Raw genomic sequence first — 144,179 nt, 5'->3', positions numbered from 1 at the left:
GGCAGAGGTTCTAAAACTGTCTAATTCCAAAACTAGGTGCCAGAGAATCTATGAAGGACTTGCACAAGAGGTGGCAACAGCTGGTTTGGTCCCCTCAGGCCACCATATGTACGGGACACGCGAGATTAGTTAATAGTTGCATTGATAGGGAAAATTCCTTTAGAGAAGAATTCAATGAAGTACTGTCATGTTTCCCTATTTTCCTTTTCCTTAGTTGAGTGGTTTAAGAAAACCACCAGGACATCTGTGCCCTCTGAAATTTGGAGGCTGAGGGGATTGAAATAGAATTGGGCTCACAGGCTTTCCTTAGGAAAAAGCAAGAAGAGAGGCTACTATGGAAAAGAACTGCACTCTCATGAGTGGGCTGGGGAGGCTGGTGGTGAAGTACAGGGGGTGCAAAAATATAAGATTTCTTGAGAATCTCATGTCATCTTCTATATTAGACTCAACGCCTTCTTTTTATAATAAATATTTTATAATACTCCTCTTTAGTATTCTGAAATGAAATTTATAAATAATATAACCTACCTGCACACATAATTCAAAATATAAAGAAATGTAATGCTGTAACTGTAACATGAAGGAGAAATAAAAGAAAAGAAAGCACATTTTTATATAATAAATCAATGCATGTTTCAATTTGAAAGTACTTTGGTGTGACTAAACTGTATGAAGACATAATGAATCAAATGCTTGCAACTACTTATAATGAACAGGCTTGGAATGATGTGAAATAACACTAGTCAATCAAATATAGTCAATGTTTTTTCTTTATATTTATCCATTTGAAATAATATATATATGTATACACACACACACACACACACACACAAATTGTGTGTCTGTTAGGAAAATGATTTTCCAAAATAGTGGACAATACTTTGTAAGGTTATAATGAAGACAATGTCCAATAGTCTTTTTTGTTTCAGGCCACACTACACGGCATGTGGGATCTTTGTCCCCCAACCAAGGATCAAAACTGTGTCCCCCTGCACTGGAAACTCAGAGACTTAACCATTGGACCGTCAGAGAAGCACCCAAATGGTGCTTTAACTTATCCAGTGTTTGCAATTTAGGAAAATTGAGTATAGTAAACCAACGCAAAAAACACTTTGTATTTACATGTCTTTCCATGCACACAAATATTCAGCAAGACATTCAAAAACCATGCAGTATCATGAATAAGTGTTCATTTACTGGCTGAAACCCTATTCTATCTGGCAAATGCCATTAAGTCTCACCCCTGCCCCCATCAATGCAACCAAAAGTGACCCATTGAATTTCTAATGCCCACCCCCTCAGTGAGTGGTGCCTCATTTGTTGAGAACCACAGCTTCAGAATTACAGGACCTTTTTATATCTGAAAGCCATCAAATGAGCCATGGGATCTGTCCAGGATTTCATTCAGGGCTGAGGAAGAAACAGTTTGACAAAAGAGCAGTAGTAAAAAAGAGCAAAGTTGCTTTCTGCTTCCACTGTATGGAATTTAGCCAATTCAGTGAAAATCTGTTGTATTAACAATAATGCTAGTAATATTAGAATGATGTTTATCTCTAATAAGGAGCAAATACAAGAACTCAGAGGTAGAAATAAGGTTCTGTGTTTAAGGAATCATCAAATGGCTAGAGTGTAAGGGTAGAAAGCAAAGGGAAGAGTAAAAGAATTTAAGGTAAAAGACTGATTACAACAGGTAAGGCCTTGTAGACCTTGGGAAGGGGTTTCAATTTTATTTGAGATGCAACAGAGGCAGAAATAGAGCATGAACTGATTTGTGCTTCTATATCTGAGAAATACAGGTTGTAAGGGAATAAGAATAGCTGCAGGGTAAACATTTAAAAGATGATGTCACTCTTCCAGGCAAGGACTGGGGCTAGATTAGAAGCAGACAAAATGAAAATACTGAAAGAGATCTAAGAGGCTGAAGTGATTGTACTTGCTGATGAATGGATATGGATGGAAGAGGGAGAGAGGCCATAATGGCCTTGACCCACTGTGGGGATGATGATGCCCTGGACTGGCATGAGGGAGACATTTGAGAATAGAATTTGATAGACCATTAAAAAGACAAATTTTCCATTTCATCAAAATACGTCTTTTTAGGAGAAAGACAAATGTGTTAAGTAGATAGTTAAGAGTTTCCAATTAGAAAAGAGCCATCTCAGAATCATCATCCTCACTGTCACTGATTAATATCTTTAAGCATAAATTGGCCTGAATCCAGCTTCCAGCAATTTCCGTCTGAGTTCAGATCTATACTTTGCTTCTCCCTTGTTCTTAAACCAGGATTTCAACAGTATTTCTTTATCCATAAAACTCTCATAAGGATAACTAATTCCACAAGATATTATGAGAATTAATTATTGAATGATTATACAACCCCCCGCAAATACTAAAACTGATATTGCAGAAGTTGCTTTTATAATGGAAAAGTGTTTCTTGATAGATCTAAAATTAAGAATGAAAAAAAATCAATAATCATGTACTCCTCTCTTTAAGTCTGGGGAACAATTGCAGAATGCCATGTGCTAGACACAGGTGTTGGAAGGGGGATTGTGTGTGGGTGGGCATGAAGATGAGTCAGATGGGCATGGTTTCACTCCCAAAAAAGCCCCCAAATTATTGTCCATACATAGAAACCAAAACAAAAAGCAGCATGAATTAGCACTGAATTTAGACCCTAGTCAAGGTGAGTAAGAGTTTCCCCTGTGGCTCATTGGTAAAGAATCTGCCTGCAATGCAGGAGCCGTAGGAGTCATGGGTTCGATTCCTGGGTCAGGAAGATTCTCTGGAGGAGGGCCTGGCAACCCACTGCAGTATTCTTGCCTGGAGAATCCCATGAACTTAGCCTGGCAGGCTACAGTCCATGGGGTCGCAAAGAGTCGGACACAACTGAAGTGCAAAGTCCAGCACAGGGTGAGTAAAAGGATCAAAATATTGTGTCTGTTCAATTTGTTGTAGCTCCTTCAAGATGCCATTTTTTTTTCTGGCAATATACAGTTATCATTGCTTGAAAGTAACTCTTCTGGGGCTCCAAGTTTCCTGAACATGTCAATGTGAAGAGCCAGGGCTCCTTTGGTGTGTTGCTAGAGCAAGCACACACATTAGCTCAGGTTCTGCGGGGCGAAGTTGAACAAGGAAAAGAAAGGTCCAAATCATTGGATGGGATCACACCTTGGTATCTACCAAAGGGAGAGGCACAGCATGATGGCAACTGTAGTTCAACATTGGAAAAGGGGCTAAAGATGGGTAGGAGAAGCAAGTAGAAAATGGGGTGAGGGCACTGGAGATTGTGTCTCCTTTTACACTACTTTTCTTGGGACTGGATGATGTGACAGATGATAGTGGAGAGGTTAACTCTGGGGAAGTGGGGTTTTGTCATGAGATTCTCTAAGGTACAGTGAGAAGGATTTCCTCCTCTCAACCTCCTTAGCATTCCATCATTGTGCTTACATGCTAAGTCACGTCAGTCCTGTTTGACTCTTAGCAACCCTGTGGACTGTAGCCCACCAGGCTCATTGGTCCATGGGATTCTCCAGGCAAGAATACTGGAGTGGGTTGCCATGCCCTCCTCCAGGGGATTTTCCCAACCCAGGGATTGGACCTGAGTCTCCTGTGTCTCCTGCATTAGGCAGACAGGTTCTTTACCACTAGTGCCACCTGGGAAGCCCTATCCCATCATTAGCCATCCCTTATATCCTGCTTCTATCAGTGGTAAAACTGGAGTAACCAAAAATAAGCAGTGGGTAAGCCCCCCATTGGTGGTACACACTGATTGAAATTTTCTCTAGTGAGCCATTTGGCTTTCATATCTTAGCTAGTCACTCAGAGAATTTGAGCCCCAGGAGCTCCTTTGATAAACTGATTGCCTTTTGTCTAATTGATAGCAACAAGGGGGAGAAAACAGAGACCTGAGAGGGAATCACAATATATTCTTTTGTTCTAATTTTTAAAATTTTAATTTATTTTAATTGAAGGATAATTACTTTACAATGTTGTGATGGTTTTTGCCATACATCAACACGAATTGGACATAGGTGTACATGTGCCCCCAGATCCTGAACCCCCCCTCCCACCTCAGAAGGAGAAGGTGGGATGATTTGAGAAAATTGTACTGAAACATACACATTAACATATGTAAAAAAATGACCAGTGCGAGTTCAATGCATGAAGCAGGGCACCCAAAGCAATATATTCTTAACATCTTTTGCAAGACAGCTTGCTTGGGCTGAGAAAATAAGCACTGTCTGTTCTGAGCTGTTATTCTTATGAGATATTGAGTTTAGTTGAAGAGTGGCCATGTGAAAAGGGGGAGTAGATGACTTAAACAAGTAAGTTTTCTTAAATATTTCTGAATTATTTCTTCAATTGCATGAGAAATTAATAGCATGTTGGATTTGTACAAATTGTTGGGACCATAGTATGACTGAAACAGATCATTAAAAATAAAGTGCTTGGGACTTGCCTGGTGGTTCAGTGGTGAAGAATCTTCACCTCCACTGAAGGGGGTGTAGGTTTGATACCTGGTCAGGGAAGTAAGATTCTACATGCCTTGAGGCACAGTCAAAAAAAACAAATAAATAAAGTGCTTGCCTCTGGTCACAGTTTATACTGGGCTTGTACATTTCTGTAGAATATTAGGCTCATAGGCCCCTTTAGTTCTGAAAACGAAATGAATCTTTTTCTATATGGGAGCATGCATGAATTTGTTTAATCAGGCCAGTGACTATCAATGTTATCTGGGCATCGGGTTCAATCAGCTGCACATGACTGGACACAGAGCATGTGTCCTGGAAAAATATGACTGTGGACTCCTATGTTCTCCCTCTGCCTTATTTCACTGTCCCTATCCTCCCCCTACTCTACAACCCCTTCCTACACAGTCTCTGGCCTTAAGCTCTTCTACATCTTCCCTCATTCTTACAGCTGTTGACAAGCCCATGCCTGGACCTCCCCAGGCTCCCTTAGAACATCTCGTAGAATCCTGGTTGTTCTTGCCACCTCTCATTTCTCCTCAAATTGCCCTATTAGAGTTCATCGCATACTTGCTGCATCCGGGCATTGAGCCAAATGCTTTGTGTGCATTACTTCATTAACTTCAAAACAACCCTATGAATATCTCCAATTTGCAGATGGGAAAATTGAGATCCAGAGAACTTAGGTAACATGTCTTAGGAGACAGAGCTAGTAGAGGTGAATATTTTTTAGTATATGGAACACTAAAATGTATTTGCTTTATTTATACATTTAAGTCAGGACTGCCTGATTCCCAAATGTGAGCTCATAACCGTCACAATACAAGTTCCCTAGTTCACCTCACACACTGACTACAGAATTATCTTTGTAAAGCACAGTATCAAGTTATTCACCTCCTTAAAACCTTCAGTCAGCCACTCTAGTACTATGCCTTCAAACCAAATTAAAGCATTTGTCTCAGATACTCAGATTCTGTTTACATGAAATGGATGGTATTTCACAGCTTTGCTTGGCTTTAGCTTCCCATTCCATTTTAGTTCTGCCTAAGTCCCAATCTGTGGGGTGTTTCTCTTCTGCTTTTGGTCTTTGTCCTGTCTGCTTATGATTAAGCTCAATTTTCTCAGATTTGACCCTTAAACTCCTTTAAGTTGGGGTTTCCCAGGTGGCACAGTGGTAAAGAATCTGCCTGTCAATGCAGGAGATGCAGCAGATGTGGGTTCAATCCCTGAGTCAGGAAGATCACCTGGAGTAGAAAAGGGCAACTCACTCCAGTATTCTTGCCTGGAGAATTCCATGGACAGAGGAGCCTGATGGGCTACAGTCCATGGGCTCCCAAAGTCAGACATGACTGAATGACTGAGCATGCACGCACACTCCTTTAAGCAGTCGTGATTTGCCCTTTATTGTTCTTGGTTTCTTTAAGCAAATGGCCCCTCATCAACTAATTTCTAACAATTTTGATAATACAAGGTCCAACACACACACACACAACCAGGTACAAAAGAAAATAAGATACCTGATTAAAAATCAAGAGAAACTATAGACAGTGTTATCAATATTGTTAGAAGTTAGTTAATGTTTGATTCCATTAACTGGATTGTTGTCATAAGCAATCAGGGATTATGTCAATGCAAGTCTATGGATTGAGAAAATGGTTTAAAGCTGATCTAGAGTCAGAACAATGGACACTTTTTTCATGTTCACTCTTCTATTAGAGTACATACTTTCAGAGTCCCACCTGGAAGTGAGAATCACTAGTCCCTGCCCTCCCCTATCCCAACATTGACAGTTCCAGGGCTCCAATCCCTGTCTACCCAGCCTTGTGAAGCTATTAAAAATGTTACTCAACATCTCAACTATTTAGTATCCTACTCTGAAATGGGAAAACACACCTAGAGAAAACAGGGCCCAAGTGATGGTTTTTAATTTCTGGGACTCATGCCCTAACCACATCCTGGTTCTATAATTTTTCACTCTCTTTTTAGTTTTCTGATGTTTTTATAAAGATGGCTTACATAATTTGCCCAGCTTTTATACAGTTTTCATCAATTGGAGAGTCGGTTTGACTTCCCCAGTCTATGATTATGTGAACTGGCAATGACATTATATCATTTCATGACCTGCTATCTTTCATTCCTAAAGACTTTGACATGTGTGTCTCTCCCTCTAAAACTTTATGATACAAAATAGTTACCACTGACAACTCTATCATTTGAAAATTAAGCCCATATTAAAACAATATATACAAACAAATTTGCTTTATACTGTTAACAGTGCACAAACTGTGGAAAAGTCTGAAACAGATGGGAATAGCAGACCACCTGACTTGCCTCTTGAGAAACCTGTATGCAGGTCAGGAAGCAACAGTTAGAACTGGACATGGAACAACAGACTGGTTCCAAATAGGAAAAGGAATACGTCAAAGCTGTATATTGTCAACCGCTTATTTAACTTATATGCAGAGTACATCATGAGAAACGCTGGGCTGGAGGAAGCACAAGCTGGAATCAAGATTGCCGGGAGAAATATCAATAACCTCAGATATGCAGATAACACCACCCTTATGGCAGAAAGTGAAGAGGAACTAAAAAGCCTCTTGATGAAAGTGAAAGAGGAGAGTGAAAAAGTTGGGTTAAAGCTCAACATTCAGAAAACTAAGATCATGACATCTGGTCCCATCACCTCATGGGAAATAGATGAGGAAACAGTGGAAACAGTGTCAGACTATTTTTTTGGGCTCCAAAATCACTGCAGATGGTGACTGCAGCCATGAAATTAAAAGACGCTTTTATTTGGTCATATTTATTATGACCAACCTAGACAGCATATTAAAAGTCAGAGACATTACTTTGCCAACAAAAGTCTGTCTAGTCAAGGCTATGGTTTATCCAGTTGTCATGTATGGATGTGAGAGTTGGACTGTGAAGAAAGCTGAGCACCCAAAAATTGATGCTTTTGAACTGTGGTGTTGGAGAAGTCTCTTGAGAGTCCCTTGGACTGCAAGGAGATCCAACCAGTCCACCCTAAAGGAGATCAGTCCTGGGTGTTCATTGGAAGGATTGATGCTGAAGCTGAAACTCCAATACTTTGGCCACCTGATGTGAAGAGCTGGCTCATTTGAAAAGACCCTGATGTTGGGAGGGATTGGGGACAGGAGGAGAAGGGGACGACAGAGGATGAGATGGCTGGATGGCATCACCAACTCGAAGAACATGAGTTTGGGTAAACTCCGGGAGTTGGTGATGGACTGGGAGGCCTGGTGTGCTGTGATTCATGGGGTGGCAAAGAGTCGGACATGACTGAGCGACTGAACTGAACTGAACTGAATCTCCACTTGCTCTTAGTACTGGTCTCTTTTTCTCTAGTTATATTAAGCCTTATCTTATTGCTTTGATTAATGAAGTACTATTTTGCAACCAAAGTGTTGGTTACTGGTAACCACTTGCCCACAAAATTTAAACTCCATGGCACAGTTTGCAAAATATAAACACAATATGGCAAATTGAGAAGATTTTGCCACCACAGGTCTCAAAAGGACTATAAGTCATTCTGCTTCAAGAGACTCTTAGGCCATTAAGATATTGGTTGAGTGTAGAAATTGTACAATAACCAATCTCCATTAAAAGTATGATCAGATCTGAGTTATAGTTGAAAGTCTGGGATGCAAAATAGTCATCAGTGGAAATAGCTGAAAGGTTACTAAATTTGGAGATGAATGTATTAAATAACTTTGCTTGAAGATAGACATTAATTTTTTTGAATATAAATAATGTGTAAATACTTAAAAACACATTTGGTTTAAAATCTTAAAATATTTATGAAAATATGTTTAGATTATTTTATTTGACTATCATTCAATTTCCTTGTAAGTAGTTATGATTACTATTACATGACATTACATGAGAGAATTTTTTAAGGAAAAATTACCCTACCTTTCAAATTAGTCTTTCTTTCTTTCTTCTTAGAATCTAACTCAAAACATAAGACTGCTATACTGAAGTATTTTCCTACTTTCTTAAAAAAAAAAAAAAAAACCAAACAATAGCTTTTTCATGATGGGAGCTTTTTCAATATGCTCCATCACATTAAATTTTTCTTACTGATGCCTCTTTTAGTCTTTTGCACCAGCCTATCAAAAATCAATTATGGATCTCCCCAACAGCTCCTACATTTAAGCTACTGAGAGCTACTGGAGAAAATCTTATAACACACAAATATTTGCCACTGGAAATGCAAGACCTCCAGTCTTAACTGGATCATTAACTAGTTGGTCCCTAGTTCACTCAGCTTTTCATTCCCAGACCTGCTATTTTAAACTTTTGCCATTCCTTTAAATCCCTCAATCCACAATCTTCACTTCCACCAGAAACCTTTTTCTTGTACTTCACAGAGAAACTTCAGCCATCTTCTGAGTATTATAGCAATCTTCTACAAAAAAAATTCTTTGTTGATGTTTATCAGCTATTGTGGAAAATTTAAAACACATCCACAACAAGACAGAATATAAAATGAACCTTCATGTACATATCATTCAATTTCAGTAATTTTCAACTCATGGTCAATATTGTTTCCTTGACTATACCTTTTACAAACTGCATTTCTAATCATTCTTTTTAAAAAAAATTCATCCCAACCATTTATTTGTTCTATCAGTAAGTATCATAGTCTTAGAATGTTCTGGCCATTATGTTACACAAAAAGTCTTTGCAGAATCAAAGGTTAGCTTTTGTCTCAGTAGTTAATATACACATAAGAGGAACACTCATAGATATAAGTGGTTCAACATTGTAAGGAAAATCTTTGTATGTGCTTTCTGTTAAAATACGAGTCTTTGACCTTCTCAAAGGAAGCTGTTATCTCATTACTAGTGTTGTCAATGGCTTGGGGATTTATTTTTTAATTAATTTTTATTGGAATATAGTTGGTTTACAATGTTGAAACTAATACAACATGGTAAAGCATCTAATCATTCTTTACTTTCCTCATGTCAACCTGAAAGAAGTTTCTTTTTTTATCTGAGGTTATTCTCTGCATCAAGATCTGGATTTCATCCCTTCCAGCCTCTTTAAACCCTCCCTTGCTCTGTTATCCCTCAAGCACTCCCTTTTATACTGACTGATTTCTGTCAGTGTTTAAACAATTAATTTATTTTTATATTAAGAAACACACACACATCCTCTTGATACTATATATCCCTTTAGCTACCAGCCTACCTTTCACCTTCTGTTTTCTGCCAAAAATCTGGAAAGAGTATTTTGTACTCACTGTTTTTATTGCCTTATTCCCTCCCACACCTCAATCCAAGCAAAAGGATTTCTAGTCACAACACAGCTGAAACTGCTCTCATTGAATTTACTGATTCTTTTTTTGATAAGTCTCAACTCTTCTTCCATGTGCCTTGTGAAGAATTTGATGTTGTTGATCCTTTCCTGTGATAAGAAAAGCTTCTGCAAACTCTTGCTTTCCTTTGATCCCATGAAAATACTTTCTTCCATATTTATTTCTTCATTTCTGGCCTCTCCTTCCTCAGTCTCCTTCTTTGACTCTTCTTTTGTCTCTTTTCATGTGGGTGTTCGCTGGGATCTGTCTTTGGCTCTCTGCTCTTCTCATTTACACTATCTTGGAGCAATCTAGCCCACTGCTTATGTCATCACCATCTGTACAATTTTTCTCAAACATTTGGAGTCTAATGGGATAGTGACACATACAAGGATGAACAATTTTTTTTAATTAAAGGATTCGTTTCTATTTGTAAAAGTGAAAAATAAATTCATATTACTAAAGAAATAATGGTCATAGGTACACAGCAGAGAAAATGATGATGTTATTTGTAATATTTCTTCACTGTTTCTCTATCTGCCTTGATGTGGAATCACTGGACTTTTAGGTCAAGTTTCATATATATCTGCTTCTTTTTTCCTCCTTGTTATTTATACTAATTTAGAAGGCCCTAATTCACAATTTTGAGTTGTAGGAATGGTATCAAATATGTTGTACATTTACCAGATAAATTTTGGATATTGGATTAAGCATAGAACCAGAAACTATGAAGATAATTTTAACTAAAAATTAATGCTTTTCAGATGCTAAGCTGAATAACATCAGCTCAATTCAGTCTCTCAGTCATTTACGGCTCTTTGCAACCCCATGGACTGCAGCACGCCAGGCTTCCCTGTCCACCACCAACTCCTGGAACTTGCTCAAACTCATGTCCATTGAGCCGGTGATGCCATCCGACCATTTCATCCTCTGTCATCCCCTTCTCCTCCTTCAATCTTTCCCAACATCAGGGTCTTTTCCAATGAGTCAGTTCTTCACATCAGGTGGCCAAAATATTAGAGCTTTAGCTTCAGCATCAGTCCTTCCAAGGAATATTCAGGACTGCTTTCCTTTAGGATTGACTGGTTTGATATCCTTGCAGTCCAAAGGACTCTCAAGAGTCTTCTCCAACATCACAGTTCAAAAGCATCCATTCTTCAGTGCTCAGCTTTCTTTATGGTCCAACTCTCACATCCATACATGACTACTGTAAAAACCATAGCTTTGACTATTTGGAACTTTGTCAATAAAGTAATATCTCTGTTTTTTTAATTAAACTGAATAGTATATCACAGACAAAAACTAGAGGGATGAGTGCTATAACTTGGAAAATGGCATCAAATTGATTATTTATCTATTCTTCAGTTGTATTCTAATTTGAAAATATTTTTTTCATATTCCTATGTACTAGGAGGTGATTTTGAAATATATTCTATATCAACAACCTGTCATAGTAGAAAAGTGCCAACTCTTGATGACTGAGAATTGTGTATCACCATTTAGTCTTCTTTAGACATTCTAATGTCTTATTCTCAATAGAAAAACGTGAACTTGGTCCTGAAATGATTGAGTATATTTCTAAGTAATTCAACTTGAGTGATCTACTTATAATCAGAGAAATAGTCTTCACTTACATTATTCACAATGATGAGATATTGCTATCCCAACTCTCATTTCAAATTCTAAAGTGGCCAACTATTCCATTGGCTTACTTCAGTTTGGAAAAGCAGGTTTGAAAAGATACATGTTCAATGACTTCAGTCAGGTTGTCTTCACAATCTTCACTGGAAGGGAAATATTGTTATCTCTGATTTATAGATAATAAAACTGAGGCTTAAAAAGGTTTAGTGACCTTGCCTAAGAAGACATTTGGACAGGCTGACTGAAAGTCAGTAGTAGTTTTTAAGAAAAATTCTGCTTGAACTGCCTTCAATTAAATTTTCTAAAAAACTGGCCTCAGCAAAACAGACAAATTTTCTTTTTCATGTTCTCAGTCCTCCCTTTTTCTGTTCCTGTTGCAATTTTAAAGCATTACCCAGTATTCTCTGACAGTCCTACAATTGAAAAGTTAAATCTGTATCCCTTCCCCATGATTCTGAGCTTTGTGACTTTTTGACCAATTGAATATTAGAGAAGTGATGTTGTGCTAATTTATGAGCCCAGGCCTTAAGAAACTGACAGCTTCAACTTCTTGTCCCTTGGGATGATCCCTCTTGTAACCCAAGCCCCACGCTGTGAGGAAGTCTAAGCCACTGCATGGAAGAGTCCAACATAGAGAGGAGCCAATAGCCAGTACCAAATTGCCACCTATATGAATGACCCATCTTGGAAGCAGATGCTCAACCCAGCTGAGCTCAGCCCTAGTAAAGACACCATAGCTGGCACTACATGGAGCAAAGACAAATGGCCCCCAGTGAGCTCTGCCCAAATTTTAGATTCATAATAAATATAAATGATTGTTGTTCTTGTAAGTCATTATGTCTCAAAGTGGTTTGGTGTGAAGCAATCAGTTCAGTTCAGTCATTCAGTCATGTTCGACTCTTTGTTACCCCATGGACTGCACCAACTCCTGGAGTCCACTCAAACTCATGTCCATTGAGTCACTGATGCCATCCAACCATCTCATCCTCTGTTATCCCCTTCTCCTCCCATCTTTAATCATTCCCAGCATTGGGGTCTTTTCAAATGAGTCAGTTCTTTGCATCAGGTAGCCAAAGTATTGGAGTTTCAGCTTTAGCATCAGTCCTTCCAGTGAATATTCAGGACTGATTTCCTGTAGGATGGACTAGTTGGATCTCCTTGTTGTCTAGGGGACTCTCAAGAATCTTCTCCAACACCACAGTTCAAAAACATCAATTCTTTGGTGCTCAGCTTTCTTTATAGTCCAACTCTCACATCCATACATGACTACTGGAAAAACCAAAGCTTTGACTAGACAGACCTTTGTTGGTAAAGTGATGTCTCTGCTTTTTAATATATTGTCTAGGTTGGTTATAACTTTCCTTCCAAGGAGCAAGTGTCTTTTAATTTCATGGCTGCAGTCAACATCTGCAATGATTTTGGAGGCCCCCCAAAATAAAGTCTCTCACTGTTTCCATTGTTTCCCCACATATTTGCCATGAAGTGGTGGGACCAGATGCCATGGACTTAGTTTTCTGAATGTTGAGCTTTAAGCCAACTTTTTCACTCTCCTCTTTCACTTTCATCAAGAGGTTCTTTAGTTCCTCTTCACTTTCTGCCATAAAGGTGATGTCATCTGCATATCTGAGGTTATTGATATTTCTACTGGCAATACTGATTCCAGCTCATGCTTCATCCAGCCCAGCATTTCTCATGATGTACTCTGCATATAAGGTAAATAAGCAGGGTGACAATATACAGCCTTTACATATTCCTTTTCCTATTTGGAACAAGTCTGTTGTCCCATGTCCAGTTCTAACTGTTGCTTCTTGACCTGCATACAGATTTCCCAGGAGGCGAGTCAGGTGGCCTGGTATTTCCATCTTTTTAAAAGAATTTTCCAGTTTGTTTTGATCCACGCAGTCAAAGGCTTTGGCATAGTCAATAAAGCAGAAGAAGATGTTTTTCTGGAACTCTCTCATTTTTTCAATGATCCAACAGATGTTAAATCCAGCTTGAACATCTGGAAGTTCACGGTTCATGTATTGTTGATGCCTGGCTTGGAGCCTTTTGAGCATTACTTTACTAGTGTGTGAGATGAGTGCAATTGTGCAGTAGTTTGAGCATTGTTTGGCATTGCCTTTCATTGGGATTGGAATGACAACTCACCTTTTCCAGTCCTGTGGCCACTGCTGAGTTTTCCAAATTTGCTGGCATATTGAATGCATCACTTTCACAGCATTATCTTTTAGAATTTCAAATAGCTCAACTGGAATTCCGGCAGAAGCCCTGAGCCTAGGACAGCACAGAAGCGCGGCAGAGAGGACCTACCCTATGTCCAAGGTAAGGAGCAGTGGCTGTGCTTTGTTGGAGCAGCCGTGGAGAGATACCCCACGTCCAAGGTAAGAGAAACCCAAGTAAGACAGTAGGCACTGAGAGAGGGCATCAGAGGGCAGACAGACTGAAACCACAATCACAGACAACTAGCCAATCTGATCACACGGACCAAGCCTTGTCTAACTCAATGAAACTAAGCCTTGCCATGTGGGGCCACCCAAGATGGATGGGACATGGTGGAGAGGTCTGACAGAATGTGGTCCACTGGAGAAGAGAATGGCAAACCACTTCAGTATTCTTGCCATGAGAACCCCATGAACAGTATGAAAAGGCAAAAAGATAGGACACTGAAAGATGAACTTCCCAAGTCAGTAGGTGCCTAATATGCTACTGGAGATCAGTGGAGAAATAACTCCAGAGAGAATGAAAGGATGGAGCCAAAGCAAAAACAACACCCAGTTGTGGATGGGACTGGTGATAGAAGCAAGGTTTGATGCTGTAAAGAGCAATATTGCATAGGAACCTGGAATGTTCAGTTCAGTTCATTTCAGCCACTCAGTCATGTCCGACTCATTGTGATCCCATGAAACACAGCACGCCAGGCTTCCTTGTCCATCACCAACTTCCAGAGTCCTCCCAAACCCACGTCCATCGAGTAGGGGATGCCATCCAACCATCTCATCCTCTGTCGTCCCCTTCTCCTCCTGCCCTAGGTCTTTAGCAGCATGAGGGTCTTTTCAAATGAGTCAGCTCTTCGCATCAGGTGGCCAAAGTATTGGAGTTTCAGCTTCAACATCAGTCCTACCAATGAGTACCCAGTACTGATACCATTTAGGATAGACTGGTTGGATCTCCCTGCAGTCCAAGGGACTCTTGAGTCTTCTCCAACACCACAGCTCAGAGCCATCAATTCTTCAGCGCTCAGCTTTCTTTACAGTCCAACTCTCACATCCATACATGACTACTGGAAAAACCACAGCCTTACAGCCTTGACCATACAGACCTTTGTTGACAAAGTAATGCCTCTGCTTTTTTTTAAAAAATTTTTTGTCTCTGCTTTTTAATATGCTGTCTAGGTTGGTCATAACTTTCCTTCCAAGGAGCAAGTGTCTTTTAATTTCATGGCTGCAATCACCATCTACAGTGATTTTGGAGCCCAGAAAAATAAAGTCAGCCACTGTTTCCACTGTTTCCCCATCTATTTGCCATGAAGTGATGGGACCGGATGCCATGATCTTAGTTTTCTGAATGTTGAGCTTTAAGCCAATTTTTTCACTGTCCTCTTTCACTTTCATCAAGAGGCTCTTTAGTTCTTCTTCACTTTCTGCCCTAAGGGTGGTGTCATCTACGTGTCTGAGGTTATTGATATTTCTCCTGGAAATATTGATTCCAGCTTGTCCTTCCTCCAGCCCAGTGTTTCTCATGATGTGCTCTGCATATAAGATAAATAAGCAGGGTGACAATATACAGCCTTGACATACTCCTTTTCCTATTTGGAACCAGTCTGTTGTTCCATGTCCAGTTCTAACTGTTGCTTCCTGACCTGCATATAGGTTTCTTAAGAGGCAGGTCAGATGGTCTGGTATTCTCATCTCTTTCAGAATTTTCCACAGTTTATTGTGATACACACAGTCAAAGGCTTTGGCATAGTCAAGCAGAAATAGATGTTTTTCTGGAACTCTCTTGCTTTTTTGATTATCCAGCAGATTTTGGCAGTTTGATCTCTGGTTCCTCTGACTTTTCTAAAACCAGCTTGGAGATCTGGAAGTTCATGGTTCATGTATTACTGAAGCCTGGCTTGGAGAATTTTAAGCATTACTTTAAGCATTGTGGTAGTCTGAGCATTCTTTAGCATTGCCTTTCTTTGAGATTGGAATGAAAACTGACCTTTTCCAGTCCTGTGGCCACTGCTGAGTTTTCCAAATTTGCTTGCATATTGAGTGCAACACTTTCACAGCATCACCTTTCAGGATTTGAAATAGCTCAATTGGAATTCCATCACCTCCACTAGCTTTGTTCGTAGTGATACCTCCTAAGGCCCACTTGACTTCACATTCCAGAATGTCTGACTCTAGGTCAGTGATTACACCATCGTGATCATCTGGGTCATGACGATCTTTTTTGTATAGTTCTTCTTTACAATAGAAGCAATAGATAACCAGAATAACCCCCTTCTTTTAACACTCCTCTCCCTCTCCTTCCTTCCCTGTTAATTTCACTTGCTTTCTCCCAAATCTGTCATACAATCAACACATATTTTTTCTCCTTGGGGAAGGATCAGTTGAGCAATGCCATTCTTCTTATAAGATGATGAACAACATGGATTCTTATTTGGATCTTTTCTGTGTGCACTAAGTAGAAGCTCAGTAATTTTCTTTAGTCCTTTTGGGCAGCTATAACAGAATAATACCATAGACTGGGTGGCTTATAAATAATAGGTATTTATTTTTCATGGTTCTAGAGGCTTGGAAGTCCAAGATCAGCGTACCAGGAGATTCGGTGTCTGGTGAGAGCTTATTTTCTGGTTCATGACTGTCTTGTTGTGTCTTCACATGGCAGAAAGAACAAAAGAGTTCTGTGTGGTCTCTCTTATAAGGGCACAAATCCCATTCATGACAGCTCCAATCTCATCCTCCCAAAGGCCCTACCTCCAAATACCATCACTTTGGAGGTTAGGATTGAACATATGGACTATGGGAGGACACAGTTTATAGTAATATTTTTTAACTGGATTTATTGATAGCAATCATTTTAACCAGTTTTTCATTATTTTTATTAACAGGTGTTTCAACTACTCCTCAGACCTACTGAATCACATGTTCCAGAATGGGGCTTGGGAAGCTACATTTCTGCTTCCCAGGTAATTTCTACATTTAGCACTTTGAAGACTTTGCCATAGTGAACATTTAAAACCTCTTTGAATAAGAATTATTGCTAGATTAAAAAAAATGTACTTCTTTACTTACATTTGGCTGCACTGGGTCTTCGTTGCTGTGCAGGCTTTCTCTAATTTTGGAGAGAGGGACTACTTTTTAGTTGCAGTGCGAGGGCTTCTCATTGCAGTGGCCTCTCCTGTTGCAGAGCATGGGCTCTAGGGCACATGGGCTTCAGTAGTTGTGGCTCCTAGGCTCCAGAGCACAAGCTCAACAGTTGTGTAGCAGGGACTTAGTTGCTCCAAGGCAGGTGGGATCTTCCATTATCAGGGATCGAACCCATGTCTCCTGCATTGGCAGGCAGATTCTCTACCACTGAGCCACCAGGGAAGCCCTATTGCAAGATTTAAATTAAAAGAGACTATAACTGAAACAAACTCACAGACTTGTGAGAATGAACTTATGGTTGCTGGGGAGATGGATGGTGGAAAGGATAGATAGGGAGTTTGGGATGGACATGTACACACTGCTATATTTAAAACTGATAGCCAACAAGGATCTACTGTATAGCACAGGGATCTCTGCTCAGGGATCTCTCTCCCGGCAGCCTGGGTGGGAGGGGAGTTTGGGGGAGAATGGATACATGTATATGCCTAGCTGAGTCCCTTTGCAAGTCACCTGAATTTATCACAACATTGTTAATCAGCTATATCCCAGTGCAAAATAAAAAGATTTTTAAAAGGAGACTGTAACTGCTATAAAGCATTTAGCATGGAGCCTGGCATATTATGAGAGCTGAACAAGTGTCAGTGACTACCATCATCACCAACATCATCATTGCTCTTTTTAAATGTTATCATTAATTTCAGAAGATATCTTACTTATGTGTCTTTGGGAGCAGACAAGTGTTGTCAGTGTGCTAGTTTGCCTGTTAAAGATAACAAGCAGTTGTCGCCTATTGCTCAGAATGTTCTGTATCCCAGGTATCAGAGGTAGGCTCACAGTTATCTCCAGGAGACCAGAGTCTGTTTAGCAAAACATTCTTCAGAGTGTCTACCCACCTGGCTCGGGTACACCCAGATACATACAAGAGACAGGACATAAAGGTTCATCTGATATGAAGCACATAAAGGTTCTGGCAATGCTTTGCTAACAATGATTTACTGTCATTGAAATTGGGTCTTGAGAAACCTCTAGGTAATTTTCATATCTTTGGAAGAAGATGCCCTCGATAAAATCTTAGTAAATACTTCATCAGATTTTCCTGATTTCCTCTGGGAATATATGGGACCTGATATCCCATTTCAACATAGAAGCAGATACACTAACTTACGGGCTGAAAGTCTGAGAAGAGAATTAGACAGGCTGATTATAAATCAGCAGCTGTTCTTAAGAAAATTCAACACTCTCTACAATTTATTTACCTTTGGATGTGGTTTTTAAGGACATCTGTTTGGTGGAAAACATTCAGATTAGATTATTAAATCTCAGTTAGGCTGAATGCTTAGAGAATGGGATACTTTGACATTCAGGTTTATTAATTAACTTGTGTCAACAACATCACATTTTCTTTCAATCCTTGTTGCTAAAAAATAACAACTCTACAGTGTTCTGCCTTAGTATGAACAGTGTAGTGAATAGTTTGAATCTGTGCAAATTACTTAACCTCTCTGCCTCAGTTTCCTCATCTGTAAAAAAAGGAGTAATAATGGTACCTCAAAAGATTGTTCAAGATTAAATCAGTTAATTTGTGAAAATGCATAGAATACTTTTTTGGCACATAGTAAGCCCTATGAAGGCTTCCCTGGTGGATCGGTAGGTAAAGAATCCGCCTGCAGTGCAGGATATCTGGATTTGATCCCTCGGTCCGGAAGATCCCCTGGAGAAGGAAATGGCAACCCACTCCAGTATTCTTGCTGGAGAATTCCATGGACAGAGGAGCCTGGTGGGTTCATGGAGTCGCAAAAGAGTTGGACACGACTGAATGACTAACACTAGAGACTAAACCACCACCACCAAGCACTATGAAGGTATTCACTGTTATTATCAATATTTTGAAAGAAATCACACTACTAGACAATTTTTCTCTTGGTACAAAACTATAACTTAGGTGAAAGATGAAACTAGAAGAAATGTAGAAATCAGGTTGAGACCAGGATACTTGACTATTCCCTAAGGGTGAAATTGGAATCTTTCCTGTTCACCTGGGAACTTTTAGAGTCTTGCATCATGTCTAGCACAGAATTGGTGCTCAATAAACTTCTGTTGAATAAATGATGGGTCCTAAAAGATGAACACTTATTGATGGTTAAGATTTCTTCCTGTCTTTTGTCCCTCTGCTTTCAGTTTGAGTGTGACAAGAGTTCTCTTTAGTTGATGATTATTGTTAGATTCTGTGTTATTGAGTATGAGTATTTTTTTTCTTGTCTCTTGTTAGAGGAATTTGATGAAAAAAAAAGGAGAAAAAGTAACCTGAGAGGCCCCAGAAACCAATAAAGAAGGTGAAATAGCTCACTTCAAATTTTATGCTCTGAAGAATTTTGACTTATCTTTGAGGTGTATTTGAATGATAAAAAGACAGGATCTCCACTGACCAGGGTGTGATTACAGGGACTAAACCTTAAAAGATAATAATCCTCCCCACAGTCTCTTTTCTGAGAGATAATAGAGGTATGTAATGGCAACAGTCAAATATTGTCCAGCTCAGTGTTTTGCTGTGTTGCAGAGCCAAGGTGCCAAACTAATGTCAAACCTGATCACAAAATTGGATGACTGGATACTGAAGGTCCATGTGACATCAGTACCTAGGCAGGTAAATATGGACATTTTCTTTAAGTACATTTTTGTTAAGAGCTAGTGTGTTTCAAATTCAAGATTCCGTGGAAATGAAAAGCTATGAGTAATGAGTCCCTAGAGCCTTTGATGGGAGTAGGAGTTTTTCAGCCTGTTCATCTGCCATGCTGCAGATCAGGAATATATTCATTCTGCTTCATTTTCCTCTTTGCGTCACTTGGGGAGATGCTTCTGCAGTGTTTATTTAGAAAGCCCCAGGCTGGAATCAAACTAAAAAGAAAAGTCACTGCTGTTTCCCAATTTACAGTGGAGCTGCCTCCTCACCGCCCACCCCTCACCCCAACCACCACTTTATATTACCTTGATCCATGTGTACAGATAGATCATTGTTGAATGCCTTGAGATGTGGGCAGAAGAAGTGGAGATTGTTGGTAAAAATAAAGAGCTCTACCACCAGTTTTTTCAGAGCAGATGGCCTGCAATGAGCTGTACATAGACTCGCATGTCCAAAAATTTGTTTTATAAATTGCTTTTTAAAGCTTAGATATCTAAAAGAAAATAATAAAACAAAAATTAAGACAAGACAGTACACTTCCTAGTCTCTTGATTCAAGAAACCATAAGATATGAACTATGATTTATTCTAATGTAGTGGGTTATCAGCACAATAAAGAAATGTAGGCATTCATTAGTGTTAAATTTATTAGAGTAGGCATTCATTTGGCAGTGTTAAAAAAATCCCCAAATTTAGTGCCTTAAAGCAACCAGTCCTTTCACTCATGATGCTATGGGTTAGTTGACCAGTTATTCTTGTCTGGGCAGGTTCCACTAATTTCTGCTTATGGGTTGACTAAAGGCTGGATGACCTAAGAGAGTCTCATTCACATATCTTGTCTCTCTCATCATTCAGTAGGCTGGGTTCTACACGTGGTAGCCACAGAGTTCTAAGAGTATGAGAACAGAAGCTGCAAGGTTTATTAAGATCTAGGATGATAATTATATAATATCATTTCCATTGCATCCTGTAGTCAAAGCAAGTCACGGGATTCAAAAGGTGAGTAAATGGATTATTCCTTGATTGTAGGAGCTGCAGACTACTGTGGCTGAATTTTCAATCTCCTGGATGAAGTGTACATACAGTGCATGGCATTCTAGTCCCAATTATGCTAAAGAAACCCACTGCTAGAGACTGAGGTGTGATGGTGGTGAAATTGGACTCCAAAGCCTAGGATTCTAGAAAAGATCCTTCCATCTATTATTGTGTGTGTTTCTGACTCTTTGCAATTGCATTGACTGTAGCCCACCAGGCTCCTCTGTCCATGGAATTCTCCAGGCAAAAATACTGGAGTGGGTAGCCATTCCCTTCTTGAGGGGATCTTCCTGACCCACAGATCAAATCTGGGTCTCCTATACTGCAGGCAGATTTTTTACCATCTGAACCACCAGAGAAGCCCTCATCCAAAGTAATACCACTGTAGGTATTAGTCATCCAATGGTAATACTTTGCAAAACTATAATAGAGTATCACAACCAGGATATAGACATTAATATAATGCAATCATCTTATTTATATTTCTCCAGTTTCACTTGTACTCATTTGTGTTTGTCTCTATGTATTACTTCCTAAACAATTATATTACTTGTGTGGTTTCATATATCCAGCATCACAGTCAAGATACTGAACATTTCCAACACTCAAAGATCTCTCATGCTGCACTTTTACAACCACACCGACACTTTCCTCTCCCTCCATGTCTCTAGTTTCCAGCAATCACTAATCTCTCCTTAATTTCTAAAATGTTATTATTTCAGAGAGTTGTATAATTGAAATTATACAGTATGTAAATTTGTGGGTTCTTTTTTTTCATTCAGCATAGTTTCCTGGAGATTCATCAAAGTAGCTGTATGTGTCAATATTTCTTTCCTTTTTATTGCTAAGTAGTATTCCATGGTATGGATCAATCATAGTTTATTTAATTATTCACCTGTTGAAGGGCATACGGGCAGATAAATAAAACTATTATGAACATTTGTGTACAGGTTTTTGTGTCAATATAAGTTGTTATTTCTCTGGGATGAATGCCCAAGACTGAAATTTCCAGGAAATATTGTAATTGCATGTTTAGTCCTCTTAAAAAAAATGCCAAGCTTTCTTCAGAAAGACTTCACAGTTTCACATATTCATCCACAGTGTATTAGTGATCTAGTTTCTCCACATCATCTTTGGTATTTGATGTTGTCATTATTGTTTATTCTAGCCATTTTGATATGTGCAAGGTTGTCTTATTGTGTTTTTTTTTCTTATTGTGTTTTAATTTTCATTTCTCTGATGGCCAATAGTATTGCACATCTTTTCACGTGCTTACTAGCCATCTGTATATCTGCTTTCATGGAATGTTTGATCATGTCTTTGCCCATTTTCTAATTGCATTGCATTGCATTTTAAATTGTTGAGTTTTTAGAGTTCTTTATATATTTATGATACCAGTCCTCTACTGGATATGTAGTATGCACATGTTTTCCTCTAGTAGTCTTTCATCCTTTTAACAACGTCTTTTGCAAGAGAAGATTTTTAATTTTGATGAAGTTCAATTTATCAATTTTTACTTTTGTGGGTCCTTCTTCTGTCATGCCTTAGTGACTCAGTAGTGTCCAACTCTTTGCAACCCCAAGGACTGTAGCCCACCAGGTTCCTCTGTCCATGGAATTCTTCAGGCAAGATTACTGGAGTGGGTTGTCATTCCCTTCTCTAGGGGATCTTCCCGACTCAGGGACTGAACCTGGGTCTCCGGCATTGCAGTCAGATTCTTTACCATCTGAGCCATCAGGGAAGCCCATTAGCAAGTCTAAAAATTCTTTGCCTAGCCCCTGATTCCAAAGATTGTCTCCTGTGTTTTTTCTAAAACTCTTGTAGTTTTACATTTTATGTCTAAATCTGTGATCAATTTTGAGTTAAATTTCCTATAAGGTGTAAGACTTAAGTCAAAGTTTACTTATATATTTACTTTTGCTTATGGATGTCTAATTGCTTCAGCACATTTTACTGCAAATGCTATCATTTCTCCATCTAATTACTTTTGCACCTTTGCAAGTCAGTTAGACATATTTGTGTGGGTCTATTTCAAGATTTTCTCTATCCTATTCTAACTTTCTGTGTGTTCATCACTTTGCCAATAATAGCACACAGTTTTGATTACTGTAGCTATATAGTAAGTCTTGAAACTAGGTAGAATGTTTCTTCCCATTTTATTCATATTTTTCAAAATAATTTTAACCATTCTGGTTTCTTTGCACTTTCACACAGAATAATGGAGTATGTAAAAGCTGTATATTGTCACCCTGCTTATTTAACTTATATGCAGAGTACATCATGAGAAACGCTGGGCTGGAGGAAGCACAAGCTGGAATCAATATTTCCAGGAGAAATATCAATAACCTCAGATATGCAGATGACACCACCCTTATGGCAGAAAGTAAAGAAGAACTAAAGAGCCTCTTGATGAAAGTGAAAGAGGACAGTGAAAAAGCTGGTTTAAAGCTCAACATTCAGAAAACTAAGATCATGGCATCCAGTCCCATCACTTCATGGAAAATAGATGGGGAAACAGTGGATACAGTGGCTGACTTTATTTTTCTGGGCTCCAAAATCACTGCAGATGGTGACTGCAGCCATGAAATTAAAAGATGCTTACTCCTTGGAAGGAAAGTTATGACCAACCTAGACAGCATATTAAAAAGCAGAGACATTACTTTGCCAACAAAGGTCCGTCTAGTCAAGGCTATGGTTTTTTCGGTGGTCATGTATGGATGTGAGAGTTGGGCTATAAAGAAAGCTGAGCACTGAGAAACTGATGCTTTTGAACTGTGGTGTTGGAGAAGCCTTTTGAGAGTCCCTTGGACTGCAAGGAGATCCAACCAGTCCATCCTAAAGGAGATCAGTCCTGGGTGTTCATTGGAGGGACTGATACTGAAGCTGAAACTCCAATACTTTGGCCACCTGATGCAAAGAGCTGACTCATTGGAAAAGACCCTGATGCTGGGAGGAATTGGGGGCAGGAGGAGAAGGGGATGACAGAGGATGAGATGGTTGGATGGCATCACCGACACAATGGACATGGATTTGGGTGAACTCTGGGAGTTGGTGATGGACAGGGAGGTCTGGCGTGCTGTGGTTCATGGGGTCACAAAGAGTGGGACATGACTGAGCAACTGAACTGAATTGAATCTTATCTATATCTAGAAAAAAAATGTAGCTGGGATTTGACAGAAATTATACTGAACTTGTATATCAGTTTGGGGAGAACTGACATCTTTACTATGTTAAATCTTTGAGTTCAGGAATAAGACATGACTCTTCATTTATTTAGGTCTTCTTTGATTTCTCTCATCAGCATTTTGTATTTTTCAGTGTATGAATGCTGTGCATTTTTTTTGGTTATGTTCACACCTACACGATATTGTTAATTTTTCTTTTTTTAACCTGATTTTGTAAATGATATTGTATCTTTTCATTTTAGTGTTCACATATTCACTGGCAGTATATAGAGGTACAATTGATTATATATATATTTACCCTGTATCCTGCAGGCAGTGTAGGCAGTGTTAGTCACTTATTCATGTCTGACTCTTTGTGATCCCCTGGACCGTATCTCACCAGGCTCCTCTGTCCATGGAATTCTCCTGGCAAGAATACTTGAGTGGGTTGCCATGCCCTTCTCCAAGGGATCTTCCCAACCCAGGGGTTGAACGTGGGTTTCCTGCAGATTTTTTACCACTGAGCCACCTGGGAAGACATCTGTATCCTGTAATCTTGCTGAACTCGTTAGTTCTAGGAGTTTTGCTTTTTTCACAGATTCCTTGAGATTTTCTATATAGATTATCATGCAATCTGCAAATAGAAACTGCTTTATTTCTTCCTTTATGGTTTATATGACTTTTATTTCCTTTTCTTGCCTTATTGAACTAGCTAGAATCTCCAGCACTACGTTAATTAACAGTGGTATTAGCAGATACCCTTAACTTATTCCTGAACTTAGGAGGAATGTATTCAGTCTTTCACCATTAAATATAATAACTGTAGGGGTTTTTGTAGATGTTTTTTTTACCAAGTTCCCGCTATTCTTATTTTTCTGATAATTTTTATCATGAATGTGGTGAATTTTTTCAAAAGCTTTTTATTTATCAATTGCTATGAACATACAACTTTTCTTCTATCAGTTCAGTTCAGTTCAGTTCAGTTCAGTTCAGTCGCTTAGTGTCTGACTCTTTGAGACCCCATGAATTGCAGCATGCCAGGCCTCCCTGTCCATCACCAGCTCTGGGAGTTTAACTCATGTTCATCGAGTCGGTGATGCCATCCAGCCATCTCATCCTCTGTTGTCCCCTTCTACTCCTGCCCCCAATCCCTCCCAGCATCAGGGTCTTTTCCAACGAGTCAACTCTTCACATGAGGTGGCCAAAGTACTGGAGTTTCAGCTTCAGCATCAGTCCTTCCAATGAACACCCAGGACCGATCTCCTTTAGGTTGGACTGGTTGGATCTCCTTGCAGGCCAACGGACGCTCAAGAGTCTTCTTCAACACCATAGTTCAAAAGCGTAAATTTTTCGGCGCTCAGCTTTCTTCACAGTCCAACTCTCACATCCATACATGACCACTGGAAAACCATAGCCTTGACTAGACGGACATTTGTTGGCAAAGTAATGTCTCTGCTTTTTAATATGCTATCTAGGTTGGTCATAATTTTCCTTCCAAGGAGTAAGCGTCTTTTAATTTCATGGCTGCAATCACCACTGGATCATCAAAAAAGCAAGAGAGTTCCAGAAAAACATCTATTTCTGCTTTATTGACTATGCCAAAGCCTTTGACTGTGTGGATCACAATAAACTGTGGAAAATTCTTCAAGAGATGGGAATACCAGACCACCTGACCTGCCTCTTAAGAAACCTGTATGCAGGTCAGGAAGCAACAGTTAGAACTGGACATGGAACAACAGACTGGTTCCAAATAGGAAAAGGAGTACGTCAAGGCTGTATATTGCCACCTTGCTTATTTAACTTATATGCAGAGAACATCATGAGAAACGCTGGTCTGTAAGAAGCACAAGCTGGAATCAAGATTGCCGGGAAAAATATCAATAACCTCAGATATGCAGATGACACCACCCTTATGGCAGAAAATGAAGAGGAACTAAACCCTGTTGACTAATTACCTTGTTATTTGAATACTGAACTAACTTTGCATACCTGAAATAAAGAAGCACAAGCTGGAATCAAGATTGCTGGGAGAAATATCAATAACCTCAGATATGCAGATGACACCACCCTTATGGCAGAAAATGAAGAGGAACTAAACCCTGTTGACTAATTACCTTGTTATTTGAATACTGAACTAACTTCGCATACCTGAAATAAACTCCTCTTGATAATGTTATAATTCTTTTTGTATATTGCTGAATCTATTTGTTAATATTGTGTTGAGGATCTTTGTATCTATATTTATGAGAGAGTGGCCTGTAGTTTTCTTATTTTTTTGTCATTCTAAATTTGATACGGTAATACTAGCTCCATAAAATGAATTACAAATATTATTTCTTCTTTTATTTTTTAGAAGAGACTGTGTAGATTTGTTGTTAATTCTTCTTTAAATATTTGGTAGAATTATCCAATGAAAAGATCTGAGATTGGACATTTATTTTATGGAAATTTGAAAATTACAGATCCAATTTCCTAAATAGTTATAGGTTATTCAAATTTTATCTAGTTATTTTATAATTTAGATATTCAAATTTTCTATTCCATATAGGTTAATTGTGATACTTTGTATTTTTCAAGGAATTGGTCATTTCATATAAGTTGTCAAACTTGTGCTTGCAAAATTGTTCATAATACTTTTGTAGCATCCTTTTCATGTTTACAGAATCTATAGGTACATCCCTTACTTCTTTCCTGATACTGGTCATTGGTGTCTTTTCTCTTTTTCCTCTGTGAGTCTTGCTAGATGTTTGTCCATTTTAATGACTATTTTGAAGAACCAGCTCTTTGTGTTGTTGATTTTCTCTATTGTTCTTCTGTTCTCAATTTTGTTGATTTCTGCTCTTATCTTTATTATTTCCTTTCCTCTGCCTGCTTTGGGATTATATTCCTGTTCTTTTTTTAGGTTCTTGAGATGAGAGTTTAGATTGTTTAAGACTTTTCTTCTTTTCTAATGCAAGCATTTAGTGCTATAAATTTCCCTCTCCACTGCTTTAGTTGTGCCTTACAAATTTTGATATGCTGTATTTTAATTTTCATTCAGTTCAATATATCTTCTCATTTCCTCTTTGGCCATGAATTATTCAGAAGTATGTTATTTAATTTCTAAGTCTTTGGAGATATTTCCTTTATCTTTCTAGTGACTCTAGTTTAATTTTACCGTGGTCAGAGAAAACACTCCACTGTGATTTCAATTCTTTTAAATTTGTTGGCATTTGTTTTATGATTCAGGATGTGGTCTATTTTGATATATATTTCATAGACAATTTAAAAGAATGGGTTTTCTGCTGTTGTTGGGTGTAGTGTTCTATAATTGTCCACTAGATTCTGTTGGTTGATAGTGTTGTTGAGTTCTTTGATATACTTGCTGATTTTCTGTGAAATTGTTCTATTTGTTCTAATTGTTCTATTTGTTCTAATTGTTCTGAGATTGAGGGGTTGAAGTCTCCAACTATAACTGTGGATTTGTCTATTTCTCCTTTCAGCGCTATCACTTTTTACTCTACATTTTAAAACTCTCTTGTTGTGTGCATACAAATTTAGACTTGTTATATCTTCTAGGTGGATTGATTCTTGTATCATTGTGTAATGTCACTCCTTGTCTCTAGCAATTTTTATTTGATCCAAAGTCATGTTATCAGGTATTAATATACCTGTTTTTTCACATTATATAACACCTCTGCTTTTTCACATTAATGTTTACATGGTTTATCTTTCTGTGTTCTTTTACTTCCAACCTACCTGTGTTACTGAATTTGAAGTGAGCTTCCTGAAAATAGCATACATTTGAGCTGTGTTTTTCTAAAAATGCCCTCTGCCCATCTTTATTCTTTGAGTGGTATATATATATATATGTGTATATATATATACATATATGATTTATATGTAAAATAACTATTGATACATTAGTGTTTAATCAAGTTTGCCATTTTGTTATTTGTTTTTAATTTATTTTCACAGGGCCTTTTCCTCCTATTTCTTTGTTTGCTTTTTACGGGTTGAGTAGTTTTTAGGATTCAATCTTTACTTAATGATAGTGGTTTGGGATATATCTCTCTTTGAAGTTTTTGTAGTGATTATTCTTAGCACAATATACGCGACTTAGTCTACTTGTATCAACATTTTACCACTTTGAGTCAAGTGTGGAAGCCTCATTTCAATTCAGGTAACTTTACCCTCACTACTTTAAAATACTGTTGTCTTGAGTATTATATAGTGCTATAATTTTGTTTTAATCACCAAACATGATATATAAAACTCATGAGGGAAAGTATATTCTATTACCCATGGTCTTGCTTCCTGGTGCTTTAAGCCTCCCTTATCATTCCTATTTGAAAAATTTCCTTTAGCCAGCTTTTAAAAATGGCCTAGCAACAAACTTTTAATTTTCTTTTATCTGAGATATTTTTAATTTTTCCTTCATTCTTAGCGATCATCTGGCCAGATACAGAATTCATTGTTGACAGTTTCTTTCTTTGAGCAGTTCTTTCTGGCTTCCATGGTTTCAGATAAGAAATCCCCTGTCATTTGAATTGGTGTTTCTGTATAAGTAATGCATCATCTTCTTTGGATGATTTCAAAATTTTTTTCTTTGTCTAGTTTTCAAAAGTTTAATTATAATGTGTCATGGCATATCTCTCTTTGGGATTTGCTCAACTTCTTTGTGTCTTTTGCTAAACTTGGGAAGTTTTTACCCATTATTTCATATTATATCACATCTAAGAAGCTCTGCCTACTGGTTTATCTTTGAATCTAAGAATATAGTACCATGGCTGGCACATTGTTGGTGCTCTCTTTATATTTATTAAATGAATGAATGAATAAATAAGTGAATAAATGAATTTTTGAGTAGGTGCAATGAATGGTTAACTATAGTCTGGAATTTCAGGTCTCTTGGTTAAAATTGTTTTTTCCCATGAGGAACTGAGCCAGTTTTATTTGTCTATTGGCTGTAATCATAGGTGAAATGCAGTTCCCTAGGGAACTAACAATGTCTTTTGTCTTTGGTTATTTGCATCTTCACATTCCTGAAGCATCTAATCTCATGTATTGATTGAGGAAAGAATGCAAGTAATGGAATCTCATGAGAACTCTTGAAACTCCCAAGAGGGATAGGAAGCTGTCAAGGAGACTGAAATTATCAAGGCCCTACTTTGCCATCTACCCTGTTTTGTCCCCATCATTTGTACTCCTTAAGATACATAAATTAAAATCACCATTAAGATAAATAAACATGGAGGAATTCTTAGACATGTCTTTGAATAGAAAATTACATGTTCCCAGATGCCCAGAAGGACGGCATTCTTGTCACTGTCCCAGCAGTCAGTCTTATCCATAGCTTACAAGACTGAGGAGTAGTGCTTTGAAAATCCCTTTCAGCTTAGGCTGGAAGCAGTAACACACTTGCATTTGATTTCCAAAACAACAGTGACGAACCAAAGATTTGATCAATAGATTTTGCCAGAGGCAGAAGCAAGTTTACTGTGGGAGTTTCTTGGAAAGTTCTCTTGTTTGTGCTAAATGCGTAATTGGTTGTATGTGTTTTTTCCTGTTTTCATTTTTTCCTTCCCTCTCTCCCTCCTTCCCTGATTCTCTCTTTCTTCCTTTCTCTCATACACAGAATACACCCAAAAACTAAAACACTTAATGATTATTGAATTAGTATCAATTTAACTATAAATTTAACCAAAATATATTTAGACAAGACTTGTACACTCTCTGGCAAATGATTTTCAATGTACTAAAAAGCAAAGCAAATGATAATAAGTCAAATAATATGTATATGTTCTGGTGAACACAATTTAATGGAATTTTCTTCAATTGGCAGCTGAAGTGACTTATAATCCTAGTTGTGGTAAGGTTTTTCAGAGCATAGCCTGAATCCTGTGGTCCTTTACCACTTGGGACCAGTTAAGGATTCCTGCTCCATGGCCATTTCAGAATGATTTGGGGAAACAGCCAGACTGCAGCAGTGTGAAGGCAAGGGGTTCCCTGGGGAGGCTGTGGCTGTTACTGCCCATTGACCAGCTTGAACCTAGCTCCAGGCTCACACCAGTCACTCTCAAACTTCCAAGACTACTTGAGGTACAAAAAATGGGCCTTAAAGCAGTAGAGTGAGAATATATGGTCAGTTTCAGACTCTGTCCACAAGAATAAATTACAACCTAAAATTTAGCCAATTCTTGGTATGTCTGAAGGGCTTTCATGTTTAACATAATTCTAGGTGAGAGAGCCAGGATAAAGGAAAGCCACAACCACATTGGGAACAGGGTTATTTAGAACTGAAATATTTAATGTTTATAGAAAGAAAGAAGTTATTTTGTGCCCTTGTTAAGTGCTCTTCAAAGTTGTTGGTTTGGTTAATATGCTTTATTTGGATAAAATACTGGGTTTGTCTGCCAGATGATTGTCTAATCATATGTTATTTTGCCTTCCTAAATAGCTCCAAATTTTTGTTTTGTTGCTTCTATATATGCTTTATATACCTGATCTTCAGTAGAGTAGGGGCTGTTTGAGAGACTAAAATGGAAACTTAAAGTGAGGAATTAACTCTTTGTGACATTAATTGCACTTTTTAATTGAAATATACTTGATTACAATGTATTAGTTTCAGGTGTACAGCAAAGTCATTCAGTTTTATATATATATGTGTGTGTGTGTATTCTCTTTCAGATTCTTTTCCTTTATAGGTTATTACAAGGTATTGAATATAGTTCCCTGTGCTATATAGTATGCCCTTGTTGTTTATCTATTTTATATGTAGTATTATGTATCTGTTAAGCCCAAACTCCTAATTTATCTCTCTCTCCCCGACTTTGGTAACCATAAGTTTGTTTTCTGTCTGTGAGTGTATTTCTGTTTTGTAAATAAGTTCATTTGTATAATTATTTAGACTCTACATATAAGCAATATTATATTTGTCTTTGTCTGACTTACTTCACTTAGTATGATAAACTCTAGGTCCATCCATGTTGCTGCATATGGCATTATTTCATTATTTTTATGGCTGAGTAATGTTCCACTGTATATGTGTGTGTGTATACATATATTTGTATATATATGTTGTATATATACATATATATATATATGTATATATACAAGTCAATATTAAGCTGGTTTAAAGCTCAGCATTAAAAAGACTAAGATGACAGCATCCAGTCTCATCACTTCATGGCAAATAGAAGAGGGAAAAGTGGAAGCAGTGGCAGATTTTATTTTCTTGGGTCCAAAATCACTGTGGACACTGACTGCAGCCACGGAATTAAAAGACACTCCCTCCTTGGGAGGAAAGCTATGACAAACCCAGACAGCATATTAGAAAGCAGGGACATCGTTTTGTCCACAAAGGTCCATATAGTCAAAGCTATGGTTTTTCTAGTAGTCATGTACAGATGTGAGAGTTGGACCATAAAGAAGGCTGAGCACCGAAGAACTGATGCTTTTTAATTGTGGTGCTGGAGAAGACTCTTGAGAGTCCCCTGGACTGCAAGGAGATCAAACTTGTCAATCTTAAAGGAAATCAACCCTGAATATTCATTGGAAGGGCTGATGCTGAAGCTGCAATACTTTGGCCACCTGATGGGAAGAGCTGACTCATTGGAAAAGGCTCTGATGCTGGGAAAAATTGAAGGCAAAAGGAGAAGAGAATGGCGGCAGATGAGATGGTTAGAAATCATCACTGACTCAGTGGACATGTATTTGAGCAAACTCTGGAAGATAATGAAGGACAGGATAGCCTGGTGAGCTGCAGTCCATGCAGCTGCAAAGGATCGGAAATGACTCTGGAACTGAACAACAACAACATGGGGTTCTCCAGGCGAGAATACTGGAGTGGGTTGCCATGCCTTTCTCCAGGGGATCTTCCTGACCCAGGAATCGAACCCATGACTCTTATGTCTCTATGGCTTGGCTATTGTAAATAGTGCTGTTATGAACATTGGGGCCTCCCAGGTTCCAGATTCCCAGATCCCAGGTAAGGAAACCTACTGGATTGCAGGAGACCTAGGTTTGATCCCTGGGTTGGGAAGATCCCCTGGAGAAGGAAATGGCGACCCATTCCAGTATTCTTGCCTGGGAAATCCCATGGACAGGAAATCCCCTGACAGGCTCCAGTCCATGGGGTTGCAGAGAACTGAACTTTCACTTTCAAAAACATTGGGGTGGATATATCTTTTTGAATTAAAGTTTTTGTCTTTTTTAGATACATGTCCAGGAGTGGGATTGCTGGATCACATGACAACTCTCTTTTGAGTTTTTAAAGGAACTTCCATACTGTTCTTGATAACAGCCTCACCAATTTTCATTCTTGCCAACAGTGTAGGAAGATTCCCTTTCTTCTACACCCTCTTTAGTATTTATTACTTATAGACTTTCTCATGATGACCCTCTTCAGCATTTATTTGTAGACTTCTTGATGTCCATTCTGACCAGTGTGAGGTGATATCTCATTGCAGTTTTGATTTCTCTATTAGTGATGTTGAGCACCTTTTAGTGATATTGAGTGCCTGTGTCTTTGTAGAAATGTCTGTTTAGGTCTTCTGCCCATTTTTTTTTTATTAGGTTTTTTAAAAAAATATTGAGCTGCATGAGCTATTTGTATTGTAAATTGTACTTTTCTTCTTAGTTTTTTTTATGTCTTTTGATTTGATGATTTTTTAAGCAGAAACTTTTATCTTTAGGTAGTTTATCCATAAATCAAATTTATCAATTTTTAATGTTATAGTTACTGAATTTTGTAATTTAAAAGACCCTCCACACTTTGAGGTAATCAAGTAATTTCTCCATGTTTTCTTCTAGCACTTATAGGGTTTGATTTATATCTTTGATCTACTTGGAATTTATCTCGGTAGATGGTGTGAGATATAGAGTCAAAGTTATTTATTTTTCAGACAATTATTTTCCAGAACAATGTGTCAAATATCTATCTTTTCAGCACTGATCTGAGAGGCTACCTATATCATAAAATATTGTATGTATTTCAGTCTAGTGTATTTTCTCTTCTGCTTAAATTGCCTGCCTTAATATTTATGTACTAATATCACACTGTTGAGGGCCTATAAAATGTTTTACTGATTGACAGAAATGGTCTTACCCTCATTTCTAAAATTTCCTTATTATTGTTATTTACTTTCAGAGCAAGAAGGATGTAGGCACGTGCAGATGGTTGTAAATGCTAGCCACTGATGCCAGAAAGGACCCCACTCATCTTTACATGGAAAGGAAAAGGATTTCAGGAGACAGGCATATCAAGCCTTCGCAGGTCAGAAATACCATCTTTAGAAAGAGAAGCAGTGGAGAGGGAGAGGCAAACACCCATAAACAAAAGAAATTACCTTCCTTTAGGACAAATCTAAGGCTTATGGGGGCTTGTGTGGCACAGGTGAGGCATCAACCTGTAACTCCATGGCTGATTCATGTCAATGTATGACAAAAACCACTACAATATTGTAAAGTAATTAGCCTGCAACTAATAAAAATAAATGAAAAAAAAAACTACTCCAAAAAAATCAATTGTCTTTTAACAAGACATATATATATATATGTATGCATATTTCCAGACTTTCTATTCTCTTGCATTGATCGATGTGTCTATTATTTTGCCAATACTATACTATCTTAACTGAAACAGTTTTAAAATAAATCTTGAAATCACATACGAAAAAAAAAAAAAAAAAGAATCTCAAAAACAGCTTGTGTGGTTCAGTTTCCTCATCTAAACAATGGGAAAAAGAAAACTACATGTACCTCACAGAGGAATGACCTTGATTACAATGAGGTAATCTATGAAGTGCCCAGAAAAGAGCCTGGCACATAGTAAGTGGTATGCATGTTCACTATCATTATTCTGACACTGTGACTTAATGTGCACCTTCTAAGGGCAGCCCTGGCAGACTTCACAGAGGATAAGAGCATCATTCAGCAGTAGGGCAGTGAAAGAACATGATTCCGGGACCACATAATCCACAGTTACTTCATTACTTTTTGCCACACTGAAGAAGCTTCCAGCTTCCCTGTAAGTTTGGAACGCATGTGATGCTGGTGGCAGATGTTAGGAAGGGAAAAGGTAGAGTAGAAAGATGGTGGGATGCAATGAGCTAAACTGAGTTTAAAGACTAGTCTCATGTGAGTTTACATTAACTCAATGCTGTTAAAATAAAGTCTTCACAGTTTTCTTCTTTCACTCAGATGTCCCTTTCATTTCATTTACCCATCATACATAACTTTTAAAAAAACAAAGTGTGAGTTTGATCACTTTCATGTTCTATTTAACAGCTCACCCAGGATATCACCATGCAGGTGCCAGGATGTATTCATGGGGCACTTACTGGCTCCTTCAAAACAATTTAAGAAACAGGCAGGTGGCTTCTATAGACCAAACGAGTCAATACTCCTTTTCCTTTTGGGGTTGCTGAACTCCCAGCAGAAGCTATTAACAATGAATATTTTTGCATCTCATTGAGCTGTAAATTGTAAACGCCTCCCCAAATCCCTACCGTTCTCTCACATTTCCTTCCTCTGAGCATTATGTCTAAAAGATCCAACTAGTTAATGAGCTCCAAGTTCCTTATACTTTCTAATAGAAAAAGGCAAACTCCGTGCACCTTATTAGTAACACTGTGCTTGCTAGAAAAAATAAAGCAGGGTAATTTTAATCCATAATCCACAGCTAAGTATGTCTAAGATGCTTAGCATTATGGCAATTAGTACTTACTCAAGATAATAAAATCTTTCTTTAGCTCCTCCGTCCTTCTTTCCTTCCATCCTTCTAAGAAATGGCTCTGAGGAATGGCCAGGAGCCCTCAGCTCTGAGGGTTTATGAGTAATAGGAAATCTAAGAGTTTCAGCCTCCTGCTTTCAAAGAAAGAGATGCTGGAAAACTAAGATACCTCAAGCACAAAGTCAAATATTTATGACTCAAATGCTGTTGCCAGCACCATCCTAACAATTCTCTTGATTCAGAGAAAATGACAATCCCCAATGGAATTCCCATTTCTCTCTGCTTACCAATGGCAGGTAACAGGAGAAAAGAGTTGTAGAAGCTTTGGATTGCTCTGAAACTTCTCAAGGTTAGTAAGAAATGAAAATAAAAACTCCTATGGGAATCTATAGGCTCAACATACTTTTTAAAAAGTTAGCTTTATTTTTGAACAGTTTTAAATTAGTAAAATTATGGTAAAAATAGTTCAGAGAATTCCCATTCACCTCAAACCCATTTTCCCCTATTCTTAGTATCCTACATTAGAATACTAATGTATTCTTCCCTAGTGTAGACTTCCCTAGTGGCTCAGACAGTAAAGTCTCTACCTACAATGCGGGAGACCTGGGTTCGATCCCTGGGTCGGGAAGATCCCCTGGAGAAGGAAATGGTAACCCACTCCTGTGCCCTTGCCTGGAAAATCCCCTGGACAGAGGAGCCTGATAGGCTACAGTCCACAGGGTTGCAAAGAGTCGGACACGACTGAGGGACTTCACTTCACTTCACTTACATTAGAATGGTGCATTTGTTTTCATTAATGAATCAATATATTATATATTATTTTAATGAAAGCCCATACTTTATTCAGATTATCTTAACTTTCCACTGGTGTCCTTTTATTGTTCAAGGATCTATCCAGAACACAGTATTACATTTAATTATTGTGTCTCCTTAGACACCTCTTGGCTGTGACAATTTCTTAGACTTTTCTGTTTTTGATGCTCTTTGACAGTTTTGAGGAGTACTGGTCAGATATTTTGTAGAATGTCCATCAACTGGGATTTATTTGATGTTTTTCTTATAATTAGACTGGGATTATGGGGTTTGGGTAGGAAGACCACAAGAGGTAAAGTGCCATTCTCATCACATCATATCAAAAGTCTATACCATTAATGTGACTTGTCACTGTTGATGCTAACCTTGATCATCTAACTGAGGTAATGTTTGTTGGGTTTCTCCACTGTACAATTACTCTTTTGTTTCTCCCTCTGCATACTGTACTCTTTGAAAGCAAATCACTACATACTCAAGAGTTGAGGAGTTAAGCTCCACCTCCTTGAAAGACAGTATCTATATAAAATATTTGGAATTGTTCTATATAGGAAGTTTATCTCTTATCCCCCATGTATTTATTCATTTATTTCTATCAGTGTGGACTCATGAATATTTATTTTACTCTTTGGGTTATAATCCAATACTACTTTATTTATTTTATTGTTTAAATTGCCCCAGCTTTAACCTTTAATAATCCTTTGAGTCAGAAAATTCTTAAAAAGTTGGGAATACCAGACTGTCTCACCTGTCTCCTGAGAAACCTGTATGCAGGTCAAGAAGCAGCACCTAGAACCAGACATGGAACAATGGACTGGCTTAAAATTGGAAAAGGAGTACGTCAAGGCTGTATATTGTCACTCTGCTTATTTAATTTATATGCAGTGTACATCATGCAAAATACGGGGCTGGATGAAGCACAAGCTGGAATCAAGATTGCCAGGAGAAATTTCAATAACCTCAGATATGCAGATGACACCACACTTATGGCAGAAAGTGAAGAGGAACTAAAGAGCCTCTTGATGAAGTTGAAAGAGGAGAGTGAAAAAGCTGGCTTAAAACTCATTCAAAAACTTAAGATCAGGGCATCCAGTCCCATCACCTTTTGACAAATAGATGGGGAAACAACAGAAACAGTGACAGACTTTATTTTGGGGGGACTCCAAAATCACTGCACATGGTGACTGCAGCCATGAAATTAAAACACGCTTACTTCTTGGAAGAAAAGTTATGACCAACCTAGACAGCATATTAAAAAGCAGAGACATTAGTTTGTCAACAAATCCATACAGTCAAAGCTATGTTTTTTCCAGTAGTCATGTATGGATGTGAGAGTTGGACCATAAAGAAGGCTGAGCACTGAAGAATTGATGCTTTTGAACTGTGGTGTTGGAGAAGATTCTTGAGAGTCCCTTGCACAGCAAGAAGATCCAACCAGTCCATCCTAAAGGAAATCAAAAGGACTGATGCTGAAGCTGAAACTCCAATACTTTGGCCACCTGATGCAAAGAGCTGACTCATTGGAAAAGACCCTGATGTTGGGAAAGATTGAAGGCAGGAGTAGAAGTGGACGACAGAGGACAAGATGATTGGATGGCATCACCGACTCAATGGACATGAATTTAAGCAAGCTCTGGGAGATGGTGAAGGACGGGGAAGCCTGGTGTGCTGCAGTCCATGGGGTCACAAGGAGTCAGAAAGGACCGAGTGACTGAACAACAACAACAACAGTCAGCTAGTTCTTGTATCCCTTGTCATATGTCAACTACTGTGGTTTGTTTATTTGGTTGTATTTCCTTATTTTTAGGTACTATGAAATGCTCGAGGCTCATCTTGTATATTTCTTGCCCTCCCCCTCCTAAAATCTGCCATCTCTCCAAGGGGCCTTGGTTCCTTTTTTTGAAGAACAGTATGAAAACCAAGATCTGGGTACTAGGTATTGGAGTGTCATTATTTCTAGGCCCTCTCAGCTGATGGAGCAAGAAGATATATGTGTGTATACAAACCATTACATATATGTAAATCTACAAATATTCCTATATGTAATTATCTATATCTATATTAAGCTAGTCATGAATTCATACTGATATCACCAATTCATTCTAGCCTCTTCCTCTTGCTTATCTGTAATCTCTTATTCCAACAGTGAGAAACTTGGCAGCCACTATCCATCATCCATTTACTTAGTTGTTTTTTCCAGTATACATGTTTACATGTTCGTATAGCTGTTTAGCTTTTTGCCTTTTTCACACTGTTCATGGGGTTCATGGAGTTCTCAAGGCAAGAATACTGAAGTGGTTTGCCATTCCCTTCTCCAGTGGTCCACTTTTTGTCAGAACTCTCCGCCATGACCCGTCCTTGGGTGGCCCTTCACAGCATGGCTCATAGCTTCAATGAGTTACACAAAGTTGAGATCCATGTGATCATTAGTCTTCTGTGATTATGTTTTTTTGTTCTGGAGGTCTTGGGATTGTAGTTCTTGGTTCTTCCACCCGCCCTTTGATTGATGAGGATAAGAAGCATGTGCAAGCTTCCTGATGGGAGTGGCATGGCATCTGGTCCCATCACTTCATGGCAAATAGATGGGAAAAAAATGGAAAAAGTGGCAGATTTTATATTCTTGGGCTCCAAAATCACTGTGGATGGTGACTGTAGCCATGAAATTAAAAGACCTTTGCTCCTTGGGAGAAAAGCTATGACAAACGTAGACAGCATATTAAAAAGTAGAGACCACAAAGGTCCATATAGTCAAAGCTATGGTTTTTCCAGTAGTCATGTATGGATGTAAGTGTTGGACCATAATGAAGGCTAAGCACCGAAGAATTGATGCTTTTGAATTGTGGTGCTGGAGAAAACTCTCGCGAGTCCCTTGAACTGCAAGGAGATCAAACTTGTCAATCCTAAAGGAAATCAACCCTGCATATTCATTGGAAGGACTGATGCTGAAGCTGAAGCCCCAATATTTTGGCCATGTGATGTGAAGAACCAACTCTTTGGAAAAGACCCTGATGCTGGAAAAGATTGAGGGCAGAAGGAGAAGGGGACCACAGAGGACAAAATGGTTGGATGGCATCACTGACTCAATGGATATGAGTTTGAGCAAGCTCTGGGAGAAGGTGAAGGACAGGGAAGTCTGACGTGCTGCAGTCCATGGGGTCACAAAAAGTTGGACATGACTTAGCCACTGAACAACAAGAGTAGCTGTTGATTACCCCATATGCCCATGGGGAAATCTTTATCAACTAGAGTAGTCCTTAGGTAGAGTTCCTTTTGCTTTTAGCCTTACAAATCCACTCATTTCCAAAGTTACTTAGGTCAGTGCCTTATTCCCCCACCCCCTTCAGTGAGGTTTTATACATCTGTAATACAGTTAGACTATTTTGTCACATTGTACATTCCACTCTGGAATCCTCCAACTTTCTAAATTATTTTTTAAAACTTTCATACATTAAGGTTCACTCTTTGTATTTGTTCTATGGGACTTGACAAATACTTAATGTCATATTCACCATTACATCATCACACAGAATAGACTTACTGAATAAAACAACCTCCTGTGCTTCACCTATACAACCCTCCTCTCCAACCCCAAACTTTAGCAACCACTGACCTGTTTACTATCTTTGTAGCTTTTCTTTTTTCAAAACATCATATAATTGAAATCCCACAATGGGTAGTCTTTTCAGACAGGCTTCTTTCATGTAGTAATTTTCACTTAAGATTCACCCATGTCTTTTTGTGGCTTGCTAATTCATTTTATCACTGAATAATATTTCATTATATAAATATTTGTTTATTCATCTACCTATTGAAAGACATCTCAGTTGTTTCCAGGGTTGGCAATGATGAATAAAGATCTTATAAGCATTTGTGTGCAAGTTTTTGTGTAACATGTTGTCAATTATTTGGGTAAACATCTAGTTATTAGATTGCTGATCATATGAGAATATTAGATTTAGTTTTGTAAGAAACTTCCAAATTGTCTTCCAAAGAGACTGCATCATGTTGCATTTCTACTAGCAATGAAAGAAAATTCCCATTGCTTTTCCATTCTGGTCATCAATTGGTATTGTCAGTTTTTCAGATTTTAGCCTTTCTAATAGGTGTGTAGTTGTATCCCAATGTTGTTTTAATTCATAGCTCCCTAATGGTAAATGATGTTGAGAACTTTTTCATATGCTTATTTACCATTTGTATATCCTCTTTGATGAAGTGTCTCTTCAGATCTTTTGCCCATTTTTAATTGGGTTGTTAATTTTCTTATTGTTGAGTCTTAAGAGTTCTTAAACATTCTGGATAATAGTCCTTTATCAGCTATGTACTCTGAAAATATTTTCCCCACTCTGCAACTTGTCTTTTCATTCTCTTAACATTGTTATTTGCAGAGCATGAAATTGCTGATTGTCAGTGTTCCCACAGTGAGTGTGGCTCTGGTGCGTTTTGGGAGCTCACACCCACCAGAGTTAGGGCTGACATCTGAGCTGATTATTAGCACTCCCAGAGTGGGGACAGGTCTGGGGGTGGTGCCAGCAGCAGCGGACTTTGTGGGCACTCACACCAAATGGTGGGTGGCATCACAGAATCCCACATCCCTGGTGGACAGCCCCTGGGGAGGAATATGTAGTGGTTCTTTTCCCAGTGAGAATGCTCCAGTTCCACCTACCTCACATTGCAGCTTGGAACCAGATCTGGGGGCTTCTACTCCAACAACTGTGGAGCAGACCCTGCCCCCAACAGGGCTGTGACAGCCGCAGAGCAAAAGGGAGGTCCTGCCCAATATCCTGTGCATGCTGTGGTCACCACAACATGAAACACACCCCCCATCAAGGGGACAATGGCTAGCACAACCTGAAGAAAGACACAGCAGGCAAGCATATAAAAAAATAGCCCTCACACCAAAAATATTGGACTCAGGTAGTCTACACAGGGATAATCTCACATAAAATCAGTCCTTCAAGACTGATCATAGAGTCAGAGAAATTTAAGAAAAGTGAAAAAGCAGAGAAACTACTTCTAATTAAAAGAACAAGAGAAATCTCCTGAAAGAACAATGAAACAGACCTCTCCAGTATACCACACTCAAAAGGAGGTTAAGGAATTAAGACTAAAGGAACTAATGAAACTTAATTCCTCATAAAGGGATTAAGAAAGATTACCAATAGAAATGCAGATCACTGGAACAAGGAACTGGAAACTACAAAGAATAATCAATCAAAATTAGACAACTCAATTGCCTAGATAAAAAACCAGCCAAAGGCAATGAATAGCAGACTAAATAATGAAGAATGAACAAGTGATCTGTAATGGAAATCACCCAATCAGAACAGCAGACAGAAAGACAAATGAAAAAAATGAAATCACCATATGAGATCTATGGAATAATATAAAGCATGCCAACCTACACATAACAGGGATTCTAGAAGGACAAGAAAGATAAAAGTGGATCCAGTCTTCCAATCCACGAACAAGAGTTATTTTTCCATTTATTTAGATCTTCCTTGATTTTTTTAATCAGTGTTTTGTAGTTATCTGCATACAGTCTAGGTCTATATATATTTTATTATATTTACCCTTAAGTACTTGAGAGTCCCTTGGACTGCAAGGAGATCCAACCAGTCCATCCTGAAGGAGATAAGTCCTGGGTGTTCATTGGAAGGACTGATGCTGAAGCTGAAACTCCAATACTTTGGCCACCTCATGTGAAGTGTTGACTCGTTGGAAAAGACCCTGATGCTGGGAGGGATTGGGGGCAGGAGGAGAAGGGGACGACAGAGGATGAAATGTCTGGATGGCATCACCGACTCGATGGGCATGAGTTTGAGTAAACTCTGGGAGTTTGTGATGGATAGGGAGGCCTGGCGTGCTGCGATTCATGAGGTTTCAAAGAGTCGGACACGACTGAGCGACTGAACTGAACTGAACTTGCCTTTTAAATGCTATTATAAATGATAGCTATTTAACATTTGAAATTTCATTTATTCTATTTATTTATTGTTGGTATATAGGAAAGAAAGTGACCTTTGTGTATTGCAACCTTGTCACTTACTAGTTCTGGAAGAACTTTTGTCGATTCTTTGGGATTTTCTGCGAATCATGCTGTCTGTAAGTAGAGTTTTATTTCTTCCTTTCTAGTCTGTATATCTTTTCTTTTCTCATCTAATAGCATTAACTAAAACTATACTGAATAGTGAGAGAGGACACACTTGCCTTGTTCTTGATATTAGGAGAAAGTGCCATTTTTTCCACCATTAACTATGATATTAGTGATAGGGTTTCAGTAGATTTTTAAAAATCTATTTAAGGAGTTCCCCTCTATTCCTAGTTTGCTGAGAGTTTTTTTTTTTTTTAATCGTAAATTAGTATTGAACTATGTCAAATGCTTTTTCTAAATCAATTGATATGATTATGTGCTTTTTTCTCTTTAGATTATTGTCCTGGATTACATTGATTTTGTTTTGAATATTGAGTCAGTCTTAAATACCTCTTATAAATCTCACTTGACTATGGTATATAATTCTTTATAGACTTTATTGTATTTCATTTGTTAATATTTTGTTGTTCCATGTCCAGTTCTAATGGAACAACAAAATATTAACAAATGAAATACAACAGGCTGGTTCCAAATAGGAAAAGGAGTACGTCAAGGCTGTATATTGTCACCCTGCTTATTTAACTTATATGCAGAGTACATCATGAGAAATGCTGGGCTGGAGGAAGCACAAGCTGGAATCAATATTTCCAGGAGAAATATCAATAACCTCAGATATACAGATGACACCACCCTTATGGCAGAAAGTGAACAACTAAAGAGCCTCTTGATGAAAGTGACAGAGGAGAGTGAAAAAGTTGGCTTAAAGCTTAACATTCAGAAAACTAAGATCATGTAATCCGGTCCCATCACTTCATGGCAAATAGATGGGGAAACAGTGAAAACAATGGCTGACTTTATTTTTCTGGGCTCCAAAATCACTGCAGATGGTGACTGCAGCCATTAAATTAAAAGATGCTTACTCCTTGGAAGGAAAGTTATGACCAACCTAGACAGCATATTAAAAAGCAGAGACATTACTTTGCCAACAAAGGTCCGTCTAGTCAATGCTATTGTTTTTCCAGTGGTCTTGTATGGATGTGAGAGTTGGACGGTGAAGAAAACTGAGCACCAAAGAATTGATGCTTTTGACCTGTGGTGTTGGAGAAGACTCTTGAGAGTCCCTTGGACTGCAAGGAGATCCAACCAGTCCATCCTAAAGGAGATCAGTCCTGGGTGTTCATTGGAAGAACTGGTGTTGAAGCTGAAACTCCAATACTTTGGCCACCTGATGCAAAGAGCTGACTCATTGGAAAAGACCCTGATGCTGGGAAAGATTGAGGGCAGGAGGAGAAGGGGATGACAGAGGATGAGATGGCTGGATGGCATCACCAACTCGATGGGCATGAGTTTGAGTAAAGTCCGGGAGTTGGTGATGGACAGGGAGGCCTGGCGTGCTGTGGTTCATGGGGTCACAAAGAGTCGGACATGACTGAGCGACCAAACTGAACTGAACTGAATAGTTTGTTGAGGAAATTTATTTCTATGCCCATGAGAAATATTGGTGTAACTTTTCTTTCTTGTAATGTCTTTATCTGGTTTTGTTATTAGCCTAATAATGGTCTCATACCATGTGTTAGGAAGTGTTTGCTCTTTCCTGTTTTTTAGAAGAGATTATGGAGAGCTGATATTTTCTTCCTTAAATGGTAGAATGGTAGAATTCACTGGTAAGACCATCTGGGCCCAGGCATTTCTTTTTTGGAAGCTTATTAAATTAGAATTTTCCTGTAGTCACATTTTCAAATGTAAAAAGAAATAACTGAATTTAACTTGAATAATATACTTATTTAACATAATATATCCCAATTATTTTCATTTCAATGTGTTGTTAATATAAAATATATTAAAGAGATATTTTATATTCTTTCCTTGTACTAAGTCTTGGAATACAGTGTGTATCTTATACTTATTGCACATCTCAATTTGAAGTAGCCACATATAAAGTGCTCACATATCAATAACCACATGTTGCTAATGGCTACCATATTGGACAGTTTACCTAAGGTCTAAACCAAAGCTGTGGTTCTTGTTGAGTTTTAATAACATATATATTTTATCTTGTCTTTCATTCAAACATTAATGAAACACAGATTCATTATTTTTAAAAGGAAAAAATTCTGATATTTTCCTTTAGAAGAGAATCATATTGACCACTATCAGAAAATAAGCCTTGCCAATAAAAAGATACTATGTACATTATTTCTCACATAGTAAATGCAAATTCATTTTAGGGAATGTCACAGAGTCTTCAAGAGGCAAATAAACCAAGCTTCAAAGTGGTAACTGGAAATTACCCTTTTCTATGATAAAGTGCCTTTAACAACTTCAAATTGAGTTACTGTACTCAGAACTGTAAAACCAAAGCCACTAACTAGCAAAGTGACTTGACCTTGTTTGCACTAAACCATTTATTGTTAGCATAAATTTACAGCATGGACTACTCATCAAATACAACAGAGCAATTAGTTCTATTGAGTAAACATCCCTCTCTGATGGCTTAATGAGGTTTTTCTCCTTCATTATGTAAGCCACTTTCCCTTTCCAAACCTGTCTCTTTTGGTCCTTAGAAAACCCAGACATTATGGGACCAGCAAGTTGACCAGCCAGGAATGCAAAAGATGCAGGCAGGAGTAGCAGGAATCTGTTATTTTCTGGCTCAGAGGTCCAGCAGCCAACAGATGTCTTAGCCTCCATGAGGTTCCTCAAATCTTGGCAACATGGAGCAAAAATCTGGAATGGGTTCCTTATCTGTGTTGTGCTCACCATTGTACCCGTGATGTCTAGAAGAGATGAGTACTTTATAAATAGTTAATAAATAACTGTTGAATGGATGGATGGATGAGTCAATGAACAAATGCATGCATGCATGAGTGAATACAAATAAACTGCCTTCTCAGGGCTCTTCGGTCTTCCTGCCTGCCTAAAGGGCAGGCTCCAGGCCAAATTCTGAAGTCAGAAGGCTTTGTCTTTGATTTCCTCTCATCTCCTTTTCTTGGTGCCCTTATGTCCTCATAAATTCTAGCCTATGTCCCATTCCCACGTTATCTCCTAACCCTTTATGATAGGATTATTTTACCTATTAGGCAAATGGAAAAACAAGCTTAGAAGCAAAGTAGGAACTCTGAATACCAACCTTGACTCTGACTTTATCCATCAGGATGATTTTGAATGTCTCCCTATAAGCTTGGGACTCAGATTAATACTTTCTATGCCTAACAGCTTGGATGACTACTACTCACCAGCTGTGTGAATTTAGTCAAATTACTTACCTTCTATTAGCCTCACCTGCCTTATCTGCAAAGTCAGAGTAAATATCTAATGGGTTCATTTACCTGATGAGCTGCTAAAAAAAAAGTAAATAGATGAAATAAGGCTCTTAAACCACTTAGCACAATAATCAGCATATAACAAATATCAATAAACATTAATCACTATTATTTCTGCTATCGCCCATCTGTCAAAAGGCTGTCCTACCTATGCTTACAACAATAATACTGAAATAATAACTAACATTTATTGAGCCAGGAAATGTGCAAAGCTATTTACGCATATTATCTTGCCTAATTCTTGCATAAGAATATCCTCATTTTACAGATGAAGAAACTGAACCTCAAAATGTGTAAGTAACTTGTCTAAGGACAGAACTGATTAGTGGTAGATTTGCTACTTGAAAGTGTATTTTTCTAATTTCAAAGCAGGTGCTCTTTCTACTATATTAAAAGAACTCTTCTAGTTCTAAAAGTCTATGACTTACAACTATTGCTTGATTTATAAAAATCTGGTGATTCAAAAAATAAATCCATCAGAGGTCAACTTGTACATGGCTGTGTGCTAGGTATTATGAGAGGTACAAGATGAATAGGACATTATCTTTAGCCTCTCTTATTCTGGCAACATGAAGTAATCATTTCATTTTGGCCAGTTTTCCTTGGGCCTCTTTTTCTGATATTATCCTAGAATTGAGTAGTCATTTCTCTGACTCTCTCATTTTTAAAAATTGTTAGTTTAGAAAATGTTTTTAAAGAACCACATTTGCTAAATTAACAGTGCTAACCAAAGCTGATTATCTCATCAGCAGCACTGATGTTTAGGCTTTTTAATTAGCTTGAAGTTATTATTACTAAGTGACCCTTATGTAACACAATAACAAATCATTTCAAAAACATTTGTTGACAATCTACAATAAGTTAGATGTTTTGTGATGTGTCAAAAAAAACCCCACAAAACACCCTCAAAAACCCATCCATGTTTAAGGATTTTTTTAGAGAAAGATGAAAATTTATAGGGGATTCTCCTACTCACGCATCTGTAAAAAGATTTGTTCTATGGAATACCTGTTGTGATACATTGTGTTTGATGCATAAGCTGATGTAAAGTATAGAGTATGAGATATGAATCTTTTCTATTCTAAATCAATTGAATGATCACCATAATTGGTTTATGGGTTGAAAAACTCAATCTGAGATGAAGCTAACTGATCAACAGGAATCCAGTGTTTCTATTTAGATGGAACAAAATTTTAAAAGAAGCACTTTTTATGCTAACATAAATGTATGCAATGCTTCCTCTGTACTCCTAAAATGAAGAGATATAAAATAATCAGGCAGTTTTTATTGAATTTATTCTCATTTTTCATGCTTCTGGTTCTCAGAGCTTTAGGAATCAGAAAATGAAAGGCTTAATCCTATTGTTTTCAACAAATTTATGTTACCAAAGCAGGGAGGGAAGGGGAGGGGTACAAATTAGGAGTACAAACTAACAGATACAAACTACAATACATGAAATAGATAAACAACAGGGATTTACTGTACAGCACAGGGAATTTTTCCCAATATTTTGTGATAACCTATAACTGAGTGTAATCAGAACAAATTAAACATAAATAATCACAATGTTTTCACATTGATCAGGAAAGGAGGATGTAACAACAGGTTTGCAGAGAACCTGCAGGTGTCTATTTTCCTGCTCAGAGTAACTCCAAAATTTCTATTTGAAGCCAGAGCAGAAGTTTTAGCAACAAAAAAATAAGTGTTTTTCCATCTCGGAATCTTTTGAAAATTAGGCCTTTCTAACTTTACTTCTGCTCTTCATTTAGTCTCTTCATTATTACTTTCTGTTTCCCTCTCTACTAGGCAAATGGGTATTTACCTGTTGCTTAGGTTATTTGCAGTCAGACATTCTCCTTAACAAAAGAGCACTAAATTGTGCAGAGATCAGTTAGGAGATGGAGGACTGAAATTTTGGGTCATGGATGAATTTCTGTTCAAACCACTTGTTGATAGAAAATAAATTACCTTCATTAAGAGAACGGACTTGGGGACACATGGGGGAAGGAAAGAGTGGGACAAAGGGGGGAAATAGCATCGACATATATTCACTACCATGTGTAAAATAGATAGCTAGTGAGAAGTTGTTGTTTAACACAGGGAGCCTAGCCTGATGCCCTGTGATAGCCTATAACTGTGGGATGAGGGGAGAGCAGGGAGGCTCAAGAGGGAGGTAACATATGTATAATTATGGCTGATTTGCATTGTTGTATAGCAGAAAACAACACAACATCATACAGTAATTTTCGTCCAAAGATTTTAAAAACGAAAAAAAAAAATAGATAAGGACTCATAAACATTAATAAATGGGAACTCGTGGTCATCATCTCAGCTTTCATCAACATTTCCATGTTCAATTACTCTGAGATTCTAAGTAACTTCAAAGTTATGGAGGTCCAGGAGAAAGGGATGTACAGACCCAATCCCGTGGGCTGCCCTCTGTGGATAACCATGCCTCCTCTTCCACATCTTCTTTGCTCTCATAGTAATATCATGGAGTACAATGATTTACAGTTCACAGACTAGATCACCCCATAGACTACCTTAGCCCTCTCTTCGACCCAAACTCTTTGCTTTTCCTAACTTAGCCAACTTTTTTTTTTTTTTCTGCAACATGTGGCTTGCAGGATCTCAGTTCCCAGACCAGGGATTGAACCCCGGCAACAGCAGTGAAAGCACAAAATCCTAACCATTAGACAACAAGGAACTCCCTTAGCCAACATTTTTTTTTATCTACACTCACCGAATTCCTATGTGACCAACTTGGCAAGAGATATCCTGTGTAACATAAAAAGAGAATTGTGGAAGATCTTGAAAAGTTGGGGTGATTGAGTTGAATCACAGAGGATGAAATGCAGCAAGAATAAATGTAAGGTTCTCTCTGCCAGCATGAAGAACTCAACTGGGTGCGCTTGGTGTAGGCAAAAGTGTAAGGGTTAACAAAAGTAGAAGGTCTATTGTCTTTTTTTTTAACTGAAGTATGGTTGATTTACAATATTGTGTTAGTTTCAGGTTACAGCACAGTGATTCAGTTATATATAAACATTGTATTTCATATCCTTTTCCCTTATAGGTTATTACAAAATATTGAGTATAGTTCCCTGTGCTATGAAGTCAGTCCATGTTGGTTATCTATTTTGTATATAGTATCTTTTGTTTGGCTTCTGACTGCTGCACTGCTTGGAATTTTGAGAAAGGAAAGAAGAAAGGAATGAAGGAGGGAAGGAAAGAAGGGGGAAAGGATTTGTAATATATTCAGAAAGAGATTAAGAGGAGGCTGGGGAAAGAACAGGGAAAATAAGAAGAGAAAAAGGAAATAAACAAAGGGGAAAACTGGGGAAAGGAGAAGGATAAGCACAGTAAAGGATCAGTCTGCCATCCTAAATGGAGGATCAAACTTACAGTCTCAGAAACCACACTAGAATTCAGTCCTTTCAGCCTTTCTCTCTATCCCACTTCTTCCCTGGCAGGACCACTCCCTTGTCAAGACCCAGAACAGTGCTCAGTTGAGGCAGTTTAGATAGCCGAAATAAAAAGCAAGTCAAGAGGAAAACAAATAACATATTAGCATATATGTGTGGAATCTAGAAAAATAGTACAAATGAACATATTTGCAAAGCAGAAATACACAGACATAGAAAACAAACTTAGGGTTACCAAGTGGGGAGGGGACGTGGGATGAATTGGGAGGTCGGGACTGACATATATATATATATACTATGTATAAAATAGAGAACTAATGAGAACCTACTTATAGCACAGGGACTTCTACTCAATGCTCTGTAGTGATCTAAATGGGAAGGAAATCCAAAAAGGATGTGGTGGTATCTGTATACGAATAGCTGATTCACTTTGCTGTACAGCAGAAACTAACACAACACTGTAAAGTGAGTATATTACAAAAAAATTTTTTTTTAAAAAGTGAGTAAAGGATAACTATGGATCTCATTTGCTTTCCTAAAGAAACAAAAGGCACAATTTTTCAATTTTCTTCTCAAGTGTGTGAGTACCACCACTATATCAACACAGTAGGATAATGGATCTGACTTTTTGTCTTAGCGATCTTGGAACAACTTATTCCAACAGGAAAAGAGGTCTCAAACTAGGCCATAATCTGAACCTCAGTGGTTCTTAAAACTGTATTTACCTAATGTGCCAATAAAGTCAAGTCAAAATACAAGTGTTTGCAGACTGAACCAAAAGATGAACTTCAGTCCCTATTGATTGTCTTTTTGAATTGTAACTTTTAACTGCTACAAACAAACTTAACTGATATTTAAATCACACTGGGGTTTAAATTGAAATTGCATTATTTTGATATTGTTCTGAATTCACAAAACTTTTAACAGCAATAATGGGTGGGTTTAGCCATATGGGGTAACAGTTATTGAAATGGTGCCTCATTCTGGTGTTACATTCTTAACTTTTCAAAACACTTTTATATCTCTGACATTTAATTCTTTTAAAATCCCTGGAAGAAAAAAATATAAAATAAAATCCCTGGAAGTCTATAAGAAGGACATCAGACTTTGAAAAGAAAGAAATGGAGACACTGAAAAAGTCAAGTGGCTTATTTTTGCAATCTCAGGGGGCTATTGTCAGACTTGGAGCCCAAGTTGCTTAAAGTGTAGTTCTCAGAATGTTATTTGTGTTATATTTTCTGCAGGAAAGAGGACCACTGATAAAGAAATTTTAGGACATGCTGCACTACATAGTCACTTTAGAGATTCACAATGAACATGATCACATTAAAGGTTCTAAAAAGTCCTGTGTGTTTAACTCTGTCCTGTGAAACACACTGGAAAAAAATATTCTAGATTTATACTGCTTCTGCAGTGAGCTAGGTCTACATTTTCTATCTTCTATCCAAAGTAATGCCAAGATAAGGCAGAATAAGCTGGAACCCAAAGAGTTTACACCAATCTGAATATCAAAAAAATGTAAGAATTTCATTTCTTATGCCTGAAGTGAGATTTTGTTTTGTGGATCTCTTTAAATTATGTGATCCAAATCACTCATGGTAAATGCTAAGAGATTGCTACAGCAGATTTTAATATGTCAAATTGTATTCTGCATTAGGCCAAGGACAGGGCAATTTTTCTATTTTCAGTGACCTTGGTTGGTTGTAGAGATTTGAGGCTTATCGCTTTTATGCAATGTTAGATTGGGATGCAGTGATCGGAAGTGTTTGTGGGAAAACACTGCCTTTCCCATAAGGCAAGTTTAGTGCCTTCTGAAGGACAGTCATGCTTTCTGAGTTTTATGCTTTGTTTTAGATCTCATTTTTCTACAAATATTTTTGGATACAAGAAAGAATTTCTGCTTTTCTTAGGCATATGATACACTCATGTATTAAGAAGGTTAAAAAAGAGTAAGATTGCTAACCATTACTCTTTGGATGGGACTAGGGCTCTCGGAAAGCTGTTTTATGTAATAATATTGTCAGAAGCTTTTAATTTCAAACCATTTTCCCATAAAAGTAGAAGACTCTTCTACCTAGGGAAAAGCATCAAGGCTTTTCAAAATTGTCCATCTTTGAGATGGTGGCTTTTGTCTCTGGAAAGTAATCAATTTCTTGTTTCTTGCAGTCTTCCAGGAACAGCAGAGGATGGATAACCAGGGGAAGCTAAAGATGTAGGATTTAGAACCCTGTGGCTCCAATTAGAATGTAAATTTCTTGTCCTGAGCTCTCTCATTTCCAGAGAGTGTTAGCTACCTTCCCAGAGAAGAGCACTTTGCCATCTCCTACTCTAGTAGCTAGGGGCTCAGAGTTTGGAAGAAGCAATGTGCATTATGAGAGGAAAAGTACATTTTCAGCTATCCATGCTTGTATTATATGTAGTAACCTTGGATGTCTGATTCCCCAGGGAATCAGCAAGACTTTTTTCTTACCCATGCTGAATAAACCAACCTGCTAAATGCAGGGAAGTTATTTCTATTAGAAAACCTCAGCCCTTAATTTGGCTCTTTTATTTTCCTTCCATGGCAGAGAAATATTTCCAAAACCTGAAGTGGTTCTGATTAGTGGTAAAGTCAAAAAGCCTTCAGTTCCAATTAAAATGTGCTGTAAGTCATTTTGTGTGGTAATGGCTGCAGTATAAAAACAAGTTACATTTCTCTTGATTTTTGATCATGGGTTAGGCTTTTGAATTCTTCTATTCACTAGCAAATCCTGGCACAGCTTTCTGGGCTGCCTGTGGAGGAGGTGTTCACAGGCTTTCCAATTAACACCCTGTTAAGCTGCACACCTGTGGTGGAATTACCCTCAGATCACAACATTGAAGCTTTGAACCTCGTGACACCTATATTATTGTCCTGAAAGTCCAACTTCAAATGATATAAAGTGATTCCTGTTGTCTTGGCAAAGGCAATTTATTTCCTTAGTGTTTTGTTGAAGGGGAGAGATATATGTGGAGAAGTCATTGTGAAGCACTTTATTTATTAATAGCTTTATTGAGGTATGCTTTACATATGATAAAATTTACTCATTTTAAATGTATAATTCAATAATTGTTAGTATAGTTTCAGAGTTGTGTAACCATCACCACAATCCAATTTTGGAACATTTCCATCACCATAAAAATAAACTAGTACCCATTAGCCATCATTCCCCATTCTTAAATCCAGCCTCAGGCAACCACCAATCTGCTTTCTGTCACTATAGGTTTGCTTTTCTGGACATTTCATATAAATGGAATTATGCCATATGTGGCACTTTGTGTCTAACTTCTTTCATTAGCATGTTTTCAAGGTTCATCCATGTTGTAGCACGTATCAGTACTTCATTCCTTTTTACTGATAAATAGTATTCATTATATGGAGACACCACAGTTTTGTTTATCCATTCATCAGTTTGTAGACATTTGGGTTGCTTTCATGTCTTGGCTATTCTCACTAATGCTGATTTGAACATTAGCATGCAAGACTTTGTGTAGACGTAGCAATTTATTAAACACAGTGAAAGCAGACTCAGCCCAAACCCTCATCTATAGCCAGAATATTATTAGTAGAGCTATGGGGTGCTGTGATATTTGCAGAGTAAATGGCAGCTACACAAAATTACTGATAATCAGAATGGTAGCTAATAATAAAAACTTGTATAAATTCCTGAAGATTTCATGAAAATTTGGGGTTTTATGAGGCTTGCCATGTCCATTGGCAACAAGCTAAGCTTTTCCCAGTGACTGTAAAGAATGTCAAGGGTTAGAGTACATGTTGGCCTGAATTTAGAAGACTGGTCTGGGACTTAAGAATTCTGTCTGCCTTTCCTATAACCCTCTCTGCTGCCCTGGGAAAATCTTGTCACCAGACTCCTCAATTTTTTGTCTTCCAGATGGGGACAAATGAGATCCTATATAGATCCAAAGGCAATTATGAAGTTAAACATTTTCCAGGCATTTAAAGCACCTCAAATGAAAGGTAATACACTATATAAGCATAAAGAATTTGTGTTGGCAAAGATGAAAGGAAGGTTTAGTCAACCTTTTGTTCTTTCTGGAAAACCTAAAAAATTAGATAAAACCACAAGGTTTAATTTTGTACATTTGAGCTGGCAAAAATGTGATATTCATTTCCTCCAAGGCCAAAATTGTTCATAGTTCCAATAATGTTAAGCCCTTGATTGGACGAACAGTTTTTCTGAGTTCCTAAAAGCTTTGCTACTATATTCTAAAATAAAATCCTTTTACTTTCTCATCACAAAGCAACAACAACTAGATTTAGAGCAGATTACAAAAAAATCTATAGAAGGAAATTAATAAAGTAAGCAGTTAACCAGCAAGTCCTCATTGAAAGAGACACAAGGTGTTTCCGGTCTTAAAGAATGTGGTCTCTTCTAATGGGACCACATTCTTTAAGACCAGAAACACCTTGTGTCTCTTTCAATGGAATTCAAAGACAATTAGCTATAAAGAAACTATGCCTCATTTCATTTTAGTACCCAATGTCTATTTCTATTCCAGAATGGTATCTGGCTATTAAAGATTATTTTTTTTAAATGATAAAGTTTTGACTCTCATAGGGATATAAAAATGAACATACATTGAAGATTTTCACTTAACTCATAATGAGAGTACCAGGCAGATGTTATAACCAATTCAAAGGGAATACAAAGAACAGCCATATATACAGATCAGGAATATTTAAATGAATGTGCAAATGGAGTCTAAATGTGGCTTCTTCCACAGTGGGAAAGTGAAGTCAATTAAATCTCCACCAGGCAGGTCTCGAGAGTGCTCAAAAAATATTTTAAAAATTATTGGATGAAATAACTAATCAGACAATAAAGGCAGCATAAATCAGAGGAGGAAACTGATAAAGATCTGTGTAGTTTATGAAATAGATGGGCAGAGATTAACCACTGAAGATATTTGGTTAAGGTCAGGGTGAAGGGGAGGAGGGACATGGACAGTTGTAGGCAGGCCAGAGATGAGATGACCTGGTCTGTTGAAAGTCCAGGACAGTTGAAATAAAAACCATAAGTAAATCACCTATACACAGGTCCCCAAAGAATGAGATGGCTGTAGCCCCAGTTGCTTTGTAAGTATAGAATCAGCCCCTGGGAGCCCAGAATTACATAATATGGCTTATACAATGTGTGAAATTGCAAACAGAGAACAGACAGAGAAAATGAATGCTGGGTCAGACTTGGTGAGCTATGACTGCTTCACTATCACTGGGGCAGGAAGTATTAGGAAGGAGCAGGAGCATTGGGGCTAATAAGTACTAATAAGTGGTCTTGCTTGACTAAGGAACTTTGGGCTTTAAAACACTGAAGTGGTGTTTTAAGCAGGAGACTAATACACTCATTTTTGTAACTTGTGTCACTGGTAACTGTATGGAGAAAGGGGTTGGGATAAAGGGAGTGAGATTGAATATTCAGAGGCCTATGACCACTAAAAGAAGTCCCATGATACTTAGGCAATAAACTTAAAGGAAAATATACCCTAAAGTCCTTATAAAATTAATCTAGCAAAACATTTTATTTTAAAAGAGCATTCTGTGATCACACAAGTTTAGAAAATGCATTGTCACCCTCTTAGATACACACTAGAATGTTAAGGTCTCTGGTAACTAATTCAACTGGGAAAATCTGTTTATTTTTTTATTTAACCCAAGACCTCAAAACTTTAACAAATAAACTTTAAAAATATTTTATTTATTTTAATTGGAGGCTAATTACTTAACAATATTATGGTGATTTTTGTCATACATCGATATGAATCAGCCACAGGTGTACATGTGTCCCCCAATCCTGAACTCCCCTCACCCACCTCTCTCTCCACCCCATTGAGAAACACCAATACAATATATCAAATAACCTTTTAATTTTGCTCAACACCTATTAATATTTTGTTCTGTTGGATTTGCTTTGGGAATACTGGTCTAGGATGGCTTCCAGGGAGTTCTGGCTTCCTTAATAAAGAGTGGTTCTACCAACTGAGTTTGGGAATACATGGATAACAGCAAATTTGTGGGACAAGATGTTGAGTACAGTTTGCGTATTTTGAGTTTTAGAAGGATCCCCAATAAATGATTGAATGGATGAGCCTAGAAATTAAGGATGAGATCTGGGATGAAGGAACAGGTTTGGGAATTACCTGTTGAATTTTAACAGGTAGGTGATGTTTCTTTTTTTTTTAAAATTTATTTATTTTCATTAGAGGCTAATTACTTTACAATATTGTAGTGGTTTTGCCATATATTGACATGAATCAGCCATGGGTGTGCATGTGTTCCCCATCCTGAACCCCCCTCCCACCTCTCTCCCCATCCCATCCTTCAGGGTCATCCCAGTGTACCAGCCCTGAGCACCCTGTCTCATGTCTCATGAACCTGAACTGGAGATCTGTTTCACATATGCTAATATACATTTGAGCATATTCAGTGCTATTCTCTCAGATCATCCCACCCTCGCCTTACCCACAGAGTCCAAAAGACTGTTCTATACATTTGTGTCTCTTTTACTATCTCGCATATAGTGTTATCGTTACCATCTTTCTAAATTCCATATATTATGTGTCAATATACTGTACTGGTGTTTTTCTTTCTGGCTTACTTCACTCTGTATAATAGGCTCCAGTTTCACCTACCTCATTAGAACAGATTCAAACGTATTCTTTTAAGGGCTGAGTAATATTCCATTGTGTATGTGTACCACTGCTTTCTTATCCATTCGTCTGCCAATGGACATCTAGGTTGCTTCCACTTCCTGGCTATTAAAAACAGTGTTGTGATGAACAATGGGGTACACGTGTCTCTTTCAATTCTGGTTTCCTCAGTGTGTATGCCCTGCAGTGGGATTACTGGGTCATATGGCAGTTCTATTTCCAGTTTTTAAGGAATCTCCACACTGTTCTCCATAGTGGCTATACTAGTTTGCATTCCCACCAACAGTGTAAGAGAGTTCCCTTTTCTCCACACCCTCTCCAGCATTTATTGTTTGTAGACTTTTGGATAACAGCCATGTTGACTGGTGTGAGATGGTACCTCACTGTGGTTTTGATTTGCATTTCTCTGATAATGAGTGATGTTGAGTATCTTTTCATGTGTTTGTCAGCCATCTGTATGTCTTCTTTGGAGAAATATCTGTTTCGTTCTTTGGCCCATTTTTTGATTGGGTCGTTTATTTTTCTGGAATTGAGCTGCAGGAGTTGCTTGTACATTTTTGAGATTAATTGTTTGTCAGTTGCTTCATTTGCTGTTACTTTCTCCCATTCTGAAGGCTGTCTTTTTACCTTGCTTATAGTTACTCTATACAGTCAGCAAAAAAAGACCAGGAGCTGACTGTGGCTCAGATCATGAACTCCTTATTGCCAAATTCAGACTTAAACTGAAGAAGGTAGGGATAGCCACCAGACCATTCAGGTATGACCTAAATCAAATCCCTTATGACTATACAGTGGAAGTGAGAAATAGATTTAAAGGACTAGATCTGATAGACAGAGAGGCTGATGAATTATGGACGGAGGTTCCTGACATTGTACAGGAGACAGGGATCAAGACCATCCCCATGGAAAAGAAATGCAAAAAGGCAAAATGGTTGTCTGAGGAGGCCTTAGAAATACCTGTGAAACGAAGAGAAGTGAAAAGCAAAGGAGAAAAGGAAAGATATTTCCATTTGAATGCAGAGTTCCGAAGAATAGCAAGGAGAGGTAAGAAAGCCTCCCTCAGCGATCAGGGCAAAGAAATAGAGGAAAACAACAGAATGGGAAAGACTAGAGATATCTTCAAGAAAATTAGAGACACCAAGGGAACATATCATGCAGAAATGGGCTCAATAAAGGACAGAAATTGTATGGACCTAACAGAAGCAGAAGATATTAAGAAGAGGTGGCAAGAATACACAGAAGAACTGTACAAAAAAAGATATTCACAGCCCAGATAATCACAATGGTGTGATCACTCACCTAGAGCCAGACATCCTGCAATGTGAGGTGAAGTGGGCCTTAGAAAGCATCACTATGAACAAAGCTAGTGGATGTGATGGAATTCCAGTTGAGCTATTTAAAATCCTGAAAGATGATGCTGTGAAAGTGCTGCATTCAATATGCCAGCAAATTTGGGAAACTCAGCAGTGGCCACAGGACTGGAAAAAGTCTGTTTTCATTCCAATCCCTAAGAAAGGCAAGCCCAAAGAATGCTCAAACTACTGCACAATTGCACTCATCTCACTCTCTAGTAAAGTAATGCTCAAAATTCTCCAAGCCAGACTTCAGCAATACGTGAACTGAGAACTTTCAGATGTTCCAGCTGGCTTCAGAAAAAGCAGAGGAACCAGAGATCAAGTTGCCAATATCCGTTGGATCATTGAAAAAGCAAGAAAAAAATCTATTTCTGCTTTATTGACTATGCCAAAGCCTTTGACTGTGTGGATCACAATAAACTGTGGAAAATTCTGAAACAGATGGGAATACCAGACCACCTGACCTGCCTCTTGAGAAACCTGTATGCAGGTCAGGAAGCAACAGTTAGAACTGGACATGGAGCAACAGACTGGTTCCAAATAGGAAAAGGAGGACGTCAAGGCTGTATATTGTCACCCCGCTTATTTACCTTATATGCAGAGTACATCATGAGAAATGCTGGTCTGTAAGAAGCACAAGCTGGAATCAAGATTGCCAGGAGATATAGCAATAACCTAAGATATGCAGATGACACCACCCTTATGGCAGAAAGTGAAGAGGAACTAAAAAGCCTCTTGATGAAAGTGAAAGAGGAGAGTGAAAAAGTTGGCTTAAAGCTTAACATTCAGAAAACTAAGATCATGGCATCTGGTCCCATCACCTCATGGCAAATAGATGGGGAGACAGTGGAAACAGTGGTAGACTTTATTTTAGGGGGCTCCAAAATCACTGCAGATGGTGACTGCAGCCACAAAATTAAAAGATGCTTACTACTTGGAAGGAAAGTTATTACCAACCTAGACAGCATATTAAAAAGCAGAGACATTACTTTGCCAACAAATGTCCGTCTAATCAAGGCTATTGTTTTTCCAGTGGTCATGTATGGGTGTGAGAGTTGGACTGTGAAGAAAGCTGAGTGCAGAAAAATTGATGCTTTTGAACTGTGGTGTTGGAGAAGACTCTTGTGAGTCCCTTGGACTGCAAGGAGTACCAACCAGTCCATCCTAAAGGAGATCAGTCTGGGGTGTTCATTGGAAGGACTGATGCTGAAGCTGAAACTCCAATACTTTGGCCACCTCATGCAAAGAGATGACTCATTGGAAAAGACCCTGATGCTGGGAGGGATTGGGGGCAGGAGGAGAAGGGGACGACAGAGGATGAGAAGGTTGGATGGCATCACCGACTCGATGGGCATGAATTTGAGTGAACTCTGGGAGTTTGTGATGGACAGGGAGGCCTGGCGTGCTGCAATTCATGGGGTCGCAAAGAGTTGGACATGACTGAACGACTGAACTAACTATAGTTACCTTCGTTGTGCAAAAGCTTTTAAGTTTAAGTAGGTCCCGTTGTTTATTCTTGTTGCTATGTCCATTAGTCTAGGAGGTGGGTCATAGAGGATCCTGCTGTGATTTATGTCAGAGTGTTTTGCTTATGTTTTCCTCTAGTAGTTTAATAATTTCTGGTCTTACATTTAGATCTTTAATCCATTTTGAGTTTATTTTTGTGTATGGTGTTAGAAAGTGTTCTAGTTTAACTCTTTTCAGGTGGTTGACCAGTTTTCCCAGTACCACTTGTTAAAGGGATTGTCATTTCTCCATTGTATGTTATTGCCTCCTTTGTTAAAGATAAGGTGTCCATAGGTGTGTGGATTTATCTCTGGGCTTTGTATTTTGTTCCATTGATCTATATTTCTGTCTTTGTGCCAGTACCATACTGTCTTGATCATTGTAGCTTTGTAGTATAGTCTGAAGCTAGGCAGGTCGATTCCTCCAGTTCCATTCTTCTTTCTCAAGATTGCTTTGGCTATTCGAGGTTTCTTGTATTTCCATAGAAATTGTGAAATTATTTGTTTTAATTCTCTGACAAGATACTGTTGGTGACTTGAAAGGGATTGCATTGAATCTATAGATTGCTTTGGGTAGTATACTCATTTTCATTACATTGATTCTTCTGATCCATGAGCGTGGTATATTTCTCTATCTATTTGTGTCATCTTTTTCATCAGTGTTTTATAGTTTTCTATATATAGGCCTTTTGTTCTTTAGGTAGATATATTCCTAAGTATTTTATTCTTCTCATTGCAATGGTGAATGGTATTGTTTCCTTAATTTCTCTCTCTGTTTTCTCATTGTTAGTGTATAGGAATGCAAGGGATTTATGTGTGTTAATTTTATATCCTGCAACTTTACTATATTCATTGATTAGCTCTAGTAATTTTCTGGTGGAGTCTTTAGGGTTTTCTACGTAGAGGATCATGTCATCTGCAAACAGTGAGAGGTTTACTTCTTTTCCAATCTGGATTCTTTTATTTCTTTTCCTGCTCTAATTGCTGTGGCAAGAACTTCCCAGGCTATGTTGAATAATAGTGGTGATAGTGGGCACCCTTGTCTTGTTCCTGACTTTAGGGGAAATGCTTTGAATTTTTCACCATTGAGGATAATGTTTGCTGTGGGTTTGTCATATATAGCTTTTATTATGTTGAGGTATGTTCCTTCTATTCCTGCTTTCTCGAGGGTTTTTTTTTTTTTAATCATAAATGGATGTTGAATTTTGTCAAAGGCTTTCTCTGCCTCTATTGAGATAATCATATGATTTAATCTTTTTAATTTTATTCGTGCTGTGGGGAGGGAGGAACACTGCAAACAAATATCACTGGCTTGTGTGGGGAGTGCTTGCAATGTCTCAGCTGCACTGGGTTTGCCCCCGCTCATGGCGCATGCGCTTTCCCAGTCTACACTTCCCAGGCTCTGGGTTGTTCTGCCCGGGAAGTGTCTGAGGCCGGCCCTGGGTTGCATCCACTTCCCAGGTCTAAGCCACTCAGGTTTAGGTTCTCGGGTACTCCACAAAGGCGCAGACTCGATTGGGCCTGCGTTTTGTGCCCTTTCCAGGTCGGAGCAGCTCAGGCGATCAGGTGCTTGGCGAGCGCAGTCTCCCCAGGTGGGGAGTGCGTCTTATCACCTCCCTGGCCCCAGCCACGCGGTTTCCTGGGTGGCAGCGGGTGCGCCCATCTCAGGTGTGCTGTGTGTCTCTTCTGGGGAGCTGATCTCTGACTGCGACCCTCCTGGTGGATGTCAACCATACAGGATCCCAAGAAGTCTTGGTTAGCGACTGGGAGCCTGCTTGCAGTTTGGTAGAGGATGCCTCTCTGGGGCCAAGATTGTCCCTTTCTGGCTCTGGCTGCCCCCCCGCCTGCCTCCCTGTCTCTGGTGGGGGATGGGCTGGTCCACAGCCTGCTAGCTCTCCTCTGGTATTCGCTCAGTCCTTTGTTCTGCGAGAGTGCCTGGAAGTGCCTTCAGTTCAGTTCAGTTCAGTTCAGTCGCTCAGTCGTGTCCAACTCTTTGCGACCCCATGAATTGCAGCACGCCAGGCCTCCCTGTCCATCACAAACTCCCGGAGTTGACTCAAACTCATGCCCATCGAGTCAGTGATGCCATCCAGCCATCTCATCCTCTGTCGTCCCCTCCTCCTCCTGCCCCCAATCCCTCTAAGCATCAGGGTCTTTTCCAAAGAGTCAACTCTTTGCATGAGGTGGCCAAAGTACTGGAGTTTCAGCTTCAGCATCAGTCCTTCCAATGAACACCCAGGACTGATCTCCTTTAGGTTGGACTGGTTGGATCTCCTTGCAGTCCAAGGGACTCTCAAGAGTCTTCTCCAACACCACAGTTCAAAAGCATCAATTTTTCGGTGCCTTAGGTTAGGGCTTTTCGTGGGATAGTTCTCTCTCTCTCTTCTCTCTCTCTCTCTCTTTTTTTTTTTTTTTCCTTTTTTTTTTTTAACTCTCTCTCTGGCTATCCCACAGTTTGAGTTGTTATCTCATATTAGTTCCCTCAGATTGCCCTCAGGGCATTCAGGTCCCATCCTTACCCTAAGCAATGCAGCCTGCACCTCCCTGTTCAGCCCCCACTTGCTGGTGGTGGATGCGAGTGCTAGGAGTCGCCTTTAGGCACAAAATCTGTCAGTTTTATTTATTTATTTATTTATTTATCTTCCCTCCTGGTTATGTTGCCCTCTGAGATTCCAAAACTCCCCACAGACCTGCTGGTGAGAGTGTTTCCTGATGTTTGGAAACTTCTCCTCTTTTAAGACTCCCTTCCCGGGTCAGATCTCTGTCCCTACCTCTTTTGTCTCTCTTTTTATCTTTTATATTTTGTCCTACCTCCTTTTGAAGACAATGGGCTACCTTTCTGGGTGCCTGATGTCCTCTGCCAGAATTTAGAAGTTGTTTTGTGGTATTTGATAAGCGTTCAAATGGTATTTGATGAATTTGTTGGGGGAGAAAGTGGTCTCCCTGTCCTTTTCTTCCACCATCTTAGGACCCCCCTGCCCCAGGTGATGTTTCTAAAAAAAAGTACATTTTAGGAGAAGGAGACAAAAATGCTGAGGATAACCCTGATAGCACTATTTACTGAATTATTTTCCCACTGAGTCACCTCTCACAGATTTCATATTTTACATGTGTCTATTAACTGAACTCTTTATTTGATTCCATTGCTCTATTTGTCTCCCAATATTATGTGGCATTTATAGTAATTAACTTCATAATAAAATGCTACCTGGTAAGGTAGATTTATTTTCACTGTTCTTCAAAACTTCCTTGACAGTGGCACTTTGATCTTCCACATAAACTTCAGGGATAAGTTCATCAAGGTCTAAAAAATACCACTATCCATACTTTTGTTGAAATTGCATTGAAGTGATTAGTTTAAAATTGATATTTTTATCATAGTGAGTTTCTCATCCATAAACAATTGTGTGTGTGTCCATGTATTTTTCTTCATCATGTTTGATTAGCTGTGCATGCATTTGCCTCAGTGTTCTTGAATGTCTTTTGATGGGATTAATGCTATCATGTACCTTGTGGTTTTATTGCTATTGTCAAAAGATTTTCCTTTATCCTTTCATTGTCTAAGTATCTATACAAAGTGCTCAGGAATGTTATCTACTTTTGTATGTTGATTTTATATTTAGCAAATTTTTTATTATTGCTGAACTTTTTTTTAAAAAACTATTTCAAGGAGTTTGCATCTTCTCTTGAATTTTTTTTTTTGCAGACAATCTATCATCTGCAAAGAAGGACAATTTAGTGTTTCCAATCCACTTCTTTTATATCTTTTATTTTTCCTGTCTTTTTCACACTGCCAGGGACCTCTGGCATAATTTAAAAAAAAAAAAGCGAGAATAGTATTGAAACATGTATATTACCACATGTGAAACAGATCACCAGTCCAGGCTCGATGCATGAGTCAGGGCACTCAGGGCTGGTGCACTGAGATGACTCTGAGGGATAGGATGGGGAGGGAGGTGGGAGGGGGTTTCAGGATGGGGGAAACATGTACATCCATGGCTGATTCATGTCAATGTATGGCAAAAACCACTACAATATTGTAAAGTAATTCATCTCCAATTAAAATAAATAAATAAATTAAAAGTGATGGCAACTATCTCTGCCTTATTCATAAGATTTACAGGCATGCTTCTAATTTTTAAAATTATGCTTTCAATAATTTTTATTAAATAGACTTTCATTTTTAGAGCAGTTTTATAGTCACAGCAAAGTTGAGCAGAAGGCACAGAGGTTTCCCATACACCTCCTACCCTTACACATGTATAGCCTCCCCTGTTACCAATATCCCCCATCAGAGTGGTACATTAATGAAAGTACACATTATCACCCAAAGGGTGTTCTCTGAGCTTACTAGATCTGGTTTTCTTTCTTTTTTTTTTGTCTAACATTAATTTGGGAAAATTCTTAGTCATTTTTCTTTCAAATGTTTCTTCTGTCCCTTTCTCTCTTCCTTTGTCTGGTATTCCCATTACACATATGTCACATCTTTTTTAGTTGTCTCACAATCCTTGGTTTTGTGTCATGTTTTTTTCCCCATTTTTTTGTTTGTCTGTTTGTTTGCTTTTCAATCGTGGAGGCTTTCATTGAGATAACCTGAAGTTCAGAGATTCTTTCCTTAGCCATGTCCAGTCTACTAAAAAACCCATCAAAGGCAGTCTTCATTTCAGTTACAGCTGTTTATATCTCTAGTACTTTTTTTGTTTCATTCTTTGAATTTCCATCTCTCTGCTTACATTGCCTGTCTAGTCTTTTTTTCTCTTGGGGAGTGGGTTTTCACACTTTATTTAGCATGCAAACTTCAGGTTGTTTCACTTTTACATTACATTACATTAATGGGAGGCTTTAAAGATGGACTGGCATTTTTAATTTTTTGTTTTTTATTAAAGTATAGTTGATTTATAATGTATTAATTACTACTGTACAGCAAAGTGATTCAGTTATACATATTTATACATTTTTAAAAATATTCTTTTCCATTATGGTTTATCATAAGATATTGAATATAGTTCTCTGTGCTATACAGTAGGTCCTTGCTGTTTATTTAGTCTATATATAAAAGTTTACATCTGCTAACACCAACCTCCCACTCCATCCCTTCCCAAAAACCTCCCCCTTGGCAATCACCAGTCTGTTCTCTATGTTCACAATTTTGTTTCTGTTTCATAGATACATTCATTTGTGTCATATTTTAGATTCCACATATAAATGATATCATATGGTATTTGTATCTCTCTTTCTGACTTACTTCACTTAGTAGGATAATCTCTAGTTGTGTCCATGTTGCTGCAAATGGCATTATTTCATTCTATTTTATGGCTGGGTAGTATTCCATTGTATATATGTACTACATATACCCATCTATTCTTGAATGCTATCTATTAGATAGCATTAGATGCCATTAGAACCCTTAGCATATTAAACACAGTTGCTTTAAATTGCCAGTCTGATCATTGCAACATCCTTGCCATATCTAACTCTGGTTCTAATGCTTGCTCCGTCTCTTCAAACTGTGTGTTTTGCCTTTGAATATATCTTATAATTTTTCTTGATAGCCAAACATGATGTACTGGGTAAAAGAATTACTGTAAATAGACCTTCAGTAATGTGGTAGTGAGGTGTGGAAAAGGAGGAAGCATATTGCATGAAGTTCTGTGAGTAAGTCTCAGTCTTTTTTTGAGCCTATGCCTCTGAGCTGTGAACTTCACAGATGCTTCTTTGTTTCCTGCCCACTTTTCTTTTTTTTACTTCTACAAGTTTATTGCTACCAACCCATCTCCCTCCACCCTCATACATGCGTGCTCAGTCATGTAACCCCATGGACTGCAGCCTGCCAGGCTCCTCTGTCCATGGACTTTTCCAGGCAAGAATACTGGAGTGGGTTACCATTTCCTTCCCCATCCTGCCCACTTTTGATGAGACAGGATGGCTAGAGTGGATTGGAGCTGAGTATTTCCCTTTCCTCCAGGTCAGTTATGCTCTGATAAAACCTCAGCAGGCTAATCTCTGGTTAAATACTTTCTCCTAGGGCAGACAAAGAACAGAATGTTCTGGAGGGTTTGAAAATGTTTTTTGTGTGTGTGTGTTTGCTACTTCCCCAGCTGGAAGCATGAGGAGATTTTTCTCCAATTTTCACTGTGATAACCTGGTAGAGCTTTAGGAGGTAAAACTCACAAGAGTATCATATTCCCCTAATAATTGGGTGTCTGGAGTTTTTAATTTCTCAGACTTGTCCACACTCAGCCTCCAGCAACTTGTCAATTACAGTTTAGGTTAGCTTACCCCAGCACTGGTTCCTTCAGAGATTTCTGTTCATGAGTTAAGATTCTCCATGTTTGTCTCATCAATTTGGCAGAGGGCTGGGGGGAAGGGGGTAGATTTTTGCCTTGTGGTCTCATTTCTTCTATGAATCTAAAGAGAGTTGATGTTTTAATTTGTTCAGATTAACATGTTGTTAGGATGAGGTGGTAACTTACAAGTTTCTTAAATGCTGGTCAGAAACATTTTCTACATCTTTTGATAGATGTGTTTATCAGGTTAGAGAAAACTTCTTTTCTGAATTCCCTGAAGGAATTTTTCTCCTGAATGAGTGTTGAATTTTATTGAAAGTGTTTTCAATATCTCTCTGTGTGATCATATATTCTTTTTGTATCTGTTAATATCACATATTTAATACATCCATAGATTTTTTTTCTGTGCTAAATCATCTTTGCCTTCCTGTGATAAACTATTTGATTGTGGGTGGCAGAATTCTAAGATTGCCTCTGTGACTCCCATCACCTGATCTTTGTATAACCCCCTCTCGTGGTGTGTGTGTGGAACCTGAAACTTGCCTCTAACCAACAGAACGTGGTAAACAGAAGTGAAGGGAATTTTCAGGTGCAATTAAAGTGCCTAGTCAGTTGACTTTAACTTAATCAAAAGAGAGATTATCTTGAACGGACCTGACCTAATGAGGTTATTCCGTTAAAAGAGAGTCTAAGTAGTTTGAGAGATTCTCCAAGTGGCCTTGAAGAAACAAGCCATCCTAAGTCCCACAGCTGCAAGGAAATGAATTCTGCCAATAATCATGTGAGCTTGGAAGAAGACCCCAAGAGTCAAATGATACCCCAGCCCAGGCTGACAACTTGACTGTAGCCTTGTGAGCCCTTAAGCCAACAATTCATTTAAGCTGTGTCTGAGCTTCTGACCTAGCGAAACTGTGTGATAATAAATGGGTGTTGTTTCAAACCAATAAGTTTTGTGGTTATTTGATACACTGCAATAGAAAACTAATATTTTGGTATAATACACTTTTTTAATAAGCACTGTCACTAAGTTAATAACTTAGTTAATAAGTTTTTAGAACTTTAATATCTATGTATCTAAGTGAGAATGGTCTGTAAGTTTAATTTTTTGCACTATCCTTATCCAATTGTATTATCAAGCTTTTATTAGCCTCATAAAATGAGTCCAATAGCTTTCCATCATATAGTCAGTGAAAATAGGGAGAATATGTTCCTTGAGAGTTGATAAAACTTGCCTATAAAATCAACTAGGCATGATGTCTTTCAAATAAGACATTTAATTACCTGTTTAATTTTTAAAAAATTTTGTTGCTTAATTCATATCTTCCCTTTCTTGAATGAATTTTTATAATTTATATTTTCTTAGAAATTATTTCATGTTTCCAAATATATTCCTATATAGTTTTTCTAATATTATCTTTTAATATTAGAAAATTATTTGTAAGGATATACTCCCTTATTTTTTTTAATATTGTTTACTTATGCCTTCCCCTTTTTTCAATGTTACCAGAGATACGTCTAATTTATAGACATTTAAATTTCAATTCTATTGATCCTATGGATTTCTCTGTTTTCCACTTTACTCTTACTGCTCTTGTACCCTTTGTTCCAACTTATTTTACAGTATTAGTCCTTTTATTTTTAATTTAGTATTTATTTTTATAAAAGTTATACATGTATATATTTGGAAAAGTCATATACTTGTGCAAATATAGTTTCATAACAAATTGCATATCTTCTATCACATCTTCCCCATTCCTGCTCTCCAGAAGCAACAATTTTCAACTGTTTTAGCTAATTCTTATGATTGATGTGTTAAAATGCTAATATTGTTATTTTTTGCTTATGAAGTTTTAAACATTTTCCATGAATTTCCCAATTCAGATCAATATCTGTGTTTAGTTATCTTGCAGCATTACTCTACCCTCACCACACATATCTATACTCCTCATGCCTTATCCTTTCAGAGCAGTTCTATGTTTACTTTTGTTAAATCATAATCACTTAACCATAATAATAAACCATTATTGGGACTATATAAATGCTATTTGTCTTGGAGTCTTCTTTATTGAAAAATTCTTTGTTTTCCTGGAATTAATATTTTTTTATTTTGTTTTGTTTGCAAGTGTCCCACTCGCAAATTTTGCTCCATTGTGTACATATGTACATTGTGTACATAGCTTTATAATATATTAATATATCTAGAATCTACCAATTTCATTTTTTTCCTGAAAACTACTGGATGTTCTCTCTCTGCTCTGCAGTTGTCCTTCACAGATTTCACTCCACCAATCATATTGGGGATTTTCTTTCCCTCTTCTCTGTGTCAGCCCCATTGCCAGAATCCTATGTTATACTCTTCCTTGGTTTACTCCCTCAAAATGGTTGCAATATTACACTTCTTGGTGGAGAGGGGGTGGGGAATGTCTTTATTCTACCGTCACACTGTTTTGATGATTTCAGTTCAGTTCAGTTCAGTCACTCAGTCATGTCCGACTCTTTGCGACCCCATGGACTGTAGCATGCCAGGCCTCCCTGTCCATCACCAACTCCCAGAACTTGCTCAAACTCATGTCCATTGAGTCGGTGATGCCATCCAACCGTCTCATCCTCTGTTGTCCCCTTCTCCTCCCACCTTTGATCTTTCCCAGAATCAGGGTCTTTTCAAACGAATCAGTTCTTCGTATCAGGTGGCCAAAGTAGTGGAGTTTCAGCTTCACCATCAGTCCTTTCAATGAGTATTCAGGACTGATTTCCTTTAGGATGGACTGGTTAGATCTTGCAGTCCAAGGGACTCTCAAGAGTCTTCTTCAACACCACAGTTCAAAAGAATCAATTCTTCGGCACTCAGCTTTCTTTATGGCCCAGCTCTCACATCTATACATGACTACTAGAAAGCTGCTTATTAAATCTTAGATTAAAATTATTTTCTCAGAATGGTGCTACTCCACTGGCTTTTTGCTTTGCTTATTACTGGTAAGAAGATCAATGCTATTCTGATTCTTTTATATTCCTATTACAACTTTTCCTTTTCCCCTCTCTGGAAGCTGAAGAGTCCTCAGTATTCTGAAATTATATGAAGATGTGGCTAGATTTGAGTCCTTCAATTGATGGAGCCATTTAATTGAAAATTGGGTCATTTATCTATGGGGAATATTCCTGAATCATTTAGTTGATAATTTCTTTTCTTCTGTTTTCATGGTTCTTTTGCTGCTTTGTCTCTAATTCTCTTTTTATCTCCTGCTTTCTTAAATTTGTCTTTTCACTGTTTTATGGGAGATTTTTCTCAACATCATACTCTAATAAATTTATTGTTCTTTTCATGTTTTTATTTTTTATTATTATTTCTGAATATGTTTTTTAAGCTTCCTGTTCTTGTCTCAAGAAACATTTTCTAAAAAGCTTTCTGATCCCATAAAGTCTCTGTTTCTTCCATATTAACTGGAAGTCTGCTGCTCCTTTTCTAATTCTAATAATTTTCTAATTTTCTAATAATTAGTCTTTTATTTTCAACTAGTTTCTTAATTTTTAATCTTTTCATTTTAAATAAAAACATTTTAGACTGTAAATTTCCTTCTTAGTTCTGTTTTAGATGCATATTATAAATTTTGAAATTCAGTCAGTACTTTCATTGTCATTCAGTTCTAAATTTCTATCCCATGATTTCTGTTGTGGTTTTCCTGTTAATCATGAGTTAGTTCTGAGAGCATTTTTGTGTTTGAAAATATTGTTGTGTTTTTAACTATGGGTTTTTTTTTTTTTTTTGGTGCTTGATTTGTAGTTCAATTTATTGTGATCAGAGAAGAGCATGGTCAGTATGACTACAGATCTTTTATCCTTTTTAGACTTTCTTTAGGTTCTAATGTGTGACTAATTTTTGAAAACATTCTATTATATTTGGAAATAATGTATTAATTTTTTAATTCATTGACATCTAGCTAACTTCATTATTCAAAGATTCTGTATGCTTAACAATTTTCGTCTGCTTGCTCTATAAGCTTATGATAGAGATGAGCTTATAGAGCTTATCTATAAACTCTAAAATTGTAAATCTAAAATCTATAGTTCTAAAATCTCCCAGTGTAATTATGGACTTTCCTTGTATATGTCTTGAGGCAATGTTGTCAGTTTTCAAGTTGAGGATTACCTCTCTGGTAGAATTTGAGTAATATTATTGCAGATTATCTCTCTTTTTCCAACTAGTGCAACACTTCAAATTCTGATTAGACTTAATATGTTCCTGGTGGCTCAGACAGTAAAGAATCTGCCTGCATTGTGGGAGACGTGGGTTCAATCCTGGGTCAGGAAGGTCCACTAGAGAAAGAAATGGCTACCCACTTCAGTATTCTTGCCTGGAGAATTCCACGAACAGAGGAGCCTAGTGGGCTATGGTTCAAGGGAGCCCAAAGAGTTGGACACGACTGAGTGACTGAACTGAACTTAACTTTCACTTTCATCCATTCCTTTATTTTCAACATTTCTGTGAGATATTTTTGGATGTATGTCTTCAGTTCAGTTCAGTCGTTCAATAATGTCTGACTCCTTATGATCCCATGCACTGCAGCACACCAGGCTTCCCTGTCCATCACGAAATCCCAGAGCTTGCTCAAACGCATGCCCATTGAGTTGGTGATGCCATCCAACCGTCTCAACCTTTGACGTCCTCTTCTCCTCCTGCCTTCAATCTTTCCCCAAATCAGGGTCTTTTCTAATGAGTCAGTTCTTCGCATCAGGTGGCCAAAGTATTGAAGCTTCAGCTTCAGCATCAGTCTTTCCAAGGAATATTCAGGACTGATTTCCTTTACAATTGACTGGTTTGATCTCCTTGAAGTCCAAGGGACTCTCAAGAGTCTTCTCCAACACCACATTTCAAAAGCATCAATTCTTCAGTGTTCAGCCTTCTTTACAGTCCAACTCTCACATCCATACATGACTACTAGAAAAGCCATAGCTTTGACTAGATGGACCTTTGTTGGCAAAGTAATGTCTCTGCTTTCAAACATGCTGTTTAGGTTGATCATAGCTTTTCTTCCAAGGAGCAAGCTTCTTTTAATTTCATGGCTGCAGTTACCATCTGCAGTGATTTTGGAGACCAAGAATATAAAGACTGTCACTGCTTCCACTGTTTTGCCATCTATTTGTCTTGAAGTGACGGGACTGGATGCCATGATCATTGTTTTCTGAATATTTAGGTTTTGTTTTTGTTTTTGCTTTTTTCCCCCTGAACCCCCCTCCCCCCTCCCTCCCCATCCCATCTCTCAGGGTCATGACAGTGCACTGACCCTGAGCACCTTGTCTCATGCATCAAACCTGGACTGGTGATCGATTTCACATATGGTAATATACATGTTTCAATGCATTCTCTCAAATCATCCTACCATCGCCTTCTCCCAGAGTCCAAAAGTCTGTTCTTTATGTCTGTGTCTCTTTTGCTGTCTTGCATATATGGTCATGGTGAATATTTCTTTTTAAGCCAGCCTTTTCGGTCTCCTCCTTCACTTTCATCAAGTGTCTCTTTAATTCTGCTTCACTTTCTGCCATAAGACTGGTATCATATGCATGTCTGAGGTTACTGATATTTCTCCCTGGAATCTTGATTCCAGCTTGTGCTTCATCCAGCCTGGCATTTCATATGATGTATTCTGCACATACGTTAAATAAGTGAAAAGTGAACGTGAAGTCGCTCAGTCGTGTGTGACTCTTTGTGACCCCATGGACTGTAGCCTACCAGGCTTCTCTGTCCATGGGATTTTCCAGGCAAGAATACTGGAGTGGGTTGCCGTTTCCTTCTCCAGGAGATCTTCCTGACCCAGGGATCGAACCTGGGTCTCCCACATTGTAGGCAAACGCTTTACCATCTGAGCCACCAGGGAAGTCAAGTTAAACAAGCGGGGTGATAATATACAGCCTTGATGTATTACTTTTCCATTTTGGAACCAGTCTGTTGTCCCATGTCCAGTTCTAACTGTTGCTTCTTGACCTGCATACAGATTTCTCAGGAAGCAGGTCAGGTGGTCTGGGATTCCCATTTCTTTCAGAATTTTCCACAGTTTGTTGTGATCCCCACAGTCAAAGGCTTTGGTATAGTCAATAAAGCAAAAACAGTTGTTTTTCTGGAACTTCCTTACTTTATCAGTGATCCAGCATTGGCAATTGGTCTCTGGTTCCTCTGCCTTTTCTAAATCCAACTTGAACATCTGGAAGTTCACGGTTCATGTACTGTTGAAGCCTGGCTTGGAGAATTTTGAGCATTGCTTTGCTAGCATGTGAGATGAGTGCAATTGCGTGGTAGTTTGAGCATTCTTTGGCCTAGCCTTCCTTTGGGATTGGAATAAAAACTGATCTTTTCTAGTCTTGTGGCCACTGTTGAGTTTCCCAAATTTGCTGGCATATTGAGTGCAGCACTTTCACAGCATTATGTTTTAGGATTTGAAATCGCTCAACTGGAATTGCATCACTTCCACTAGTGTTGTTTGAAGTGATGCTTCCTAAGCCCCGCTTCACCTCACACTCCAGGATGTCTGACTCTAGGTGAGTGATCACACCATCGTGGTTATCTGGGTCATTAAAATCTTTTTTGTATAGTTCTTCTGTATAATCTTGCCACCTCTTCTTAATACCTTCTGCTTCTGTTAGGTCCATACCAATTCTGTCCTTTATTGTGCCCATCTTTTCATGAAACATTCCCTTGGTATCTCTAATTTTCTTGAAGAGATCTCTAGTCTTTCCCATTCTATTGTTTTCCTCTATTTCTTTGCACTGATTACTGAGGAAGGCTTTTTTTTTTTTTTTTTTTTTTTTTAATCTCTCCTTCCTATTCTTTGGAACTCTGCATTCAGATAGGTATATCTTTCCTTTTCTCCTTTGCCTTTTGCTTCTCTTGTTTTCTCAGCTACTTGCAAGTCCTCCTCAGACAACCATTTTGCCTTTTTTCTTTTCTTTTTCTTGGGGATGGTCTTGATCCCTGCCTCATGTACAATGTCACGAACCTCCGTCCATAGTTCTTCAGGCATTCTGTCTATCAGATCTAGTCCCTTAAATCTATTTGTCACTTCCACTGTATAATTGTAAGGGATTTGATTTAGGTCATACCTGAATGGTCTAGTGGTTTTCCCTATTTTCTTCCATTTAAGTCTGAATTTTGCAGTAAGGAGTTCATAATTCGAGCCACAGTCAGCTCCCAGTCTTGTTTTTTTTTTTTTTTTTCCTGACTGTATAGAGCTTCTCCATCTTTGGCTGCAAAGAATATAATCAATCTGATTTTGATATTGATCATTTGGCAATATCCTTGTATAGATTCGTGACTTGTGATGTTGGAAGAGGTTGTTTGCTATGACCAATGAGTTCTCTTGATAAAACTCTGTTAGCCTTTGCTCTACTTCATTTTGTACTCCAAGGCCACACTTGCCTATTAATCCAGGTATCTCTTGACTTCCTACTTTTGCATTCCAGTCCCTTATGATGAAAAGGACATCTTTTTTTTGGTGTTAGTTCTAGAAGGTCTTGTAGGACTTCATAGAACCATTCAACTTCAACTTCTTTAGTATTAGTGGTTGGATTGCTGTGATATTGAATGGTTTGCCTTGGAAACAAACAGAGATAATTCTGTCGTTTTTGAGATTGCACTCAAGTACTGAACTTTGGATTCTTTTGTTGACTATGATGGCTACTCCATTTCTTCTAAGGGATTCTTGCCCACAGTAGTAGATATAATGGTTATTTGAGTTAAATTCACCCATTCCAGTCCATTTTATTTCACTGATTCTTTTTTTTTTTTTTAATTTTTTTATTAGTTGGAGGCTAATTACTTCACAACATTTCAGTGGGTTTTGTCATACATTGATATGAATCAGCCATAGATTTACACTTATTCCCCATCCCGATCCCCCCTCCCACCTCCCTCTCCACCCGATTCCTCTGGGTCTTCCCAGTGTCCCAGGCCCGAGCACTTGTCTCATGCATCCCACCTGGGCTGGTGATCTGTTTCACCATAGATAGTATACATGCTGTTCTTTTGAAACATCCCACCCTCACCTTCTCCCACAGAGTTCAAAAGTCTGTTCTGTATTTCTGTGTCTCTTTTTCTGTTTTGCATATAGGTTTATCGTTACCATCTTTCTAAGTTCCATATATATGTGTTAGTATGCTGTAATGTTCTTTATCTTTCTGGCTTACTTCACTCTGTATAAGGGGCTCCAGTTTCATCCATCTCATTAGGACTGGTTCAAATGAATTCTTTTTGACGGCTGAGTAATATTCCATGGTGTATATGTACCACAGCTTCCTTATCCATTCATCTGCTGATGGGCATCTAGGTTGCTTCCATGTCCTGGCTATTATAAACAGTGCTGCGATGAACATTGGGGTGCACGTGTCTCTTTCAGATCTGGTTTCCTCAGTGTGTATGCCCAGAAGTGGGATTGCTGGGTCATATGGCAGTTCTATTTCCAGTTTTTTAAGAAATCTCCACACTGTTTTCCATAGCGGCTGTACTAGTTTGCATTCCCACCAACAGTGTAAGAGGGTTCCCTTTTCTCCACACCCTCTCCAGCATTTATTGCTTGTAGACTTTTGGATAGCAGCCATTCTGACTGGCGTGTAATGGTACCTCATTGTGGTTTTGATTTGCATTTCTCTAATAATGAGTGATGTTGAGCACCTTTTCATGTGTTTGTTAGCCATCTGTATGTCTTCTTTGGAGAAATGTCTGTTTAGTTCTCTGGCCCATTTTTTGATTGGGTCATTTATTTTTCTGGAATTGAGCTGCAGGAGTTGCTTGTATATTTTTGAGATTAATCCTTTGTCTGTTTCTTCATTTGCTATTATTTTCTCCCAATCTGACGGCTGTCTTTTCACCTTACTGTTCACTCTTGCCATCTCCTTTTGACCACTTCCAGTTTACCTTGATTCATGTACCTAACATTTCTGGTTCCTATGCAATGTTCTTTACAACATCGGACTTTACTTCTGTCACCAGTCACATCCACAGTTGGGCATTGTTTTCGCTTTGGCTCCATCTCTTCATTCTTCAGGAAGCTTCCATAAGTCTCTTATTCTTACCCATCAAGGGCAGACAGAATGAAAACCACAATCACAGAAAACTAATCAAACTGATCACATGGACCACAGCCTTGTCTAACTCAATGAAACTATGAGCCATGCTGTGTAGGGCCTCCCATGATGGTTGGATCATAGTGGAGAGTTCTGACAAAATATAATCCACTGGAGAAGGGGAAAAGGAGAGTGGAGAAATAACTCCTTAAAGAATGAAAATGAGAAGTCACTCTTCTCCAGTAGTATATTGGACACCTACTGACCTGGGAAATTCTTCATTCAGTGTCATATCTTTTTGCCTTTTTATACTGTTCATGGGGTTCTCAAGGCAAGAACACTGAAGTGGTTTGTAATTCCTATTTTCTGTTGATGGGTGGGGCCACGTTCCCTCCCAGATGTATGTCTTATATAGTTACATTTTTAAATATTCCATTTTCTAAATAAGAGTGTAGTCTGTTTCATTTATTTTGATTACTAATGTATTTAGATTTATTTTGTATTTTCTATTAACCATTTATTCTTTGTTCTTTTTTTCATGCCTTCTGTTCAGTAGAAAAACTTTCCATTTGCTGATTTGAAGGCTATATATTTTTATCTTTATTATTATCTTCAAATTTTAAAACATATTTTTCCTTAAACTTTCTAACACAGAGCGAAGTTATTCAATGTCTGTATCCTTATCCTAACCTTGACAAAGTCCTTTGACCACTTTTACTACCCAAAGAACAAATTTCCCTCATCATGATTTTGTTTAAGCTTTAATTTTATATACATTCTAAATACAATAATAGTTATAATTATTTTAAATTAATAGTTAATTAAATTTATTCACATATCATGTCATAGCTGGTGCAGTGTACTTCCATTAGGAAGCACATAATGTCTGGTTGTCTCTTTTTATGCCATTAACAGTCACTGGTGATCATTGTATGCTTAGTTGCTCAGTTGTGTCTGACTCTTTGCAATCCCATGGACTGTATCCCGCCAGTCTCCTCTGTCCATGGAATTCTCCAGGTAAGAATACTGGGGTGGGTTGTCATGCCCTCCTCCAGGGGATCTTCCCAACCTAGGGATCAAACCCAGATTCTCCGCATTGTAGGTGGATTCTTTACCATCTGAGTCACCAGGATGATCATTTGCTTATATTCATTAATTAAATAGGGGTTATGAAATGGTGATGTTTTATTTTTGCTTTGTCATTTATTAGTTGGAATATTTCTATAGAAATTTGTACTTATCAATGAATTTTTTTTAACCCTGAGGTGCATTTCATCTAAGAAAGGCATAATTAATGTTTTATTTACCCCTTTAATTTGTCAACTCAAGATAGCATATTGGTTCTCTAGTTATCACCTGAAAATGAACCAAGAGCATTTTAAAAATATCCTTATAAACACATGGATCAAAATCAGTTGCATGTTTATCCTTTATGATGTTTAGAAAAACTCTTTTTTATTATTAATTTTTATTGGAGTATAGTTAATTTACAATGTTGTATTAGTTTTTGCTATGCAGCAAAGTGAATCAGTTATACATATGCATATATCTCCTCTTTTTTAGATCTCCTTCCCTTTTAGGTCACCAAAGAACATTGAGGAGAGTTCCCTGTGCTATGCAATAGGTTCTCATTAGTTATCTATTTTATACATAAAATAGATTTATGTCATATATGTGTGTATATGTCAAACCCAATTTCCCAATTCTTCCCACTCCCCTTCCACCCTTGGTATCCATAAGTTTGTTTTCTACATCCGGAACTCTGTTTCTGCTTTGCACATACGTTAATCTATACCATTTTTTCTAGATCCCATAGTGATATTATACAATATTTTTTTTTCTCTTTCTGACTTACTCCACTATGTATGACAATCTCTAGGTTCATCCATGTCTCTACAGAAGACACTATTTCATTCCCTTTTATGGCTGAGTAATATTCCTTTGTATACATGTACCACATCTTTATCCATTCCTTTGTTGATGTACATTTAGGTTGCTTCCAAGTCCTGGCTATTGTGAATAGTGCTGCAATGAACATCAAGGTGCATGCATCCTTTCCAGTTCTGGTTTTCTCCAGATATATGCCCAGTAGTGGAATTCCTGGGTCATGTAGTAGCTCTATTTTTAGTTTCTTTTTTTTTTTTGAGGGCCCTCTATATTTTTCTCCATAGTGGCTGTACCAATTTATATTCCCACCAACAGTGCTGGAGGGTTCTGTTTTAGACTTGCCAGCATTTATTATTTGTAGATTTTTTGATGATGGCCATTCTGATTAATTTGAGGTGATACTTCATTGTAGTTTCCTATTGATAGACATTTGGACCAGTTTCTGCTTTTCCTATCATTATAAATAATGTTTCAGCAGATATCCTTGAATATACACATTTTAAGGATTTTTGGCAATGTATCTTTGAAATGGATACTTAGAATGAGTTTGATGGGTCACAGGGTAAATGCACATGTAATTTTACAAGATAGTGTCAAATTTCCCTCTATAGAGATATTCCATTTTCTACTACCACCAGCAATGTTACCTCAAGGCCTCAGCCAATCTGTTAAGTGTGAAATGATCTTTCTGCATTCTTTGTATTTCTTTCATCTTGAGTTAACCATCTTGTATTAAGGTCTATGTACTCTTTTTTCCTGTGAATTGTCTGTTCATATCTCTATTCCAGTTTTCTCTGGGGTTGATGCTCTCTTTCTTTACTTTTGGTAGTTCTTTGTCTTTCCTAGTTTTCATTTCTCTTTTAAATTTGTTTTCAATGTTCTGTTTACTTTGTTGGTTATCCTTCATAGTGTTAGATTACTTCTTACACTTTGGAATTTTGATTTGTAGGCTCATTTGTTTTCCTTTCCTGTTACATTTATATTCTTTTCTTTATTTTGGAAGTTTTATAGTTGCTCATTCTTGTCTTTCTGGGCCCTCAGTCTAAAACTAGGTCTAATAATGACATCTGGGGGCGCCTGTCTCACAGTGATCTTGGGGAAACTGACAGATCTGGTCAAGCAAGGGGTGTTGGTTCAACCTAAGGTTCCAAGGAATGTGTCCATCCTTTTGCATTCCTGGTCTTGCTTATTTATTGTAGCTCTACCCTCAGGTAATGTTTGGGGGTAATTTCTTTAGGTTCCTTTCAAGGGGATGAATTGGCACACATCCTGCTTCCTGGCTTCACATTCTGAGTCTGCCTCTGTTTCCCTGACTTATTTGAATCCCTCCAGTCCCCTTGGCCATGCAAGAGCTAAATCTCTGACTACCACTGTCTATTCCTGGGCCCTGAATTGAGTAAGCTCAAAGTCTCAGCCCATTTCTTGTTCATGGATGTATGTCTCTTGTATTTGATCTTGACTACATTTCTTACTGTTACTTTTTATGTCTTATACATTATTGCTATGTGTTTTGATCAGAGAGGATTTTCAAAGTAAGGAGTCAGTGAGGAATTTTAATTGGAATTCCACGTGACTCTGATCCTTTACATCATTTACCCTGGATTTAACATTCACTGTGGCTGCATATGATTGTCTGAACCCAGGTCAATTGTCTGAGTCAGGTTTTTCCAGCACTTTCAAGTCTTCCACCAAAACTCATAATTTGGTGATTTCCTAAACTCACAAAGGGAATTCAGATTTAGGGTTGCCAAACAAATAACTATCTACTCTACAATGACATATACCCTGGAAATCCACAAAAAAATTATCCTCTGTCTGACCATTACATACAAATTCTTAATCTCTTTACAAAACCACATAACTACTCAAATATTAACAAGCAAAAGTTTAATTTCCATATAGTGCAAAACTGCAGACCCTACAGATCAGCATGACCATATAAAACAGAGCTTTTTGTTAAAAGTATGACTAAAATGCACAGTGGCCTGATTTTATACTTTATAATAGCTTTTAATCTGCATTGGTTGGAACTCTAAAGGCCCATCTGTTCTAACAGAAGACTTTGTCAACTTTATATTTTTATGACACTACTGTAATTGCAAGTTTTCCTGATATTTGTAGTGTTTGAACTGAAAATAATGAGAAAAATAATCTATAAAAAGGTTTGGGATGCCATCGACTTTCTAGCAGTTACCATGCAATCACAGATGCCAAGGACATTTAAAGATTTAATTATATGGAAAGTGAGGCTCTCTTTCTAGTTTCAAAACCTGTGGACTTTAGTATCAGAGATAATGGGGAAAAGAAAAACGATTGGAGTTTCCAGATTCCCTTTCCCTTCACATCTGAGAAAATATTTCTTTTGCCTTATGCCCACAGGAAAAGATGAACACTCCTTTGGTCCTGTAAGAATCTCCTTTTACAACTTCTGTATGGAAAATGAATGTGTTCTGGAAGCCTTCTCTTGAACCTTTTTCAGTGACTCTATGCCTCTTCTTCATATACCATCTATGAATTAAAATGGGGACTTCTGTTCTTCCTGAAGACATGAACCTATCTCTGCAAAGGTCAAAGCCTGCAGGTTTTCTCACAAAATTTTAGAGTTAAATTCCAATAGACTATTGAGTTTGCTTCCCATATTCTCATAAATGATTAAGGCACATCTGATTTCATATATGGACACTGTGACCATTTTAAAGTATCTTCACCTTAGAAGATAACTCCCTTGTAAAGATCATATATAGTCCTGTAATATGTCTGAATTACTGCAACAGCATATTATTGGGATATCCTCTTTGCCTTCTTGACCTTCATATAAGGGATACCCTAGAACATGATCATTGTTTGGCATTGCCTTTCTTTGGGATTGGAATGAAAACTGACCTTTTCCAGTCCTGTGGCCACTGCTGAGTTTCCCAAATTTGCTGGCATATTGAGTGCAGCACTTTCACAGCATCATCTTTTAGGATTTGAAATAGCTCAACTGGAATTCCATCACCTCCACGAGCTTTGTTCATAGTGATGCTTTCTAAGGCCCACTTCACTTCACATTCCAGGATGTCTGGCTGTAGGTGAGTGATCACACCATCGTGGTTATCTGGGTTGTGAAGATCTTTTTTGTACAGTTCTTCTGTGTATTCTTGCCACCTCTTCTTAATATCTTCTGCTTCTGTTAGGTCCACACCATTTCTGTCCTTCATTGAGCCCATCTTTGCATGAAATGCTCCCTTAGTGTCTCTAATTTTCTTGAAGAGATCTCTAGTCTTTCCCATTCTGCTGTTTTCCTCTATTTCTTTGCATTGATCTCTGAGGAAGGTTTTCTTATCTCTCCTTGCTATTCTTTGGAACTCTGCATTCAAATAGGAATATCTTTCATTTTCTTCTTTGCTTTTTGCTTCTCTTCTTTTCACAGCTATTTGTAAAGCCTCCTCTGACAGCCATTTTGCTTTTTTGCATTTCTTTTCCATGGGCAAAACAGAAAAAGAGACACAGATGTACAGAACAAACTTTTGGACTCCATGGGGATGGTCTTAATCCTTGTCTCCTGTACAATGTCATGAACCTCTGTCCATAGTTCATCAGGCATTCTGTCTATCAGATCTAGTCCCTTAAATCTATTTCTCACTTCCACTGTATAATCATAAGGGATTTGATTTAGGTCATACCTGAATGGTCTAGTGGTTTTCACTACTTTCAATTTCAGTCTGAATTTGGCAATAAGGAGTTCATGATCTGAGCCACAGTCAGCTCCCGGTCTTCTTTTTGCTGACTGTATAGAGCTTCTCCATCTTTGGCTGCAAAGAATAGAATCAATCTGATTTCTGTGTTGACCATCTGGTGATGTCCATTGTAGAGTCTTCACTTGTGTTGTTGGAAGAGGGTGATTGCTATGACCAGTGCGTTCTCTTGGCAGAACTCTATTAGCCTTTGCCCTGCTTCATTCCATACTCCTAGGCCAAATTTGCCTGCTACTCCAGGTGTTTCTTGGCTTCCTACTTTTGCATTCCAGTCCCCTATAATGAAAAGGACATCCTTTTTGGATGTTAGTTCTAAAAGATCTTGTAGGTCTTCATAAAACCGTTCAACTTCAACTTCTTCAGCATTACTGGTTGGGGCACACGCTTGGATTACCGTGATATTGAATGGTTTGCCTTGGAAATGATCAGAGGTCATTCTACTGTTTTTGAGATTGCATCCAAGTACTGAATTTTGAACTCTTTTGTTGACTATGATGGCTACTCCATTTCTTCTAAGGGATTCCTGTTCACAGTAGTAGATATAATGGTCATCTGAGTTAAATTCACCCATTCCAGTCCATCTTAGTTCACTGATTCCTAGAATGTCGACGTTCACTCTTGCCATCTCCTGTTTGACCACTTCCAATTTGCCTTGATTCATGGACCTAACATTCCGGGTTCCTATGCAATATTGCTCTTTAGCATAGGACCTTGCTTCTATCACCAGTCACACCCACAACTGGGTATTCTTTTTGCTTTGGTTCCATCCCTTCATTCTTTCTGGATTTATTTCCCCACTGATCTCCAGTAGCATATTGGGCACCTCCAAAACTGGGGAGTTCCTCTTTAAGTATCCTATCATTTTGCCTTTTCATACTGTTCATGGGGTTCTCAAGGCAAGAATATTGAAGTGGTTTGCCATTTCCTTCTCCAGTGGACCACATTCTGTCAGACCTCTCCACCATGACCCATCTGACTTGCATGGCCCCACATGGCATGGCTTAGTTTCATTGAATTAGACAAGGCTGTGGTCCATGTATGTGATCAGATTGGCTAGCTTTCTGTGATTACGGTTTCAGTGTGTCTGCCCTCTGATGCTGTCTTGCAACATCTACCATCTTACTTGGGTTTCTCTTACCTTGGCCGTGGGGCATCTCTTCACGGCTATACCAGCAACATGCAGCCACTGCTCTGTAAGTTGGACGAGGGGTATCTCCTCCTGGCCGCCCCTCCTGACCTTGAAAAGTAAAGTAATGCCCAAAATTCTCCAAGCCAGGCTTGAAAAGTAAATAATGCTCAAAATTCTCCAAGCCAGGCTTCAGCAATACGTGAACTGTGAACTTCCAGATGTTCAAACTGGTTTTAGAAAAGGCAGAGGAACCAGAGATCCAACTGCCAACATCCGCTGGATCATCAAAAAAGCAAGCGAGTTCCAGAAAAAAATCTATTTCTGCTTTATTGACTATGCCAAAGTCTTTGTGTGGATCATAATAAACTGTGGAGAATTCTGAAAGAGATGGGAATACCAGACCACCTGACTTGCCTCTTGAGAAACCTATATGCAGGTCAGGAAGCAACAGTTAGAACTGGACATGGAACAACAGATTAGTTCCAAATAGGAAAAGGAGGACGTCAAGGCTGTATGCTGTCACCCTGCTTATTTAACATATATGCAGAGTACATCATGAGAAGCATTGGGCTGGAAGAAGCACAAACTGGAATCAAGATTGCTGGGAGAAATATCAATAACCTCAGATATGCAGATGACACCACCCTTATGGCAGAAAGTGAAGAGGAACTAAAAAGCCTCTTGATGAAAGTGAAAGAGGACAGTGAGAAAGTTGGGTTAAAGCTCAACATTCAGAAGACTAAGATCATGGCATTCTGTTCCATCACTTCATGGGAAATAGATGGGGAAACAGTGGAAACAGTGTCAGACTTTATTTTGGGGGGCTCCAAAATCACTGCAGATGGTGATTGCAACCATGAAATGAAAAGACGCTTACTCCTTGGAAGGAAAGTTATGACCAACCTAGACAGCATATTAAAAAGCAGAGACATTACTTTGCCAACAAAGGTCCGTCTAGTCAAGGCTATGGTTTTTCCAGTGGTCATGTATGGATGTGAGAGTTGGACTGTGAAGAAAGCTGAGCGCCGAAGTATTGATCCTTTTGAACTGTGGTGTTGGAGAAGACTCTTGAGAGTCCCTTGGACTGCAAGGAGATCTAACCAGTCCATCCTAAAGGAGATCAGTCCTGGGTGTTCTTTGGAAGAACTGATGCTGAAGCTGAAACTCCAATACTTTGGCCACCTCATGCGAAGAGCTGACTCATTGGAAAAGACCCTGATGCTGGGAGGGATTGGGGTCAGGAGGAGAAGGGGACGACAGGGGATGAGATGGCTGGATGGCTTCACCGACTAGATGGACATGAATTTGAGTAAACTCCGGGAGTTGGTGATGGACAGGGAGCCTGGCGTGCTGCGATGGTTAGGGTCGCAAAGAGTTGGACACGACTCAGCGACTGAACTGAGAACATGATCAAAAATATTCTGTGCATTCACCAGATGAGAGATTTTTTAATTGACTGTAATTTGGTAATGATCTATCACCTTCTCCTTTAATGTTCATCCCCTATTTTTTTTTTTTACCATTTAATATCTCTGCTTAGATATATGTCTACCACCCTAAACTGGGTACAGGTTAAGTCTAAGTTCTCCTTAACCTGAATACAGCTGGTAACACTTTGACTTAAATAACACTTTTACTGGAAGAGGTAAATGTGGAATAAGGAGACAAACAGGTCTAGGAGCCTATTTTAAGAGTGAATTAAGAAACATGTGTTTTTAGAATGGGAGGAAAAAATTGCAAATGATGCAACCGACTAGGGATTAATCTCCTAAATATACAAACAGCTCATGTAGCTCTATGTAAAAAAAAAAAAAAAGCAACACAATAAAAAAATGGGCAGAAGATCTAAATAGACATTTTCCCAAAGACAAACAAATAGCCAAAAAGCACATGAAAAGATGCTCAACATAACCAATTACCAAAGAAATGCAAATCAAAACTATTCCATATAGTTTTGGAATATAGTGAGGTATCACCTCACACTGGTCAGAATGGCCATCATCAAAAAGTCTACAAACAATAAATGTTGGAGAGGGTGTGAAGAAAAGGGAACTCACCTACACTGTTAGTGGGGATGTAAATTAGTACAATCACTATGGAGAACAGTATGGAGGTTCCTTAAAAAACTTAAAAGAACTAACCATATGATCCATCAATCCAACTCCTAGGAATATATCTGGAGAAAACCATAGTTTGAAAATATACACACACCTCAATAACCCTATATGCAAAACAGAAAAAGAGACACAAATGTACAGAACAGACTTTTGGACTCTGTGGGAGAAGGCGAGGGTGGGATGTTTCGAGAGAACAGCATCGAAACATGTATATTATCTAGGGTGAAACAGATCATCAGCCCAGGTTGGATGCATGAGACAAGTGGTCGGGCCTGGTGCACTGGGAAGACCCAGAGGGATCGGGTGGAGAGGGAGTTGGGAGGGGGGAATGGGATGGGGAACACATGTAAATCCATGGCTGATTCATGTCAATGTATGACAAAAACCACTACAATATTGTAAAGTAATTAGCCTCCAACTAATAAAAATAAATGGAAAAAAAATTGAAAAAATTAAAAAAAAAAGAAAATATACACACACCGCAATGTTCATTGCAGCACTGTTTACAATTGCCAAGACATAGAAGCAATCTAAATGTCCATCAACAGAAGAATGGATAAAGATGTGGTACATATATACAATGGAATATTGCTGCTGCTGCTGCTGCTAAGTCACTTCAGTCGTGTCCGACTCCGTGTGACCCCATAGACGGCAGCCCACCAGGCTCTCCCATCCCTGGGATTCTCCAGGCAAGAACACTGTAGTGGGTTGCCATTTCCTTCTCCAATGCATGAATGTGAAAAGTGAAAGTGAAGTTGCTCAGTCGTGTCCAACTCGTAGCAACCCCATGGACTGCAGCCTACCAGGCTCCTCCGTCCATGGGATTTTCCAGGCAAGAGTACTGGAGAATGGAATATTACTCATCTATAAAAAATAATGACATGATGCCATTTGAAGCAACATGGATGGATCTAGAGATTATCACACTAAGTGAAGTAAGTCATACAAGGGAAAGACAAATATATGATATCATTCATATGTGGAATCTAATCTTTAAAAAATATACAAATGAATTTATTTACAAAATAAAAGGAGACTTATAGATATACAAAACAAACTTATGGTTACCAAGGAGGAAAGGTAGGGTGGAGGGATAAATCTGGAGCTTGGGATGAACATACACACATTACTATATATAAGATAAATGACCAATAGGGACCTACTAAATATCACAGGGAACTTTATATAATATTCTGTGATGACTTATATAAGACAAGAATCTGAAAAAGAAGGAATATACGTATATGTATAACTTATTCACTTTGCTGTACACCTGAAATTAATACAACATTGTAAATCAACTATACTTTAATAAAATTAAAATACTAAAAAAATGTGTTTTCCATCTAGAAAAAAAAAAGTTAAACATGCACCCATTTGCTAGTTTTGTCTCCTCAAAGAAAATGTCCTTGAATTAGATACTAGTGCACTTATGATCTTCTCCATGGTATCTGGCATGCTGTGAATGTTCAGAAAAGGTTATACTTGGCTTCTATTTTATATTCTCCTTGTTAAATTCAAGGTTAAAATAAAAATATAACAAATATAACAAAACACACAGTGAACTTATATTAGACTATTCATTGTGATTGGTCAAGTGATAAAAGTTGTACTGAAAGTAAACAGTTGAAGATAAACGCAATTCAGACAATACAGACAGTGAAACAAATATTTTAGAATTTTCTAAATAGTCATTCATTTATAATGGAATAACTATTTTAAATAATGTATTTAGTTAAACTCCTATATCTTTATGGACATATTCCTTTTGAAACTATTAGGAGCAGAAATGAGTGCTCTCTAAGAAAGATACATTGTTATCTGGCATCAATAAAGTCAATAAGAACATTATTGCACCAGTAAAAGCTTATTCCTCAGCTTCCAGCCTTTGAAGCAGCAGTTACTGCAAATTTGCATCAGACTTTAAGAAAATAATATAAGCACTACACATTATTTTACCCAGTCTCCTCAGATTTAAAATTAAGCTATATTGAGGGGAGGGGTAGTGAGAAGAGGAATAGTTTTACATTATGAGACTTACCACTTCTCTTGCATTGAGGAGAAGGCCCTGTTCACATTACAGTAAAAAACAATATCTAAAAACCAATGAAGAAAATAGGCTAGACTCAAAATCAAGTTAGGAGTTTGGGATTAACATGTATACACTACTATATATATTAATCCCAAACTATCCTAAAATAAGGACCTACTATATAGCACAGGAATCTCTATTTGTTATTTTATAGTAACCTATAAGGGAAACAAACCTGAAAAAATATAAAGAATACACACACACACACACACACACAACTGAATCACTTTGCTATACACCTGAAACTAATACAACATTGTAAATCAACTATATTTCAATTTTAAAAAGTAATAAATGAATAAATAAAAACAACAGAAGTTAATATTAACACAAAAGTAAGGACAGGCAAAGGTAGAACAATACAGTAATTTTCAACACACAACATAGAATGAAAACAAGTAGTCCCCCCTCACATCTCATGCTCATGTCATACTGCTGCTACCTGCCAGAAACCAGAGACAAATTTGGGGAAGAATTCGTATTTTTTCAAACAAAACCAGGGATAGTAATCTAGAAAAGGCTGGATGAAAAGCTTTTCTTCAAGGAACATATATGAAGGGTGAAGGAGGAGGTGGTGGCTGAGGAGGAGTTTAGGAATAAAATGTGACAATTTGACAACTCCCTCATCCTGTAATTCCTTTATAGTCACACCTACCCTCCCTCCCATCCCTAGCTCTTGGCAACCACTGATGTGTTCTCCGTCCCTGTAGTTTTCTCTATTTTAGAATGACACATAAATGGAATTATACAATATGTAGCCTTTGTGTCTGGCTTCTTTCACACAGCATAATTCCCTGGAGACCCTTTCAATTTTTCCATATATAAATAGTTTATTCATTTCTACTAATGAGTAGTATTCCGGTATATGGATATACTACTCTTCGGTTTAAACATGAACCTCTTTGAAGGACATCTGGGTTGTTTCCAGGTTTGGTTTGTTATAAATAAAGTTGCTATCACATAAAAGCTTTTGTGTGAGCATATATTTTTATTTTTCTATGATAAATGACCAAGGGTTCAAGTGTGGAGTTGTTACTGGGGCTTCCCTAGTGGCTCAGAGGATAAAGAATCTGCCTGCAATGCACGAGACTTGGGTTCGATCCCTGGGTTGGGAAGATCCCCTGGAGAAGGAATGGCTATCCACTCCAGTATTGCCTGGAGAATTCCACTGATAGAGGAGCCTGGTGGGCTACAGTCTATGGGATCGCAAAGAGTCAGACACTACTGAGAGACTAACACTTTCACGGCAAATATATGTTTGGTCTTATAAGAAACTATCAGAATTATTGTGCCACTTTATATTCTCACCAGCAATGTATAAAAGATACAGTTACTCCTGGTCATCAATAGCATTTGGTATTAACGGTATTTTTTACTTCAGTCTTTCCAATATGCATGTGATTTTACCATATTGTGATTTTAATTTGTCAAATATTCTTATGCATCAATTGAAAACATTATGTGATTTTCCCTTCCTTAGTATGTTAATATAGTGGATAACACTGATGGATATTTTTTTTTGAGGAGGCAACTTTAAAAACATAAACTTATGTTATGGGCAGTCTTAGGTTATAGGAAAATTGTAGCAAAAGTGCATAAAGTTCCCAAATAGCCCCTGCCCCCACACATGTAGAGCCTCCCCCACTATCCACATCCCACAATAAAGTGGTACATTTGTTACAATTTGTGAACCTACAATGACATATTAAAATTACCCAAACTCTGTATTTTATATTAAGGTTCACTCTTCGTTTACATACTTATGAGTTTGAAAAAATGTGAAATGAAATTTATCCACCACTGCAGTATCATAAGTATTTTCATGTCCTAAAAGCCCTATGTGCTCTGTCTAATCATCATCCCTTGCTCTACCCCAAACCTCTGACAACCACAGATCTGCTTATTGTCTCCATAGTTTGGACTTTCCCAGAAAATTATATTGTTGGAATCATACATTATGTAGGCTTCTCAGATGGCTCATTTGTCAGATGTATACCTTCTTTGGTGAGGTGCCTGTTCAGATCTTTTACCCATTTAACAGGTTGGTTGTTTTTTTATTGTCAATTTTTCAGAGTTCTTTGTATATTTTGGATAAGAGTTCATCATATATACCATTTGCAATAATACTCTCTCAGTCTGTGTCTTCTCATTCTCTTGACATTGATGGATTTTTGAATTTTGAATCAGCCTCATATTCTTGAAATAAATTCTACTTAGCCATGCTATATGCATTTTAAAATATGTTGCTCAATACTATTTGTATAATATATCCATGTTGCTTATTTTTTTATACATTGTAGTTTATATCTCTTAATCTCATACCTCTGTCTTGTCCCACCCACTTCCCTCTACCCACTAGTAATATTAGTTCACTTTCTATATCTGTGATTCCATTTCTGTTTTGCTATATATGTTGGTTTCTATTATTTTTTAGATTCCACATATAAGTGACATCATGCACTACTTGTCTTTCTCAAAAGACAAAAAGTCTCAAACCTGACTTATTTCACTAAGCGTAAAATCATTTGAGTTCATCCACACTGCTGCAAATGGCAAAATTTCATTCTTTTTTATGGCTGAGTAATATTCCATTGCATATACCATATATATGTGTGTGTGTGTGTGTGTGTGTGTGTGTGTGTGTGTGTGTGTATATGTATATATCACAACTTTCTTAACCATTTGTCAGTTGATGTATATTTCAGTAGATTTTTTTCTATCCTAGCTATTGTAAATAGTGCTGTTATGAACACTGGAGTGCACATATCTTTTCAAATTAGTGTTTTTGTTTTTTTTCTGGATATATACCCAGGAGTGGAATTGCTAGAGTATATGGTAGTTCTATTTTTAGATTTTTGTGGAACCATTATACTGTTTCCATAATGGCTGTGCCAATTTATATTCCTACTAACAGTGTACAAGGGCTCCTTTTTCTTGACATTCTTGCTAACATTTGTTATTGGTAGACTTTTGAGGGTAGTCTTTCTGATAAGTGTGAGATTATGTCTTATTGTTGATATTGTAAATTTTGATTTACAGTTCTCTAATAATTAGTGATGTTGAGTATCTTTTCTCATGCTTCCTAGCCAACTTTATGTATTTGTTGGGAAAATATATACTCAGGTCTTCTCCCATTTTGTATTGGGTTTTTAATTATTGAGTTGTATGAGCTGTTTATATATTTTAAATATTAACCCCTTGCAGGTCATATCATTTGCAAATATTTTCTCCTATTTCCTAAATTTTCTTTTCATTTTGTCAATGGTTTCCTTTGTTGTGTAAAAGCTTTTATGTTTAATTAGGTGGCATTTGTTGATTTTTGCTTTTGTTTATTTTGTTTTAGACAGAGCCAAAAGAATATTGCTGTGATTTTGTCAACAAGTGTTGTGCCTAAGTTTTCTTCTAGGAGTTTTATGGTTTCAAGACTTACATTTAGGTCTTTAATCCATTTCAATTTAGTTTTGCATATGGTGAGAGAAAATGTTCTAATCTCATTCATGGCCAGTTTTCCCAGCACCACTAATTGAAGAGAATGTTTTTTTCCCCATTGTATATTCATTCTTGCCATCTTTGGCCATAAATGTGTGGTTTTATTTCTGGGCTCTGAATTCTTTATCTGGTAAAAACTGTTATTTCTGTTTCACTATTTTTCAAAGGTTTTCTCTTGCTCTTTCAATTAACAGTAGTTCCTCTGTTTTCTTTGTTTTGCGTAACTTTCCCTCTATGACTTCTTGTGAAATGGTTACTTATTGCAGTCTTTGAAAGTGTGTTCTTATGTGGGAGTATCCCTATACAGATTGCATGTGCTCAAAGCCTTTGGTGGAGAATTACATTTGATGTGGATGCAAATCTCAATTTTTCCTCAGGGTGTGCTGACAGCTATCACCTTCATAGTGGGTGGTCTGGAGATGGAGGAGCTAGAGCTGGCATCAGCTGTGAGATGGGACTACCCTCTGCTCATTAGCCATCACCACCCTACTGGGGAAGATGTCTGATCCCAGGTTGCTGGAACAGAAGCTCTGAGTGTATGGCCCAAGCTGGCTCTGTTCACTTTAAGTGTGTGTTTCTACTCTCTGAGCACTGGGACTCCTGCCTCAGAGGGGAGAATTTCTGTGGCAAGGGGAGCCCATGAGGGCTTTTGGCTTTTGTTGGCTGCAGACAGAGGCCCAAGCTGTCCCCAGTGCACTACTTCACAGTCCCTTTGTTCTTTATAGCCAATTTCTGCCCTCAGCTGCCTCTGCCCTGTTGTGGAGCCACAACACTGGGTAGGTAGGGCGTGTGTAAACTCTCAGACTGTATCAGGGTATGAGCTGTGGTCAAATGGCTTCCACCAAAGACCTGGGCTTCTTTGGATGTACTGCTTGAATAAACACCAACAATGGATTCTGACACACCACCCAGGCTCTACCCTGAGACCAGGTCGCTTTTGTACCCCACTGCCATGTCTTCTCCCAAGTCATGGCCAGCTCAGATTCAGTGCCACAGCATGATGTGGCATGAGCAGGGCCAGAAAGTTCAGTTGGTTTAAGATGGGATGTGTAATGAGCCAGTAACAGAAAACCCAGCAGCCACTAAAGCAGTTCTCTAATCACATTCTATGCCTTGTCTCAAATGATAGCCAGAGCATGAATGCTTCTCGTAAGTGTAGTTCAGCCTTCCCACAATCCTCCTGAGAGTCCCAGTGGTCCTCCAACCAATCAATGGGGCTCATCTCTCCTGTGTAGGATCCCGGGACTGGAGCACCCAATATGTGGCTCTCACTGCTCCACTGCTCATTCCCCGGAGTGGGTGTCAGCCTGTATATTCTTCCTTTTCCCTCTGAGTCCCCTTTCAGGGGCATAGATTCTGACCCAAAGACTTTCCTTTCCTTCCTATCTGATTACATGTGGATATTTCTTATAGCCATCTCTGTATGGGGGGTCCAGCAGCCGTGAAGAGATACCACACATCCAAGGTAAGAGAAACCCAAGTAAGATGGTAGGCACTGAGAGAGGGCATCAGAGGGCAGACACACTGAAACCACATTCACAGACAATTAGCCAATCTGATCACATGGACCACAGCCTTGTCTAACTCAATGAAACTAAGCCATGCCATGTGGGGCCACCCAAGACTGACGGGTCATGGTGGAGAGGTCTGACAGAATGTGGTCCACTGGAGAAGGGAATGGCAAACCACTTCAATATTCTTGCTTTGAGAACCCCATGAACAGTAGGAAAAGGCAAAAAGATAGGACACTAAAAGATGAACTCCACAGTTCGGTAGGTGCCCAATATGCTACTGGAGATCAGTGGGGAAATAAATCCAGAAAGAATGAAGGGATGGAACCAAAGGAAAAAGAATACCCAGTTGTAGATAGGACTGGTGATAGAAGCAAGGATCGATGCTGTAAAGAGCAATATTGCATAGGAACCTGGAATGTTAGGTCCATGAATCAAGGCAAATTGGAAGTGGTCAAACAGGAGATGGCAAGAGTGAACGTCGACATTCTAGGAATCAGTGAACTAAGATGGACTGGAATGGGTGAATTTAACTCAGATGACCATTATATCTACTACTGTGAACAGGAATCCCTTAGAAGAAATGGAGTAGCCATCATAGTCAACAAAAGAGTCTGAAATGCAGTACTTGGATGCAATCTCAAAAACGATAGAATGACCTCTGTTCCTTTCCAAGGCAAACCATTCAATATCATGGTAATCCAAGTCTATGCCCCAACCAGTAATGCTGAAGAAGCTGAAGTTCAACGGCTCTATGAAGACCTACAAGACCTTCTAGAACTAATACCCAAAAAGGATGTCCTTTTCATTATAGGGGACTGGAATGCAAAAGTAGGAAGCCAAGAAACACCTGGAGTAGCAGGCAAATTTGGCCTAGGAGTATGGAATGAAGCAGGGCAAAGGCTAATAGAGTTCTGCCAAGAGAACCCATTGGTTATAGCAAACACCCTCTTCCAACAATACAAGGGAAGGCTCTACAATGGACATCACCAGATGGTCAACACCGAAATCAGATTGATTCTATTCTTTGCAGCCAAAGATGGAGAAGCTCTATACAGTCAGCAAAAAGAAGACCGGGAGCTGACTGTGGCTCAGATCATGAACTCCTTATTGCCAAATTCAGACTGAAATTGAAGAAAGTAGTGAAAACCACTAGACCATTCAGGTATGACCTAAATCAAATCCCTTATGACTATACAGTGGAAGTGAGAAATAGATTTAAGGGACTAGATCTGATAGACAGAATGCCTGATGAACTATGGACAGAGGTTCATGACATTGTACAGGAGACTGGAAGCAAGACCATCCCCAAGATATAGAAATGCAGAAAAGCAAAATGGTTGTCTGAGGAGGCCTTACAAATAGCTGTGAAAAGAAGAGAAGCAAAAAGCAAAGGAAAAAAGGAAAGATATTCCCATTTGAATGCAGAGTTCCAAAGAATAGCAAGGAGAGATAAGAAAGCCTTCCTCAGAGATCAATGCAAAGAAATAGAGGAAAACAGCAGAATGGGAAAGACTAGAGATCTCTTCAAGAAAATTAAAGATACCAAGGGGACATTTCATGCAAAGATGGGCTCAATGAAGGACAGAAATGGTATGGACCTAACAGAAGCAGAAGATATTAAGAGGTGGCAAGAATACGCAGAAGAACTCTACAAAAAAGATCTTCATGACCCAGATAATCACAATGGTGTGATCACTCACGTAGAGCCAGACATCCTGGAATGTAAAGTCAAGTGGGCCTTAGGAAGCATCACTATGAATAAAACTAGTGGAGGTGATGGAACTCCAGTTGAGCTATTTCAAATCCTAAAAGATGATGCTGTGAAAGTGCTGCACTCAATATGCCAGCAAATTTGGAAAACTCAGCAGTGGCCACAGGACTGGAAAAGGTCAGTTTTCATTCCAATCCCAAAGAAAGGGAATGCCAAAGAATGCTCAAACTACTGCACAGTTGCACTCATCTCACACGCTAGTAAAGTAATACTCAAAATTCTCCAAGCCAGGCCTCAGCAATACGTGAACCATGAACTTCCAGATATTCATGCTGGATTTAGAATAGGCAGAGGAACTAGAGATCAAATAACCAACATCCTCTGATCATCAAAAAAGCAAGAGAGTTCCAGAAAAACATCTATTTCTGCTTTATTGACTATGCCAAATCCTTTGACTGTGTGGATCACAATAAACTGTGGAAAATTCTGAAAGAGATGGGAATACCAGACCATGTGACCCGTCTCTTGAGAAATCTGTATGCAGGTCAGGAAGCGACAGTTAGAACTGGACATGGAACAACAGACTGGTTCCAAATAGGAAAAGGAGTACGTCAAGGCTGTATGTTGTCTCCCTGCTTATTTAACTTATATGCAGAATACATCATGACAAATGCTGGGCTGGATGAAACACAAGCTGGAATCAAGATTGCCAGTAGAAATATCAATAACCTCAGATATGCAGATGATACCACCCTTATGGCAGAAAGTGAAGAAGAACTAGAAAGCCTCTTGTGGAAATGAAAGAGGAGAGTGAAAAAGTTGGCTTAAAGCTCAGCATTTAGAAAACTAAGGTAATGGCATCTGGTCCCATCACCTCATGGCAAATAGATGGGGAAACAGTGGAAACAGTGGCTGACGTATTTTTCTGGGCTCCAAAATCACTGCAAATGATGATTTCAGTCATGAAATTATAAGACACTTACTCCTTGGAAGGAAAGTTATGACCAGCCTAGACAGCATATTAAAAAGCAGAGACATTACTTTGCCGACAAAGGTCCTTCTAGTCAAGGCTGTGGTTTCTCCAGTGGTCATGTATGGATGTGAGAGTTGCACTATAATGAAAGCTGAGCACAGAAGAATTGATGCTTTTGACCTGTGGTGTTGGAGAGGACTCTTGGGAGTCCCTTGGACTGCAAGGAGATCCAACCAATCCATCCTAAAGGAGATCAGTCCTGGGCGTTCATTGGAAGGACTGATGCTGAAGCTGAAACTCCAATATTTTTGCCACCTGATGTGAAGAGCTGACTCATTTGAGAAGACCATGATGCTGGGAAAGATTGAGGGCAGGAGGAGAGGGGACGACAGAGGATGAGATTGTTGGATGGCATCACCGACTGAATTGACATGGGCTTGGGAGGACTCCGGGAGTTGGTGATGGACAGGGAGGCCTGGCGTGTTGCGGTTCATGGGGTCACAAAGAGTTGGACACGACTGAGCACCTGAACTGAACTGAACTGAATAATTGTTCCACATGTAAGTGTATTTTTGATATGTTCATGGGAGGAGGTGAACTCCACATCTTACTCTGCCATCTTGATCAGTCTTCCCAATGTAAACCATGAGATGTATTTTTAAAAATTAATTAATTTATTTTAACTGGAGCCTAATTACTTTACAATATTGTACTTGCTTTTGACATACATCAACCTGAATCATCCACAGGTGTACATATCCCCAGTCCATCCTGATGTACTTTTGATGTGTTCAGGCAGGAGGGAGGTGATCTCCACCTCCTCTCACTCCACTATCTTGATCAATCCCTCTCAGGCTCATTTTTTTTTTTTTTTTTTTTTGAGTAAAAAGCTTCTCAACTTGATGTCTGCTTTTAGTCAGTTTCCAGAGCCCTGATATGGTTGTTTTTGTTTATTTTATCAAGTTAATTTTATCTGAGAGAATTTACTAAGCTCCTGACTTCACTACTCTGCAAGTCTTGTCCCTTGATTAATGCAATTTTATTTCTAATTAGGAAATAAATGTGTTGAGCATCCAATGTAGCACAAGTGTTTGATTATATCATTATTTCCCCTCTCAGATATTCGGTAATATAAAAATGAATGGATTACTCTGATGTAAATGGACCATGGAGCCAGAAACTCAGCTAAGCCAGTTCCACAAGCCCCAACAATATATGAACAAGCAGAGAAAGCACATTTGTGCTCATGTCCAACCAAGAGTGGGCTTCCTTGGTGACTCAGATGGTAAAGAATCCACTTGCAATGTGGGAGACCTGTGTTTGATCTCCAGGAATATCCCCTGGAGAAGGGAATGGCAACCCACTCCAGTATTCTGGCCTGGAGAATTCCACGGACAGAGCAGCCTGGCAAGCTACAGTCCATGGGGTCACAAAGAATCAGACACGACTGAGTGACTTTCACACACACACACACACACACACACCAACTAAGCGTACTTAAAAAGTTTTCCAGGTAGTCTTCAGTACTGTGGATCCAATTTCTTCAGTTACAAAACCTGTACTAGTAAGTTCCTAGATAGCTAGGAACTTTCAATCATTTTCAATACAGTTTATTAATATTTACATATGTTTGGACACCATTCTCCGTAAAGAATCAAGCAAAGCTCAAAGCAGTTTCCAATATTATAGTTTGTTCTTCCTCTGGTAGTTTCTGAAAATTAACTCCTAATTCTGGATTGTTATCAAAGACTTAGACTAAATACAGCAGATTTATATAATGTTGTCAGTGTGAAATTCATTGTCTTATAAATTAATCATGCCACACTCTTTCTGGTACTTGATTCTGAATTATTTTTGCATTAAGGAAGGGAATGATTCCAGTTCATTTCAATTCAGTCACTCAGTCGTGTCCAACACTTTTTGACCCCAGTACATGGACTGCAGCATGCCAGGCTTCCCTGTCCATCATCAACTCCTGGAGCTTGCTCAAACTCTTGCCCATCAACTCAGTTATGCCATCCAACCATCTCATCCTCTGTCATCGTCTTCTCCTCCCGCCTTCAATCTTTCCCAGCATCAGGGTCTTTTCCAGTGAGTCAGTTCTTCACATCAGGTGGCCAAATCATTGGAGTTTCAGCTTCAGCATCAGTCCTTCCAATGAATATTCAGCACTGATTTCCTTTAGGATTGACTGGTTTTATCTCCTGCAGTCCAAGGGACTCCCAAGAGTCTTCTCCAACACCACAGTTCAAAAGCATCAATTCTTCAGTGCTCAGCTTTCTTTATAGTCCAACTTTCACATCCATACATGACTACTGGAAAAACCATAGCTTTGACTAGATGGACCTTTGTCAGCAAAGTAATGTCTCTGCTTTTTAATAGACTGTCTAGGTTGGTCATAGCTTTTCTTCCAAGGAGCAAGCGTCTTTTAATTTCTTGGCTGCAGTCACCATCTGCAGTGATTTTGGAGCCCCCCCCCCCCATCAAAACAAAGTCAGTCACTGTTTCCATTGTTTCCCCACCTATTTGCCATGATGTGATGGGACTGGATGCCTTGATCTTAGTTTTCTGAATGTTGAGTTTTAAGCCAACTTTTTTCTCTCTCCTCTTTCACTTCCACAAGAGGCTCTTTAGTTCTTCTTCACTCTCTGCCATAAGGGTGGTGTCATCTGCATATCTGAGGTTATTGATTTATTTCTCCCTGCAAACTTGATTCCAGCTTGTGCTTCATCCAGCGTGGCATTTCACTTGATACACTCTGCATATGTGTTACATAAACAGGGTGACAATATACAGCCATGACGTACTCCTTTCCCGATTTGGAACCAGTCTGTTGTTCCATGTCTAGTTCTAATTGCTGCTTCCTGACCTGCATACAGGTTTCTAAGGAGGCAGGTCAGGTGGTATCGGATTCCCATCTTTTTAAGAATTTTCCACAGTTTATTGTGATCCACACAGTCAAAGGCTTTAGTATAGTCAATGAAGCAGAAGTAGATGTTTTTCTGGAACTCCCTGGCTTTTTGATGATCCAAGGGGTGTTCACAATTTTATCTCTGGTTCCTGTGCCTTTTCTAAAACCAGCCTGAAAATCTGGAAGTTCTTGGTTCACGTATTGCTGAAGCCTGGCTTGGAGAATTTTGAGCATTACTTTGCTAGCGTGTGAGATGAGTGCAATTGTGTGGTAGTTTGAACATTCTTTGGCATTGCCTTCCTTTGTGATTGGAAGGAAAACTGACCTTTTCCAGTCCTGTGGCCACTGCTGAGTTTTCCAAATTTGCTGGCATATTGAGTGCAGCACTTTCACAGCATCGTCTTTTAGGATTTGAAACAGCTCAACTGGAATTCCATCACTTCCACTCGCTTTGTTCATAGTGATGCTTCCTAAGGCCCAGTTGATTTCACATTCCAGGGACTGGCCCATTTTATCTAAACCTTGGATGCCTTTGACATGGTTGCTTAGTTGATTAAATCATGTGTCTGGTAAACCTTAGTTGATATGAAATTTTAATTTAGGATTAAATCGTTTATCAGCAAACTCTTTTGGCAATTTAGGGGAATTATCAGTGATGATCCAGGGTATCTTTTCGAAAATAGCATTTTTACTTTGGTTGAAACTAAAGGCTGTTAGGAGAACTTCTTAAGCAGAAAAACATAAAATACGAAGAGTCACTAATTCCTTATTCACCTGGTTCATATAAGAGCCAGCTAAATGTCAATCCTAAATTCTTCCAGTTTTACTGAGATTTAATTGATATACAACACCATTTAAGGAGTACAGCATAATGATTTGACATATATACATCTGGCTCAGATGGTAAAGCATCTGTCTACAATGCAGGAGATCTGGATTTGATCCCTGGGTCAGGAAGATTCCCTGGAGAAGGAAATGGCAACCCAATCCAGTACTCTTGCCTAGAAAATCCCACTGACGGAGGAGCCTGGTGTCCATGGGGTCACAAAGAGTTGGACATGGCTGAGCGATTTCACTTTCACTTTAATGGCCATCCTTCATCTCATGTAGCTACAAAATAAAAGAAAAAGAATTTTTACCCTTGTGATGAGAACTCTTAGGATTTTTGTCTCTTAACAACTCATGTACATAACATACAGCAGTGTTAATTATATTTATCATGTTATACATTACACCCCAGAACTTATCTATCTTATAACTTGAAATTTGTACCTCTCAACTACCTTCGTACAATTCCACCTCCCCCCTGGTAACCACAAATCTAATCCCCTTTTCTATTAGTTTGTCTGTCTGTCTGTTTTGGAAGTATAACTGACCTACTACACTATGTAAGTTCCTGGTGCACTTTATTTGTGCCTTCATGCTAAGTCACTTCAGTGTGTCTGACTCTGTGACCCTATGGACTATAGTCCACCAGGCTCCTCTATCCATGGGGATTCTTCAGGCAAGAATACTAAAGTAGGTTGTCATGCCCTCCTCCAGAGGATCTTCCCGATCCAGGGATCAAACACATCTCTTATATCTCCTGCATTGGCAGATGGGTTCTTTACCACTAATGCCACCTGGGAAGCTACTGGTGCACAGCATAGTGATTTTTATATATTGCAAAACAATCATAACAAGTCTAGTTACCATCTGTCATCAAGTATATTACATTATTATTGACTATATTCTCTAAACTGTATACTTCATACCCAAGACTTCATTGCAGTACTATTTACAACAGCCAGGACATAGAAATTATCTAAATGTCCATCAACAGAGGAATGGATAAAGAAGATGTGGTATATATACATAATGGAATATTACTCAGCAATAAAAAAGGAATGAAATTGGGTCATTTGTAGAGATGTGGATGGGCCTAGAAACTGTCATACAGAGCGAAGTAAGTCAGAAAGAGAAAAACAAATATTGTACATTAACGCATATATGTGGAAAACAGAAAAATGTTATTTTTGTTATTCAGTCACTAAGTCATGTCCAACCCTTTGCAACCCCATAAACTCTAGCATGCCAGACTCTTCTGTCCTCCACTATCTCCTGGAGCTTGCTCAAATTCATGTCCATTGAGTCAGTGATGCTATCTAATTATCTCATCCTCTGCCGCCCACTTCTCTTTTTGCCTATCTTTCCCAGCATCAGGGTCTTTTCCAATGAGTTGGCTCTTCACATCAGGTGACCAAAGTATTGGAGCATCAGCTTTAGCAACAGTCTTTCCAAAGAATATTGAGGGTTGATTTCCTTTAGGATTGAATGGTTTGATCTCCTTTCAGTCCAAGGGACTCTCAAGAGTCTTCTCCAGCACCACATTTCCACATTCAGTTCTTCTGTGCTCAGCCTTGTTTATAGTTCGACTCTCACATCTGTACATGACTACTGGAAAAATCATAGCTCTGACTATACAGGCTTTTGTTGGCAAAGTGAAGTCTATGCTTTCTAATATGTTGTCTAGGTTTTTCATAGCTTTCCTTCCAAGGAGCAAGCATCTTTTAATTTCATGGCTGCAATCATAGTCTGCAGTGATTTTGGAACCCAAGAAAATAACGTCTGTCTGTTTGCAAAGAGAAATAGAAACACTGACTTAGAGAACAAACGTAAAGATACCAAGGGAGAAGGGGGAGGGTAGGATTAATTGGGAGGTTGGGACTGATGTATCTACTACACAATTGATACTATATATAAAATAGATAATTAGCGGGAACCTACTGTATAGCTCAGGGAACCCTACTCAGTGCTCTATGGTGACCTAAACAGGAATGAAATCCAAGGAAGAGGGGATATATGTATATGCATAGCTGATTCACTTTGCTGTACAGTAGAAACTAACACTTATAGTTGTAAAGCAACTATACTCTAATAACAATTCATTTTTAAAAATCAATTAAATAAACAACTAAGATAAAAAAAAGACTGTGTGATCCCACACAGTGTGGAAAAGAAGCTTCGAGTACCAGTAGGGACAAATTCTCTGTGCCATGGCCCAACATAGAGTCTTCTAGATTCCTGGAATATGTTAGAATTTTTCAAAACCCTTATTCCTCAAAGTATCTTTTTCTCTCATTCATTTTTGTTGGCATATTGTTTTCCCCAACTGTTATCCATTGCTCCATGTATAAATGACAAAAACATTTGTTTGTAAATGTTTTTGACCAATACCCTCTCTCCTCTCCACCCCAGCTAGTGGCTTTAGCACTGTTGAGTTCTAAATTAGGTCAGATGAAACAAATTTTTTGGGTAAGTTGAACCACCAGACAGACCAACCAAGGACAATCTTTGCAAATAGAGTCAATTCTGCTCCTTTAGTTGCAGTATATCTTTTTCTTTACTGGGAATGCAGACTATTACACATCATCAAGACTGAGCTAGGGAGAACACATGGGACTAGTGTATACCACAAAAGTGAAAGTGAAAGTGAAGTCGCTCAGTCGTGTCCGACTCTTTGCGACCCCATGAACTGTAGCCTACCAGGCTCCTCTGTCCATGGAATTTTCCAGGCAAGAGTACTGGAGTGGGTTGCCATTTAGCAAGAGTCAGCTGTTTTTCTTGAATAAGTGCTCTCTGGGTTGTCGCAAGCTTTGGTTAGTTTCTAGACTTCCAAAAATATCGAATGTGTCAGTTTCTGCCAGTTTTTTAGTTGCTTTTATTGAGGGATGGAATTTTTAAGTTTCTTACTCTGCTTCTTTTTCTTGTATCAGCTCTCTGCACACATACTTCTAATCAGAATGAGTCAGGTACAGAGGAAAGCAAATACATGTATGGATTAATAGGTTGTTTTTCCAAAGAGTCTCATGAAATTTCTCTTTTCCTTATAAGAGAACATTCCACTCAAATTTCTTAAGAAGATAAGCTGTGGTTCATACTGTATTTTTATGTTACAAAATTGCATAAGGGAAAACACATCCAGTGAACACTAGAGTTGCTCTATCATCAAGATGAAATGAGAATGCTAGGCCAGGAGGGAAAAAATAACCAATGATGAATGAGAGAAAAGACAGGATGAGTACTTATCCAAGTTACAGGTTTGGGCAGTGTAATGGGTAGACCCAGCCCAAGTAAATCAAACTTGGACACCCCCATCAAGCACTTTTTGCCACCTCAAAGTGAACACAGACCAGCAAAGCTGAATTAAGGATCCACATTCACAGAGAAGGAAAATTATTTCAGTGTTAAAATGCAGAACATGGAAACAAAGATCAGATGCTTTTTTCCTACTGAACCAGTCTTTGTAGTAGGACCACCTTGTGGTTGTGTATGTGATGAGAAATGTATCTAGTGATTCTATTGACTCTTTTGTTACTTATTTGCCTTATTTGTTACTGGTAATCTATTTAGGAAGTCATGCACATTTAAATGATGTTTGTTAAGCAATGAAAAAGATACATTATGATACACTTATGTTTATTACTTTTTGATGTATCAACAGATCACAACATGAGAGTTAAATAAACTAATTATTAGGAAGAATCACGGAATTTATTCACCTGATGATCTGTGAGAAGAATTAGCTTCCATATTTATAAGCTGTTAAGTTTTTATTTATTTTCACTTCAAGATTATTATTAATTATTCTAAATATAATATGAATAGAAATTAATATAATAAACACTATATATTACCATCTAACTTAACCAAATATTAACATTAAGTACCACTTTTATAATAATTCATGATTTTCATAGGTAATATTTTCATTATTATTCTGAATATTATATATTTCTCAAAATTATCCATAAATCATTTAGAAATGCATTCTAAGTTTTCAAATGTGTATGTTGTTTATGTGTGTGTTCATTTACATGTACTATTCTTATTGTTGATTTCTAACCTAAATTTCATCATAGTAAACCAACATTATCTCTACCATATTGGTTCTTTGATATATCTGATGCTGCCTTTCAACCTAGCATGAAGCAATTCTTTTAAATGTTTAATGTGAACTTGAAAAAATGTATATTTTCTATCTGTTCTATATACTCATATGTATGTTATTAATTTTTCTGTTCGAAGTTTTAAAATTCTTACTAACATTTTGTCACTTTCTCTGATAAAGGTATATTGAATTCTTTCCCCATGATTTTAGATTTCTCAGTTCTCTTTACAATCCTGATTTTTTTAAAATTTCATATATCTTAAGGACATGTTATCAGGTACAAGTTCAAAATTATTATATCTTTGGTAATTTTAATGTGTATTGCTGTAATGTGTATTGTGTCAGGATAAGCTGTGGACTTCTGTAGTGATATATAATCCCCAAAGCAAAGCCTTACAACAATAAATATTTATTTTTTGCTCACAACACACTACATTTTCAACACAGATTGACCTCATTGAAATTTTATCTCACCTGCTTCCATGACAACCGCAGCACAGAGAAGGGAACATGATGACTTGTGTACTGGTTCTTAAAGCTTCCACCCAGAAAAACACACATCCCTTCTGCTCACATTTCCTTTCTCAAGAACAATCACATGGCCACATCTATTGGTAAGGAGCCAGGGAAATGCAATTTTACCATGTGCCTGAAAGGGGAAAAAACTGAAAACATTTGATGAAAAGTATTAATGCCCACAATATTTAATGCCTCACATAATTCCTAGAGAAACCAAAAGCAATAGCTAGTGAAAGAAAGGATGAAGAATAAGGAGGAAAAAGGCATCACATCACCCCTTTCCTGTTGCATACTTCCGAGCCTGAGGTAGGCTTGAGCTGTGGGGATGGGAAGATGTCTTCAATTCATTAGAGAGTGAAGTTTTGATTTATATTGACTTTTTAATGCCTGAAAATGGAACTTTCCTGATGTCAGAGAATGACTGAAATATTATTGGATATTCTAGAGAGAAGAGGTAAATTAGAATAGTTCTGAACAACCATCGTAGGATCATCATAGATTTTTCCCCATTAGCAGAGGCAATACAACACATTGGTTACACAGTTCTATCTATACATTTTGCTAATAAAGTCTAGTTTTTCATTATTTTTATCCTGTTCTAGTCTAGAATTTAGACATTATTCAATGAATCTGATGGGGTTCAGGACACACTATCCCCCAAATGCAGCACCTTGACAGGCTGAACATTTTAAGCTAAAGGAGTTTGAGAAAATAGCAGAAAAAGAAAGGTTACTCTGACCTTCCCCTGAAGCAGATCATAAAATTGTCTTGTGAGAGGCGCCCTCGCTTTACCCAGAGGAAAGGAGTATCATTATCTACAAAGAAAAATAAGACTGAGAAGAATCTTAAGAAACAGGCCTAAGTTTACCCCAGTTTACCTATGTTCACCTCATATTCCTTGAGATATCATATTTTTCCATGGCTGTCTCCTCTTCATCATAACTAGCATTAAAATATTCTGGTTTAACCATTTCTTTAGGTCTTCATTTCCTTATGAAGTTTCCCATATCATAAAACTTAAACAAATATGTATACTTTTCTCCTGTTAATCTGTTTCTGTCAGTTTAATTTTCAGACTCAGCCAGGGACTCTGAGGATCCCTGAAAACTTTTTCCTCCTCTATAAACAGCATCCGAATATGGTTGTTGCTTAGAATTTTGGCTTTATCTTAAGAAACAAACAATAAGATGTGAACAAAACAACCTAATATATTTCACCTCCCCTTTTAAACTTATTTATTCGGCTTTTTTTTTTTTTTTTGCTATGCAGCATGCAGGACCTTAGTTCCATGACCAGGGATTGAATTCACATCCCCTGCATTGGAAGCACAGAGACTTAGCCACTGGACCACCAGGGAAGTCCCAGTACTGGAGCTTTTCTAATTAATATTATATAATAAAAAGTCTTCCTGCCACAAGAATACATTCATTTTGGTACTTCAAAACTATCAGTATAAGAATCAAAACTCTGGTTTTACCTACTGTTATAAACCACTCCACTTGAGTTTTAGATACCCCTGGTTTGGGAAGGAACATGATTAGCTACTTCTAGCTTCCTCAATCATCTTTTTGCATTCATTAGCTATCTAGTTCTGGGGGACAAAAGGATGGGAGGAAAGTGCACTGTCTTAAATTTTTGGTCCAAGTACCTTCTGATATTTGCTCCTTTTGATGTGACATATGTACAATTGCTAGTTTTTTCCTTCCTGGAAGCTATGTGAGTTCTTTAGAGACAATCACACTGGCTACTGCTGACTGCAATTCTTTTGGCCCTAATTTCAACCACTGATGGTTAGCACACATAAAGGGTTTTTATGAGTAATTATTGTAATTGAACAAATATTGCTTGCAATTAGTACTTTTCATTGAATGAAAAAAATAAAGTATATTGGTGATACAACTCTTGACAACTCATAGTTAACATTTATCTGACATTTGGTTTTATAATTGTACCTTCACTTCAACAGCTCATATTCTTGGAAAGTAATCCACACACCACAGGTGGAAACAGCCAAGCTTTTTCAGTATTTAATATAAGACACATAAAAGTTTAAAAATGCTTCTGCTATGTAGCTATAAAGTAAAAAAAAAAAAGGAGACTATTGGGATTTTAGCTCTGGTTAGGAGTTCTTGACATAGTCATGTGTTCAGTGCCCTGGGTCATATTTTCAACTTTTTCTAATAAAAATCTCTTCAGCAATATACACATAATGATAAACAAGAAGAAAAAAGATCCTTAAGTCTTTTAAAAATGTTTATTTATTTGTTAATTTATTTGGCTGCATTTACATGGCATCTTTGTTGCATAATGTGGGATTTTTCATTGTGGTGCATGGATTCTCAAGTTGTGGCATGTGTGCTCAGTAGTTGCTGCACATGCGCTTAGTTGCCCTGCAGCATGTGGGATCTTAGTTCCTTGACCAGGGATCGAATCCATGTTCCCTGTGCTGCAAGGTGAAATCTTAACCATTAGATCACCAGGGAAGTCCCAGGTCTTAGTTTTTAGACCAGGTAAGATCATGTAGTCAGAGGTTGGCAAATTACAGCCAAGCCAAATCCACCTGTTTCTGTATGGCCTGTGAGCTAAAGAGGTTTTAAAATATTTTTAGATAGTTGAAAAAATTAGAAGAAAAATATTTAGTGACACATGGAAATTATATGAATTCAAATTTCAGTGTCCATAAATAAAATGCTGCTGGAACACAACCATGCTTATTTGTTTACTGTTGTCTATAGCTGCTTTCATGGGCTTCCCTGGTGGCTCAGTGGTAAGGAATTTGCCTGCAATGCAGGAGATGCAAGAGACACAGGTTCAATCCCTGGGTCAGGAAGATCCCCTGGAGGAGGGCCTGGCAACTCACTTCAATATTCTTGCCTAGAGAACCCCATGGACATAGGAGCCTGGCGGGTTACAGTCCATGGAGTCACAAAGAGTAGGACATGACTAAAGTGACTGAGCACGCTCACATAGTTGCCCACAGTTGCCTTCATGCTACAAAGACAGAGCTGTCCTAGTTCTGACAGAGACTGTACAGCTCTCAAAGCTTAAGCTATTTACTCTCTCATCCTTTAAAGAAAAATTTTGTTGACCTTTGGTGCAGATCATCAGTTTTGTTTAACTGAGATGAAATATTGTTCAAGTAATGCATCAATTAAAAACTAGTGGAGCTAATTGGAATAACTCCATAAATATAAAATTATTTCTGCCTGATTAGTCATCTTGACAGTGTTACCAATCCCTAAAGTCTTCATGTTCAGTCAACCCTATTAGTTGTCTACACCGATCCCTCAGAACTTACTATTAATAGTTTAGCGTCTTTTGGTTAACTTAATGATTGGTATCTGCATCATCGTGTCCATAGGCTTTTTGCCAGAATTGTGAGTGGCTGCTCTCTCAGTCTACTCATGTATGGTAGGTCAAAAATGCCAGGCAAATAATACCTCCCCTGCCTCAGTACTCCTCAACCAATGACTTACAGAATTCAGTGTATAGATACCCCAGTTCTATTGTCTTTTACGTGGGCTAATTTTGAGGTGTTGATTTCTTACACCATTTATCAGAGTTTCTCTCTGAGATTAAGTTCCAATTACCCACTACACCAGTTAGCTGAATAATGTAGCTTTTCTTTTTGGCTAGAAATTATCCTTCCCAATATCACTTCTCTACTTCCCTACTAGTGTTCCTTGTAAGCCCCAAGCACATCCCAACTACTCACTCACTCTAGAAACCTTGCCTCAGTATCTGCTTTGAGAGTCTAAACCAAGACACCACACAGTTAGACAACTTTTAGCTTCTAATTTTCGTCACATAGACAATCTCAAAATATCCCCATTCTCAGACAGCAAGGCTCCTCAGTTTGAATATTATTGTTATAATTCTGAATTGTCAGCATCATTTAACAATGGAAATTGAGTGACTGTGAAGGGTAGAGACCATGATGTAAATCAAAGAAAGGCTTGAAACAAAACATTAGAAGAACTGACCCTGATGTTATCTTCCATATATCTGTGATCCTTCGCCAGGTATCCTAAACATTCCCTGTGTTGTGCTATGCTAAGTCGCTTCAATCATGTTCGACTCTTTGTGACCCCATGGACTGTAGCCCGCCAGGCTCCTCTGTCCATGGAATTCTCCAGGCAAGAATACTGAAGTGAGCTGCTGTGCTCTCCTCCAGAGGATCTCCCTGACCCAGGGATCAAACCTGTGTCTCTTACGTCTCCTGCATTGGCAGGCAGGTTCTTTGCCACAGGAACCACATTTCACCAAATTTTTTTCAATATATTTCTATCGATCATTATTTTTCATATTAGGATATTGATATTGAGAAAGGTTGTATCAAATTACCAGCATGCTGTACATTCACATGGAAGATAGACCAGAGAGAAGACATTTTCTTCACTCTTCATTCTTTTTTCTCCTCTGGATAATTTAAAATGACCTGTCTTTGAATTCACAACTTTTTTCTTCTCCTTGATCAAGTCTGTTATTGACACTCACTATCACAGTTTTTCATTTCATTCATTGTATTCTTCAGTTCCAAAATTTCTATTTGATTCATTAAATTATTTCTTTTTCTGTGTTTAACCTCCTGTTTTGTTCATGTACTGCTTTATTGATTTTGTTGAATTGTCTTCTGGTGTTTTCTTGTAGTTCACCGAGCTTCCTTAAGACAACTATTTAGAATTCTTTATCAGGCAAATTGTACTTCTCCATTTCTTTGGAGTCAGTTACTGGAAATTTATTGTGTTCCTTTGGTGGTGTCATGTTTCCTTCATTTTTTTGTGTCCTCAAAGTCTTATCTCAATCCTGACACCTTATCAGGTAAGGTAATTGATACCTTATCTCAATCCTGCAAATCCAGGTCAGGTACTGACAGCCTCCCATTTGCTTTCTGTAGGGTTGTGCATAATGCTAAAGTTTGTGTGCATTCTCTCAATCCCTTGGAGCTGAGCCAGCTTTCTGTGCATGCTAAATTTGTTGTTGTTCTTGTTGTCCTTCAGTCACTAAGTCATGTCCAGCTCTTTGTGACCTCATGGGCCGTATAGCACACCAGGCTCCTCTGTCCTTCACTAAATCATGGAGTTTGCTCAGATTCATATCCATGGCAAGCTAACTAGTCATTTGTAAAAATTTGCACTTGTCACCCTTTTGGGCATGCAATGGAAGCCAATTATGGAATGAGGGGAGGAGATTGTGGTTGAAGTATGCAGAGTATTGGGGGTACCTGTTGGGGAGACCCACATGTGAGGCAGGCCCAGTAGCTTATGGGTGGGCTTCCTGTTGGAGTCTGTGAAGTGGTTGGTAAGATCTGTGTCATTTTGATGCCCTCCAAGCCCTGGTTGCTATGTTTCTGGTCCCTCTTTGTCTCTTAGTTGTATAGCACACCTCAGTATTCTAGATAGGGTGAGAAGGAAGTGGGCAGTGTCCCATGCATCTGGGAAAAACAGGCACTCATTCATATGCTTTCACTTATCTCTCCGGGAGCAACAGAAGGTCTCTCTTGACACTGAACTGTGCCACCTAGGGGGAAGAGTGATGCAGGTAAAGTGAAACCACTCTTCTTACTCTCTTTTTTGTATTTGATGTTAGACATTTTTTTCCCTGTCCCCATAGTGTGCTGGAACTTTGCCTCTGGACTCCTGCAATGGTGTGTGTGTGTGTGTGTGTGTGTGTGTGTGTGTGTGTGTGTGTGTGTGTTAGTCACTCAGTTGTGTCCGACTCTCTGTGACCCCATGGACTGTAGCCTGCTAGGCTTCTCTGTCCATGGGATTCTCCAGGAAAGAATATTGGAGTGGGCTGTTGTTCCCCCAATGGTACTCTTGTCAAAATCAGCATTATTTGGGGGAGAAGGTGGTAGAAAAGTTCTTTTCTGTCATGTTGATGATGTGACTCCTGCCAGGTTATTTTTAAATAAGACATTGTTTTGGATGAAAATTCTGGTATTTACCATGGTTATCCCACTCCCATGTGGAGGAAGAGATGGTCTTCCAGTGATTAATATTCAGGATAAAACATCAAAACTCCATCCTGTCCCAGAGCTTAAAAATCTATACTTAAACAGGAGAATGTCATGGTTTTTGTCACTCATTAGAGACTATAACTTAAACTGTCTGCTATTCATCCTCTCTTGAAAGGTCAGCAAAAATAAATAACATATAGGGAAAATAATCATCTTTCTATTTTTGAAATTATGAAAAACTTGGATTCCTCCAGTTGACATTAATTTTTCCTAGTAGGAATAACCATGGACTTTCCCTCATTTTTCTCATTGCTTTGACTTCTAGGGGTTTAGACCCAGATTCTCTATTCCCATCCTTTGTGAGAAAATATTTGAAAGGAGTAAGATCATGCAGAGTCCTGTAAGCTATTGAAAATTCCATTGATTTTATTCTGAGCAAAATTGGAAACCATTGTGGGGGGGGGGAACATAAATTTAAGAATGACATTATTTGACTTATATTTTTAACTAAGGCTTTTTGGCAACTATAGACATGCAGTGTGGGGCTTCCCACGTGGTGCTAGTGGTAAAGAACCCACCTGCCAATGCAGTAGACGTAAGAGACAGGGATTCAATCCCTGGGTCAGGAAGATTCCATGGAGGAGGGCATGGCAACCCACTCCAGTATTCTTGCTTGGAGAATCCCATGGACAGAGGAGCCTGGTGGCCTACTTTCCATAGGATTGCAAAGAGTTGTACATGACTGAAGCGACTTAGCATGCACTCACCAAGGTGCAGTGTAGACACAAAGTGAGAGACAAGTTAGATATTGCTCTAATCCAGGCAAGAAGTTACTGAGACCTTGACTAGCGGATATAGTAAGCCGCCCATGGTCAGTGTCTAGATATATTTTGAAGGTAAAGCCAACTATAATTTCTGATGGATTGAATGTGGGATGTCAGAGAAAGAGAGAAAACAAAGGATTTCCCACAGACTAGCTTCTAATAATGAATCTGGGCACTATTTTTCATGAGATGAGCACCATAAGACAGGTTCATATCCTGATATGAATTCTGGCCCTTTATCTTCATGTCAAGATATCTGATGAGTCAGCACAGTGGATCATAGGTGTATTCCTAGAAGCCCCTATAGCTAGCAATAAGTTAACTGTATAGGAGGCGACTGTGAATATAACCCAAACTAGATGTATTTTCAACTTAATTTCCCTTTAGCTATATCTCAGAATTACCCACAGTCACTCCAACAGCACTCATCTAAAGGGAAAATATGATGGATGAATAGTTGGAGTGTAAAAAACCAGCAGTTTTAACTGTTAGTTTTAACTGTTTTCAGTTAAAACGTCTAATTTTTGCAAATCCACAAAACAAGATGACTGTGTGAACACATTGTTTGGGCTTTTCCTGGAATGGGCTTGTGTAAGTGTATGTGTCTAAAACGTTAAGCCAATTAACTTCACAGTAACTTCTCTACATGTAGAGTTTGGAGAAAAGAACAGGAATCAGCCCGGGAGACTGGGAGACAGGAAGAAAGCCACAAGAAAAGGGTACCTTAGAAGCCCAAAGAATATGTTGATGGGGGAATTCCCTGGTGGTCCAGTGGCTAAGACTCCATGCTTCCAATGCAGGGGGCGTGGGTTCAACTCCTGGTTGGGGAACTAGGATCTTCCGAGCTGCACAACACAACCAAAAAAGCAAAGAAAGACAGTGTTGACAGTGAGTCTGCTCAGATAATCACTTGATGACTAAAACTGAGCAATGTATTTGGCAACATGGTGATCATAGTGAACTTGAGAGGAAGTGTCTTGTTGGAAAACATGGGTGGCAAGGTGAATCAAATGTCTTTGAGAGAAATTGGAGGAGAAGTGGAGATGATGGGAAAGGACAGTTCTCTTCACACTTTTTATTAACTGTTGAGATGCAAATTTTTTGTGGGTTATATGAGGAGTTACTATATCAGAATTTCTTCCTGTAAAGAAATTATTCCACCCTCCACTAAGCTCACTTATACCGCATTTCGTGTCCTATGTATTTCAATACATTCCCAACTTGTATCCAAATCCTTGGCGGGTTGAAAGGATCGTTGTATAGCTTTATTGTAGGAAATACAGTGAACTCAATATTGAGAAAACTAAAGAGATGTTTATTAGAAATGTGGGGAATTCTGTACTCATTTCCATGCTACGACACCTTGTGAAAACTGTAGAACCTGATAGGACCCTCATCTGTGGCACACGCCAATGTGATCAAATCCTGGCCTTTATAATATCACAGGAATTTTGGGAAAAGCCCAGTATTATTCAACTTAGAGGAGAGAGACTATAGAGTACCATGAAGAACATCACTTGCTGAGTAGAGTTATGAATTAAAAACAGCATCACCGCACCTGTTGTGATTGAAGTGAAAAGAATGAAAAGAGGCCTTTGAAAAAGAACAATAATGAACTTCCCACCCTGCTACTATTGGCAGATCAGGCCAAACAACTGCCATCAGAAACAGAGCAATGGCTCAGATAAGACACCACATAGTGTGTATTCAGGATGTAGGGATGTTAGTAAGGCAGGTTATAAACTAAAGAGGAAGAACAAAGCAAGATGCTCTCCAGTGTGATTCTGAAGAGGGGAAAGCCAGTGAAAGCATTTCCCTCTTGCCATTATTCTGAGGGATGTGTCTTTGGGCAATTTGCAAACAAGGTTTAGCTCCCTTCCAGTTTTGTGAGCATACCTATTTCTAGACACCACCAAGCTAAGATGGTTCTATAAGCTTGGGAATGGGATACACTCAGAGCAGTGCAGTGGGAAAGAGACCAGCATTCAGGGTCAGAATAGTTGGACCACATCCTGATTTTTCAGTGAGCTTTCTAATTAGGAGTAAGTCTCTTAAACTCTGACTTCAGCTCCAGTATCTATTATGGCAACTCTAGCTAAGTCATTTCTTTGCCTAAAACCTTCTGGGTGCTAAAAATTATCAGAAAAATGGGTCATATATTCCTCATAGTGCACAAGGCCCTCTAGAACTGGATACTGTTTCCTTTACCAGAGTCATCTCTCTCTACCCACCAGCCAACCCTCAACAGCCTAAGTGATATATTTGAAGTGCTTGATATTCTCTGATGAACTGTGTTGTCAAGAGGAGAGACTATTCCTTCATTCCTTCACCAAACTAATTTATACTTATCCTAGAGGACTCGGCTCACTGTCATCTCCTCCAGAAAGTCTTTGCCGGATCCTCCAGTCTGACTGAGGCCTTCTTGATATCTCCATAACACTTCATATTAGATTGAAAAACATCTTTGACCCCTGTGTCATGGTTGTCTGTGCCTCCATAGGCCCATCAGAGGGACAATGGCTAAAAAAAAGCAAACAAACCTGCCAGATCAAACAATAATAAATTGAGGGAAGCAGTGCTTGCTTTGACACCTCATAGGTTTCTGGTAAGTATGAGTTGAATATTAATATAATGCATGTAAGGGTATGTGGGAAAATGAACCTTTATTTAATGCTTAATACATTTATTTATTTATTCAATTCCCTAAATACTTGTTGAATATCAACCATGTGCCTGGGGTACTGAAGATATGACAGAGACAAAAGTAGATCAAGTCCCCTCCCCCCTTTTTTTGTCATAGAATCTACACTGCAGTGGGAAACAGATAAAGAAAGATCAATGAATATATATTGCATTATATGAAGAAGTCGTATAAAGAGAAACAGAACAACGTGAGCAAATAGAGATGGAAGGGGATACCATTTTTGGCTTCTAAGGGCCTGTTGGACGAGGCAGTATGTGGGCCTGAATGAATGAAGGAACGCAGGCTATTTGATAATCTTGGTGACAGTGTTCTAGACAAAGAGCACAGCAAGAATGAAGGCTTGGAGATGGACCATGTTTGGCATGTTCAAGGAATAGCCAGTATAGATGGAGGTTACTAAGTGGGGGAAAATCTGGTTGGAAATGAAGTAGAAGAGGTCACAAAGAGACCAGATGATTCAGGACCTTGAAAACCATGGATAGGAATTGGCTTTTAAATGAATGGAAGTCACCGGTAGAAAAGGGCAAGCAACAGATATAATTTGATTCATGGTACAGAAGGCTTCCTCAGGCAAAGCTGGACTATATGGGGAGCAAACATGGGAGCCAGCAACCAACAATCATTGCAAGGACAGGGGAGGTAGAGATCAGATTTAGGATTTAGTTTGAAGACAGAGCCATCAGGATTTGCTGACTGAATGTGTGAGAAAAAAAATGAGTTAAAGATGACTCTTGTATTTTGAGCAGCCAGAAGATTGGAATTGCAATTTATGAGACGTGGGAGTTTACAGAAAGAACAGGTTAGGGGAGGGTGTGGGTAGTTAATCACAAATCTGGTTAACGGATGTCATGAAGTGGTTGATGCAGAAGAGATTTAAAAAAAATCATGTAGGAGAGAGGGGTGAATTGCTTGAGTGATGTCCACAAGATGACAATAGGGATTGGGATCCAGTGTTGGCCCTAGATAAGGATGTGAACCATAGCAGATGGTGCACTAAAGGCTTAGTCCCTGTAACACTCTACCCAAACATAATGTTCTATTAGATACATCTTTAATAACTGGAGTAATGTGTATTCTAGCTGTCCTTTTCTTTGGGGGCTAAATGTATTTTCCAGTTTAACTAGTTCAATGGATTAAATGGTCTAAAAGGCACCAGCCATGACACAGTGCATCTTGGATTTGTGCTCCTCAGAGTCATCCTTAGGCATGGAACCATAATTTAAATATCATCTGCCCTTTACAAGATTATATTCACATCTATGGTCTCCCTTGATCCTCAACCTTTAGATACAGCAGGCATTATAATCCCCATTTTATAGATGAAAAAACAGAGGCTCAGGATTCTAAAGGGTTTACCTAAAGGCATATAATTTATTAGTGAAAGAATTAGGACTAGAATCCAGGTTTTCTGTTCGAAACAGCAGCGCTCTTCCTAATAATTGCAATCTTGAGCATATTTGGTACCTGCCTTCTAGACCTTGTTCCTAACTCAGAAGGGACTGACACACAGTTCCAAAGGGACATTTTCCCAGCAACTTGGTCAATTCACTGATTTCCTCTGCTTGTTTTCTTCATCAATCTCATCCTCGACATAAAAGAAAAAGCTTATAATCTTCTCTTAGGAAAGTGATAAATTATGGGGAGAAAGAACTGGCTTCCTGTCAGGATGCATAAGGAAGACCATTTCTCTCTTCTCCCCAGGAAACAAACAAACAAACAAACTTGTTGCCATGGTTATTTCTGATTTCTGGGCATAATGCTCCTGGTTTGCACCTGGGGGACTTGAGGATTGATTCTCCAGGCAGTTTAGATAAACAGAGGAGCTTCCACATATTTATTTATAGATTATATTACAGATTTCACCTTTTTCTTGTTTGTTTTTTTCTTTTTAATATATTTTATTTTTAATTGTAGGGTAATCACTTTACAATATTGTGATTGCTTTTGCCATATGTCAACGTGAATTGGCCACAGATATACACATGTCCCCTCTCTCCTGTACCTCCCTCCCACCTCCCTCCTCCTCCCACCCCTCTAACTTGTCACACAGCACCGACTTTGAGTTTCTTTTCCTTCCCCTTACTCTGTTTTCAAATGCACTTAAAGGAGGTTGCAGAATTCAGACTATAAACTTGGCAAAAACAAATAGATGAGACCAAAAAAGATAAGGGAAAATAGAGGAATGGTGATTGGATGATTCTGAAGTAAGATTAGACATGAAGACTATAAAGCCCTACACATCTAGAAATAGCCTGCACACTTGGCTCTGAGCTTCTCAGCAGACAAGGCAATGGGGAAAGCATGACAAGTACAATATCCACAAGTGTTCAGCAGATTTTACCAAGTCAGTTGTTCAAAAATATAGCTTTTTTCTGTGCTAATATATATTTGTCCATAGTCCATTGAAAGAGGACATTGAGAAATAGAATAGATGAAGGCCTCATAGTTGATGAAGTCCTCATTTGATCCAGATGAAAAGCTCTTGGTTAGTCTGGCCTGATGCATTTCCCAAGTTTTTTGATCTCAGGACTGCTTTATACTTAACAAATATTATATATTCACACACACACACACACACACACAAACACACACATATATATATATATATGGAATCTAGAGAGATGATACTGATGAACTTATTTGCAGGGCAGCAGTGTAGGCACAGACATTGAGAACAGACTATGGACACAAGCAGGGGAGAGGAAGGAGAGGGTGAGATGAATGGAGAGAGTAGCATGGAAGCATGTACGCTAACATATGTAAAATAGCCAATGGAAATTTATTGTATGACTAAGGGAACTCAAATCAGGGTTCTTAACACCCTAGAGGGGTGGGAAAGGGTGAGAGGTGGGAAGGAGGTTCAAGAGGGAGGGGGCATACATACACCTATGACTGATTCATGTTAATGTATGGCAGAAATCAAACCAATATTGTAACACAATCATCAATCAAATAAAAATAAAATAAATATAATTAATAAAAATTATTGAGGGCACCAAAGTACCTTTGTTTATGTGATTATATCTATCAATATTTACTCTGTTAGAAATTAAAATGACAATTTTGAGAAATATTTTAGCTCACTTAAAATAATAAATTTATTATTTACATTTCACCATAATAACATTTTCAAAGCAAAAACTTTAGCGAGAAGAATAGAATTGTTTTACATTTTGGCAAATCTCTTTAATGTCTGGTTTCATAGAAGACAGTTGAGTTCTCATATTTGCTTTTGCGTTCTAGCTATTAAAACACTTTCATGGAAATATATGAAGAAAAACATCACACAGATATGTCATTGAAAAGCGGACTGGTATTTTAAGAGCTTTTTCTGACACTTAATGGATTATTGTTGTTCAGTCGCTCAGTAGTATCCGACTCTTTGTGACCCTATGGACTGAAGCATAGCAGGCTTCCCTGTCTCAGCCATCTCCTGTAGCTCGCTCACACTCAAGTTCTTTGAGTTGGTGATGCCATCCAACCATCTCATCCTTCTCATCCTGCCGTCAGTATTTCCCAAAATCAGGTTCTTTTCTAACGAGTTGGCTCTTCATATCAGGTGGCCAAAGTATTGGAGTTTCAGCTTCAGCATTAGTCCTTCCAGTGAATATTCAGGATTGATTTCCTGTAGGATTGACTGGTTGGATCTCTTTGCAGTCCAAGGGACTCTCAAGAGTCTTCTCCAACACCACAGTTCAAAAAGCATCAATTCTTCAGCACTCAGACTTCTTTATGGTCCAATTCTCACTTCCGTACATGACTGCTGGAAAAAACATAGCTTTGACTATACAGATCTTTGTTGGCAAAGTAATGTCTCTGTTTTTTAATATGCTGTCTAGGTTTGTCATAACATTTTTTTTCCAAGTAGCAAGAATCTTTTAAATTAAAAGACATTTATGGATATCCTTCTCTAATACTACAACAAGTTTTGAAAAGTGGCTATTTCTTAAAGGTTAGCAGAATCTTAAAGTATATTTATGAAATTTTCATATGTTATTGTTACATTACAACCAATTGCTCTGTCTTGTACTTTGAATGGAACTTTTACACACCCATGATTTTTCAGCATCATGCATGGATCATTTTGAAAATACTCACTGAGTTATTGACACATTTCATTATACAATCTCAAAAATCACATTTGTTAATATCACCACTTATCTCATTAGAAAGCCTTGAAATATTGAGAAGCTGTCAAGCTCACAGTAGCAGATACAAGTTTTCCAAACTTCTAATTTTCAGTGGAAGCTCAAATCCTATCATTGGCAACAGATACTATCAATTGTTTCCTTTGAAATGACTGGCTCCTTTTGTTCATTTTGAAGAAAATGCTTGCCTAATACCTAAATATGAATAGCCATAGCTTGACTGTCAGTTGTTCTTTCCAGAAAAGAGAGAGAGAGAGATTATAAGGGACTGGCTAACATGATTATGGTTCCAAAATGCATAGAATTTAAGTCAACAAGCTGGACACCCAGGAGAGCCAGTGGAGGAATTCTAGTCCAAAATCTGGCAACTTTCAAGTCCCAGAAAAAGTCAGTGTTTCTATTCAAATCTGAAATCCAGGGGAAAAAGCCAATGTCCCAGTCTATAGGCTTTCAGAAGAGAACAATTCTTACTTGGAGGAAGGTCAGACTTTTTATTCTATTCAAACCTTCAACTGATCAAATAAGACCCACTTATATGGGGGTGGTGGTGTGCAATCTACTCTACTCAGTCTACTGATTTAAAGGTCAATCTCATCCAAAAATACCCTCACAGAAACACCCAGAAGAATGTTTGACCAAATATCTGGGTACTCTGCAGCCCAGTCAAGTTGACACATAAAATTAACCATTGTAGTTGTTTTCTAGTTTGGGTTATTATGAATATGCTGCTATGAACAATCTTGACCATGTCTTTGGGTGAGTATATGTGTGTGTTTTGTTGAATATATATCTAGGAGTGAAATCATTATTATAGACTAAGCATATTCAGCATTAGTAAATACCTGAAGAGTTTTCCAAAGTGGCTGTGTAAATTTACAGCCTATCAGAAGTGTATGAGAGTTGTGGTAGCTCCCCATACTAGTGATACCATAACACTTGAGTTTTTTTGTATTTTTCAGTTTAGTTATTCTGATGAGTGTGTATAAACATTACATTGTAGCATCAATTTGCATTTCCCTGAAAAGGAAGTTGAACTCCTTTTGATGCCTATTGGCGATTTCATTTCCCTCATTTGTACAATGTCTGTTGCCCATTTTTCTATTGTGTTATCTGTGTCTTTCTTAGAAATGTATAAGAATTCTTTATATAATCTAAATATGTATCTTTGGGTGTGGCTTGCCTTTTACTTTCTTTTTTTATTATTTTTTGTTTTTTAATTTTTATAATGTTGTGTTGGTTTCTTCAATACAGCAACAAGAATCAGCCATAATTATATATATATATATATATATATATATATATATATATCCCTAACCTCTTGCACCTCCCTCCCTTCTCCCAATCCCACCCTTCTAGGTCATCACAGAACACCAGACTGAGCTCCCTGTGTTATATACATTGATACTACTTTCTCCATTTGTCCCACTCACACCTCCCACACTGTGTCCACAAGTCCATTCTCTATATCTGTGTCTCCATTCTTTCCCTGCAAATAGGTTCATCAGTACCATCTTTCTAGATCCCATATATATGGATTAATATACAATATTTGTTTTTCTTTTTCCAATTTACTTCACTCTGTATAACAGGCTCTAGGTTCATCCACCTCATACAACTGACTCAAATTCATTCTTTTCATGGCTGAGTAATTTTTCATTGTGGCATTTGATGTACAGAAGTTCTTAATTTTTATATAGTTTATCATTTTTTCCCTCTGTGGTTAGTGACTTTTGTGTCTTGCTTAAGAAGTTTGGGGGCTCTTATTTTAATACTTCCTTTTGTTTCCCAGAACAATATTCACTCAAGAAGGAATGAGGTGACCAAAAAGGAAACAGTGAGGAGCTGGGTCAGGTGGTATTCATGTTCATCCTTGCATTATTCCTTAAGCCACTATCATGTCTAGCATGAGGAACTTTGTGCTAAATCGAGGCTACCTTGCTCAATTTTGCCCCTACCCATGGTGATTTCTCTTTCTAATGGCAGTGCTACTGCTCCTCATGAATTCTACTCATATCGTCCATCTTCATTCATCAGATATGTCTGTACATGTCTAAACCTCCAATTCTGTACATAGCTCCAGAGTTCTTTCCCATTGAACTCCTGAGATGCAGGCCAATCATGAAATGGTATACTGCTTAACTGTTCTTGAGCATGTTCTTGAAGTTAGGAAAACTTTATCAAATCCAGGTTATTGAGGACTTTGGATGTGCTGCCTAATTGCACAAACCACCATATTTAAGCATCAGCTTCAGGCCAACCAAGGTACCGTTTTTCAATTATCTTCTTATTGTTTAAATAAGAACATAAACAGGTCTCTTAAGCTAATATTTTAGATATAGCAGTTCTAGAAATGCCAACTGATGTATCAGTTTAATTAGGGAATAATATGGAAAATCATCTTATGACAATATTTCATAATTGTGATTAAATATTAGGAGCTCCAGACTTGCCAGTGATCCTTAGCATAAGAGCCAAATGATTGGAATAAGATGGGAATGAAAGAACAAATTCACACAAAATGGAAAGAGGGAAGAGAAAGAGAATACCTGATGGGATACTATCAAAGCTGTGTTCCAAAAGATCATTTAAAAATATTTGAAAATTGAAGGGCAATTTTCCCTGAAAGAAAAAAAGTTAAACAAAGTAGTTCAGTGTCTGGGACAGCCTACAAAGTTTATTTAATCCACAATGTAGCAGCAATACTACCACAGTCTTGCCCTTACTTCAAGTTCCCCCCACGTGTCCACATCTCATTCCTTGAGCCTAACCTCATCTAAGTGCAGCAACAGAACTTGAGCTTCAGGGAAACCTGAATGCAGAGAGTAGTCATCTATGAAAGAGGAGGAAGTGGGAAATATAGCTCCATGGCAGCAAGGGGCTAAAGATTTCTGTAGCTAGGAGATGGGAAGAAAGGTGACATGGGCCAGAGGTGTCCCCAGATCTTCTGTGAGTAGTAGGAAGGTGTGTCATGAGTCCCTCAGAAGCATGGGTGAGGGTTGCAGTAAACCAGCCATCACTGCTTGGCCCAGACACCTGTGGTGGGAACATGGACGTCAGCGGATGCCTACAAGCTATTTAGAAAGTGTTGCTGTTTGGTACTTCACTGTAGTCTTGATCTAGTTTGAAGGGACTGTGCATCTAAATTAAATCAGAGCTGACAGACACTATAATGCCTCTAGCTTATTAATTCTATGGTGATTTAAAACAAATTTACCAAAAGTCTTAATTAGATTCTTGAAATTCCAAAAGCACTAGGCAAAAACTCAGTCTTGGCAAAAACATGTTAGTCCCACCCACATTCCCTTCTGCACACTCAGCTGCCAAGTGGCTTAAATCTCCAAATTATCACTTTCTAGATTAAATAAATTAAGCTTATTCATTTGTACTTAATTTTCAAGACTTAACTGCACATCCTTGCTCCCAAAGTTTGTTATCAGCAAAATAGTAGTACAGTTTGTTTGATGTGACACACAGACACACACATGATTGGTAAAAATGGATTTTTAAAATGATATTATCTAGATGTTAGAAAGAACCAAGTCAGTAAATATTTAAAAGTTTATTATGAACTGGAAGTTACATTCACCATCCAGAGCAGAATAAAGTGAAAGAGAATTAGTTAACCTACACACTACAAGTATGTAGACTTGCTTCTAATCAATAGGGTTACACACAGTACAGGCTATGGTAATATGACAGATCACTTATAAATAAGAATGCTTACAGAAGATGAAAGACAAGATGAGAGAGGAAAATGTGTGCCATCCAACTCAGTAGGAATCGGTACATATTGCCATTAACATTCCTCAAAAAAACCAAATCCAGTGCTACCTTTGGGAACTAGCTTTGATGAAGTCCTGCTACAACAGCAGGTAGAGGCAAGACCCCTCTAGAATGAGGGTGCCTCCCCCCATTATCCAGTCTAGCAGTTTTCTGAGTATGGTCCTTTGGCCAGAAGCAGAAGCAGCAGCAGCAGCATCTGGGAACTTGTGAGAAATGCAAATTCTTGGATCCTTCCTTAGATGGTCTTCTCTGTGGAATCTGTGATTTAAGAAGCCCTCCAGGTGATTCTGGTATAGTCAAAGCTATAGTTTTTCCTGTAGTCATGTACAGATGTGAGAGCTGGACCATAAAGAAGGCTGAGTGCCGAAGAATTGATGTTTTTGAACTGTGGTGCTGGAGAAGACACTTGAGAGTCCCTTGGACAATAAGGAGATCAAAATAGTCAATACTAAAGGAAATCAACCCTGAATATTCATTGGAAGGACTGATACTGAAGCTGAAGCTCCAATACTTTGGCCACCTGATGGGAAGAACTGGCTCATTGGAAAAGACCCTGACACTGGGAAAGACTGAAAGCAAAAGGAAAGCAGGTGACAGAGGATGAGATGGTTAGATAGCATCACCAACTCAGTGGACATGAATTTGAGTAAACTCAGGGTGATAGTAAAGGACAGAGAAGCCTGGCATGCTGCAGTCCATGAGGTCACCAAGAGTTGGACGACTTAGCAACTGAACACACACATAGGTGATCCTGAGGCACGCTAAAATCTGAGAACCACTCATCTTGCTGTCTTTAAATTTGTCAAGTTTCAGTGAGATGGCTTTTAAAATTGATAGTTTACAGATTCACCAGAACATTCTACAGGGCATCTGAGAAGTAGTTGAATAACATGGGCATGGGTTCAATTTCACTTTGGGCAAGCTACTGTTAAACAGTGCTCTGGTTTCTGCATCTTGTGTGGTGGGATAGGGCACAGAGAAAACATAGGCCTAGGTTCAATACATTCTTTGGAATGGCCATAAATCACTTAAGAAGCAAGCTGTAGCTTTGGGAAATGATTCTCACTCTTCTTCTTGATCTGAAAAGGCAAAAATAATGTGGATCTGAAAAAGTATCATGCTAAATGAGATATCTGTCCAGTCAGTTGATGGACAGACTACGGACACAGACCCTGGTCTTTGTAGGAAGAAGGAACTGAGACTCATCAAGCTTTGCCAGTACTTTTTAAAATATAATTTTATATTACATAGGCAATACAAGCAAATAATATTATAGAAACTTCAAAAATGTTTTAAGTGAAAATCAGCCTCCCTCTAAATACCTTCCCCCAGACACCCAATCCAGAATTTCTCGCATACCCTTTCAATGATATCCTAGGCATAAACAGGCATATAAATATGTGTTGCTGTTGTTCAGTCCCTAAGTCATGTCCAATTCTTCACAACCCCATGGACTGCAGCACTTCAGGCTCCTCTGTCCTTCACTATCTCCCAGAGTTTGCTCAGATTTATGTCCATTGAGTCGGTGATGCCATCTAAGCATATAATCCTCTGCTGCCCACTTCTCCTTTTGCCTTTTATCTTTCCAACATCAGGGTCTTTTCCAATGAGTCAGCTCTTCGCATCAGGTGGCCGAAGTTCTGGAGCTTCAATTTCAGCATCAGTCCTTCCAATGAATATTCAGGACTGATTTCCTTTATGAATGACTGGTTTGATCTCTTTGCAGTCCACAGGACTCTCAAGAGTCTTCTCCAGCACCAGAATTCAAAAGAATCACTTTGGCCTTCAGCCTTCTTTATGATCCAACTCACATTTGTACACGACTACTGGAAAAACCAAAGCTTTGACTATACACAACTTTGTCAGCAAAGTGATGCCTGTACTTTTTAATATGCTGTCTAGGTTTGTCATAGCTTTCCTTCCAAGGAGCAAGCATCTTTTTAATCTCATGGCTGCAGTCACTGTCTGCAGTGATTTTGGAGCCCAAGAAAATAAAGTCAGTCACTGTTTCCATTGTTTCCCCATCCATTTGCCATGAAATGATAGGACCAGATGCCATGATCTTAGTTTTTTGAATGTTGAGTTTTAAGCCAGCTTTTTCACTCTCTTCTTTCACCCTCATCAAGAGGCTCTTCAGTTCCTCTTTACTTTTTGCCATTAGAGTGGTATCATCTGCATATCCGAGGTTCTTGATATTTCTCCTGGCAATCTTGATTCCAGCTTGTGATTCATCCTCCTGGCATTTCGCATGATGTGCTCACATATAAGTTAAATAAGCAGAGTGACAATATACAGCCTTGACGTACTCCTTTCCCAATTTTGAACTAGTCCATTTTTCCATGTCTGGTTCTAACTGCTGTTTCTTGACCTGCATACAGGTTTCTCAGGAGGCAGGTAAGATGGTCTGGTATTCCCATCTCTTTAATAGTTTTTCACAGTTTGTTGTGATACACACAGTCAAAGGCTTTAGCATAGTCAATAAAGCAGAAGTAGATGTTTTCCTGGAACTCCCTTTCTTTCTCCATGATTCAATGAATGTTCTGGTTTCTCTGCCTCTTCAAAACCCAGGTTGTACATCTGGAAATTCTTGGTTCATGTACTGCTAAAGCTCAGCTTGAAGGATTTAGGGCATAACTTGCTAGCATGTGAAATGAGTACAACTGTACAGTAGTTTGAACTTTCTTCAGGTTTTGGCATAAATATATGTATATATTTTTATAGAAACAGCCCCAGAATTTACTCTATCTATTCCTTTGTTTTTCACTTAAAAGTCTATCTTTGAAAAGGTGCTTGATATCACTAATCGTCAGAGAAATGCAAAGTTAAATCTCAGTGAGATAGCACCACACACTTGTTAAAATAGCTATCGTCAAAAAGACAGGAGATAACAAATGCTGGTAAAGTTGTGTAGAAAAGAAAACCCTTGTCAACTGTTGGTGGGAATGTAAATTGGTGCAGGTACTCTGAAAAACATTATGGAGGTTGCTCAAAAACTGAAAAATAAAACTACCATATGACCCAGCAATTCAACTCTTGGGTATACATCCAAAGGAAATGAAAATAGGATCTCATGGAGACATCTGTATTCCTATGTTCACTGAAGCTTTATTCACAATCGCAAAGATATGTAAAGCAACCTAAGTGTCCATCAACAAATGAGTAAATAAAGATGTGGAGTATATATATATATAATGGAATATCATTCAGCCATGAGAAAAAAGAAAATTTTGTTGCTTGTGACAACTTGGATAAACCATGAGGGCATTGTGCTAAGTTCAATAAGTCAGACAGAAAGAAATACTGCATGATCTCACTTTTGTGTAGAATCTAAAAAAGCTAAACTCAGAGAAACAGAGAGTAGAGTTGTGGTTACCAGGTGACTGGGGTGGGGGAAATGGGGAGATACTAGTCAAAGGATACAAACTTCTGGTTATAAGATGAACAAGTTCTGGGAATCTAATGTAAAGCATAGTGATTATAGCTAATAATAGTATATTATATACTTGAAAGTTTCTGAGAGAGTAGATCTTAGATGTCACCACCAAAAAATGGTAATTATGTGACAGGATGGAAGTGTTAGCTAATGCTATCATGGTAATCATTTTGCAATTTATAAATGTATCAGATCAATATATTGCACATCTTAAACCTAAATGATGGCAATTATATCTCAGTAAAGCAAAAGAGGAGTATATCTTAAAAAATCTTTCCATATCCATATGTATATGAATCTTCCTCATTTTCCTGATGGTGGCATAACATTCTTCTGTAGGGATGTATCATACTTTTTTGGGGACCAATTCCCTACTGATGGATATTTAAATTATTTCCAAGCTTTTGCCACAAGTAAAGCTATGGTGAATATCTTTAAATATACATCATTACTCCCATCAGTGTGCATGGCACATAAATTCTTAAAGGGTAATTACTGATTATGCATTGGATGATTTTACTGGGTATTCTTAAATTCCCATCATAGAGGTTTTACTAGCTATCTTCCCATTTGCCACATATAAGAGAAAGTATGAGTTTCACTGCTCTCATCTTCAGCAATGTTGTTGAGCTTTGACAAACTAATGGGTTGAAAATGGTACCTACTTTTAATTTATATTTCTCTTATGATGATATATTTTTAATCAATTAATTTATTTTAATTGGAGGCTAATTACCTAACACGATATATAGTCTGACAATATGCCAGATTTCCATATAGAACTTGGTACTAAAGTGCTCATATGAGTGCTGAATTCTTAATAAAACTCCATTTCATATTTTATGAGCAGAAGCCATTGGAGACAAGGGAACATGGACAAGAGAGTTCAGATTATTTTTCAACTATACTCAACTGATGTTCCATCAATAGCATCATCAGCACAGGTGAAGGATTGCATCATTACCATTAAGAGTACATATAAAAAGATAACTAATTTAATCTATGCTTAGTGTAAGAGTGTTGTTTATGAGAAAAATGGATGAAATGAGCAGATTCTGTTCGATTCGGTTTATAATCATTTATTCTAGTTCCTTTCCTGCTCTCTTATATGCTAAAAGTGACACCACTATCAACAAGAAAACAAAAAAATCCATGTTAAAATATGAGCCACTTTAAGTAGCTGTTAGAAATCTAAGTGCAGCTTCATAATTCAAAAAATTATCATTTCTTTTTCTATTTTTTTCTCCTCTGAAATTATATGAAAATATTAAGTCCATTTATAAAGTAACACATGGATATTTTGTACTAACTTAACAGATCTTATAAAGGAAATTTTTTTCATGTAGCCTATGCCTGGGCAATATTTTTACTTATATGATAAATATGATACAGCTTTAAGAGAATACAGGTTTGAAAAAAAGGACACTTGAAATGACACTTCTATGTGCCCTATAATACTTGTTTAATTTACACTGATATCAAGAAAGGTCAAAAATGAATATTGCTAACTGTTGTATCTAATTTATTTTTAGAATATAATAATTAAGAGGAAATAACATAATTAGAAGAAACTTCAACTGAAATAAATCCTTTATCATCAGTTAATGTTAATCTCTATGCACAGTCATTAATTATTGGGAAAATCTGCCAGTATTTAAAGACTATCAGAAAATGAAAACTATAAAAGAAGAAGAAAATCTCAATAGAGCTACTCCATGACCAAGATATATATATATATGTATACACATCTCTCTCTCTCACATACACATACACACATGTACAAATAAATAAAGCTAGTAATAATCATGTACTTTCAACAGACTTGATACATATTTCCTGAAAATAATCATTCAACAGCTTATATCAAGTAATACAGTAGGTTGCCATTATAGGTGACATTTACTCCAAAGGACAGACTAGACTACGGGTATTCAAATTTTACTATAATTAATCTAGAACTGTTAAATTCAGTGAAATAGTTTATTGAAAGTTTTGAGGCACTATCAGAACATTCATGGCTTTTCTCTAATGGTTAGTACCTTGGAGAGATTAGATTCAATGGATTAGATCTGATACATAGAGTGCCTGAAGAACTATGGACAGAGGTTCCTAATATTGTACAGGAAGTGTTGAACAAAACCATCCCCAAGAAAAAGAAATGACAAAAGGCAAAATGGTTGTCTGAGGAGGCCTTATAAATAATAGCTGAGAAGAAAAGTGAAACACAAAGGAGAAAAAGGGGTGCATTCATCTGAATGCAGAGTTCCAAAGAATAGCAAGGAGAGATAAGAAAGCCTTCCTAAGTGATCATTGCAAAGAAATAGAGGAAAACAATAGAATGGGAAAGACTAGAGATCTCTTCAAGAAAATTAGAGATACCAAGAGACTATTTCATGCAAAGATGTGCACAATAAAGGACAGAAATGGTATTGACCTAACAGAAGCAGAGATATTAAAATATTAAGAATACACAGAAGAACAATACAAAAAAGATCTTCATGACCCAGATAACCATGATGATGTGATCACTCACCTAGAGCCAGACATCCTGGAGTGTGAAGTCAAGTGTGGCTTAGGAAGCATCACTACAAACAAAGTGGAGGTGATGGAATTCCAGCTAAGCTATTTCAAATCTTAAAGGATGATGCTGTGAAAGTGCTGCACTCAATATGCTGGCAAATTTGGAAAACTCAGCAGTGGCCACAGGACTGGAAAAGGTCCGTTTTCATTCCAATCCCAGAAAAGGCAATCCCAAAGAATGCTCAAACTATCACACAGTTGCACCCATCTCACACGCTAGTAAAGTAATGCTCAAAATTCTCCAAGCCAGGCTTCAACAGAATGTGAACTGAGAACTTCCAGATGTTTAAGCTGGATTTAGAAAAGGCAGAGGAACCAGAGATCAAACTGCCAACATCCACTGGATAATAGAAAAAGCAAGAGAATTCCAGGAAAACATCTACTGATTCACTGACTATACTAAAGCCTTTAACTGTGTGGATCACAACAAACTGCAGACAATTATTAAAGAGATGGGAATATCAGATCACCTTACCTGCCTCCTGAGAAACCTGTGCACAGGTCAAGAAGCAACAGTTACTACTGGACATGGAACAATGGACTGGTTCCAAATTGGGAAAGGGGTATGTCAAGGCTGTATGTTGTCACCCTGCTTATTTAACTTATATGCAGAGTACATCACGTGAAACGCCAGACTGGATGAAGCACAAGTTGGAGTCAAGAATGCAGGGAGAAATATCAATTACCTCAGATATGCAGATGACACCACCCTTATGGCAGAAAGTGAAGAGGAACTGAAGAGCCTCTTGATGAAAGTGGAAGAGGAGAGTGAAAAATTTGACTTAAAAGTCAACATAAAAAAAATGGAGATCATTGTATCTGGTCCCATCATTTCATGGCGAATAGATGGGGAAACAATGGAAACAGTGACAGACTTTCTTTTCTTGAGCTCCAAAATCACTGCAGATGGTGACTGCAGCCATGAGATTAAAAGATGCTTGCTTCTTGGAAGAAAAGTTACAAATCTAGGCATTTTAAAAAAGCAGAGGTATCACTTTACCAACAAAGATATGTCTAGTCAAGGCTATGGTTTTTCCAGTAGTCATGTATGGATGTGAGAGTTGGTCTATAAAGAAAGCTGCACACCAAATAATTGATGTTTTTGAATTGTGGTATTGGAGAAGACTCTTGAGAATCCCCTGGACAGCAAGAAGATCAAACCAGTCAATCCTAAAGGAAATCAGTCCTGAATATTCATTGGAAGGACTGATGCTGAAGCTCCAATATTTTGGTCATCTGATGGGAAGAACTGACTCTTTGGAAAAGACCCTGCTGCTGGGAAAGATTGAAGGCAGGAGGAGAGGGAGATGAAAGAGGAGGAGATGGTTGGATGGCATCACTGACTCTATGGACATGCATTTGAGCAAGCTCCAGTAGTTGGTGATGAATAGGGAAGCCTGGCATGCTGCAGTCCATGGGGTCCCAAAGAGTCAGGCACGCCCGAGTGACTGAACTGAACTGAACTGAATTTTGGAGAGAGGGTACTGTTAAGTTCTTCATGAAACATTTATCATTTTGGTGATATTGTTTCCAGGGAAAAAGTCAATTGAGAATTATCCAACACAATTAGACAAAAGATGAAAAAGCTAATCATACCTTGTTTGGAATCCACCTAAAATAATTCGGTGGTGTTTTTCAATATTCTAAGGCTAAGAGCAGTTCACATTTTAAGCTGTAACCATTTTTTTTAAACTTCCAATATATTAGGTAGCAGAATGGAGAAATATCAGAAATGAATAATAATAAATTTTTAAAATGGTATTAGGTCCGTTCATGATACCCATTTCATGCATATAAAACAACTCTAATAGTATTAAAAATAAGAACATGGTACATCTGAGCAGTTTGTTAGATTAATTTGGAATCTAAAGATTGTGACTTTCATGTTTAGTATGTAAAATATGAGTTCCAATTAATGAATATTTATTGTGGTCCCACAATACACACACAAAAGATATCTGTTTATCTCCCTTAAAAGGCTTATAATTCGAGGGAGACAAGATGGTGGAGGAGTAGGTGGATGTGGAGCACATCTCTCTCCACAGATGCATCTGGAACACATCTACAGATGCAGATCTCACAGTGCACCAGCTGAATACTGACAGGAGCCCCTACCCACTGGAAAGGAATATATAGATCCATAGAAATCTCAATAGGATGAAGGAAGGAGGGGAAAAAGAGGAGAGTAAGTGGGACTGGACCTGCACCTGGGGCGGGGGTGAGGGGGTGGGGTGGTGGTGGGGAGCTGAAGCAGGGTCAGATTCTTGCAACTAAGGCAATCAGTCGGAACAGAAGCGAAGTATCTGAGGCTGTTTCAGAGTTCAAAAGCTGATCTGTGACAGGCTGAATGGAGTGAGAACCACACAGATAATCAATGCCACAGTCCTACATATCCGGGACATGGATGCAAGTCCACCGAATCATGTGGTGGCTGGGAGTTGGAGCATGGGCATTGGAGAGCAATTCCAGGGTGGACAGTTGTTGACTGTGGGGAGATGGCTAGAGGAGGTGGGAGGGAGAAAATCCACAGTGGGGAATGCCTTTTGAAGAATGCTGGGCAGCCATGGAGGCAGGGCACTACTGCTGAGTCACATACGGGAGGTGGCCCCATCATTGTAGGCTCTCTCTCCCCGCATGCCAGCACTTGCAGCTGACCAATAGAGAAAGACCCCAGCAAAGGTGGTTCTTTGAGTGCCTGCTGTACGGAGAACAGAGGAGGACCCCCAACCAGGGCTGCCACTTGACTGCTCCCTCTGCCAAGTAAGATAAGGACGAGCCAGAGAGACTCTTTGAGTGTCAGCTGCCAGAGGCTAGAAAAGAATTCTAGTATTGCCATATCTTCTGCTCCCATAGCCACTGACTTCTCTCTACACCTGGCACCCCAGAGGTCCCCACAATTCCAGCAGCCAGTGCCACCTCCACGCTCAGTTTTCATTATGGCAAAGCTGCCAGAGGCTAGAAAAGAATCCTAATAATGACATATCTCCTGAGCCCGATGTTGCCAGCTCCCCTGCACACTTGGCACTGCTGAGGTTCCCACGATCCAAACAGCCAGGTCACCTCCACACCCAATCCACACTGGGGCAGACCCAAGTCCTCCAGGACAGCCTCAGAAGCAAACTCCTATGGATGACCCACATGCAGATATGGGGACAAAACTACAATTGAACTCCAGAAGCAGAGTGACTAAGGAAGAAGATTGAAAACCTTTCCACCAGCTGTACAGGCTGCAGATTAAATCCACATGGGCAAATAGCTAGACTCTGTGCATATACAAGCACAATGTAAAAGGACAATAAGTGTTCCCACAAAAGAAAATGCTCTAGTTCTGGCAGCTGTGGATATCAGAGGCAAGAACATGAAGGAGTAGAGCCAGATTAGAGTCCGAGCTGTCCCCACAGCAGGTCCAGAGACCAGCCCTCCCCAGTATTGGAGGGCACCCTAGGAAGGTGGAGGTGAACTGTGGCTCACAGTAGGGGAAAGGATGTTGACAGCTGAGATCCAAGGAAAATACTTATTAGTCTTTCTATTTTGATTTGTTCTGTAGTTGGTTTTGGTTTCTGGATTTTGTTCCTCTTCTGTTTTCTCTGTTGCTATGGTTGTTGTTTTTATTATCATCATTATTATTATCTCTATTTAGGCTTTTGGAACATTTTTTAAATCACACTTTTAATTTCTTTTATATATTTCTACTTTGACTTTCTGAAGTTCTGTGGGTTTTTTGTGGGTTTGTTGTTGTTCTTTTCTTACCATAGTTTTCTTTAATATATATAGATCTTTTTATATACTTCTTTTAAACATTGCTTCTCTATTTTTTTTTTAAGTTTTCAGCATGTTTGTTGTGTTGTCTTTGCTTTATTCTTCAGCTGACACTGTTAGTTTTGTTTTTAATTGGTTGACATCATTTTGGGATTCCTTTGCTTGCCAGGTCACTTTCCTGTATTTTGTTTTCTTTGGTCTGTTTTGGTTTTCTTTGTGTGTATGTATGTGTGTGTGTATGTACATGTGTGCACACACACGCACGTGTATTCCTTTGATTTTGTTTCTATTTGATTTTGCTTTTACCATTTGTTTGGGATTCGTTATTTGTTTATTTGTTTTAATTCTCTTTACTGCTATAAAAAAAGGCTTGTGGAATCTTGGTTCTCCAACCAGAGGTTGGGCCTGAGCCTCTGGGATAGAAGCACTGAGTCCAGGACATTAGAACAGCAGAGAACTCCTGACCCCAGGGAGTATTAATCAGTGAGAACTCCCACAAAGGCCTCAACCTGTATCCAAGCCCCAACATAACCCAACTCCCAGCAGCACCCATTGCAGGACGCTTCACCCAACAACAAGAAAGACAAGAACACAAACCCGATCAGCAGACAGGCTTCCCACAGACACCTCCAAACATCCCATCTCACACGGCCCTGACCATCAAAGGAAAAAAAAAAACACCTCCTCCCACTGGAACACAGGCACAAGTCCCTTCCAACATGAAGCCCCCACAAGCCACTGGACCTACATTACGCACAGGGCCAAAGACCAAAAGCAAGAGGAACTACGACCATATCGCCTCAGGAAAGGAGACCTCAATTATACTAAGTCAGGAAAAATGAAAAGAGAAATATTGTACAGATGAAGGAACAAGGTAAAAACCCATAAGACCAAATAAATGAAGGGGAAATAAGCAAACTTCCTGAAAAAGAATTTAAACTAATTATAGTAAGGATGATCCAAAATCTTGAAAATAGAATGGAAAAAATGCCAGAATCATTTAACACATTTAACAAGAACATAAAAGAAATAAAGAATAAATAAACAGTGATGAGCAAAACTGAAATTAAAAATACTCTAGAAGGGCTCAATAACAGAATAACTGAAGCCAAAGAATGGATAAGTGAGTTGGAAGATAGAATGGTGGAAATAGCCACTGAAAAGTGGAATAAAGAGAAAAGAATAAAAAGAAATGAGGATACTCTCAGAGACCTCTGGGTCAATATTAAATACATCAACATTTGAATTATAGGGGTCCCAAAAGAAGAAGAAAAGAAAAGGAAAGGGTCTGAGAAAACTTTTGAAGAGATTATAGTCAAAAACTTCCCTGACATGGGAAAGGAAAGAGTCAATCAAGTCCAAGAAGAGCAGAGAGTCTCATACAGAATAAACCCAAGGAGAAACATGCTGAGACACATATTAATCAAACTAACAAAAACTAAATGTGAAGAAAAAATGTTAAAAGCATAAAGGGAAAAGCAGCAAGTAACATACAAGGGAAATCCTATAAGGATACCAGCTGGTCTTTCAGCAGAAACCCTGCAAGCCTGAAGGAAATGGCAAGATATATTTAAAGTATTAAAAGGGAAAAATCTATAACCAATATGACTCTACTCAGAAAGGATCTCATTGAAAATTGATGGAGAAATCAAAAGCCTTACAGACAAGCAAAAGCTAAGAGAATTCAGCATCACCAAACCAGACTTACAACAAACACTGAAGGGACTTCTGTACGCAGGAAACACAAGAGAAGGAAAAGACCTACAAAACAAACCCAAAACAGTTAAGAAAATGTCAATAGCAACATGAAAGTGTTAGTCACTCAGTCATGTCCAACTCTTTGCAATCCCATGAACTGACTGTAGCCTTCCAGGCGCCTCTGTCCATAGAATTTTCCAGGCAAGAATACTGGCATGGGTAGCCATTCCCTTCTCGAGGGGATCTTCCTAACCCAGGGATTGAACCCAGGTCTCCCACATTGCAGGCAGATTCTTTACCATCTGAGCTACCAGGGAAGCCCATTTATCAATAATTACTTTAAACATAAATGGATTAAACACTCCAACCGAGAGACACAGACTGGTTGAATGTATACAAAAACAAGACCCATATATATGCTGTCTACAAGAGACCGACTTCAAATCTAGAGACACAAACAAACTGAAAGTGAGAGGATGGAAAAAGATATTCCATGCAAATGGAAATCAAAAGAAAGTCAGAGTAGTAATTCTCATATCAGACAAACTAGACCTTAAAATAAGTAATGCTGCAAGAGATAAAGACACTACATAATGATCAAGGGATCAATCCAAGAAGAAGACATAGCAATTGTATATATTTATGCACACAACATAGGAGCACCTCAATGCATAAAGCAAACATTAACAGACATTAAAAGAAATCAACAGTAACACAGAAATAGTAGGGCATTTTAATACTCCATTTGCATCAATGGACATATCATCCAGACAGAAAATTAGTAAGGAAACGCAAGACTTAAATGTCACCTTAGAGCAGATGAATCTAATTGATATCTTCATGTTACTGAAGACCTCAAAGAGGAAATCAAAAAAATACCTACAAACAAATGACAACAAATTTTGATGATTCAAAACCTACAGGATACAGCAAAAGCTGTTCTAAGAGGGAAGTTTATAGCAACACAATCCTATCTCAAATAGCAATAAAAAACATCAAATAGACAAACTAACCTTACACTTAAAGCAACTGTAAAAAGAAGAAGAACAACAAAAAGAACCTCAGTGTTAGTAGAAGGAAATAAATAATAAAACTCAGAACATAAATAAATGAAAAAGAAATGCAGGAAACAATAGCAAAGCTCAATAAAACTAAAACCTGGTTCTTTGAGAAGATAAAGAAAATTGACAAACCATTAGCCACACTTATCAAGAAAAAAGGGGAGAAGACTCAAATCAACAGAATTAGAAATGAAAAAGAAGTTACAACAGACAACACAGAAATAGAAGGATCATAAGAGACTACCATGAGCAACTATATGCCAATAAAATGGACAACCTGGAAGAAATGGACAAATTCTTAGAAAATTTCAAACTTCAAAGACTAAATCAGGAAGAAATAGAAATTATGAAAAGACTAATCACAAGCACTGAAATGGGAACTGTAATAAAAAATCTCCCCCCAAAAACAATAGCCCAGGGCCAGATGGTTTCACAGGTGAATTCCATCAAACATTTAGAGAAGAGCTAACACCTATCCTTCTCAAACTCTTCCGAAAATTTGCAGAGGAAGAAACACTTCCAAACTTATTCTACAAGGCCGCTATCACCCTGATACGAAAACCAGACAAAGATATCACAAAAAAAGAAAATTATAGGCCATTATCAGTGTAGCTCAGATGGTAAAGAGTCTGCCTGCAATGCTGGAGATCCAGGTTTGAGCCCAGGGTCGGGAAGATCCTCTGGAGATGGGAATGACAATCCACTCCAGTATTCTTGCCTGGAGAATCCCATGGACAGAGGAGCCTGGTGGGCTAGAGTCCATGGGGTTGCAAACAGTCAGACATGACTTAGTGACTAACACGACTACTATATCATTGATGAACATAGATGCAAATATTCTCAACAAAATTCCAACAAACAGAATCCAACAATACATTAAAACAATATATATACCATAATCATGTGGGCTATATCCAGTGATGCAAGGATTCTTCAATATATGCAAATCAATCATTGTGATACACCATATTAACAAATTAAAAGATAAACATCATATGATAATCTCAATAGATGCAGAAAAAAGCTTTTGACAAAAAAATCAGCACCCATTTATGATAAAAAGAAAAACCTCCAGAAAATAGACATAGAAGGAATATAGCAAACATTATTCTCAATGGTGTATAACTGAAAGCTGAGATCAAGAACAAAGCAAGCAAGGCAAAGGTTCCCACTCTCACCACTCTTATTCAACATAGCTTTGGAGGTCCTAGCCACAGCAATCAGAGAAGAAAAAGAAATAAAACTCCAGATTGGAAAAGAAAAAGCAAAATTCTCATTGTTTGCATGAGATTATACATAGAAAATATACTATCAGGAAATTATTAGGGATAATCAATAAATTTAGTAAAGTCACAGAATATAAAATCAATACACAGAAATCCCTTACATTCTTATACACTAACAATGAAAAATCAGAAAGAAAAATTAAGGAATCAACCCATCCACCATCATAACAAAAAATAAAATACCTAGGAATAAACCTACCTAAGGAGACAAAAGAGCTATATACAGAAAACTATAAGACATTCATGAAATCAAAGATTATACAAACTGATGGAGAGATATATCATGTTCTTGGACTGGAAGACTCAATATTGTCAAAATGACTATACTACCTAAAGCAATCTACAGATTCAATGCAATCCCTAACAAATTACAAATGGCATTTTTCACAGAACTAGAACAAAAAATTTCACAATTTGTATGGAAACACAAAAGACCCTGAATAGACCAAGCATTCTTGAGAAAGAAGAATGGAGACAGAGAAATCAACATTTTTGACTTCAGGTTATACTACAAAATTATAGCCATCAAGACAGTATGGCACTGGCACAAAAACAGAAATATAGACCAAAGGAAAAAGATAAAAAGCCCAGAGATAAACCCACTCACCAATGGGAACCTTATCTTTGACAAAGGAGGCAAGAATATACAATGGAGAAAAGACAGTCTCTTCAATAATGGTGCTGGGAAAACTGGACAGCTATGTGTAAAAGAATGAAATTAGAACAATTCTTAATACTAGACACAAAAATAAACTCAAAATGAACTAAATGCCTAAATGTAAGACCAGAAACTATAAAACTCTTAGAGGAAAATACAGCAGAAAACACTTTGACATAAGTCACAGCAAGATCCTCTATGACCCACCTCTTAGAGTAATAGAAATAAAAACAAAAATAAACAAAGGCAACCTTATTAAACTTAAAATCTTTTGCACAGCAAAGGAAACCATAAACAAGATGAAGATACAGCCTTCAGAATGGAAGAAAATAACTGCAAATGAAGCAACTGACAGAAAAAAAAAAACCCAATCAAAAAATTGCAGAAGCCATAAACATACATTTCTCCAAAGAAGACATGGCCAATAAAACAGGGAAAAAATACTCAACATTGTTCATTATTAGAGAAGTGAAAATCAAAACTACAATGAGGTGTCACCTCACACTGGTCAGAATGGCCATCATAAAAAACTCTAAAACAAAAAATACTGGAGAGGATGTGGAGAAAAGAGAACCCTCTTGCACAGTTGGTGGAAATGTAAATTGATACAGCCACTATGAAGAACAGTATAGAGATTTCTTTAAAAGCTAGGAATAGAACTACTGTATGATCCACCATTCCCACTACTGGGCATATACTCTCAGAAAACCACAATTCAAAAAACACACATGTACTCCAATGTACATTGCAGCACTATTTACAATAGCTAGGACATGGAAGCAATCTAGATGTCCATCGACAGATGAATGGATAAAGAAGCTGTGGCACATATACACAGTGGAACATTACTCAGCTGTAAAATGGAATGAACTTGAGTCAGTTCTAGTGAAGTGGATGAACCTAGAGTCTGTTATAGTGATGTAAGTCAGAAAGAGAAAAACAAATATCATATATTAATGCATATATATGGAAGCTAGAAAGATTGTACTGATAAACCTATTTGCAGGGCAGGAATAGAGATGAAGGTATAAATAACAGATTTGTGGACACAGCAAGGGAAGGAGAAAGTGGGAAGCATTGAGAGAGTAGCATTAAAACATATACCTTACCATATGTAAAATAGATAGCTAGTGGGAAGTTGCTATATAGCACAAGGCGCTCTACCCAGTGCTCTGTGACAACCTAGAGCAGTGAGATGGGGTACCTGGCAGGAGGGAGATTCAGGAGGGAGGGAGGGAGGGTACATATGTATACTTATAGCTTATTCACGTTGTTGTATGGCAGAAACTAACACAACATTGTAAAGCAATTTTCCTCCAATTGAATTTTTTTTAAAGGTTAGGGGGGAAAAAGCTTATAATTTAATTTGAAAAAGTCTCAAGGGAAAAAGAATCAGTTCATTGAAGTAGTAATTAAGAAAAACTGAGCATCAGTTACCATTACCACTGAAGTATCAAAAACCTTAGGCCAAAATGACTAAAAATTCCATTTACTTATGGACTTCAACACCTCGTCAAAATCTCACAGGGTGAGAAGCTTTCACTGGTGCATGGAACTAGCTCATAGTAGCCATGAGAGCCAGTTTTTAAATTTTTGGAAAATTTTTGAGATCATTGTGAAAGGTACATTATTAAAACTTTAAATTATATAAACTTACAGTTAACAAACACTTGAAATTCATCACTTCCTAATTATTTCACAATTTTGTATTATCTAATTTTTTTCTTTAAGAAAATAAAGCCCTTTATTTCCAGGGAGAGGGTCATTAAGAAAGAAAAAAAAAGAATCTTGTTAGCATCTTATTTTCTTGATGCTATTAACATTTACCATATCTGTGTGGTGGAAACACTATGTAATGGTGGCTACCATGTAACTCTTTCCAACTCTGCATTCAATCATGTCTTGTTGGTGAGAGTATTAACATGGAAACTGGCAAATTAAATGCTGCAAGTCACTGTTTTTTGTTTGACAGAGCCAGTGGCTTAACATTTATCAGCATGCTATTGCTCATATAGCACTTTAAGCTGGAATTCTAGGTCTAAGGAAGACTAAAGAATTAGATACAAAACATCTCATCAAGCAGGTGAGTAGGCTGTCCTTGAAAGTGCTTTGTGAAAGAAAATTGGGCAAAATAGACAATATTCCAGATGAGTTAGGCCTCATGATTACTTTGTATCCCAGTGATCAGACACTCCATCTCCATCAGAGCACCTCCGGAGTTACTTTTTAAGAGTATATGACATGGCTTTCCTCCAGAAACCCAAGGGTCTGTATTGTAATTCTCTGATCAGAGAGTATTATAAACTCCACAGAATTTTCCCCATTACTGATAACCTCTAGTATCATATGGACTGCTGGGTCATATGGATTCAAACAACAGTGATTCTTGTACCATTGCCTGGATCTGCTGCAGAACTTTTTCCTGCTCTGAACCTCACTTAAAGCTGGCAGACTTTAGTGTCACCCAATATGTGGGTTGTACCACTATTCAAAGATGTAAGCACTTTTCCAGATACCCTTAGAGCCCAATGAGGCCTGTGGGGTGATGTGCTCCTTTGCGGTGAGGGGGCAAGATGCAAAAATGTGTCCTTTATTGTTAGGGGATGTCCTGGCATACCCCAGGCAACTGAAGTCCTAAAATTGTTAACTTTGTGGCACTTCCTTAAATTTTCACAGGGGTTATCTCCTGCTTTCTGGAGTACATGAGTCTTGACACTGGAAATATTTCAGGTATTTTTTTTTTCTTAATGAGTCAGATTGGCAAGATGTCATCAATACAGTGGACCACTATGATGTTCTGTGGGATGTGTAGCTGGTCTGGATCTCTTTGGACTATTTCAAGACAGAGGACAAGGAAAGCCTTGGGGCAAGACTGTTAAAGTATTCTGTGGTATGTTCCCAATGAACAGAATTTCTGATAAGAATGGAGACAGATGCATTCTTCATACTAACAGCCACATACCATGTACCTGAGATCATGTTAATCTGATCTAGCAAAGATACTATACCTGGCACAAGCAGCTGAAATTGGGGCTATTGCTTGGTTTGCAGTAGTCTACTTTTATCTTCCAACATATATCCAGATTTTACAAGGACAAGACTGGTTATTCAAATGGACATACAAAGAAGACTACCACCACTACATTTCCTCTAAGCTTAGATGTTATTTTTTGTTTACTACCTTTGTTTTTTCTTGGAGAGGGTGCAATTTTAGAAGCTGCAACTTGGCTTTCCCTACTGTGAAAGCTCTCATCCTTGTGGCTGTACCAATCTCTAAGGATGTCCATTTCAGTTATACCTGTAGGGCCAAGGAAATGACCACTGGAAATGCTGTGGAAATCACAGTGGAAACACTGTGATCCAGATCTGAATCATGACTCCATTTATTGCCTGGCACTCATTTCCCGCCACTCCAATAGGAATCCATCATGATGCTTTGGGTATTCAGATTTCAATGTCAAGTTGGGTCTAGTGCCCAAAAGTTCTTAAAATGTTTTGCTATTACCCCTTCATCAGTGTACAGTTACCTCGTAAAAAGCTATGAGTTCCTCTCACAATGGACTGTGACAATTATTACTGGTATGTTTACCATAGTGTTGCAGGGTCCTTTCTCCTAGTGACTTCTCTCTCAGTTAATAGGTTCTGGTTCCAAAAACTCCTGAACTGGGAAAGAAATAGAAGCTTTAATTGAAGCAATTGTGCTTAGCTACTTGATCATCTATCTTTGATCTCATTTGATTTTATGGATTGATTAGCTGCCTTCTGTTTTTCTCCTAGTGATCTATTAAACATCTCCAACACTCTTTGAAAGTCATGATCCCCTGGCTCTTGTTCTAAACTTGTTGCTCATCACCATAATAATATTGACCTGGCTTATAATGGTTATAGCACTTCCTCATGGCTTCTAGCATCCCCATTTCTATCAGTGAGGCCACTTTTATAGCAGCATCACCACTGGCCAACAGAGGACTACCACCATAAAGCATTTTCGTGATGTTGGTTTCTTCTCACCATCACATCTGGCAAATGAGATGGTAAGTGGTGTATCCTCTTAGCCTTCCTAATAAATACAGCCCTTCAGGGTGTTTTCTGGACTTACACAGTATGTCCACTTCAGCAGTCCCACTTTTGCCCTATAGTCTTCCAATACCTGCCATGGCAACTCTGGTGTCTCTCTCTAACTTAAAGCAAACCATTGCTTTGTCCATGTTTGGAAAAGTAACTATCCTTGGAGTCCTTGCCAAGGAGTTAAATCCTGATTCCTGGAAGAGTGCTCCCAAATCAATAAACTCTACATTTTCCAACTTTATATTCTGCTTCCCACCCCTGCTTAGTCAAGTGCCCTTAGAATCCAGTTCCACACACATATTCCCCCAACTCAAGGCAGTACATATTGACTGGAAACTGCAGATAATTCAAGGTTGAGTCCCTTTCCTACCTTATGAGAGCATCATTTCCCTGGCTCAACCATGGTATAGCTTAACCCTGGTTATTGGCTTAGTGACCAGAACAGTGCTGAGGCATATCCTGGGATGGGAGGCTGGGTGGGGTACACAGGTTGTCTTATGTGGTAGAAGTTTCTGCATCATCATCAAACAAGTAGGGAGAGCTAGTCTTTTATAGAGAAGAGAGACCACAGGGTTCCGGGTAACCTGGGTTTTTAAGCTGTTGAGACTATTAATCTATCTGTCTCCAGCCTATGTGTCAGGGTCCAAATCTTTCCCAGTGCAGATCATGACCTTGGCATAACAGAATTTGGATTTTTTTTTTTGAAAATTTATCTTCTTTGAAGGCCTTTTAAAATTAAGTCCCAGCCCTGGTCTTCAGTTTCCACTTAATTCCACTACCCTTATAGTTACTCTTTCCCTCACGTTTCTTAAATGCCAGAATCATGGCATCAGCTAGTGCATTCCTTTCCACCAGTATACCATTCCACCTCACTAGCAGTGAAAATTTTAACAATGACACTGTCTTGTGCCAAAAGCTTCCTTGGATCCACCTATCAGCAATGATGAGATTCTCATTGCCAGTTGGGTGGCAAGTGATACAGTTTCTAATTCTATTCTCAATATTTGCTTTGTCAGGTCTGGCACCAACTGTGGTAGGTCAGGTACCTGAGAAACAGACTCTGAAATAGAGCTTACAGTGCACTAAGGTTATTAGGGAGTGAGTGCACTGAGATCAAAGCCTATGGAAGAGTTGTGAACAAACAAAACTGGGAGGGGAGAGAAGTTGTGTTTTAGAGTCAGTGGAGGTCTCAGTCAACACTACAGTGAGCTCTAAAGCTTGGTTACTTATTTGGACTTATTACGAATTGAAGTGAGATGCCAACATTCGTTTGATCATAGAGAAAACAAGAAAATGCCAGAAAACCATTTACTTTTGCATCATTGACTATGCTAAAGTCTTTGACTGTGTGGATCACAACAAACTGTGGAAAATTCTTGAAGGGATGGGAATATCAGACTACTTTACCTGCCTCCTGAGAAACCTGAATGCTGTCAAGAAGCAACAGTTAGTACTGGACATGGAACAACAGACTGGTTCAGAATTGGGAAAGGAGTACATCAATGCTGTATATTGTCACTCTGCTTAGTTAACTTATATGTAGAGTACATCATGCAAAATACTGGGCTGGATGAATCACAAGCTGGAATCAAGATTACTGAGAGAAATATCAGCAAGCTCAGATATGCAGATGACACCTCTCTAAAGGCAGAAAGTGAAGAGGGATTAAAGAGCTTCTTGATGAGGGTGAAAAAGGAGAGTGAAAAAACTGGCTTCAAATTCAACATTCAAAAAAATGAAGATCATGTCATCTGGTCCCATCAATTCATGGCAAATAGAAGGGGAAAATGTGGAAACAGTGACAGATGTTATTTTCTTGGGCTCCAAAATCCCTGTGGACAGTGACTGCAGCCATGAAATTAAAAGATGCTTGCTCCTTGGAAGGAAAGCTATGACAAACCTAGACAGCATATTAAAAAGCAGAGACACCACTTGGCCAACAAAGGTCTGTATCTCTTTCTCTTTAGTCACTAAGTCATGTCCCACTCTTGTGACACCATGGACTGTAGCCTGCCAGGCTCCTCTGTCCATGGGGTTCTCCAGGCAAGAATACTGAAGTGGGTTGCCATTTCCTAAGCTATAGTTTTTCCAGTAGTCAGGTACAGATGTGAGAGTTGGTTCAAAAAGAAGGCTGAGCACCCAAGAATTGATCACTTTGAACTGTGGTGTTGGAGAAGATGCTTGAGAATCCTTTGAACTGCAAGGAGATCAAACCAGTAAATCCTAAAGGAAATCAACCTTGAATATTCACTGGAAGGACTGATGCAGAAGCTGAAGCTCCAGTACTTTGGCCACCTGATATAAAGAGTTGACTCACTCGAAAATACTCACATGCTGGGAAAGATAGAAGGCGAAAGGAGAAGGGACAGCAGAGAATGAGCTGGTTAATAGCATCACTGACTCAACGGACATGTATTTGAGCAAACTCCAGGAGGATAATAAAGGACAGGGAAGCCTGGTGTGCTGCAGTTCATGGGGTCACAAAGAGTTGGACATGACTTAGGGACTGAACAGTACAGAAGTGAGATCAGACCTTTCTGTTTCTTCTTGAATCAGTCATTAGGTGTAGGCTGCCCTGGAAAGGGAGCATGACCTTGGGCAAGGCAGCGCTGAGGCAGTCTCCTAATGGGGGTCAAAAGCTATTGGCAATATTCGCAGAGGCTGGGCAGAGTAGATGGGGAGATCTATATGGCATATCACAGCATTCATCAACTATAATAGCAAAATATCTTTGATAATTTCTAGACTTCAAACTTCCAAAGAGTGCAGAACTGCCTAGGGATGGATGTGGTAAACAAACATAAAAGTTATTTAATGATCTATTAGGTTGAAGAATATGACCCTGACCTTTCTGTAGGTCAAAATGATTGAATAACATCAATTTTATAGTTTAACCTAATTATAGAATAGACCAGGAAGGAGCTTTCATTGGCCTGTGGTCATATTTAAATGTTTATGCATTTAAAAATAATCTATAAAATAGCTTCACTTCCCAACATGCCCAACACCCTCCCATCCTCCCCCATTTTGGTTATATTCATTAAAATCTCTGCTTTTAAAGCACTTGATCTCACCCAAAACCAAAGGTAAATAATGCCTCACGAATGCAACGGGAACAGATCTACTTCTCTTCAACACTTTCATTCTACCTCTGAGCCTTGACTCTTGTCCCTCTCCTCACTTGGAATTCTTCTTTCTGCATTGTCCCAACCAAACTACAACAAGAACAGCATCCTTTTCCAAACCTATCTCCTCCTTATAGACTCATGAGGGAAGACAATGTCGTGAGAGAGAAGATAAAGTCATTTCAATGTATTTTTTATTCTGTATTTACAAGTTCTCTATTGCTGCAGAGCAAATCACTCCAACACTTACTGGTTGAAAACAATACCAACCATTTTGGTCACAAATGTGAAATTTAGGCGGGCTTTGGCATGGAGCATTTGTACCTGCCCTACATGGCATCAGCTAGGGCAGCTCAACCAAGGGCTGAAGGATCCATTTCCAAGCAGGCTCATTCACACATGACAAGTCAGTGCTGGCTGCCAGCTGGGAGCTTAGCCAGGGCTGAGGGTGGCAGGGAGGTAGGGCTGTTGGATTCAGTATGGTGGCTGAGCTCCAAGAGTGAACATCCCAAACCCAAATGGATTATGCTTGGATATTACTAAAGAATTTAGCTGAGAATCCCAAGTAATGCCTGATCTTTTCTCCATCTGTTTTTCACTTATAACCAGCTTATTTCAAAATGGATTTGAGGCAGAAGCTCCCTTTATTTAAGGGAGACACAGTAACCTTTAAATGCAATTTTTATACTCTGGATAATAAGAGATGATCTGCATTTCTGAGAGGGAAAATAAGTATGTGCACAGTGGGAGGAGATGTGTTTGTGCATTTGCACTCTGTGTGAGCACACATGTGCATGCCTGTGTGTTTTATATGTATGTATATTATGTATGTGCCTATAAGTGTCTACATGTGCGTGCATGTGACTATGTGTGTTTATATGTGTGTTTAACTATGTTATTAAAATTGTGTCTGTGTGTTAGCATTTGTATGCATGTGTGTGCATGCTGTGTAGTTTCCATAGGGATATCAATCTTTATTGTAATTCCAAAATTGTTGCAGCACTGCTAAATGATAGCATGATATTTTTTAAAAGAAAATTCAGATCTCTATGCAAAGTCAACAGAAAGTTTGTCGCTCAGTCATGTCTAATTCTTTGCAAGTCCATGGACTGTAGCCTGCCAGTCTCCTCTGTTCATGGAATTCTCCAGGTAAGAATAATGGGGGGGGGTGGGGGTTACCATTCCCTTCCCCAGGGGGTCTTCCCAACCCAGGGATCAAACCCAGGGTCTCCTGATTGCAGGCAGATTCTTTACTATTTGAGCCATCAGGGAAGCCCCAAAGTCAACAGACAGTAATGTAACTATTTTAAATTACATATGTATTAGCTCAAACCATAGCATTTTCTTCAAGTGAAACCTTTATTTATTAATACAAAACTGACTAGGAGAGCTTATCTGAGCCATCATCTTTTAAATGTTTTAGTATCAAAAGTCCTGTAGATTGTCCTGATAAAATACAAGAGATGCTGTAGAAGAATCTACTGAATTTTCTGTGACAATTATGATTTATGACATACTTAGAACTACCTGAGAAATGATTCTGAAATTATTCATTTGTTCCTGGTTCAAGTTAACAAAGAATGCAGCACATTTTTACCATTGTTTGTAAGTGAGATTTAGATTTCCAAAGAATGCACTACACAACCACTCTAACCTTGGTATCTGATAATGTTAAACTTTATTTCTCTGGTGCATGAGGCATTTACAGGAGTTACATTTTGCTTAATTTTGTTATGTATATACAGTAATATGGACTTCTCCAGGGGCTCAGGGGTAAACAATCCTCCTGTAATACAGGAAACACAGGAGACTTGAGTTTGATCCCTGTCTCGGGAAGATCCCCTGGAGGAGGAAATGGCAACCCACTGCAGTATTCTTATCTAGAGAATCCCATGGACAGAGAAGCTTGGCAGGCTACAGTCTAAAGGGTCACCAAGAATTGGACATGACTGAAGCAACTTAGCACACATGCATATACAGTAATACACACTTTTTTTTTTATAGTTCTATGAGTTTTGACAAAATGCACAGAGTTGTATCATAGCCATCAAAATCAGGAGACAGAATAGCTCCCTTACCCCAAAATATTAGCTCATCCTATCTCTTTATAGTCAAACCTTCATTCTCCCCTAAAGCCTGGTAACCACTTACCTGTTCTCCCTCCCTATAGCTTTGCCTTTTCCAGAATATCATGAAGATGAGATTATACCATATATAACCTTCTGAATCTGGCTTCTTTCACTGAGAAAAATGCATTTGAGATAAACCCATATCATAATATGTATGTACATTTAACTTGTTTTTATTGCTCAGTAGGATTTCATTTTATGGATGTACACTGTTCAACCAATAACCAGCTAAAGGACATTTAGGTTATTTCTAGTTTGGTGCTATTGTGAATAAAGCTGCAATAAGCATCCATGTACAGTTTTAGTGTGGGAACAGAAGTTTTAATTTCTCTAGTAAATGGTAATGGGATTACTTTGCATTGGGATTACTGGGTCAGACAGTAAGTTCAATTTTAATTTTATAAGAAAATTCACCTTGCATTTCCATCAGCAGTGTATGAAAGTTCCAGTTGCTTCATATCTACTTCAATATTTTACTATCAGTATTTTTATATTAGCCCTTTTAGTAGGTATATAGTAGTATCTTCCTGTGGTTTTCACTTGCATTTCCTCAGTAACTAATGATGACAATCATATATGTGTTCATTTTCTTTCCACACAGTTCCTTTGAGAAGTGTCTGTTGAAATCTTTGCCTATGTTTGAGGGGTTATATGCTTTCTTATTGTTGAATTTTGTTTGTGAGTTCACTATGTATTCATAATTACTTTGCCAGATATCATTTGCAAATATTTTCTCTAGTTTGTAGCTTGTCTTTTCATTCTCTTAATCATATTTTAAAGAGCAAAACTTTAATTTTCACAAAGTCTGACTTTAAAATTTTTATTTTATAAATCATGCTTTTGGTTAATATCTAAGAACTCATTCCATAATACAAGGTTACACAAATTTCCTATATTTCACCTAAAAGTTTTATTAGTTTTATATTTATATTAAATCTAGGAATCATTTTTAGTTAACTTTTATATCAAGTGTAAGGGATAGGATATGGTTCATTTTCATGCCTATGATATTCAATTATTCTAGCACCATTTGTTGGTAAGACTATCCTTTCTACATTGAATTACTTCTGAATCAATTGACCATTTTAGACTGGGTCTATTTCTGGAATCCCTACTCTATCACATTGATCTATGTGTGGTATTTTCACCAATACCACACTAACTTGATTACTGTAACTTTATAGCACATTTTGAAATCAGGTAGTATGAATCTCTCAATTTTTTTTCTTTTTTCAAAATTGTTTCACTTATTTGCCTTGTAATACAGATCTTAGAAGCAGTTTTAGATATCTACAAAAAGTCTGGTGGAAAATTTGCTTGTCCATAGATCAATTTGGGAAGAATAGATATCTTAACAATAATAGGTCTTCTGACCCATGACCATGGCATATTTTCCCACTAATTTAGGTATTATTTGAATTTAAAAAAAATGTTATTGGAGTATAGTTGATTTGCCATGTTGTGTTAGTTTCAAGTATACAACAAACTGAACCAGTTATACATATACATATATCTGCTCTTGTTTTATATTCTTTTCCCATATAGATCAACAGAGTATTGAGTGGAGTTCTCTATGCTATAGTAGGTCATTATCCATTATCTATTTTACATACAGCAGTGTGTATATGTCAATCCCAATCTCTCAATTTACCTCTCCCCACCCTCTTATCCCCTGGTAACCATGAGTTTGTTTTCTACATCCGTGACTCTACTTTTGTTTTGTAAATAAGTTCAAATGTAACCTTTCTTTTAGATTCCACATATGAGTGATATCCAATAGTATCTGTCTTTGTCTGACTTAGTTCACTCAGTATGACAGTCTCTAGGTATATCCATATTGCTGCAAATGGCATTATTTTGTTCTTTTTAATGACTGAGTAATATTCCATTGTATATATGTACCAAATCTTCTTTATCCAATTTCTCACTTGAAATTGAGGGACTTCCAGAATGCTGGGTTTATATATTTTATCAGTTCTAAAAATTAATAGCCATTATAGCTTTATTTTCTCTCTACTGCTCTTTTAGGATTCTAATAAATTATTGTTAGATCCATTCCCTCTACCCTCATATCTCTTAATCTCCCTTTTGTAGTTTCTATCCTTTATTCTCTCTGTGGTGCATTCTGGATAATTTTTTCTGACTTATCTTCAAATTCCCAATTATCTTTTTATCCATGGATAGTCTTTTAATTTCTATGCATTGATCTATAATGTATTCATGTAAATGTGTGTATATATATACAAATATAAATGTATGTGTATATACATACACACAAACACACATATATATATATAGATATATATCCATCCATGAATATATCTATATGGGTCTATTTATTTATATACATATATTCATTTCTACAAGTTCTAACTGGTCCTTTTTCAGATCTAATTTTACTTCATAAGGCTTTCTGTTTGCAATATTTCAGTTTATCTTTCATTCATTTAAACATTGAAAGCATAATTGTTTTGTAAGTCTTAAATAATAACTCCACATCCAGAGTCTTTGTAGATCTCTTTTTGCTGTCTGTTCTTTCTGCTTGTTCTTATGCATGGTGCTTCTTTTCTTTTGTGAATGGCACCGTATGCACTAAATATCTTTGAAAATATATTTTTTTTGTTTTTTTTAAATGTATTTATAATAATTTGAACTCTGTTATAAAAGGTGCAAAAAATACACAAAAGAAAGTACACATTTGTTTAAACCAAATATCTAGGGATACTATCTGTTTGGTATCACTTCAAGCTAAATTCAGGGCTAGAGGGTTTCATTTTTATGTTGCTTTTTGGGGGGGACCATCCGTAAGATGTCAAATATAAAATGTAAAACTATATTCAAAGGCCAATTTACTTCTATTTCACAGTGACCCAGAGTATAGCCCTTTAGGAATTCTACTTATACTGGGGAACATCTTCTCTTAACTTCTTCCCACCTTGGGTAACCATATCAGCCTGGCTGTAAAAACTAAAGTTTTTTTTACATTTTTCCTGATTGACAAAAGCCTTCAGAGGCCACTCAGCTCCCTTTACCTCTCTGGATTTC

This window comes from Cervus canadensis, chromosome X, assembly GCF_019320065.1.
Source record: "Cervus canadensis isolate Bull #8, Minnesota chromosome X, ASM1932006v1, whole genome shotgun sequence".
Lineage (NCBI taxonomy): Eukaryota > Metazoa > Chordata > Mammalia > Artiodactyla > Cervidae > Cervus > Cervus canadensis.
The sequence above is the reverse complement of the archived record's forward strand: the minus strand, read 5'-3'. Positions refer to the sequence as shown.